Consider the following 144,179-nt stretch of genomic DNA (forward strand, 5'->3'; position numbering starts at 1 on the left):
CTCAAAGACGCTCAGTTGAGGGCTGAAGAACGTAAAGAGGTAGTTTTAGCTGATTATCGATCAGAGGTGGGCTCTCGGCGTAGCTCTAAGAAGGGCTCTTCTAGGCATTCTAGAAATGAACATCAATCGCAGTTTAATTTACATAACCTTTTCCAAACGCCCGTTCAACCTGTGAGTGGACCAGGGCAATCCACACGTTTTCCAGCTGTTTCAGGAGGTCTCGGGGCCGCGGCTAAGGGTCTTCCGAATGCTGTAGAGCCAAGGTCTGCGAATTACAACCGAACTCCTCCCCCAGAGCGTACAGGTCACGGAGCCGCCATTAGTAGTAATGCTTTGCCCCCTTCACAGTTTTCTGCGCCGCTAGGTTTTGATCGCCCAGCTACACGTAATTTGGGTGGTTGTGAGAGGCGTATCGCGTCTCCTGATTTTAACGTGTGTGAGGATCGTGATCGGGCTGTGCACGTGACTGAGCCCACTCAGCCCCTTAAGGGATATAGCTTGTCTTCTCCCGCTAAATCGAGTTTTCAACAGCAGGATTGCTTTTTTGAATACCAAAATAGTAGGACGTTTTTCGATAAGGCGGCCTTGATTGGTTACGATGGTAATAATATGCCATTTATCTTCTTTAAAAATCGTGTTATGGCCTTAATGGCAGCTTCGCCCTTTAAGGGGACTCGTTTGACTTTGTTACAAGCAGCTTGTGTTAGGACAGCTGCGCAAACGATTGCTAATTTGGTTTCTGACACCCCTGGCTTGTCAGAGGAAGACAGGATAGAAATGTCGTTAGCTCGCTTGTCCCAGCGTTTTGGGGTTCGTGGAGGTCTTTTCGCAGAACCAGAAATTAGAAAGTATCGCTATGGTAGCAAATTGACTTCGACCTCTTCCAGTGATCTGAAAGAGTTTAAAGATGAATTATCGCAGTGTTTGCTTTACGCGCAAGCTTATTAGTCCAGTCAATCCAGCTCAAAATAGGGCTTGACCCACCACTAATTGCAAATGTTTTGACCCATACATTTTCTGAAAGCTTACATCATACAGAATAACATACTAAAAATCTGCCACGAAAAACTTAGTGGAACACCCCTTTTTGGGGGTAAAAACAAAATGGCCGCCATGTGTCCCAAAAATCTTCATTGTAACGTATCTTTTCACCTAATTCATGTAATTTAGTTCTGTAAAAGAGCTCGTTCTATATTTCTGGTACAAGCAATTTATAAACAGACACTGGAAAGTTGAAAAATGAGATAAAAATTGGTCTTAATAAAATTTTACAACAAAATTTAAAAATAAAATGGCCGCCATGAATCTCAAAAATCTTCGTTTTTCCTTATTGTTTAACCTAATTCGCACAATTTAGTTCTGTAAAAGACCTAATTTTATCAAACAATTAATAGTTCACACCAAGGCATCATCATCAGAGTCAATGTCTTCCATTAGGCCTAATGACGAATTTGAACATGACCCATGACATTCACCACATGCAACTGTACATTCTAAACCAGATTTCCGGCATGTGCATCGAAGTGTAGAACAGCCGGTCTTGCAGTTGCAGACAATCATTTCCAGAAACTGAGATGGAGCTGGAGGTTTGTCTGTCATCACAGACATCAGACTGCCTTCACTAAAACGCCAACTCTATTTGTTCCGGTGGCACATCTGTCTCATGACCCAGCCACACCTGCACTTGATGATATACCCTGAAACTGTGAAACCTCGCTGCTGATGACGTGGGAGGAAGAGAACATGGGTCTACTGCAGTCGTACTTCTTGCTGTCTTTCCACAGAAAATTTGATATCTTAGATCGTCAAGATTGTCATCTTGCCTTCCATTGTACATGGCAATTAGAGCCGACGTCCCTGCTTTTACAACATCATTTGCATTTGCAGAGAATGACAAGAAAGTTGCTGCAGCTGTTCTGAAGATTTTATCAGTTCATAATTTTGTAACAGCTTTTTGTTTGCCTATTCCAAATACCCTTGAAGTGGTATCACATCCTAACAGTGCATGGGCAAAGAGAAGATTATTTGATACAGTGTCTCCAAGAAGTTTTCTGGTGACTGAAATGTTCCAGCACTTTGATGGTTTTTTAGTGCCCTTTTTAGATGCTGTTTGCAACTAGATGTTGTATGTGGTATTACTCTTCTTGTAATGTATGAGCAAAATCAGAATGTCAGTATCACTTGCTAAAATTACAGTGTCTTGTTGCTGTGCAGAATTCAGATGACATCGCGGTTTCTACTATCAGGACATCTGCATCTCCTCTGGCAGGTGGACAACACATCCTGCTCTTTCGAGACTGTCCCCTATCATATGGATTAGTCGCTGTTTATTTTTATGGTTAGCAAGAAAGTCTTCCTTTTTGGTTTGGAGCTTCATTGTTGGATCGAAGATTACTTCAGCCCCAATCCTACCAACAGTTCTTCAGAAGTGAGCACCATCTTTTGTGGCAGGCGAATCTGTGTAACCATCAAACACAACAATACAGGCTCCATATTTGGACATCACATAATGAGTGTACATCTGCATGATTTCATCCCATGCAGCTTCTTTTGTCCAAGGAAGTTTATGGAGCAGGGCACCTCCATCTAGTACATGCTGGGCTAAGGGCTTAAATGGTTTTGGAGCAGACTCAATTGATGAAGACCACAAGAAGTCAGCCAAGGAGGCCTTGTTGGCTGGTCTAATGATGGACTTTGATTCAAACAAGGCTGATGGAAATTGACAAAGTTGATACTAGAATACCTCTGGTAGCTGATTCGTTGTTGTGCCAGCACAGACTGAACGTTGAAATAGGAAGATGGGATCAACACTCACTTCCCTGTCCTTGACTTTGGCCGATTCTTTTGCACCCATGGTGATGGCTTGGTGTTTCTTTCTGAAGGAATGCTCAGTCACCTTTACTCCAGGCATTAGTGCAAGGATTTTCATACCTACATCCCATGCTGAGTCACAGTTGACACTGTCATGAGCTGCAATGCCTGTCACTATGCTTCTCAGGCTTGGTGGGCCATCCTTTTGAAATGGATTTCTCACTGTCAAATACTGAATTAGATCTTGAAGATCTTTCATATCTTTGCTCATCCTTGCTGGGGTACTCTCTTTGTGTTGCTCACTGATGAGAAATTTCACCCCTGTGAACTCTTGCATGGTTTCATTTACTTGGGCGCATGCTGGTGCAGATAGAACCCAGATGAGTCGTTGTGTCTCTGTCAATCCACGCCCCCTTGTAAGTCCACCCCTTGACTTCAGGCTCCTCATTAGACATCCTCCTCATTGTTCGATTGTCAGGTCAGTCCAGAGACCAGCCCAGCATCTGTCTGTGCGACGAGCAACGTGATGTCCTTCCATGAAGTGCTTGTGGACAAGAGGCATCTCACTTTGAAGTTTGGACATCTTGGCTAGGTACAAGTGGATACTTTTCACATAGTGATTGTGACCTGATGCTGCCAAGTACGGAAGTATTTCATACATGGACTGCAGATGCAATGGCCATAAGCCTAGTCGCTCTGCTTTAATGGATCTGCACAGGATTGTGACCATCGAAATGTATTGTAACCAAAGTCGTGCTGTTCTAAATTTTTTTAGAGTGTCTTTAGTTTGCTTTTAGGTTGTCTTTAGTTTGCTAACCACCATCAAAAACTTTTGGAATGCTGTGGCCAGTGCGAAAGTTGACATTACAAGCAGTATGGTAGACTGCATCTGCCGCTGGCAGATCGTGTACATAGAGGACTCTCCCCTTGACAGCATCAGCCCAGGTTCCAGGAAAAGCAACACATGTTCGACTCCAGCCACCCGTACCTGCTGTTGTTTCTCTGGGCAAGAAACTTTACGATAATTGCCTCTACCCAGTGATCGATTTCGAGTAATGGGTAGTACCAAATTTAAGTCATAAGCAGAGTAGACAACCGGAAACATACATTGCCGTCGGCTGCAGCGTGGGTCAGGTGTATGTCGGAAGGCGTACACCGATGCATAGCGCTCAAGTCCGCTTTCCCGCAATGCAGGATAAAGATAAACAAACAAACAAGTAGCTTATCACGGAAGTCCAAAGCTCTAATCGGATTAAGCTTATGGTCATTTTTTTGCCATCATACATATCAGGACATCCAAACAATAAACAGTTGTCTCTGTAAGAGAAAGTGCATTCTGAATGCAGTGAGTGTTGACGATGATCTTCATCTTGATCTTCCTGACGATTTTTCATTTGTACCAAGAGTGCTTTTGGATTGGTGTAGCGTTTTCTGCACTCCACGTGTACAGACTGACCAACAACAATGTTCAGATTTTCTCCTCTCTGTGCACTTGCTTTCACAATTTCGTCAACACCTTTCGTTGTCAAAGTCACAGCTGCATCACATTCCAGTATAGAATTCGAGCAAAAACACATTCATTCATAATGTAGATTGTAGAGATATCAATAAAGTCCAACACACTTACAAGAAAGATATACAGTCTTTCCCAGATCATCAGATATAGAGAATGAGGTCTGTTGCAGAACTAAATTTTTCAGGCAAAGCACTAAAGCAGCGCAATTTTCACGATAGTTAGGCCTACGTCATAATACAAACGGTAATGTTTGTGAAATATTGATTTGCAAGTTGAAGAAACATGAATATGATTAAACTAGCAAACTTTTTAAGGGTTTATGTTCGATTTACAGTGAGTTATTAACATAGCTCTTTTGCAGAACTAAATTAGATGAAAAGATATGAAAAAATTAAAGATCTTTGGGACACGTTTTTGTCTAATATTGCAACTTTCCAATGTCTGTTTTTGAATTCCTGTACCAGAAATATAGAATGAGCTCTTTTACAGACTTAAATTATATAAATTAGGTGAAAAAATATGGAAAAATGAAGATTTTTAGGACACATGGCGGCCATTTTGTTTTTACCCCTAAAAAGGGGGTTCCACTAAATTTTTCATGGCAGATTTTTAGTATGTTATTCTGTATGATGTAAGCTTTCAGAAAATGTATGGGTCGAAACATTTGCAATTAGTGGTAGGTCAAACCCTATTTTGACTGGACTATATGGTCAGCGTGACAAATTGGAAGGACGTTTTGTTTTGGATTTGGCTAAGCGACTCCCGTTTGACGCTAAGCAGCGTTATCTTGACTTTTTAGGTGATCAGTATGGTGGCACTAATGAGCCTACTTTTCAGAGTTTGTTCGATTTTGTTGTACGAGAGGAAACGCGTAAGTCGACTGATTTTAGCATTATGCTAATGGGCGATTCTGGTGTCGCAGCATTTTAAAAAGTTTGGCAAAGGAAAATTGCCTTCATGTCCGGTTAGGCAGACGTCGGTAAAACCCCACGATGATGTGATGTCAGGAAGTTCGCAGTACTCGACTGTTGTTGGCACACCGCGCGGTGGTGTGACCAGACGTAAAAACCTACCGGCATGCATTTGTTGTTCGTCACGTGGTCAAGTTGAATATCATTTTTTGTCTAATTGTAAGAATTTTTGCGCTTGACACCTAAAGATCGGAGAGATGTCATTGTGAAAGCTGGCAAATGCTTGAATTGTTTGCGCCAGCATATGGTTAGGGATTGCGTTCATGCAAATAACTGTCGTAAGTGTGGGCCTAACAACGATAGGAAACACTATTTTCTTCTGCATGATTTTTATGTGAGGTCACGTGATTCTCTGGATTCTGTTGGGAAAGATGATGCTGGTGCCAGAGTTCCAGTGCGTAATGTTAAGATTGGAAATGTTAAAGCAGCCTTTAACCGCGTTACTGCTGCTCGTGTTTTGAATCCAATGACTGGCAAATCGAAGTTGGTGTATTGTCAGCATGATCCTGGTTCGCAGTTGACTTTTGTTTCGAGTGATTTGGTGTGTGAACTTGATCTTAAACCGTACGACAAAGCGTCGTTTAAAATGGATACTCTGGCTGGTCAGAAAGCTACTTGTGCTGACCTTGTCAAACTCAACATTCAGTCGTTAGAGACAGATGAACTGTTTTGTGATATAACTTCGGTGGTTAACCCAGCTTGGGCTGACGATCTTAAAACTTTACCGCATAAACAAGATTTAAATGGTTTCCGTCATTTTCATGACGTGAATATGTTTCATTTGAATGATTGTAGTACTGTAAATGTACTGATTGGCAACGACAACGCTTATTTGATGTGTGCAAAAAAAGAGCGTGTTGGTGAAAATCGTAGTGAACCACATGCTTTGCTCACTCCTCTCGGCTGGTTGGCTTGTGGTGGTAAGTCACCCTTAGATGAAAGCGTTGCTAAAGTGTGCAGAGTGCAGACGTCTTCAGAATCGGATGTCATCTCTGGCTTTCAGCGTAAAATTGAGTCTCGTGATATGGAAATAGCAGACCTGAATAAAGTCATTCAGGATTTGACGTTGCAAAATGAAACCTGTGAATTGTCTCGAAATGATAAGTTGGCTAGAGAACTTGTTGAACCGAATATTGAGTTGAAAGATGGTCGATTTGAGATACCTGTTCCGTTGAAGGAAGATATTGATCTACCTAACAATTTTGTGTTGGCGTCAGATAGAGTTGCTGCTTTAAGGAAGAAGGCTTTAAAACAACCTGAACTTCGTGATTTCTTTACTGACACCATGAAAGATCTTAAATCAAATGGCTATATTGAGCGTACTGGTGAAGCAGGAAATGTCAAGGGATTTGAATGGTATTTACCATACTTTGTTACGTCACAATTAAAAAAGCGCATTGTTTACGATGGAAAGTCTGAATTTCGAGGAACTTGTGTTAATGATGTAATGTTTTCGGGTCCTGACTTGTTAAACCCTCTGGTAGATGTCTTGGCTAGATTTCGGCTTGGTAGATTTGGTCTCATGGCTGATGTGACTAAATGCTTCTTTCAACAAGTTACCTGAGTCGCAAAGGGATTTGTTTCGTATATTGTGGTTTGAAGATGATGACCTTGAAAATGGTAGGATGGTACCATTTCGTTTTTGTGTACACCCTTGGGGAATAAAGAGTAGCCCGTATATCGCTTGCTTGGCTATAAAGAAAATGATCGAGCAGATTCCCAGCAGTGCTGGTGAATTGACTCTCTGTAATATTGCAAATAATATGTACATGGATGATTTTATATTTTCGGCTGATAGCTTAGAGGAAGCTCAGCAAATCACTCATGAATCAATTGCTTTGTTTGATAGCCGTGGGTTTAAACTTGGTAAGTGGAGTGCTAACAAGGAGGCTATGATTGTCTTGTCAAATTTGGATAATGAGATGCTTTCACCTTTGATTCGTGACATTGACTTTCAGACTGAAAATATGACTTTGCCATCAGCGAAGACATTGGGTTGTGTGTGGCAAACCGAGTCTGACGAGATGCGTATCGCATGTTCCTTAAAGCCCTTAGCTAAACACACGCGCCGAAGTATGCTCAGTCAGCTTGGACAAAATTTTGATCCGCTAGGCTTTGGAGCGCCATTTTTTTTAAAAGCACGCCTTATACTTCAGCAATTGGCGATAGACAAGTTTGATTGGGACACCGAGGTCCCTGATAGCTTTGTTAAAGAATGGGAGTCGTGGCTTCGCTCTTTGGACCTGCTTAAGGATTTTTCGTTACCGAGATGGTATTTTGCAAACTCTGGTGTGTGCAGTCCGGATGATATTGTTTCATATCAATTGCATGGGTTTAGTGATGCTTCGAATCAAGCTTTCTCTTCTGTTGTTTACTTACGTAGACTGGTTAACGGAGTTCCGAGTGTGTCTTTCGTTCTGGGTAAATCTACCATTGTTGTAAAAACTCAGTTTTCTTGGCCGATAGCTAGGAAAGAGCTTGTTGCCGCTTTAAATACAGCAAGACTCGTGAAGCAGGCCTACGAGGCATTGAAGATGCCCAACTGCCTTAAGTATTTTTGGTGTGATTCTCGTACTGTGTTGCAGTGGGTTAAAAACCCTGATTTACGTTTGAATAAGTTTATTACGCGTCGAGTTGAGCATATTTTATTGTTGTCTGGAGCCCAGGATTGGCGTTTTTGCCCTACCAATATGAACCCAGCTGATGTTGGCACAAGGCCAAATCTTATTACAAACAAAGAATTTCGAGAGTTGTGGTTAAATGGTTCTAGTCTTCTCTACCAGTGTGAGGAATTTCCATCTGTAGAAAATGCCACTCCAGTACCTGTCCATAGCCTATATCTTCGTGACGAAGAGGAGTCGCTTGACGTTGGACAGGGTGGTCTTCACAGATTGATCGAGGCCGCACCTTCTTTGTATGTTATGAAAAAGAGAATCGCTTATTTGGTTGCTTTTGTTGAATTTTTGTGCTGTAAAACAAGAAAGCGTAGCTTTGTGAAGCCAAAACTGGATGCATCTTATCTTAACAGTGCTTCAGAGTTGGCTGTGAAGTTTGTTCAGAAGAGCGTGTATGGCGATGTGGTACATTTAATGACCAAACGATCGCCGGATGCCCTTGAGGAAGTGATAAAGCGAGGTAGTGTTGGCGCTTCGCAACGTGAGACGGAACGCTTGAAAGAATTACGTTCACTTAAAAAGTACAGACCTTGTGTAGATGACGCTGGTGTAATCCGCATTAAAGGGCGCTTAAGTAATTCTCCCGAGATCTCTCTTGAAGCAAAGCATCCGATTGTTTTGCCTTCGAAGCACCCCTTCACTAGGCTTGTTGTACTGTCGCATCATAATGGAAATGCGCACTGTGGAGTACAGCACACTTTGTTGTCTACGCGACAGAAGTTTTGGATCGCTAATGGTAATGCCTCCGTGAAGAGGTATCTTAATGATTGTGGTGTATGCGCGATTGAGAAAGCACGGCCTATAAGGCAGCTCATGTCTGATTTACCTTTGTCTCGCACAACTGCGCATAGGAAACCCTTTTTTTGATTGCGGCTTAGACTATCTTGGACCTTTAACCTTTGTTGAAGGTAGAAGTCACAAAAAAGCTTGGGGACTCTTGTTCACATGTATGGCATCTCGCGCTATTCATGTTGAGCTGGTTACGTCATTGTCGCTGAGTGATTTTTTACTTGCCTTTACACGGTTTACAGATTTACGTGGGCAGGTTAATGCTATCTATTCCGACAATGGAAGTACCTTTCAGGCAGCATCTAAGAAGTTACCCGAGTTGATAGAATCAGCTGAATTTCACAACGCCCTGAGACAGAGAGAGATAAACTGGGAATTTATACCTCCGTATGCTCCGGCGCAAGGTGGCGCCTGGGAGGCAATGGTTAAACAATTTAAAATCGCATTTTTTCACATTTTGGACTCTTCAATTTGTAAGCCCAATTTTATTGAACTGCTTACGTACACAGGCAGTGCCGTTCGGATCGTGAACGAACGCCCTTTGGTACCTTTGAGTGACGACCCTAGGGATTTTACTGTCATCACCCCTGCCTCACTTTTGACCCCATACTTAGACCCATACTGTGCTGTTGGGCAACCACATGATCGTGACCAATTAAGAAGGGATTATCGGTTCAATTTGTCACTTTCTCAGCAGTTTTGGAGTAAATGGATCGATTTTTACTTGCCAGGTCTTCAGGGCCGGAAAAAATGGCTAAAAATGGCCGAGAATTTGGAGCCTGGTCAACTTGTAGTGGTAGGTTCTCTCCAGGACATTGGTAAACGTGGGAAGTATCAACTTGGGAGGGTGCATAAGGTACGTAGTTCCACAAATTAGGAAAGGAAAGCCTGTGGTTCGTAGAGCTAAAGTTGCCGTCTGCAACTATGATGAGAGTACGGGGAAAGTGAAAGTAGATTATGTGTTGAGGGATATTTCGTGCCTCGCCCCCGTAAAGAACACCTAAGTGTTAGGGTTTGAGCCTGGTTTTGTCTGCTGTGGCCGACACTTGTCTGAGCCCAGAACAGTCGGTTATTATCGCAACCATTGTATATAGCGTCATTTTTTGCGTGTACCTACTACCTATGGAACCAATTTCATGTATCGTCGTGTTTATTTTTATTGCTGTTCATTCTTTGCATGCCCTTTGTATTTGCGTATTAACTTAAACGTGAGTGATTCAAACAATTTGTGTATCATGTGTTTTTATTCATTGGCTCACAATAGTCGTCAATTCTTTTTTAGTTATGCCATGTCAGACTGTCATAACTAGGGGCCGCTATGTTCCAGACGGTTGTTCGCCTGGTCAAACGTCATATAAAAACCGTTCAAGTCTACTGAATATTACGTCATGGAAATTCCTAAAACATGAGCCAAAATTGCGCCATCGTTCGTAAGACTGTGTCAAACCGGTTTAAACCTGTTTCAGTTTGAAACCTGTTTGGACATGAAATGTTGCGTCACGCTACTGCTGGCGTGCCTTTGAGTTATCACAAATTTTTCTGATTCATTCTTGAAGTTGTTTGTTGGAAGTCGGTCGCACATTTAACTGGTTTATTTGGTGCTTGCTAGCTGGACAAATTCTCCGTCTTTTATCCAAGTAATCTGTATCGTAGTGACAGTTTTTAGAGGTGCAAGGCGTTGCATCTCGATTTCGATAGCCGCGGGCTAATTTTACAGGAATACACTTTTGAAAAGACGTTTCGAAAGAGTGTTTATTTTTCGGTCATCTACATGCAGACGAACGGATTTGGGAATCTTATGTTACAATTTTCCCACGAAGAGATTATGGTTTACCGCTGTGACCACAATCAACCACTGGCATTCCTGACCTACACGCAGTCTATGTTCCAGGCGAACTTGGCTCTGTTGGCGTTTGAAAAAGAAATGACCGAGAAAATAGACCTGGGCGTTTTTATTAATAGATTCAGTGAAGTCCATCCAGACGCGGATCTAGGAGTTTTTTTCGGGGGAGGGGCAGAAAATTAAAAAATCAATTAAAAAGAATAAAAAAGATAAAATAGATATGAACAATGATATTACGACATATACGATATGCTATAAAATAGACATTAAATGCGTGACAAATTGGAAGGACGTTTTGTTTTGGATTTGGCTAAGCGACTCCCGTTTGACGCTAAGCAGCGTTATCTTGACTTTTTAGGTGATCAATATGGCGGTACTGATGAGCCTACTTTTCAGAGTTTGTTTGAACTTGTAGTACGGGAGGAAACGCGCAAGTCGACTGATTTTAGCATTATGCTAATGGGCGATTCTTATGAGTTGCAGCATTTTAAAAAGTTTGGCAAAGGAAAATTGCCTTCTTGTCCGGTTAGGCAGACGTCGGTAAAACCCCGTGATAATGTGATTTCAGGGAGTTCGCAGTACTCGACTGCTGTTGGCGCACTGCGCGGTGGTGTGACCAGACGTAGTGACATACCAACATGTTTTTATTGTTCGTCACGTGGTCAAGTTGAATATCATTTTTTGTCTAATTGTAAAGAATTTTTGCGCTTGACACCTAAAGATCGGAGAGATGTCATTGTGAAAGCTGGCAAATGCTTGAATTGTTTGCGCCAGCATATGGTTAGGGATTGCGTTCATGCAAACAACTGTCGTAAGTGTGGCCCCAACAACGATAGGAAACACTTTTTCGTCTGCATGATTTTTATGTGACGTCACGTGATTCTCTGGATTCGATTGGCAAAGATGATGCTGGTGCCAGAGTTCCAGTGCGTAATGTTAAGATTGAAAATGTTAAAGCAGCCTTTAATCGCATTACTGCTGTGCTGGTGTTTTGAATCCAATGACTGGCAAATCGAAGTTGGTGTATTGTCAGCATGATCCTGGTTCGCAGTTGACTTTTGTTTCGAGTGATTTGGTGTGCGAACTTGGCGTTAAACCGTATGACAAAGCGTCGTTTAAAATGGATACTCTGGCTGGTCAGAAACCTACTTGTGCTAACCTTGTTAAACTCAACATTCAGTCGTTAGAGACGAATGAACTGTTTTGTGATATAACTTCGGTGGTTAATTCAGCTTGGGCTGACGATGTTAAAACTTTACCGCAAAGGAGGACTTAAGTGGCTTCCGTCATTTTCATGACGTCAATATGTTTCATTTGAATGATTGTAGTACTGTAGATGTACTGATTGGCAACGACAACGCTTATTTGATGTGGGCCAAAGAAGAGCGTGTTGGTGAGAATCGTAGTGAACCGCATGCTTTACTCACTCCTCTCGGTTGGTTGGCTTGTGGTGGTAAGTCACCCTTAGATGAAAGCGTTGCTAACCTGTGCAGAGTGCAGACGTCTTTAGAATCGGATGTCATCTCTGGCTTTCAGCGTAAAATTGAGTCTCGTGACATGGAAATAGCAGACCTGAATAAAGTCATTCAAGATTTGACGTTGCAAAATGAAACCTGTGAATTGTCTCGCAATGACATTTTGGCTAGAGAACTTGTTGAACCGAATATTGAGTTGAAAGATGGTCGATTTGAGATACCTGTACCGTTGAAGGAAGACATTGATTTACCTAACAATTTTGTGTTGGCGTCAGATCGAGCTGCTGCTTTAAAGAAGAAGGCTTTAAAACAACCTGAGCTTCGTGATTTCCTTACTGACACCATGAAGGATCTTAAATCTAATGGTTAGCTATATTGAGCGTGCTGGTGAAGCAGAAAATGTAAAAGGAGTTGAGGGGTATTTTTTCACGTTTTTGACTGTTCGCTACGTAAGCCCAATTTCATTGAACTGCTTACGTACACAAGCAGTGCTGCGTTCGGATCGTGAACGAACGCACTTTGGTACCCTTGAGTGACGACCCTAGGGATTTTACTGTCATCACCCCTGCCTCACTTTTGACCCCATACTTAGACCCATACTGTGCTGTTGGGAAACCACATGATCGTGACCAACTAAGAAGGGATTATCGGTTCAATTTGTCACTTTCTCAGCAGTTTTGGAGTAAATGGATAGATTTTTACTTGCCAGGTCTTCAGGGCCGGAAAAAATGGCTAAAAATGGCCGAGAATTTGGAGCCTGGTCAACTTGTAATGGTAGGTTATCTCCAAGACATTGGTAAACGTGGAAAGTATCAACTTGGGAGGGTGCATAAGGTACGTAGTTCCACAAATTAGGAAAGGGAAACCTGTGGTTCGTAGAGCTAAAGTTGCCGTCTGCAACTATGATGAGAGTACGGGGAAAGTGAAAGTAGACTACATGTTGAGGGATATTTCGTGCCTCGCCCCCGTAAAGAACACCTAAGTGTTAGGGTTTGAGCCTGGTTTTGTCTGCGGTGGCCGACATTTGTATGAGCCCAGAACAGTCGGTTATTATCGCAACCATTGTATATAGGCTAGCGTCATTATAGCGTGTACCTATGGTACCAATTTCATGTATCGTCGTGTAGGCTATTATTCGTATTGTTGTTCATTCTTCGCATGCTCTTTGTATTTACGTATTAACTTAAACGTGAGTGATTCAAACAATTTGTGTATCGTGTGTTTTTATTCATTGGCTCACAATTGTCGCCAATTCTTTTTTAATTATGCCATGTCAGACTGTCATAACTAGGGTCGCTATGTTCCCGACAATTATTCACCAAATTAAACGCCTTATAAAACCGTTATGGTCTACTTAACCTAGCTGGCATCTTACGTCATGGAAATTGCTAGAAAATGTCCAAATATTGCACCATCGTTCGTAAGACCTGATGAAACATTGCATCATCGCCTTTGAACACCTGTTTGAATTGCGTGACAATGTCTTTCATTATTGCGTCACAGTTACTGTTTACGTGAGTTTGAGATATGGCAAATTATTCTAGTCATTCGTAAAATGGTTGCTTGAAAGTTGGAGGCATATTTAACTGTTTGCTTGGTGCTTGCCAGCTGGACGAAAATTCCGTCTTTTATCTAAGTAGTTTGTATTGTAGTGACAAGTTTTTAGTGGTGTATCGCGTTGCACCCCATTTTCGACAGCTTTGAGGCTATTTTTACAAAAATACAATTCTTGAAAAGACGTTTCGGAAGAGTGTTTCTTTTCGGTCATTGCATATAGACGAACGGATCCGGGGAATCTTATGTTACAATTTTCCCACGAAGAGATTATGGTTTACCGCTGTGACCAGATTGCGAAATCGTTATTATGTAAGAATCTTCTACCCTACGTGACATTCTTTAGACTTCTTTAAGCTTCTGCTTGTTGACATTTATTGCAACTTGACAGAACAATGTGACATTACGTAACCTTCTCGATGTTACTAGACCGAAACAACCTTCTATAAATAGTGGTGTAATTTGCGTAATGATTATTATTGAGTTGAAATATGTGAATATTATTATTATGAGTTGGTGATGAGAGATCATTGTTGTAGTAGTAGCAGCTGTTATTAAACGCAAAAATTATTGTTGATCGAGAGTTGAAGTATTGAATACGAGTAAAGCAAAGCTGATGCTAATATAATTTCTGATTGAAATTAGAATCGTAATAATGAGAAGCTGTGAGTGGATCACGTTAGACTCGATCAAAAGCCGCAAGCGTTGGAATCTATTGCTGTTTACTGTTACTTTGATTAATTGCTGGAAGTGGTGAACCATTCGTTGGAGTCCTTCAAGCGTTTTCATATATATCATTTCACTAGTAGAACTATCCGTGAATTTAATTGACTGCTTTTCGGTTTAACCCATTAAATTACGTCATTGAACTTTTCCAAGTCTTTTTCCTGGTAAGAGATAGAAAGAAATCTTGACAGTCTTCCAACAATAAAATTAAAAGTTCTAAACATGGAGTCAGCGAATATTTGCATGGAAGGTAAAGTTCAGAAAGAGAAAAGACGCAGACTAACAAGGCGATGGCATGACAACATCCAGGCATGGACCGAACTCAATTTGACGACACTGGGCTAGCTAACCAAAAACCGTAACTTAGGCTATGGAAACAGATAATCCATGTTGATGCGTAACCTGCTGCAAGCGGAGATGGCGATTAAATATAACGTCTAAAAAGACATTTTTAAAAGTTGTGTAATTTTCATTTGTGCTGTGGAGGGTGGAGCTACATGTAGCCTACTTGAGAGGTTACTGATATTTTGTTATTCACAAAGTGTTGATCATTTCAATTTAGACTGTTCATGAACTGCATTACCTGGTAGTTTCAGCCAGTTTTAATACAGTTTACCGATGCGGAAATATATTTAAAAACAGTTTTCAGACAACGAGCTTCAAGTGTGAAATTGCCAAATGAAACTACTAACAACAATCGGAATCTTCACTCTGTCAATGTCGGTGACCGGAGCTGTGTCAATGGTTCAAAGCCTTCATACGTAGGCTATGCGAATCTGCCAGGATTAATATTCCGAAGAGGCTTTCGTAGTCTGAGGACAAAGATTCAATCTTTCATTTTTGGACTACTCTCCTAAAATGACGTTAAAAGAGTAGAGTTACCAGTTAGCAGTCGCGGGTTTTGTACCAGTTGATATCATTCATTCATCCGTTTTATTTTTCGTCATTAACGCGTCCGGGGCGAAAAAGACACTGGCCTACTAACTACAATAGTTGATATATGCCAACCGGCACGTTAATGAAAAGAAAAAGGTGGCAAAACCTTGAAAGGTTTAAAACGAGCCTGCATAGTAAATTATGTAGGCTACTAGGCTATAGCCTATGTCTGTAGTTAGCACGGCCACAAAACCAAAAAAACAAGCAGCAAAAAATAAGCAAAACCAAAGAGAAGGACACAGATAGGCTATTATTAGGGGGGGGCTTAAAATTTACTTTGGTATGAGTACACCTTAATGTTATGCTATGAGACATACTTAGGGCACTAAGAAAAAAAAAATTGAAATTGGTTTGAAAAACCCCCCGGATAATGGGATTTTAAAAATCCGGGGGAGTAGCGCTGGCAAAATGTGGTTTTCAGACATTATTCAACAACCACTTGTCAGAAACTGTTCAAATTGGTCGCAAAAGATGCAGAAAAATTAGGTGAGTGGTTAAGGACCACTTTTGGAGCTCCAACCAAAAAACATTATTCTAAAATCATAAAATATATGAAATTTTTTACTAATTTCCTCCAGAAAACAAGGATTTTAAATATTTTCATGAGAAAATACATTTTAATATTACATTTACTTGTTACTGATTAAGTATTGAAGTACTTTAATAAAAACAATAGGTTAACTATACTCCATGGGCTATATAGTTGGCTATATTAGGAAGAGAAAACTAATATTAGACCGAAAAATGTAAATAATGCTTTTTCAATGAATATGAGTATACACTATATACAGTAGGCTACCTTTTAATATGCTATATTGTAAGCAAAACTTTTAAAACATATATGTGTTGTAATCAACCAAATTATATGGCATCTGTTAGTGGGGTATACACCACAAGATCAAAAAGCCAAAGGGTAGTTGAAGAGGAAACGTACACTGCTGAAGCAGAAGAGTTGAGAAAAGGAATTTTGCCATCCAAAAAAGATATTGTTCAATGGATGATATATTTGCTGCGTGATCACTGTGCTGGCAAAGCTCTAAGAACTGTAGATGAATCATGTCATATCATGGCATGTAATCTAATGGATCACTGGATGTATTGCAACGGGAGTTTGAAGACAGTCAAGAAGCGTGCTATTAGTCTTTATAGTTTGTTCAAAGATACCATGAAAGAGTCAAAGCAAAAATTTTATATGCAACCAGCAAAGAAGTCCATCTTCACTGACTGACTTCAATGCATCCATGACCAAGTTATTTGATATATTTTGTGAAGATAAGGAACAAAGAGTGGCGTTGGAACAAATGTATAGAGTAAAAATAGGAGAAATGGAGTGGAAGTTTCTGGATGATATGAGAACAGTTCGCAAGCAATATTGTGAAGAAGCAATGGATAGAAGATGGCAAAAATGCATGGAAAGGAAAATTGATCAAGGACGTACATTTGAGAAGATGAAGCAAAAGGAGAAAGGAAAGAAGAATTGGCTTTGAACAGCAAGTGCTGTTGAAGCTATTGATGCACAAGATGTTGAAGTTGCAATGGAAACTGATGACCATGATGATTATTCTCCAGAAATGGAACAATCTAAAAGTAAGAAAAGGCCCTATAGTCGCATTATTACTGATGAATCTTCAAGTGATTGCATTCCCAAAGAATACAGACATATTAGAGAGAGCTCGAACATTGTAAGGCCAACTTTTTACAAAACAGTTGATGTGTTGATTAGTAAGTAACCATTGCTCCAAAATGCAAGCAACAGCTGCAGTGATTGAAACTGATCGCATGATGTTTGATCAGAAAAACTGGAAATATCATAATGAAAATGAAGAGCTAATTGATCTTGATACAGCTCCCCACCGCAAAAGTATTCAAAGAGCTGGAGGTGCTATACATGTGGACACTTGCATGCTTGGACACTCATCTACCAGTCTCTAGGTTGCTTGGTAGAGGAGATTATGGATAGCAATGATTCTGTGGTAACCTATCACACCGATGGCTCTAAGGTCCAGGGAACAGAGGATATCACCATTAATGGTAGTACTTATAGAAGGCTTCCAGCTTTACCTGTGAACAATGAATACAGAGAAAACTAAGCTTTGTTAAAGCAAACCATCCTTGCTATTTTATCCACTGTGAGTGGTGTTGCAGTTGAGGAAATTTTCAAGAAAATTACATTTCAGATGACAGATTCAGCTACACATAATCTTCATGTGGATGAAATGGTTGCTATTGATCTTGGTGTTGACCATGACCATATTCCTCAACATCTCCTTTGTCACACACATCCTTGCCTTATGTTCAACAGGAAACTTTTGCAAGTCATCAGTGACATTGAGAGTACGTTGGCCGATGCGAATATATGCCCAGAACCTGAAAGTTTACCTGAGTAAACTTCAGCGTTCCTCAACCGTAACATAGGAAGATTTTGACTTTGCCATTGAAACGCTAACCGCATCTAATGTTGAATGAACTTTCCGGTAGAACGTGTTCGAAGTACTGTAACTTTGTGGACTCTATCTCTTTACATACTGCAACACTTTCCTGTGTTTACTGCGTGTATTTAGAGGTTATTTTGCGTACTTATTTGTATGTATTTTTGCGTACTTCACCCAGTTTACTTGATTATGTTCCTTCAGTTTAAGACCATAGAAAACTTTAACTGTTTCTTCCAACCTACAGAAGAAGACTGGTAACTGTTATTATAACTACTCCATCACTAACCTATTATTTGGTAATTTGTAAGCATGTTTTGTTTTTATTCAAAACTCTGAGAAAATGCAAAATAACGTTTTTTAGGGGTGCGAAAAAGGAAAAATCTCACTTTAAAAAAAATATATCATGTTGTTGTTCTGTTAGATTACAAAATAAGGTTTCAAACTGCTCAGAAGGTTATTCTGCATCTTTTAAGACCAATTGCAAGCATTTCTGACAAGCGGTTCTAGAATTATCTCTGAAAAACCATCTGTGCCCCCCCTCCATTTTTGATATCTGATTATCCGGGGGGTTTTTGCGACCAAAGTAAAAAAAATTTTTTTTATTGCTTTGACATTGATCCATAGCATAAAGTTCAGGTGTACTCATCATTGAATTGTTGATTTTGCAATTTTGTGCCCCTCCCTACTATTATCACCAAAAACTTAGCTTATTCAACTACTTATAAATTATAATGCTGAAGTAGCTGCCAGTGGGCTATTCATTTCATTCAAATCTAGCCTAGACGGTAGACCTCACATATCCTGTCTTATGCCACAGTCTATCCAGCCAGGATAACAGTGTAAAGCCAACATTTGGCTCAAACTTTTGCTTACCAGGCCGATACTATAACCATAACAGCTCCTTAGATTTTCAGTTGCCAGACTGTGAAAAGGTCTTAAAGTCAAAATTGTTTGTTTGTTTTTCATATCTTTATCCTGCATTGCGGGAAAGCGGACTTGAGCGCTATGCATCGGTGTACGCCTTCCGACGTACACCTGACCCACACAGCAGCCGACGACAATGTCTGTTTCCGGTTGTCTACTCTACTTATGACTTAAATTTAATTGGTATTATAGGCTATACCCATTACTACTCGAAATCCATCACTGGGTAGAGGTAATTATCGTAAAGTTTCTTGCCCAGAGAAACAACAGCAAGTGCGGGTGGTGGAGTCGAACATGCAGGCTCTCGGCTGCGAGCCCGATACATGGCCCAACGCGCTAATCACTCGGCCACTGCTGCCGAAAATAATACAAAAAAGGACAAAACAAGGAAAATATTAAAAAAAAAAAAACAAGTTGGTATATTTAACAGTTTCTATTAAAAATAATAAAATGTAGGCTACATAGCCTACATTTTATGACTTGTAGCGAATTTTAATAAATTGTAGCAAAAATAATTCTGAAAGTAGCCCTAAAAAAAGCAAGTAGGCTGTAAAAGGACTGTAGCGGATGAGTTTTAATCCGTCACATTACGACTATTAAACAGGTATAGAACATGTATGGAACAATGGTGAATATGGTTTCATCTGGTAAGGTTACGATATTATGAGAAATATTGATTATTATGCATTTTGATGAGTAACGAAATCGTTTTACTGAAAAATATCATCTTCTCTTTTTTCAATTTTGACAAGGGAAGCAATGCTTTCATTGAGGATACGGCTCTGATTGAGCTGGTGGATCAGATTTCTTTTGGTTTCAGTTTATTTAAAACCATATTTAAAAACATTTCTACCTAAAAATTGTGCTTTTGGTCTTCAATTTGCAGGCTACAATGGTTCGAATTTGAAGCGACTTATGGGCTTGTATTCAGTTGTGAGTGTTTGGGATACTTTGAAGTAACAAAATAAAAAAAATCTGGCAACTTTGAACGGTGGTTTGTTTTTTACTCACAAATCACAATCGCAAGCAAGAAGTATGCGAAACTTTCAGGAATCAGGTCCGGGGGAATCCGCTTTGATTCTGATAGCTTGATATCATTTAGCTTTGAGTCGAGAAGAGAAAGCCTCTCTAAGAAGCTTTCTCAACCCGAGAATACAGACTCCCATCATCAAATCAACCAGGTACCCCTGAAGAGTTGTTCTGCATTTTGTTATTTCTGTCGTGGGGGCACCTTGACTTAGATAACCGCATGGTTTTTTCGGTGCCTCCATGGTGTAGTTTCCATATAAAAAAGCTATTTGTTATATCTCCTGATGTGTACATTGAAAATGAATGTGGAGCTATGCCGAAATAAACTTGATTGATTGTCGGAGAAAATTGCTTTGATAATCTAATGAGATGCTGTGAAGTGTTTGTAGCCTACGTACTTACCGGTACCTTGATTCAAGTATGACACTTCTCCCTTCAACCATGTTTTTTTTTTATGTTAGTTTTGTAGTTTCTCGTTATAGTGACTTTGACTTTTTTATTTCTATAATGGGTAAAAACAAAAAGAAGCACAGAAGTATTGTGTCGGCTGAACTTCCAAGCTCACCAAGTGGAATGAAATCATCATGGTGTGCCAGTGAGGTGCTATTACAATCTAATAGAAAGCTAATGCATGAAAATACAGAAACAGAAGGGAAAAATATTGAAGAGAAGCGAGATATGGAAAGCTGCTTACTTGCTTTTTGTTTGGCCAGAGACCACAACAAACCTAAATATCATGCAAAAATGCAACGATACATTATTAAAAATTTTGATGATGCTATCAGAGAACCTAAATTTTATGATGACTTAACAAAAGATGACATTGTCGTGTTTTTACAATCAAATGATTTAGTTGTGAGCTGTGAAGAAGTTATTTATCACATGGTTATTCGATGGATAAAGCACAAGTTATCAGTACGTTTACAATATTTAGATGAACTGTTGGAACTTGTGAGATTTCCACAGTTAGAATTGGACTTTCTTGGCCAACAAGTAGTTCGTGAATCAATTGTATTGGATAGTAATGTTGGACAATTATTGCTTCATGAAGCTTTTGAATACCATCAAAGTAATTTGGCAAAGCAAAAGGAATCATAGTTCTTAAAGCATGCATCGAACATAATTTTTCAATGTGAATCAAAACAATAAAAAAGTTTTATGTAAGGATTTTTGCTTTTTGTATTCAGAGTAGTACCGGTAATTTAGAAGTGTACAGCTGATAATTTCACTGCAACAAGACTTCAACAATCGAAAACTTTACTCTGTCAATCTTGGTGACTGGGCCTGTGTACGTGATTCAAACCCTCTACAAGTATGCGAAACTGCCAGGATCAAGCTCTGCAAGAAGCTTCCCTGTCCGAGGATAAAAATTCAATCAATCAATCAAGTTTTTTGTAGTTGAAATTTATGACAAAACCATATGTGTACAAAGTACAAGTTTGCCTTGTAAAAGTTGTACTTTGTAAACTGTTTTTTTTTGTGTCATTTTATGCTGCTTATTGTCATGAATATATACACAGTAGCATATAGTGTACGGTAGTTGCACCAAATGTTGCTGATACAAATATATGCATAGATAGTTTAAACTTTGACATTAACTCAGCTTCTTGAATGATGTTTGGGTCTATTATGGTAGGGTTAGCTTGGGAATAACTAATTTTTTGTTTTGGGATAACAGATATATATCTCCAAATTTTGTAATTTGTATAGTCGATTAATTGCATAGGCCCTAGCTATCTGAGTGTTATAACCTTTTCTGAAATTTATTACATAAATTGGTTGTAAAATCATCAAACTGTTAACACAGTTGTGAAGGTGCATTTATGCTTTATGGCTTTGCAATAAAATCACTTATGTTCAATCTTTGCTACTTTTGCAACACATATTTTGTGAAACAATACATGGAATTTTTTTTATGTTAATGTGTTTTGTTTTTATTGTTTGAAAACTTTCATTTTACCAATATGCTAAACAATGTTTTTGTTTTTTTTCACTAGTTTCCATCTACTGGTCGCAGCCACCATCTGTATTTACCTCTTGCTCAGTTCTAAAAACATTTCTCAAGACATTTGCTACAAAAAATCAATATTTTAATATAAAATAGTGTTAAATAGTATATATATATATATACCGTATATAATAAATATGTACAACATTGTACAACATATCTTTATTTGAACAGTTTTTTTTTCACATATTTTAACAGATTGGGCTCCGTGGGAACATAATTTGCCATATGAAGTTATGCAGCTTGTTTTTAAATGTGTTAATTTTTGCTGAATGTTTTGGTCCAAGCATTGTTGAATTTGTATATCCTTTGCAGTGTCATCATAAGAAAGATAGCTTATCTGGTACTTTGCTATTTAGCAGTGTTTTAAATCGATGCTTACACACACCTACACATCGCTCCATTTATTCCAGCTTAGGTTCAATAATCATATTTTTATTTAAAGCTGCTAAGATAAACAATGTTGCAGCCCTATACAATGTTATATTGTGACTTTGTAATTATTTTGTTACCTTGGTGATCCAGCTTTTTATGAACTTACTTTGTTTGATATAGATTTGTGTTTTTGTTTGGATTTTTTGACCTTAAAATGTCTATCATCTGCAAATTTTTGGATCCAACTTAGAAACATGGGTAAAATAAGTGAGATTCGTATTATCTTTGGCAACAACAATCGAAATGTTTTTAAACCTGGCCATGCTGTGACAGGTCATGTTATTCTCAAGGTATCAAAAGCAACAAAAGTGTTTGGTGAGTTGATCAGTATTTGAAAGTTGCTGTTACAAATGTGCCACTGTTTGCTTCAAAAATTACTTCTGTCAGAAATCATAATTGGACAGTTTTTAATGTTTACTTGTATTATTATTATTAATATCATATTAATTGCACATTTATTTTATCACAAGCTGTGACAGCCAAAATTCATGGTTTTTGCAAAACTAAATGGTCTGTGGGGAGTGATGACAAGAAGCATTACAAAGAAAAGGAAGAATATACTTTGCAAGAGATAGTTTTGTGGGGCGGAGGTAAGTAATATATTAGAAACTGCGTTTGAACAATCCCAAATTCGAACTGGAGAATGAGTTTGGTTTTTGTAGTGATTGCATTAGCGTGAGGTTATCTCTTATTAGAGTATTGCACATCCCTATTAGCTATGGAGTGTACCATAGGCTATAGCACTATAGCAGCTGAGAAGAATTTCTACAAGTGGCAAAAGACATGTAATTACTCTCAATGATGTGGCTCCTTGTATTTTTGTGCAGTATATATATTTTTTGATTTTTGTTTTTATTTCAGTGAGCAACCAGACCACAGTGTTACCTCTTGGTAATCAACAGAAAGAGTTCTCATTTCCCCTATCAGCAAATTGTCCTTCTTCATTTTCAAGTAAGAGTTGTGTTTCATATTTTGTGTTGCCTAGTTTTTTTGATATGGTTTACAGAAGGTCCTGATTCAAATATAATCTATTTGAGTCATGATACTTGATATATATATGAATGTCTTTGTATTTAATTTGAATAAAGACCTTTGGATGATCCAAGTAAGGGGAAACAGTCTGTAGTGTAGAGGTTTTTTGAGAATAGCAACTGAATTTGATGTAATTTGCTCTGGTTGGCTATTTGCTTGGCATTGAGTATTATACTTGTTGTAGTATTAATAACATTTATTCTTTATATCAGAAACACATGGTTTTCCATCATAAAGCTTGCACAGTAGTGATGGTGTTTGTCAGTTAAAATACCAACCTTTGATCCAGTTTAGTGCTTCACAATGCGTTATATATCTCATGACTTGCGTTTCTTAAGAATTTGTTATATATATACATATATCATCATATAAGAAAAAGCAAAGCATAATATGTTATATCTATTGGAAAGAAATAAAAAATTTATATATATATTTGCTGTGTACACGGTACATTTATTTTTTTTGAGCAGCAAAACAATTTGCTTGTGTAACATTGTACTCAATTGAGTCCAATCGATGTCAAGAGAAATTATGTGTTTTTTGTGATATTTACATTGTCTTTTGTTATAATTTTTACATTAACTGACAGTTAAATATTTTCTTTTCAGGCAAGTATGGGAATGTGACTTACACTTTAACAGTGACATGCAAATTTCCTGGTGGATTATCTATTAACCAAGACTGCACAAGACCTTTCCGCGTCTATGATATAGTTGACTTAACACAGAATCCTGTTACTGCTGAAGTGAGTTAATAACCCACAGTAACAAAAACTCTCGATTTTAATTCGCCTCCAGTTCCACAAATTTCACCCTCCCCCCAAACCGAATTTGACCCATGCAATCGAAAAACATGCAATCATGCATTGTAATGATATGTGTTTGGATGTGTAGATATGATTACATTGGGGTGTTTGTTTCATTTTTTCACGATTTTTAAAAACAAAAATGTTTGAGGTCTAATCGGATTTTGGTCACATACAAACGATCCAAAATATTTTTTTCGATCGGACGCCAATTAAAGGGTGTGCACTGTGCAGCCACCCAAAAGTTTGAAAAATTAAAGCGTGGGAAAATATGTGATATTTGGGTAGTTAACGGAAGGAGATATGTAGACACGTAAGTTGTCAACTTTGGCGGAATGGCCACCTTCCTATCTGCGCTTAATACATTTTACTACCCTATCTACAACGGAAAAAAGTGGATTGCAAAAAAAATTTTTTTTTTTCATGTTTATGATGTTTTCTTCCCAGTTTTACAGAAGCAAACGCTTTCCAGTAACCACAATGATAACAAGTTATAGAGAGCCACAAACCTTATGTGCTAAGGCATAGAGTACAAGTGTGCATCAAATTTTACACAAACAATGAAATGAAGTTCCTTTCAGGATTGGCTTGGCATAGAATACCGTCATCTCTTTTTGCACAGTGTCACTCACATGTAAACTTTTCAGCATGAGCTACTAACACAGAGCAGTTAAACAGACCAGTTGACATTGACGTGTCTGTGCAAATCAAGAGTCATACACCTCGTCTTTTCTTTGTTTGAATTCAACAATATGTACAATGATTGCATTCTAGAGGTATATATTATATACAAACGCAGCTGTAGAAACAGGGATTCAGTCATGACTTGTGAAAAACAAATAAGCAACATCATGTGGAACGGGAAATCGGGCATGTTACCCAAGAATAAAAAATTACTACCAGCATGTAATACTCAATGATTACTTTTCAGCATTGCTCTAATACGACCTAAGTCTAACATCAACTTTTCTTTGTTTGTCTGAGTTGTTTTCGTTCTCATTTGATCAATTGTGGTTGTTGACGCTCTTCCACAACTGCCTGTTCCAAAATAAAATACAGGGCACTGGCTTGCTCTGAACAGTGAAGAAATGCTTCAGGTTTGACAGTCTTTGTTGGAGCAAATTTTCCCACTGCAGACTCGAACAAGAATGTAGTTCTGAAAGCGAAAAAAGCAGAGTAGCCTAATACCGGTAATAATCTACAATTCGTCCATCTGCAATCCTGCATTGTTAGATCCTAGAAAAATTAACAAAACCTTTATTAAAAAATAAAAGTGTTATGCTGCAGTTACTGCAAACGTTTTGCTTCGTAGAACTGGAAACAAAACATCATAAATATATGAAAAAAACAGATTTTTGTAATTAACCTTTTTTCCATTGCAGATAGAGTAGTAAAATGTATTAAGCGCAGATGGGAAATTGGCCATTCCGAACAAGTTGACACCTTGTCCGTCTTTCTATCTCCTTCTTTTACCGAGATATCGCAAACTTCCTGCAAACTATCCCACGCTTCAATTTTTAAAACTTTTGAGGGCTGCAAACCCTCTAAAAGTCGTCCGATCAAAAAATTTTTTTTTAGATCGGCTGGATGTGACAGAAATCCGATCTGGTTTGACCGCAAGCATTTTTGATTTCAAAAATCTTGTAAAAATGAAACATTCAAGAATCTAGACTACATACATACACTGAAAGTCACAGTGAGTTATGATAAAGTCAATTCTGGTAAAGGGAATTCTGGTAAAATTGAGCAAGCTGTTGTTTCACAAACTTTCATGGCTAGTGTTTATTTCATTTTTTTTTTTACATTATTTCAATGTGTTTGGACATATGATGTAAGTATTTAAATATTTTTTTTGATAAACTTCTATCAATTGAACGAAAGAAACTACTGCGATGGCTCTTGCCCTGGTAGAAGACACTGATATTTCGAGTGTGTTTGCTTACCTTCATGAAGTTAGCCAAAACTCAGTAAGTTGCGTTCCAGCTCTTCTACAAACCATTGCACGTTAAAGGAAGGGGCCAAGATGACTGCTGCCTGTGCTGCTATAAAGTCAACGCTAAAATCGACCTGACTTTGGACAAAAGTGCTTATGCTCCTGGTGACAGAGTGTTGATCAATGGGAACATCGAAAATGGATGGTACGGTTTTGAAAACTAATCTTGACACCTACTTTTACTTCAAGAGTGGTTTGTTACCGTACGTTTTAAAAATATCTGCAAACATGCAATGACGGTGCCGTTCTGTTGTCACTTACTGCTCAGTGTGACGGTGACCCGTAGTAAATGCTGGTAATTTGCCGAGCATAGAACGTTTATTGATAAACTGTTTTCATTCGAAAGCCATAATCTTTGTAAAATTTACTTTTGATAAAGCATTTTTTGGCCTTTTAGTTATCCAGAAGTAAAAATCCTCTTTTATTTTTCATCATCTTCAGTCAAAGTGTACTTCCCTTCTTGATGACATTATGCCAAAAAACCACTTGCTATGGAAAACGGTCTGGTTTCTCCTTCACGTCATCCGGGAACTTAAAGTCGAGGGAAAAAGTTGTAGAAATTTGTAACTGGAGAGGGCATCCCATATCGATTCAATCAAGGAAGAAATTTCAAAATGAACCGACACTTACTATTCCTATGGTTGTCGCTTCAGCGTTACGAAATTGCAAATTCATCAGTGTTTCATACTTTATTAAAGTAGGTTGCCTTATGTTAGTTGTTTGAGACTAGTGTCTGCTTCTCATTATGAATTTTGTATTGTCGCTTCTGTAGCGAAGCCCCCTCTTAAAAGATTTTAAAATTCCGGTGTCCATTCTACCATTTCAGATTCAAGAGCTGTCATATAAAAAGTTGAGAACAACGCTTAACCGCACCGGATACAACTCTGTATAAAAACACGATATATTACCTTAATGACTAGCTTCTGACTATTTTTGAAAAGCTACACTATTTAGATTACTTTAAAAATCACGAAGATGATACTTAACATGTCGGAGAATCTGTTACTCAAAATATCCCATTCTGCCTACGCTCCATGTATTCAGATGTTGTTGCATTTTTTTTTAGTTCAAGGTTACCATGAAAGGGTTCGGTTCAGTTGACGTGCCTTTAAATCCCGTAGACATTGTGATAGGCCATCGGTCCTTGCCTTCATACGATGACATGAATGCTTATAGTATACCCTCTTCATCAACTGTCCCTACAGGTGAGTTTGTTTCCTATGCATGGATTTCCCTAGTCGGTCAATTCGCTGATATATATCCGAAGATTGGGGCCCCGTGCGATTTGCGTCTGCATCAAAGTGTTAGTTTATCCCAAATATGGTTTTGTTATCGCGATAATTAGGTGTTGCTGCCTTTAAGTTGCTGTTAATGGTAACTCATTTTGTATCATTGGTGAAATGATAGTACGCCAGAACGAGTATGTTGTGAAATATGGTTGATTCACTGTATGTCTAGCTGCATTTACTGCTGTCGTTTATAGTTCTAGCTGTCTGTACACCAGAGTCGGATCAATTGCACAGTTTTCAGTTCAATTACACCATCATTTGTTTTTGATTACTTTAGTTATTGTACTTTAGTTACAATTACATTGTTTTGAAATTTTCAAATTTTAATTGCAATTACTTCCAAATATGATAAAATCGTTAATGTCCAACGATCGAATCGAATGAAAATGGAAGACGCCATACTCGAGTTTCACCCTTGTTTGGGATCATCAGTGGTGCATATCCAATTATTATCCATGTGTCTTAAGTGGAAATCCAACTTCCAACTTGATGGGAATTGTGAAAAGTTCCCACGTGATTGGAAATTGAACCTCCGTCGAGATATTTTACTGTGGTGTCCAGTATGCCGTTCTTAACCAAGTCGAAAACGTCCACGATTTCTATCAAGCTGAAGTTCGCTTTCCGCTCAAGACGCATGGATACGCACCAATGATGATCCCAAACAAGGGTGAAACTCGAGTATGGCGTCTTCCATTTTCGTTCAATCGGGACATTAATGATTTTACAAATTTCCACTGTAAGTAATTACACATTTCAATTACAAAAACTTCATGTTTCCATATTTATGTTCATCGATGATCTTTTACAGTTTGATTTGATCAAAAACAAGTACGGTAGAATTGCATTTGATAAAGATTATCTTGTAATATAGAAGTTCCTTTGAACCCCAGCTATAGCGGTTCAACAAGAGTGCTGATATGCGTGCAACTTACCAAATATGATATAATTGTAATTTGGACTAAAATTTTAAAATTGCAAATACAATTACACCACATCAAAACGTCTCAATTACAAATGTAATTGCAATTACATGAAAATGTGTAATTAATTATTTTCAATTATAATTGTAATTGATCCAACTCCGGTGGTTACCGCACTTTGATCCACCTGTATGGCAACATAGTTAAACTTTTGCAGGTTACGCTAAATCAAATACTGCCGTTACGTCACATCTTTCGTTGGCATTGATAGATTTCCAGTTATTCAAGAGATAGCAACTTGCGTCCTTTGTTTGTCTTCCAACTTTGTAATGTTGACAGTTGATTTTTGGAAGAAATAATTCTCGGAAGAAAAGCGCGTTTGTGTAATCTTGTTCCAAAGCCATGCTTGCACCCCGATTGCAAATGTCTTTGTTATACTGTTTCAACGTTTGTAGACGTTATTTAAATGCGAAAAAGGAGTAGTTTGGTGGTTTAGCCAAATACTGTATGGTTCGTTAAACACCTATTTTCAGCATGTATTATCCCAGGCAGCAAATCAGCCATTTTTTACATTGAATCAACGTCTGCGGACGTTGAATGTAAGAATGTCTGATTTGCCGTCTGGGATCTTTCTAACCGTGCGATCAATTTATTGTGTTTGCATTCGTGTAAGTTTTGTTTTTCATCATTTACTGTTGAACTTAAACACGGGCGCAAGCTATGGCTACTGTACCAGTGGCTATGAGCATTGGGCACTGGGCAGGAGAGATTACCTAGAATGATAGAGATACTACCAGATTGTTAAAAGTACGTCTGATCATGACATTGTATTGATTGAACGTTTTGAGGTTTGGCTTAGGAAGGTGACAAGTGATACACGCCGCACGGCACGAAATATCATGCACACTGCCACACTCACACATGCGTAACTTGCACGAACAATGCCAACCACTCCTGAGCAATAAAATACATCCTTTTTCGTTACATATCTTCACTTCAACTACCGCATTAAGTGTGAGAGCGTTGCCACTATAGTAGTTTTAAACATGCTTGATCTTTTTACCGTGCGCTATTTTTGAAGCTATAGTTTTTCTAAAACTTTTGTAAAAATGTCATGAGCACAACCCAGACAGAAAAATCCGTCATTTTTCCATTGATTCAACATCTGGAAGACGTTGAATCAATGGAAAATTGACGGATTTTGGCGTTAGGAAAGAATTGCAGGTTGCACTTTGCAATCATCGAGATACGTGATATTTTTGTTATTGTCCAGCTCCTCATCTGGACGAGACGAACTTGCCTCTTTATTTCCCACCTCCGGGGCTCAGAGGAAGTGATTTGGTGGAAGTACATATTCACGCAAACGATGCTCCTCCTCCGAGTTACGTGGAAGCAACATCCGCTCCTCCAGATCCTTTAGGTCTTGGAAACGACATGACTCGAGTGTAAATTTGTTGAAACAAATTTTATCGTGTTTTTGGACAAGAAATCAACATAAAGCAACATTGCTTTAACGTCGGTGTTGATCAAAGTCACAATCGCACTCTGCGATGTGGCCTCTGGGGATTTTATCTATCATTGTTAACTGCAAAGTGATCATACTCCACATTGATAAATTCGAAATACTGCTGCTTTCTAATGTATAATACACTGGAGGGAATGGCAGCAGCGTCACGTGCCCTTCCCCCCCCCCGTACTCTTAAGACTTTGGGTCGGTTTCATCATATCTCTACCAACAGCTACGGCCGAATGGATTGGGGTGTGTACGACTGTGCTGGTGCAAAATCGAAGGCGTCAGAAATCAGAATAACGGTCACATGACAAGTGTGAAAACCTTGTGACCAATTGAAGAATCTTGGGTCTGCAATGTCACTCAGTTCTTCTTAAAACTTTAAAACAAAGCTTCTGTTGGATTTGCGTTTGAAAACCAAAGAACATGTTGTATGACGTTCCAAAAACAATTATTTTTGCTTCTGAAAACCGTAGCAGAAATATTATAATTGTTTGAAATCAATTAAAAAGTATTAAAATTTCATCGTAATTACAGAACATTTAGATCCAAGCGTTGTTCTTTCCCAACAGTGTTGTAGCCTATCATTGTTTTTGCTACGTTAACACCTAACTTGTGGTTGAATCAATTCGATTTTGTTTTATTTGGATTTCAAACGAACCAGAAGTTATACAACGACTGGTCCATCTCGGTTTTATTGCCCGTAATGTCTGCGCAACAAAACGTGTTGCTTGCTAATATTTAAACCCAGATGGCAAAATCCGTCATTTTTACATTTTGTCATTTTTACAACGTCTGCAGACGTTGAATCAATGTAAAAATGACGGATTTTCTGTACATATAGAAAGTTGGTGAAATGATCAATGCACTCTTTTCAATAGACAGCATTTAATGGTCATCAAAAACCCAAGAGATGTGTGCTCACACATTGATTCTATGTCTGATCAACGTTAAAGCTGCACATCAATGCACACGTTTTGCGGATCAGAATCGCAAGTCATTGAAACAGTCATAAAGTACTATTGCTTTTTATCTCCGTTTTAACATCGTAAACTTTAACCTTTGCTTTTTTATTGCCACTTCATACGCTTGCTGTGGTCTATCTAATGTGCACTAATTTTTCATTACTATTGTCACTATCTTTCATCACAATTTTCTTTTTATCTTCTCATTGTGTCGATTCATGCAAGTTGCTCCACTGCCCTAAGAATGTAGGTGTGCGTCTATTGTCAGACAGCAAATCAGTCGTTTTTTACATTGTTCTCAATGTCTGCAGATGCTGAATGAATGTAAAAAACGATTAATTTGCTGTCTGACAAGAGATACACACCTACATTCTTAGGCTAAGGACCAAGCTCTTTTAACATACGTAATCTTTGAAAGTGGATGCTATCGTGCAAAAGTGTATGTCTTTTGTGCGTTCTCATTGCTTGGTCATTCAAACTTTGTAATTTCAATGCTTTATCGAAAATTAGCTGAAGTCTTGGCTTTCCAAGACATCAAAATCCAAGACGTCTGTAGACGTTGAATCAATGTAAAAATTTTGCTGCCTGGTTTATGACGCCTGAAAGGGTCGTTTTATTTAATGAATTGCTTTTATTCACACAACGAAATACTGTAATAACATCAATTTTATTACATTGCTGGCGTAAGTTCCCGTACATTGTAGCCTATCAAGATCGTTGCTTGTTCGAAGTGATCGTCGTCGTGGGAGCCTCTGGGGCCGAGGGTCTATCCTTTTACCACCCCAGATTCACGATGTTTCCGGACTACACTGGAAGGCTGCCAGAAAACAGCTAGGCTTTGGTTTCATCATCCATGACACGCAGACCTTCCACTCCGTTAGGTGGCTTGAAGATGGAGCAGTCATTGATGATGTGGTCTGCGGTCTGTTCCTCGGCACCACATTCACAGGAGGAGGAAGAGGCCATTCCCCATTGGTGCATGGTTGAGCGGAAAATCCCGACGCACGTACGGAGACGGTTGAGGCGCACCCATGCCTGTCTTGGTAGTGTTAGGGCGATGGGGCCTGTGTCGGCGTCGTGGATGAACGAATAGAGTCTGGTGGTACATGACTTCCATTCAGAATTCCATTTATGGTCCGCCCAAGCAGCCGCAGAGATGTCTTGTACATCAGCTTTGTTGATAAGAAGTTGAGCGGCTGGCACGAATGGGTGTCTTGATTTCAGTCGACGGGGGTGCTCGTTTGGGAGACTTCCATTTGCTCGGTTGACTTCCATTCAGAACTTCAAAGTGATAATTGACACTTTCATTGGCTAAAATTGATTCGGGCACGTGAAATCTACAAACGCGTCTTGGCATTTTATTGCGCCATACATTGAAATCAACTGGCACTCGTAGAGAGTGAACTCCCAAAAAGCAAGTCATTACGAAAATCTCCAGATTGGTGAGACGTTTTTAATGACCAGACGCGTGTGCTTGGAGCGTCAGTTATAACCCCAGGTAGCAAGATTGTTTCTTTTTTACTGATTTAATGTCTAAAAACGATAAATTTTGCGGCTGAGGCAGGCATTTTTTATCTGCTTTGTCTTAATTTTCTACCATTAGTTTCGGTGGTTTGAAAATTTGTAAAATGTTTTGTAAGATACAAACACTGGGTGGGAGGTGTCAAAGGCTTCACTTACCTTGTCTAGCTTTTCATTGTTGCCCGTCGAATCTGTTAGAATTAGACATCACGAAGAATCTATGGTACATTCATCTTATTTTTTACCTTTAGCTTATTTCAGATAACTAATCTCATTCATCGATTTGCTTGTATGCTTTCATATGCATGTGACTGTGTTATCTGAAGTTGTATATATGACATACTTGTGTACTGTATAATCCTTTCTGCTGACAGATTTTTGTCACCAATTGAATTGCTTCGAAACGTGTCCATTGATATACTTGAGATTTCGCTAACGAAGGGACGCAATGCTTTAGTTTGGTTTGAATACATGGTTGGAGATCTCAAGGTAGTTCTAGCGAAACGGTGATTATTTACTTACAGTATTTCATCAGTAGTAATCAGTGTTCTTCGTCGTACTGAAAATCTTTTGTATTTTGAAGCTTTAATTTTTGATCACGTAAGGTAAGTTTCATCTCATGATGATAAAAATCTTTAACGATGTTTTTTTTTTATTCTCTTGGCTTGATTTTGACCAAACCCAGCCAACAAATCATTCAACCACGGATTCGAAAAACTGCTCAGGAATTAAAATTTATTAAACTAGAAATTTAATATTTCTGCTCATTCCTGTCACTACAGTATGCATAAGTAAGTAGCCTGTGTTAATTATATTAATGAGTACGATCTCTGCAAAGCTTGTTGTCTGCGTAGCTTTCTACTCGAGAATCAGTTCTAAACGTTTCGAACTTGAAATTCGATTTGTGATGTGTGTGAGTAGTAGCTTTCTTATTCACATCGTAAAAACTATTTGGCCACTGCTATGTTAGCGGTAGTCCGTCATCATGCTTTAATACAATTGCTTTTTGTGTTGCTTGGGTTATTGGTGAGTGTGCGCGCTGACGCTTCATACGTCTTGAAGCCAGATACGAAAGCTCCGTAGCAAGTGGGTTTCTTTAAAAGATATTGCATGCTTTTGATTAAATCAGGGGTGGGGAACCTTTTTAGTATTGCGGGCCACATAAAATGAAAAATAACACAGGCGGGCCACTAAAATTTCGAAATTTTATTTACAGATAAAAAATGCAGCGAAGTAGACAATGATTTATTTCACTTTCACAGCTAGTGAGATGGCTGAAAGTTTTTATTTTTGGTGAGTCGTGTGATGTCTGCTGACACGGAAGATGTTGCAACTCTTAACTACACCTCCACGTTTTTATCAGTCAGTCTGGAGCGAAGCCGACTTTTTGTTAGATTCAATTTGGAAAAAAACTGCTCGCAACGGTAGGTGCTTCCAAACAGAGACACATAGCCTATTTCAAAGCATGTTTCCGCATGACTGGAAAATCATCGGCATTTATGTAGCGTTGATAAAAGTTGAGCAGTGGAATGTTTTGGTACATTGCTTTCAACGTACCGTCACTCTGTGAGCTCTACTATTTCATGTTGGAAGTTACTAGGAACATCAGTTGCAACCACATTGAAAAGAGAGGCAAAAATATCTAACTCCATTTCTTTACTCTTTATGTCCAAAAATCTTGCATTAAATGTCTCCATAAGATTGACACATACATAGGCAATGGGTAGCCTATATTTGGCTGTTGTAGAAAGCTTTTGCTCTTGCAAGGTAGGAAAATGTGCGGTGTTATTGTTTTCAAGTTGTACTTTCCACAGGTAATTTAGCTTCAAATGATTTCACTTTTGCAAAAGAAAAAAAAAAATTTTTACGAAATTTTGACGCGGGCCACATAGAACAGTTACGCAGGCCGCATTCGGCCCGCGGGCCGCAGGTTCCCCACCCCTGGATTAAATGATGGAAAATTGATCAATTTTTCACTTTTTACTTGGACGTAAATTTAAATTTTAACAACCGCGTCCGCCATCGTTAATCTATCTACTGTATAAACTGCGGTAAAAAAAATATGGCGAGATTCAGGCTGCTTTCTACTATCTCTTAGATTTAGTCCGAAGAAACGTTTACCACCTGAACAGTGTTCATAGCTTCAGAGGCACAAACAAAAAGCAATCCAGCGTCTCATTAGCGCAGTGGCAACATTACGTTGTAAGCTAAAAGAAACACGATTTAGTATATAAGTTTGTACGTCACACTAGCAGAAGTAGTTTCGTATGGCATTCTCACACGTGTGACCACCGGGTAGTGGCACAAGTGAAAATAGTTCATTTACGAAAAAGAGGGACGAACGTTTAAGAAAGTGATCTTTTCATTTTCTTGTTTTCGTGAAGCACACTCCTTTTTTCCTTCTACGTAAATTCTTTCGTGTGAGACAGGATTGTTCAGATTCCAGGGCAGGTGATGGAAAGCCAGGTTAGTGTAGCTTCATTTAGTTCTGCTGGGGATAGTAGAAGTAGGGGATTGCCTACTCAAAAATAAGGTGGACGACTGGAGGGTCATAGTGTTATGACAAAATTTGGTGCAACTGCAGCTTAAGTTCTACCGCCATATGTCGCATACCCAGGTGCAGCGTATGTGATCTGGCTGCATGTGTGTCAACCAACCGTGTAGGTTATTACCAGAATAAATGCATGAAAATATGTGATATCATGTTTATGTACCGGTAATACTTTATGATACTAGTCATAATAATGCAGCAATAGATTTTGCGCTGCAGTAGTAACAGTAAGTTAGTTAGCCTCACACTGCAGTAGCAAGGTTCTACCGATGTTTTAGCATCTCAAACCTCACTCAAAATATAGCATTTCATTTGATAAAAATAAATTTACGTAAAAGCTTTTTGCAGTTCTACCAATTTTTAAATTTTGCAATGACCCTCCAGCTGTCCATATTGCAAGATATGGACTGAATAAAGCGAGTCGTCCCAGTATTCCACTGTTCCTAAGTTCTGCTAACCATGTATTCCATTTTGCGTCTTGTAAATAGACATTCAAGAACGACATGGCCAGCGGATTGTTCCTCCGCACCGCTTTCGTTAGCCAATGGAAGCGGAAGACTCCTGATTGAATTCGATTGCGCTTGACCCAAGTCGGCCAGGATAGGTTCACACAACACAAAGATGGCGGCGAACCACTGCGGGTGAGGTATAAGGAGGGACTAAGGAGTCTGATTTTGGTGGCACACCATGCTTACTTCCAACTGTCTTCAGTATAGGTTAATGTGCTGCGCTGGTGGTGTATCAATTCTAGGATAGCTGGTACAAAGGGATGTCTTGGCTTCAGTCGCTAGAGAGATTTTTGAGGTGAGATGTGGAGCAAAGTAGGATTTTTTACCGGCATAGCCTGTGTAAAATGGCTCACTTCTGTAACAGCTTCAATCAATCAATGGTTTACTTGCCAGGAACAGCACGTTTAAAATATGCACGTAAGGCCTACTGTAGCCTACACTGCAAAAGTTGTAGGCTACAAAATTCCCGTACTAACAGGGAGATAATGAGACTATCATATGGTCTACTAGAAAACTAGGCTATAGTAAACATCTAACAACAATATCTAACTACGACACTTTTTTTTTATTGCTTGACTTGCTTAAAATAATATTTGGCATTTTTTCTCTGATTTGACAGTTTTTCTACGTGCATTTGGCTTTTTTTGAAATTTGGGTCTGGCAACCTTGCTTGAGAGCAGAGACAGAGTGATTGTTTTCACTTACCTTATCTCAGCATACCGTAGCAACAGCTCACACTAGAAAATGTCTGGTATTTTGTTGAAATTCTAATCTACAAAAGTTAAAGATGTAGTCTGGCACTGAACATAGAGTCAACAGATCAAATACAAATGTTAATGGATGAAGAAGTTGATACAATAATTGCAAAATGCCCTGAAAGAATTAAATGCTTAAATTTAAGTCATCGTTTATTGACAGTTCTTCCAAAAAAGCTGTCAAGTTTTAATTCAATCAAATGCTTGCTTTTGAATGATAATCAGTTAATTTTTCCACCAACTGAAGTTCTCACATTTGCTCACTCTTTAACAGAACTTATACTGGATAACAATAAATTAACAGTTCTTCCAGCTGGACTTGGATCATTAAGAAATTTGCAGATTTTAAGTGTAAGCAACAATAATATTGGAGCTTTACCAAGTGAAATTGGAGACATTGAAACTTTACAAGAATTATGGATAAACCAGTGTAACTTACTAGTGGTACCATCAGAAATAGGAAAATTGAAATATTTAGTTCGTTTGGGTTTGAAACAAAATAGACTGGAATACCTACCTGTAGAGTTGAGCAGTCTCATAAGCCTGCAGTGGCTCAACTGCTCTGAAAATAATTTAACAGATATATCAAACATTACTTTTCCGGAGGAAATATCTTTTTTAAATTTAAACAGTAATAAATTTGAATCTGTTCCTGACCCAGTAAAAGGTGAGTTTTGGAAGCTCCCAGCTTAGTTTGGAGCTGGTATACAAGTCCCCCCCTTGGTAACTCATGACAAAAACACAAAAACAGGACTCGACCAAACATATAGGGTGAAACTACTTTACCTTTGCTTTACTGTTCACACACTTCAATCCACACGTTTTGGTCAATTCCTCTTTGTCATGAGTTACCAAGGGGGGGGGGGGGGATTTGTATACCAGCTCCCTTAGTTTATAAGATGCAGTGATAGACTATTGTGTGGCTTTTTGCACCTTGACTGTTGAGGCAACATTTACAATCAGATTAAAAACACTTCTTTTTCAAACCATTGTAAATGCTATAAATGCAGACAACCTGTGAGATTCCAAAACTATTTATATAATTTCTTTTATTGTCCTATATTATATGTTCTTGTATTGTTTTTCTTCAGACTACTTTTTTCAGTCGAAATACAACTTTAATGTAGTTAGGCTTAATGATGTTTCCAGTTTAGAAATGAGTACCGTACCAAGATATATAGATGTTTTCTCTTGTTTGTTCAATGCAATCTACGTTTTAAATGTTATAATACAATTTTAAATGATCAATGTTAATATCAGGTTTAAACAAAATGCGCTATTCACTGTTTTGTTGTACTGTAAACTAAAAAGCATCAACTTTATAACATATCAGTCCACTACAGTACACAAATTGTCCTGGCCAAGACATCATAAAAAAGCTTTTGTAATAAGCATGGTCTTTTTAGTTTGCTTATTTTTTCTCAAGCTAACAATGCTTTGCTGATAGGACCCAACTAGGTTAGGGTTAGGAAGTAGACTCTCCACATAGCTTAGAAGTAGGCTCTTCACATAGCTTGTTAAAGTTTGTTGAGTTGCTACTCGATTAGGCTTACTCAATCAATCATTTTATTTTTCGTCATTAACGCGTCCGGGACGAAAAAGATACTAACTGCAAAAATCGATATAAACCTACCAGCACATTAACGAACGGGAAAATTATTATCAAGATCTGGGTTTAAACAGATTGTGTGGTAGAAATGTTTTAATAGTTTGGTATGGGAGTTCAGCTGTCACCATATAATGTTCCTGCTGTTTGAGATTAAATGTATAATATATATATACCATGTTAAGTTTTGTTCCATGCATATATTTTTTCTTGTTTAAATGAATGATTTACACATGATCAAGTTTGTACACTGATAATTGTAAAATGTAGCCTACTGTTGATGGTGCAATAGGTTGCAAACATGATCTTTTTCCTCAGACTAGGAAAGATTATTGGAGAGCTTAATACTGGCAGTTTCGCATACTTTTAGAGGCTTTCAACCACTGATGCAGGCCTGGTCAGTGGTCACTGAGATTGACAGCTCTAGTAGAGTTTTTGATAGTTGCTAGGAAATTATTCCGTCCACCAGGTGTTGGTGCTATCATGCCATTCCTGGATTTATTTTTGATCTCCATGGAACAAGAGATATACCGGTATCTGTTCAAATGTCATATTATTCTAGATTTATGTTTTTCTGCAATGCCAAATCCAGTTCCTACACATTAGTTTTGTTGTAGCCAGTAGCGCACCCAGCATGGGGCTAAGGGGGCTCAAGCCCCCCCCAAACTCGTCACAAAAAATAAAGTTTTTGTATGTTCCCTATGTAGGCTAGGCTATACCTTTTACTTACAGGTTAGATATGAATAAGACATAACAATACAACAGGCCCGAGCATTATAACAATATATTTTACATAATTACCGTACAAATAGTTTTAACAGTCGAACGTTTTCGGCTTAATTTTAAGCCCTAATCAAGAATCAGAAAATAATTAATCAATGCAATAAATGTCAACTTCTTGAAGGTAAATTTACATTAGGAAAAGGCAACTACATAAATAACTATAAAAAAATTTGCACCACAGGGAACGTGATACATCAAGTAAATGTTGAGGAGAATGGACGCGCCTCCAGCAAATAATTGCTTGTTTAAATTTGGGTTGTAGCGTATAGCGTTAACAGTGCTTCCTGAATTTTGGTGTCAAATTGGGATTCTCCTTTGCTTAAAATTATAAATGAGTCAGCAGAGAATTTAGAAAGCAGCGAGCGAAGCCTGACGGTGTCATCGCCGAAGCCCACCCTGTGGCGGGGGGTCTGGGGGTCCTCCCCTAGAAAATTTTAAAAAATTACTTTGAATTTGGGGCATTATGAGAGCATGTTCAACAAAAATTTGGGAATGAATATTACTGTAAAATGGTGCTGTCCGGTGGCATAGCAAAAGGATAAGATCATGCTTTCCTCAACATTTTTCGGAAATATAAAGCTATGTCTCTATGTTGATTTGGATGCAACCTATTTCGTCCCCTAAAAAATTCTTACCCCGATTCCGTACCCTGAAGTCGGAGTAACAAAATCAAATTTCGACTTAATTCGTCCCCTGAAAAGATCGAGAGAAATTTTGAAATGTTTGCGGCAACTCCGATCAGCGACTTCGGCTCTGTTGTTTTTTTTCTCGATCTTTTCAGGATACGAAACATTCAGGGGACAAAAAAGGTTGCACCCGTTGAGTCTCCATGTTTTCTTGTTGCTAATTCCTTTGTTGAATTCACTTTGTTAAATTTTTCCATTGAAAATAACAAAATTACTGCATTTTCTGAGTAGATTGCGGGCCCCCTAATTTGCGGGCCCTGTGCGATCGCACGGTTTGCACACCCCAAACACCGGCACTGATGGGCATTGGCCTACAGTCACTATTATCGCAAATCACTCGACCGACATTTCTGAATTAGCCCCCCCCTAAATTTTTTTCTGGGTGCGCTACTGGTTGTAGCAATTGCCATTATTGTTGCAATTGTTACAATAAGACTGTCTATAATCTAACCCTACTTCCATATTTCAGGAAAGCGTAAACTGAAAGTGTTACTTCTTTGTGGCAACAACATATGTCATATTAGTGACGATTCCCTGCTTGACCTGAATCATGTTGTGAAACTGGATTTAAGAGAAAACCCAATGGAAAGTTTGCCTCTGCATTGGAAGGTAGGTCGCTTACGATCTTATAAACACTGCAAAAGGGTTCCAAAGCTTCCAATCTCTGGAGCTTCTGCTTATAGTTCCCACTTTACCAGAACGATAGCTCGGTTGGATAGGCCTGATTATGTGGACAAAGATGCTTCAAGATCAAGCGGCACTGGTTCAATCCTCGGGGTATGTGCTTGAGCAACACATTCCAAGGACTACTCTTCATTCAGTGGCACCTAATGGTCATGGATGAAATATTTCCTCGGCAACAACACTTCAACAGTCGGAAACCTTTACTCTGTCAATCTTGGTAACCGGCCCCGCGTCAAAAGCCTCTACAAATATGCGAAACCACCAGGAATAACCAATCAAGGCTTGTCTTAACCTGTCAGTCCGAGGATAAAAATTCAAAACCATTATATACCTAACATTGTGTAGTGCTGTACATTTGCGATAGTAAGGTGCAGTGTTAATACTTCTGTAAAATGTTGACATCAGCGGAGCAACACTGACAATTACGTATGGGCAGACCTACCTCGGAAGTAATGGCAACAGTTGTTTTGGCACTATAACTGGGTGCGACCTATATCAAAATTTTGCGTTATGCATCAATACTGAGATAGCTCAGCTACTGCAACGTATCGAGTATTTTCAACACCACGGTGTCACCAAAGCATGAGCTGCTTAGTCGGCCGATAATCTTAATCAGTGTAGTTCATGTATTTACCTTCCTCCAGGGAATGAATCACATCATGATTGGCCAGAAGAAAGGACCAGCTATCACCCAAACTCCTAGAGCTGTTTGAAGATCATTGAAATTTCAAGCGACACTTTTTTCGGACAAATCAGCAAAATATCTCTGTATTGCATTTGAACGGGAGAACAAAGTTTGCAAAAGTCGTGCATGCAGCAGCAACGCAAAATAGACAATTCTGGAACTAACACTGTGAATCCGGTTTGTCATGTTGGCGGAAATAATTTCACTTTATAAACACAAACTTACACCCCAGATAGCAAATGTTGTCCATGAAATCATACAAAAATGGCACCTCATGCCAGCTGAAATTTTACAGTGCGACATGCAAATCTGTTTATTTTTACATAAGATCATGAGGAGTTTGTACTAAAATATGATACGTTGTTCTGTTGGCTAACATTTCTCTTTATAAATCGACACTTATGATATAAAATGTTTTCAGATAAATAGAACACTATCACATGAAGTGGTTCCCATGCCAGGCAGTACTAGCAGCAGCAATGTATGGCACAAATTGTAATGACCGAGCGAAGAAGGTTGACTACTGACAGTGATTGTCTTGAAATTTCAACGTTTGCACTCCATGGCAATTCTTTAAGCGTATGGTTTAGCACTCACACCAAGCGCTAGCACCTCAATTCACAGTGACAATACACACAAGCGAGAATGCCCAGCGGAATTAGCTGAATAACGTCATATATACAAATCTAGTTCCCCAAATATGTCGCGGCAATCAACAGCATGGTCGCTCGGTGGTCGATCACATTTTTTCGCTAGAGCGCGTTCATCGGGTGTGAGAGCGTCGTAAGCTCGCTTGTACTCGCGATCGAAGGCATCTGAAAAGAGACTTTACCGTCAAGTATCGACAGACGTTGAATCGATAAAATTTGCCCGGTCATATCAAAGGTTCTTCAATAGTGGCACTCAATCTCGTTCTTGCTAAGCAATCAGTAAAGATTCAGGCAATAATGTAGCCTACTCGGCTACAATGGCACATCTGCTTTGTAAAGCATTGATAGCGCTATATGAACACATAGTGTTGGGGCTTGGCAGAGTGCTTCCGGTGAAGTGTAGATGGCAAATCAAGGACTGACAGCTCTACAAATTACCCCATGGTGTGGAGTGCCTACTTGCCATTGACGATGACACCAGCCTGTGGTGCCTTAATACTTAGCAACAAAATGAAAGAATCATACGTAAGAAGCAGCCACTTATTACCACTCACTAATGTCAATGGACGTTTTTCCCAGTGCCACGATGATGAGGCATAGAATTTCCCTGTACGCGCTTCTTCGAATCCCCCCTTGGACGTACAACTCGTTGAGCACCGCAACGAGCGGGCCTCGAACATCGTTCCGCTTGATGCTGTCGCGAATGTCGGCGAGAAACGAAAACGAATATGCGTACTCGCTGTTCGGAGTTTGGTTTTTCACTGGCAATCACAATAAAAAAGTATTAGATCACTTAGGCATTTCTATGCTAGAAAGTTGTCTATTGATTTCACCATGCGAAGACAATACATGTCAAAAATGGCAGAAGTTTAGAAAAAGGTAGAAGCGACAAAACGCTAACGTTAAAGCCATGCTTGTAATTGAAATAGGATAGTAAAATAAACATTTTGACATGGTGGCACAACTGCTAAAACTTCCATCTATCGTGTTAGAATACACTTCAGTGTCAAGTTATACTTATGTCACAGCACACAAAAACTTTGACACTGAAAAGTTTTTTTCTAGCTTTCATATCAAATTTGACGCTTTCCGTGGTAGGGAAATACCTTTCTAATTCTATAGTAGGGAAATGTAGTGTAATTTCGATCAACATCCTTTTCTATATTACTGTATACTGTAAAAGTTTTTTTTTTTGGTCATGGTTTGTGAACAAATTGAAGCAAGAGTTGAAATAATCCAGATCACCAAAATCTCTGTCCTGAGAAACGTGGTAGCTGTGTTCGAATTTGTGCTACTTTTCAAATTAATATAGTTTTGTGATGCTTGAAATAAGCGAATGTATGGAAGAGCTTCAACCAATAAAGTCTTATATTGTGCTGGTGCACTGCTTAGTGACTAAGGTTTAAGTGCAGCAGATATAAAGATTCTAGTTGCATAGCTAAACAAACAAGCAGTATTGTTAGATGCAACAATAGGAGTGTGTAATTCAGACAAAACAGCAATGTGCAATTTGGACTAGTATTTTAGTAGGGGCCAAAGGTTGCTTATTGCATATGTATTAGTCGGGGCATTTGCACTGAAGGTGTAGCTTTATCAATATTAACTGGTGTAGCCTACATAAAGAACAAGTTGCTTTATTAAAAAAAAAAATTTTTTTTCTTGATAATCTGTGATCCAAATTACACAACCTCCTGGTCCAAATTACACTCAGGAGTGTCTAATTCGGACCCCTTTTTCACTTTCTTGTTTTGTTATTATTTCATTTGTTTTTGATACTTTTTGAACTATCATATACTTGATAAATATGCTACATAATGCTGTATGTGATACCTGTATTCAAAAATTGACATTAATTTTGTGGAGTTATTGCCATTTTTCTCTTAGGGGGTCCAAATTACACTACTTTCCCCTAATGGATCTGACCAATGCCATCTAGAAGGCATGCCATTCGAACACTTACGTTGGTGCCAGACGCAGTATAAAGGAAGCTTTTCTGCGCCGTCGTGAAGTTTGAGGTTATCCCACATTGTGTGTATCATAACGTTGCCTTTCGTCGTTTGTGATGAACTCGTTGCCGCAAACGACTCGTTGGAACCGGTTTTAACCAGTTGGGATTGCAACAGAAGATTGTAAAGGTTGGAATGAAGGTTTAATCTTCTAAAGTACCACACCTACGTAAAGTAACATAAGTCAAAATTTAAGGTTAAGCCTCTCTGTTTTCAAAATTAGTAAGATTGCAAACTTTTTAAAGTAACTTTTTAAACCATCTACTGTGAATAGACCTGTGGCGACACGGAATGGCCCGTTTCGGTGAGTCCGATCCCTTAAAGGGGGATTTTTTTAATTTTTTTTTAAATTATCGGGTACCGTAGCCTAATTATCATTGTCGTTTTAGGGTTTGGGGTTAGGGTTAGGAACTCACCGAATAGTAGCAGACCCGTGGCGACAAGTTAAATGATCCATGAAAGCTCAATTTATACAAGTTAACACTGTCTACTTACTAAATTCCAGTATATAATGGGATGATGATCAACAAATTCTGGCTCGGTCAAAACCACCGTTCCTTCATTTTCAAGCAAACTTTCTAGTTCTTTTCGTAAAACGAGGGAACTGAGGTAAGGGACCGTGACTGGTTCCAGCACTCGAGGAACAGAATGATCGTCGGTGGAACGAGTCTCATTTGTTCCCACGCTTTGAGATTCCTGTCAAACAATAGCGGTAAAAACCTCCACACACGCAACGTCAACACTAAGTCGGTTAAAAGCACAACTTGGCTCTTTTGCTGTCCTATTGTGTTGTCTGTAATTCCTCCGATCCAATTGAATAAAACGAACGCGTTATGCAAACAGGCCGTACGAACGAAAGGTAACGTACTATCTCGTTTTGAGCAAGAGGGTTACTTTGGTGACCAAATGTAGAAAAAACACACCTTCAAATCGGCAAAGATCGTAAGACACCGTCCACAATGAGAAAATATTTGCTTGACAAATTGCTTGTATATATGTGATTATAGTTTCTTCGCATCAAATAAAACGAAGAGTTCTTTTTAGAGTAATAAGGTTTTTTTAATAAAGTTTTTGAGCAATAATAAATTAATTAATGATTAGCAACGAAAGTAGATCGCAGAAGACTCACCGATGTGTTGTCTGGGACAGTATCAGATATTGTCTTGGGTTCAGTAATTGCGTTGGAACTGAAATATAAAACTTGATTAAAATAATAAGACTTGGGTGGGCTATAGACATAGAGTTTATTTGTTGCATTACAAAACACCACTGCGCGTAATATTACTTCTAGGGATAATCTAGTCCACAACCTCACTCACTAGACAATTGTACACTCTGAGGTAATATGCTAGATGGCACAGGAGGCGGTAGCTTCGATTTCCTAGAAAAGCTGGTTCCGAATTTCCGAGCACTGGTAGCAATGCTTGGCATGTCAGGAGTTATGCCGTCGAAATAAAAACTTAAATATCCTTGCGGTGACTTCTGCAATTGGTATCAACAGCGCTCGAACGTACCTCTCCGCTCTTGAAATCGTTTCCTGCCGAGTAGCTGCATGTGTAGTTGACTCGTCTATCGCGGGTAACCTTTCAGAGTCACCATCGTGGGGATCAGAAGGAGACTTGTTGATAGTTGGGGGTTCCGAATGGGATGAGCTTTCGGGTATATTGTCCAGAGTACCATTGATTTCTTGGGTTGCTTCAGGGTTTGAAAAAAGGTTAAACGATCCGCTGAAGCCCTCTGCAGAAGGGGGTGATTTATCTTCTGATACTTCAACAGTTTCCATAGGTAGCGTTGGTTTGAACTGCAAGGTAGATGACCGACGATCTAGATTTCGATAATCCTGCAATAATAATCAACAGAACTTCTCAAGTGACTCTGCTAGAGTCATCAGAGTTGCAACGAGCAAAATTGCTTCTTTAGCGACGTTGAAACGATGTAAAGAAGGAAAATTTAGCTGAGTGGAATATTCGTGTTGCAGCTTTGAGTAGCAGAACTGAAAAATCGTTTGCTTGTGAGACAGCCAAATAAGTCAACAAGCTGTTGCAAAACAAATTGAACATCCACCATGTGAAAATACTTACAGTAATTTCAATATCAAGAAAAGGAACGAACAAAGAATTGCAGAACGGGCAACTGAAAAAAAAAGAAGTCGTTATGCAGTTGGCTGATTATCGTGCTTTCCAAGAACAAGTCTGATAGTGAAGATTTCCATGAAATGGAAGGAAAAGAGTGGAAAGTGATCTTTGCATCCACCCCAAGCATAAGATTAAGTGTCCTGTGTCTGCAGACATTAAAACGTCTGCAGACATTAAATCAATGTAAAAATGACAGATTTTGTTGTCTGTTGTTGGATTGTAGCATCGCAACTCGTTCTAGTGATTATTTATCGCGAAGCTGTTGCGGTTTGCATTCAAAAAGTGTTTTCCGGCTGCCGATCGCTAGTTCATCTATTGTTTTATGTATCAATACAGCATAAAAAGTTGCCCCCACGCAGGCCCGTAGCCAGCCGGGGGCCAGGGGGGCCTCCCCCCCTGAAAAAATTTCGCCCCCCCCCTTGACAAAGTCTCAACATTCTCGAGCAACAGCGACAATTATAATGATTTTGCCCATTGAAATTTTTTCGGCCCCCCCCTAAAAAAAAAGTTGACCCCCCTTGCTCTGCGGTCTGGCTACGGCCCTGCCCCCACGGCTTAGGCGCCTATGGATTCGGTAAAAAATGGATAAAACTGCGACAAAGCTCAGCTTACACTTTCTGCTATTGCACAACCTAGCTATCTTCATTCTTGAGAGAAATTTGTGAAATTTGGCATTAAACATGCCAACCTGGCATCCCTGGCCGTTGGACCCGCGAGAGCGTGTGATAGTCACGTGATCGACGATGCGCATGCGTCGAAGTCTTTTTTCGCTTGTAAAATGTGACAAGACAGATTTCGCGCCACTCGAGTTACTTTCAACCGCGTTCAGCCGAAAGGGCGGCTATAATTTCGAATATGTCCGATACGAAAAACGAGTTTCGAATATCACCTTAATCGAAATCGAATCGAAAATCGAAATTGAACACCCCTAGCTTTAGGAGTGATATCTCTGTTATTTTTTAAGGCACGGTTTCAAAAATTGGGATTCGCTTTGTAAAATTATTCACGCTGAGCATATCCGAAAATTAAAACTATGTGAATTTTAGAACTGCTCATATACGTTGAAATGTTGAGGTGACTTATGACTGTAATTGTAGCGTGAGTTTACACATTATTGTTTGGTAGAGTAATGAAGAACATGCATTGCAATGTTGCGATTAAAAATGTTTTACATAATTTTACTTACAGCCAATTCCCTTCACGCTGTGAAACAGTTAGGAGGGCCAAATTAATTACTTTCATCCAGCTGGTGGGAAAATTTTAAACAATAGAATATGAAATATTTCAGAGGATGTGCTGAGAAATGCCTTATATTTCTCAATTTATAACCTTTATTCGCTCAAAATTTCAGCTCAATAGAGGTGAATAAAAGTTAGGAAAAGTCAAGAAATCGCGTAGTCGCAGCCTTAGTGGTTTTGGAGATACAACTGTTGATACAAAAAAGTTGAATTGACAGCCCCCCAAACCTTCAAAGGGTTAAAGCATCGGTTAATAGGAATTCTGGCACGCCGCAGACAGTAAAATCCGTCATATTGATTCAACGCCTGCAGACGTTAAATCAATGTAAATATAACGATTTTTTCTGTCTGGATCAGTCAATGTGCGGATCATACCCGATAAACAACGTGAAACAGAAAATTTAAAGTTAAGACGATCTGAGCTAAAGTGTCCTGTCGCTTTTAGTTAAAAGTGCCAATGCGCTTGTTATATAAGTTATCATCTCCATGATGTATGTGACCATAAAACCTACACACTCCAAAGTGATACCTATCACAAGATTTAAAACTCTTATTGTCATCTTGTCTTGCTGCTCAATGACCGATGCACTGAAAACATGGTGAATGAATGTATTGTAATGAATTGCTTTGTGTGGTCAATTCAATACAACCATCCACTGTTTAAACTTTAAACGTCACATTCTAGAACATTCGTCTACGTACTGCGTGTTGAGGCTAGAGTCGTCACCGATCCACCCAGCCATGATTTCCTCGTCATAAACCAAGGACTCACAGCGGTGGCATCGCGAGCAGCTGCTTATTATCACATCGACATCGTAGATGCCCTGTTGTGTGGGTGCAATGTACACATCAGACGTGGTGAAGAAAAACAGTTAGATTTAATTTATTTTACAACATGGCAGACTTAAACTAAGACAACTTTGGAAAGGTCTTAAAAGCATTACGCTTGCAAGTTAGTATTAGCTGCTGTTTTACAGTAACACAAATTGTGACACAATCCAAGAGGTTAATACTACAGGCTTATTATATGCCTCATGTCTTAGGACGAGGGCAGAAAAACAAGAATATGGTGTCAGCTTTTATTATTCAAACAGCTCTTAGACACCGAAAATCTTTCGAAAAAATACGTGCTACAGATTGATATGTTTCATACACAACGCACCTTGATGTTTAGCGAAGTCATAGAAGATGTGATGTTGGGGTCGGATGATTCGTTGTTGGCAGTCGGGATGGACAGACATGAGTTGGTTAGTTGAAGTGGGAGGCGGTTTGCTGCGTTGGCAGAGTCTTGAAAGAGTATCACAACTCAATTGATTGGCTTTCAAACAATTAAAAATATGCCGACGCATGTTATGGTGATACTGTAGACGTGAGGTCAGTACCATGTCGGGTCATACCCAAAACTTTTCAAAAAGAATACTGAAATTCATTGTTCTTAACATAGAGAAAATATACAATAATAATATACCCGGCTCCACCACTCTGAACTAAAACTCTGCTATGTAGAGCACACAGCGATTTATATACGCAATAGAAACAGCGCTATACAAAAACAAACACACGTATTAGGATGATTCTAAAATTCAAGTCGCATACTCACCAAAGTGCGGTACACTCAGAGGTCTTGCTAATTTTTTAGGTTTCTTTTTCTTGCCACCAGTTCTTTGTGAGGCTACACATCAACACCATTACAACAACACGAATAAAACATATTGTTATGTAAATTGTAAATGCTATCAAATTTTAAGTAATCTATAGATCAGCGGTGGGATGGCGCAGCGGATAAGGCGTTGGCTTTCCAATCATGCAATCCTGGTTCGACACCCTTTTTAAGCTGGTTGTTGAAAAGCACCGCTCTCCTCTAGGGTGTAATAAATTGAGTGGGCATAGTTGCTGAAAGAAAGGCGGCTGAGAGAAAGGAACTGATCACCCTACTCTCGTTAGTGCAAAGGCTGAGAATAAAGAGAACCTCATTTTCTCACTTTCCAAGGCTCAATAACTGAGTATGGGACTTTTATATATTAGCAGAGCTATTAGGCTACACCGTACGTAGTATGAAAGTGGTTCAACTTACCCTCTCTCACATCTTGCACACTACGCACACTTCCGCTACTCCGCAAGCTTGACTGACTACTATATTGCTCATGGGTAAAAGTCTGGCTCTTGGAGTGAGGAAGATGCGATGAATTATCATGAACATCCTCTTGTGATCCTCTCAAGTCAGATGAGGATCCTTTCACCTTGAAAACAGAGGGAGAATTAAAATGAAACATTTTCATAATGTAATCTTCAAATTTTGACGCAACACGCATCTAGTAGATGGATTGAATAGTCCACTTTTAACACCAGAGAGTCAATGGGTCAAAGCTTCAATTTGTTAGCAACCCCCAGCGATACTTCTTGTCCCAGATGACGTGATGTTGCTATGAATAACATTGTATTTGCTGATTGTTTTGTTGCCACATTGTCTTAATTTATCTTGAGTTCTTTTGCTGCTTTTATTCTGGTATTCGCTTCAGTTTGCAACCTAGCTGCGTTTCATAAGAAAAACTTCAAAACTGAAGATTTGTGGTCGATTTCACTACACCAGAGGTTATCTCAATTGAGGATAAATGCTGCTAAGCCTACAGTGTATAACTGTATATTCCTACCCTGTAAAACGTTACATTTTTATGAAGCCAAACAAAAGAATCGACAAGCGCAGAGCTTCAACTCACTTTCTCCGGCGTGTAGTAAGCGATGCTGGCTTGCATTGTCTCGTTCAAATCCTTAGCCAGGCTAGTCGCCACCTTCTTCGCTTTGGTGGCCATCCCCAATGTGGTTGTCTTCAAACCCTTCATCTTTGAATTTGAACCAAACCAAGAATCACTGGATGAAAGGGTCTGATTCTCATGGTAAGTCAAAGATCTGAAAAAGTTTATTTTTGTATTTTTTTGGCGAAAGTTCTGTGATGAAAACAAGGTGCTGTGATGAAAACAAGGTGTTCTGATGAAACAAAGTGTTCTGATGAAACAAAGTGTTCTATTGAGGTGCGGAACAAAGCACAACTCCAGCCAGGAACTTTTTGTCAGACAGACCCGATATTCGCTTTTCAATCAAGTCAGACTTCAGCAGTATTGAGTTGAGGCACAGCTGGCACCAAACAAAACTATTGTTACAAGAATACGATATACAAAGCACAGTGGGTTTTGCTGATGGGAGCTTGATTATTTTCAAAATGTTATTAGTAAAACCCCTGTATACGTTTCGATGTTTTGTCAACCAGACAAGACATCTTCAAAAAAAAACCAGATCAAGTCACCGCTACCACTTGTCTATCATATCACAAGATTATGTGACGGGTTAAGTGATATACATGACAAAAAACAAACCAGACGATAAAATAGATACTGGACGAACAGTTTCGTTCAGGTACAATATTGGGCCAAGTTGTATTCCCGTTTTTGGCTTAAAACTTTCTCAGCAAGGCGATAATTATTGCTGATCTCAACAGCGGACCACTCAGAACATCCCACCTTTTCAAAGGAGGCTTTCCTCTGCGACCTGACTTGGGGCTGTTGGTGGAGAGACTCCTCAACCTGTCGATTTTGGATTTTGATGCGTCCTGAGAAAGAAAACAAACCCATTGAGTTGGCAAATTCTGAGGGTAGCAGGTTAAGTCATTGGTGGAGCAGTAAATTAGTTTTTGAAGCCAACGTAGACCTGAGAAATGTACGTCAGCCTAAGTTTCACTTTTCGCTCATACATGAACGAATTACTCAGAAGATAGCGTCTTATGTGAAACGAAAAAAACAATGATTCATTGAAAATCCAATCAAGAACAGCATTAGAACTCTTTCTTGTGTTTCTTGAAGTGTGAAACGTGGTTAACAGCACAGATACCTCATTACCACTGGTCACAGAATTCGACAAGCGCAATGATGGACAAGTTAAATAGCCATGCAAAGGTAAACAGTAGAATTCGGCTATAGTGACATGTCTCTAGTCTGTATAGACGCTTTTCGGAAGGTTGCTGCTTCAGGTGTCACTATAAGCGAATTCTACAGTATTGTCATATGTTGACCATTGATTAGATCACACAGATCCATTCACCTCTTCGACATGACTCTGCATCCTCTTCCTTTGCTCCTGCACAACCGTCCCATCCGATGAGCATCGCGTTAAGGAATCGGTTTCCAAGTAATCTTCTATCTCTTCTACCAGATGGCGACTAAGGCTGTTTGTCTTCACATCTGTGAATAAAACGCATTATAATATGGAGGAGGCAGTAATGGAAACACGGCTGCATAAAAATTCAGCAATTAGCAGAGTGAAGATAACTCGCAACATATTAGACTTTAGTAGCAGTGAATATAATGCTGGACCATATCTATTCTATTTGAATTCGATAATGTACTGCATGTGCAGACGAAGTCGCACTTGTGTGGCGAAGGCTCCACAATACATTAGTACTTATCAATTTAGTGTGGTACTTTCTGCTTATATAGGTGGAACAATCGCCGAAAAGTTAACACACCTTTAATTCTTGAAGTATAGACAGGAATGAATTTAGAGCAACAATGTACTCAACTGGCGCTATGTATGGTGTTAAAACTGTATGCCTGGCAAAGAGCTAAGGAATGAACTACTGTGATGGAAGCACCGCTATATAACAACACATCAATATTTGCGAAAGTATTTTTTCCTTCTGTAATACTTACTTTTAGCGTCCCCACTGGCATCGACCTGAAAAGTAGGAAGAGGATCGTTTGATCCCGGAGAAAGTGGATCTTGGGAAAGATGACTGATATCCTCCCGGATCACATTTTGCTTTAATTGAAGAAGTCTTCCTTTGCTCTTTATGTTAGCGGAAGTCGGTGAGGATTCATTGAGTGGATCTTGACAAAAGATGGTTTTAGTAAAAAAAAAAGATTTTGGTAAAAACGTTCTAAAGTAAAGCTCAAATTAAGAAGAAAACATCAATTTGATTCTATCTGTCTACGCAAGAATCAACTCTGCCAACTGGGAGACACAGTGTAGTCAGCGGAAAACCATAAGTTGCATCTTGATTCATTGTTCGAAGAAATATTTTTCTTTTCGAACTGGGAAAACTTCTATGAAAGTTGAGCAGCTTGACATGCTTACAGGAGCCGCTGTCACCGGTAGAAGATCGTGGTGAAACTACCTTCCTTGTGGTTTGTTATGAATTTCCGTCAAAAAAATGACGCTTTGAAACCAAGCGATTGCAGAGGAAAGGAAAGCAATAGTAAGAAAAAACAAGCGCAAAAATACCTAATGGCTTGTCGTTCTTTGCTGCATCAGAATCATCGGTGGGCGGCTCGATGACTGTGCGCAATGGGGTGCTGGCAAGCATCGGAACGCCATCCTTCATCACTAAGTTATTGCTTCCTGTGATGGAATTAAAATGATTTTAAACCGTGCAATAACGGTAAACATGAAGGCGTGGGTTCAACTCCGCCACGAGGTAGCAACTCAGTGTTGTTTTCCTTATTGCAATTTTAAGTCACAACTGTTGTGAAACCTCAGCAATTAGTATGGGTATTATTACCATGTCAATTGCCCGGTTCACATGTCTTAACATAGGATGAAAAATCGTCACTCATTCAATTAATTTTGGCGATAAAAACGCGGTGTTTGGTGACCCTGCTCACCTATCTTCGCTGATTAAACAATTTTTAAACCTATACTATACACGCGTTTTAAAGCTTTGTGGTTTTAGTCACTTTTTTATTTTGTTATTTTACTCTAGTACAATGTTATTCCATGTTTTTAGCAGTCCAACAGCAATAACAAGAAGAAGAAAAATCAACTTTCGGTTCAAATTACAGGTTAATGAGTAAATGTTGAAGTTCCCAGTCAAACTTACCAGCAAGCCTTTTTGCTTTCCGCAGATGCACAGGCGAATCGGAGCTAGCCCGCAATTTGCTCGGTGACCTGCTCTTATTGGTCAATATGCTCCCACTAACGGATCTGCAAACAGAGTGACTTTGTATCATCAATAGACGTAAGTCTGCATATTGTGATTTGTTGTATAAACCATAGCTTTCCAAACGTTTTTGCTCGCTACCCCTTTTAATCTACTAAAATTTTCAGCGACCCTGCACGATTAAAATGATGAACAGTGCGAAATATATTGTGATATTTATTAAAAGGTTTGCTTTATTTGAAAGAAAATTGAAGATCGGCACTCGAAGCCTGCTACTTTAAAAAAAAAAGCAAACACATTTATTCGGTGTGATGTGTGCGACTGTTTTCTGCTGTTAAGCAAGTCCAGTCGTGGCTCAATGTTGCTGGCTGGAACGGTATTTTGTTGTGATTGCGGTTACTACCTACTGAGTTTTAAAGGATTTTAAAGTGTTGTTCCAGAAAATTCAACCCGAAACTTATAACCAGGAAATAGATCAGTAAATTCTTTCTCAGATTAAGGAAGGAGGTGCTCGGCAGCATAAGCCTCTCGTCCGCAGAGACAGGGTCACACGACGTAATAAAACAAACGTGACGCAGATAAAAGTTACGTATCCTGCTGTGATACGAGTGAGACGTTCATCCGTAGTAAATTAACAAAGTCCTACTACTCGGGCTATCGGCTGCATAGCCGAGTGGTAAGAACCCTGGTTCGACGTTCGCAAGGCGCCCATTCGACACCGCTTAAGACCATGTGGATGTGCCTTTGGCAAGACACCTAAAGGCACGCTGCTGATTGGAGAGTGGTGCCCCTTCAACAATAGCCCTCGATTTCTCTCATGCATGAACATGACACTGCTCTAGCTAGAGAGAAATGCCTACGGCCATTCTTAGGGCTATGTCCTACTGAACTGAACTATTCGGAATAGACCTATTTTTACGTAGAATCTAAAGCTCAGTTCAGAATAATGTTTTGAACAGTTGCACCCGTTTTAACAACTACATTTTGAATTAAAAATCTGACAATTAGGCTACCATAGTATAATATGTAGTACTTTGTGTAAAATCGATATACTCTCCGTGATCCCTGAAGTTCGATACGCGATTCCTTGCGGGGTCGCGACCCCTAGTTTGGGAAGCCCTGGTTTAACAATACAATTTTTGCACAGAAGGGATGGCTAGAAACTGCATTGAAATGAATACAAAAAAAAATACAAAGCAGATATTGAATTTCCCACTGCATGCTACGTTTCAGTGCTGTTGAAATATTTGAAAAAAAGTATTTAGAAAGTGAAACTATTGCGTTACCTTCCAGAGAGTGCAGAGTGACTAGGGGAGCCTCCTCCAAGCATAAAGTCCTCAGCAGTCATATTGTCGAAATTGTTGCGTGCGTTTGGCATGTTGGAATCTCCATCAACTTGGAAGGGCTTCTGGCCAATCAGGGGACTAATACCCCCAACTCCTGTTCCAATAGAAAAGCGTGTGTACGAATGGTCGATTTCATGCACAAGGACGGCAAAATTTAACTACTATCTTCCATCACTATTTTGCTCTGTTCGACCCCTACGAAAGCAAGCGAATGGGTACAGCAAGACATTCTATTACATATTTGAGACGTTCCTTCTCGTTCGTGTTGGTCAAATGTAGGGTTGGGAAGAGTTTTTTGCTTTTTAATATTTAAATATTTAAAACATATCACAACTGAAACCTAAACCTATAGAACACCAACATACAACCAACCTGTGAACAAGGCGGATCCGGATCTTCCTCTTACGCTGGTGGAGGTAAGAACAAGAGATCCGTGCCTTGTTGAACGATATTTGTCAATTTGTTCCTTCTCCACGCTGGAAGAGCGTCGCCCGCACAACTCTTGGTACCTTCGTTGGTCCGAGTCACTCAGACTGGACAAAAACTTTACGTCGCTGCCGAACAAGTTTGCTATTTCAGGAGTGGTCGCATGAGGGGCGGGAGGGGTTTTCGGTGTGTTGAGGGGCTGCGAGGCGTGGTTGACATCCTTCAACAAATTTGAACATTCACCATTCTGAAATGTTTCATATGAAAATAATAGCGAAAAATATTTATAAGTTCGTCATACATAAATTTATGTAGGGTCATAATTGAAAGTTAGCGAGTTAGCGGACAAGTTTCTTTTTTCTTCCAATTTATAAACGTCATTAACTACTGACAACTGAAAAGGTCAATAAGGTCAAGCAATATACTAAAAATTATTAATAAGAAAAAAAAACAAAGTAGTAAAAATTTTGAACTTTCAATACACGTTTGTGAAGTATTTTCAGTGAAAATTATTCTACCTTTAAGCGTCTATCCATGTCATTGACAGCAAAATGGCCTTTGCTCCCAGCAGAGTCAAGAACTTCAGTTGATAGACGTGATGGTGCAATATCTGAGTGGTTATTAAACAAAGTAATAATGTGAACAATCCAATAAAATGGACAATGCAACGCTCAGCTACGAGGTCTCACTGCAAGCAAGCATTGCAATTGTACAGCCATATCCACACAATAACCAATGGCCATGTTACGACTTGGTGATGTCTTGAATAGCAAGAAATAGCCAAGTGACAAGTGTTTAGAATTTAGCAGAGCATTCACGTTTTGTGTAGAAATACGCATGTGCTGTTGAATCACAGCCGCGAACCAACCACCTCGTTAGTTTAAAAGGTTGTTGATGCTAAATACAAAATGAGACTGTTCATGAGACAGAATGAAACTTATCCCAAAAATGATTTACAGTACAGGCCAGGGCAAGCACTAAAGTTGAGATTCAGGCATTAGGCGTGCTCGTATTGCTCAAGTGTGGTTTACAACTTCCAAAACCGAACAAATTGAACTCAGTATCAAAAATAAAACGATTCTTGGTTGCAGATTTGAAAAGCGTCAAAGTGGCAGAAAAGCAAAAGCAAGATATCTATCAACAAAGACTCCATTTCTGTTATTTTTCAAAATAAATCAAATTGAGTGGCAAACGATTGAGCGATGCAAAGTTAGCATAAATTAGTTCACGATGTAGATACTAACGACCTGTTTTAGCCTGATGCTGCGAGTTTGCTGTAGTAATAGCGATTTGCACTAGGTTTCGGAACACAGTTCCCTAGTCCCCTAGTCGTGTGCTAGTCAAATCTAATGCATAACATAAACTAGTTCAGTCGCCACAACATTACGTGAGTTGACAAGTCAAACCACATGCTGTAAAACAAAATTAACAATGCCAAAAGCGAAAATTAACCATGCAGGTTCTACCTGGTTCTAAATCATATGAAGAATATAAGGGTGCGGATTGGTCAGTTGCAGTGAGCGGGTCACAGTCTGTCACCTCTACCAATGGTAAAGAGTCATCACATTGGTTTAAATTGAACGCGAGTCCGTTATCCAAGCAACCATTCGGAAGAGCTGCCTTCACACCATTTAATGACTTAGCTTTCGACCCATCGACCTTGATGCGCTTTATATTCAATTCTCTTGTTCTGGCGTCTTTTACTTTTAAAACTTTGTCGTCTGTTGATGACAGCAGGTTGCTAGTGACAACGAGACAGCCCGCTTGGCCATCTACATCTTCAACACAGTCATTGCCAATGTGACAGGAAGTTTTAGATTCGAAAGAGTCAGCGAGACGTGCAGGATCACCATAAGATGCAGTTACGAGCTCCTCATCATTAAAAACATCACATGCTTGTGCTGCAAGCGTCCTGGACGGTTTCTTTTGGGAGGATAGAGATGCACTCAGGCCATGCGCCGATGCAATATCTATTAAACGTTACATCTGATTGTAAATACATCTGATTTTATATCGATCCAACATCTCATGATGATGAATCCATAGAGTGAAGCACATTGGCTTCGTGCAACGATGACCAATCGCTGGTATAAAGTGCAACACACATTTTTACATCAAACATCAAGTGTTTTTGTAAAAATTAATAAAATGTTATTCAAAGTGGGTTATTAAAGCAATGCAGATTTGTGCTGTCAAATGATGCAAAGAGTTTAATACCTTTTTTTCAGCCATATTACACCTTTCTGCAAGCTAAGTAATAACTCTACAATGTGTATGACAGGTATTACAAACGCAACATGCTAAAAATGACTCGTTAAACACTTACTTTGATTTTCAAGTTGAGTAGCAATCCCTTTTTCGTCTTCGTTGACTAAAGTGTTATCACTTCTCAGTCTGGGCTCAGGAAACTGAATTCCGTTCAAGAGTTTCTTGTTCGTTGGAGGGATGTCAAGGGTACTGGGCGGTTGAACGCTTCGATTTGACAAACTCCGCTCAAGAGAAGCCGATTTCGCTTCGTCACTTGAACTTATGACACTGTCTGATGTAGCTTCTGTGCTGGAGCTATGGATTCGGGCATCCGATGCTAAGAAAAATACAGTACCAGCATTTGGACAAACGCAAAACTAAATCTAATGTACGTCTAAACTAAGAAGACAGCTTTATTTGATTATGCAAATGCCGAGAAGCGCGGTAGAGCGCACTGTTATTGAAATATTGCATAATTTACAAAATATAACTCCATTTTGGTAGATAAGTTACTTTGTTTAACCATAAGCAAATGAAACCACGCAAGGCACTTGGCCTTCAATGAATACGAGGAAACGTCGTATGGTTGCAGAGTAGCTGATAACTTTCCGTAAGTAGCAAATACGTAACAAATACGTTAACGTTACGTAACAAATGCTTGTTTAAAGAAATAGTTTTGCAGAATACGATGACAACTAAAGTCCGAAACGGATTTGTTCGAACCACCGTTTAGCTTCAATAAATTGATGGCAAGAATCGTTTCATTAACTGAGTGTATTGAGAAAAAAGCGGCGGAAATGTACTTCAGACCTCCTCAGTCGTTGTAACATGTAACATCAATACAATTAACACAAAACACGCACTATCGCCTGCGGCAGCCCCACCCTGCTGAGCTCGTCCCTTCGAAGGTTTCGCATTTGTGAGGCGAGACTTGTGCAGGTTGTGATCCTTAGGCAATGAACTGTATCCATGATCACTTTGGGTTCCTAGAAATGAGATGTTACTTGCTACCGATAGAAAAAGAACTGTAAAAAATGACAAGTTGAAGACATCTGGGTTCTTCGCATCAAAAATAATTTGGTTGCATGGGTAGAAAATTTCTTCATAGGATTTATGTAACGTCAGATACACAGCGTAAATCATGCTCTTAAACGCTGTACATGACGATAGCGAGAAAATTATAAATTTCAGAAAACTAGAAAGTTTTCAAGACAGTTTTGAATAATGTACTTGAATTGGGAGGAGATTGGCTCCTTTGCACTTTCGTATAAGCCTGTATATGTCACGCACACAAAATTAACAGCCAAAAACATCAAGTTTGCCTTCAAATTTAGAGCTTTTCTGAGATAAGATATTTAAAATCAATACTTTAAAGCGCAGCGCAAGAACTGTCTCAAACACCTGTACTGCTACGGTCTTCTACGGGCTTCAGTAATGAAGGATGTTTGACTCTGGTCAGGCCGTCTCCTTTCATTTCAAGTTTAGCAAGTGCAGGAACCGATTGTGCTTTCCGAGGAGGAATATCATCGACCGGATATGACATATCACCAGTTTCCACGCTTGAGTGACTGGCGGTGTCAAACTCGGAACTTCTTTCCGAGGACACGATCGATCTTCGTCGTATCCCATAACGAAACTTGCAGGTTGCCAGAAGGACGTTCCGTAACTTTTGCCACAGCATGTACCTAAACAAGAGCAAATTTTCCAGAAAAAAAAATGCAACAATGATTCCTCACACCATACAAGCAAAACATTGCTAGTTGGTGAAGCAAAATTTAATTTAAAAAAAGATTCCAGTGCTTCGTTGTTAAATTGTTTAAAAAAATAAGGCAATGATTCCTCACAGAAAAACGGTAAAGCAATTATCAGTATAGCAAAATTCAATTCAACAAACGATTTCAGTGATGCTTTGTGGTAGGGATGAATAACGTGGCAAAAAATGTTGCTTGTAAAACTATCGTGAAAACTGCACACAAGTAAAATGGCATCAGCCTTTTCCACGGGTTGGCTATGAGAGCAGTGTACTCACCCATCCCTGTTTGAAGAGGGCCATGTGCCCTCCAACACAGCTTTATTGTAGAGACCGTACGTGATAGCGCTTAGTTGAGTTCCTGAGTTTCTTATGAAGTGGAAAACACGGACGGCTAAAGCTGGTTTATTGTAGACGGAGCAAAGATGCAACAACATCCGGTAGAACGTCTCGTCGGGAAGAGGAAAGCAATTTTTCTCCATCAGAGAGTGGAGAGCGTTGTGTGCAGTGCGGAGTGCAGCAGACTTGTGGCGACATTGGAGAGCAAAGGCGGGCAAGCAAGCAAACCATGCTCCGTAAGTATGACTCAGCAACAACCGAGCCCACAGTTGGGGGTCGCCGCTGTGCATCTTGGAGACCTGCAAAGTAATGAAAAAATGCAAAGTTAAAAATTGTCAAAATCTTTATACTTAAAGCCGGCAGGTCAAACGCTTTATCATTTGATTCAGAAATCAAGTGATTTCAAAGTAACTAGAAAAGCTGAATGTCATGTGTTTAATTTGTTACAAATAAATTTAAGCAACTGTAAAATACGAGTATAAAGCTTTATTTATCAAAGCAGCTAATCACCATTAAAAGATCATAAAAGCAGAAATCCCTTAATTATCGCGGCCATCATATAGCCTATCATCCAAAGCAACAGCAATCTCTCATACAGCAAATGCATTCTAAATGTGCTCATTACTCAAGAGACTCTACCTTCTGCATTGTCCGGACTTCTTGTTTCGTTCTCCTCCCAAAGGTGAAAGTATCCGATTTCCTCCTTGACCTTCCTTTCTTCTGATCTTGATCAGTATCCGGATCGTCCACCATGAACAGCTCATCTTGCAGCTCAGGGAACGTGGTGTATCGATAACCAACACCAGGTGGAAGTCCAGTCTCATCCGGAGCCATAATCATGACCGTGTGCTCGCTGGAGGAGACAAAACAGCAAAAAACATTCCTTTTATAAAATAAATAGTCTTCTAACATGTTGAGTTTGAAGTATTGCAGCTTGCATTGGGAAATTTATAGAAATTTGAAGTGCCAGTGAGAGAAGCAAAGTCTAATTTGAGTGACGATGATGATCATATTGCTACCATGGGATCGACCGCACACTCACGCTCATCAAAACGCCGGTAAATCCTATATACAGTATACAACACAATAACATTGTGTAACAATCACCTGAAACAATTTGCAAAATGCATCTCGTGTGTTTTATAAGGGATTGTGGTAAATAAGTTGCTACTTTGATTCACTGCAGTGCTTACTCTATTCACTACAAACTGTAGTATATATGACAATGACATAATCAAGACTATCCCTTCAAAAGATCGAAGGAACGGACAATGATTAAACCTCAGTTGAAAAATAACGATCTCCAAAACTAAATCTCACAAAAGGTGATATCACCAAAAAAACGCCAGATATGTGGCATGAATTAGTGGCGCGATACTGATGAGCCCAGCGTCATGGGCGAAACACGTGTCTATCGCTGTCAATGCTTGCTACACTTGACTGCCGAAAAACACATGTTTTTGGAAAAGCCTTGATGGCTGGTGTAGAGGTTACACCGGTATAGGGTTAGCAAAAGGCAATGCTCGTTATTCTATAAGTAGGCTGTGGGCCGACCTCGATTTTTCGCTTTAAAAATGCAATTGAGTTGCACCCCCCCAGTAGACAATACTTTCTTCATATGGTTCGATAGAGTAATTTTTACTGAGTTCAAAACAAAAAGTTCAAGCAAAAACCTGTGTTCGCTAAGAAGATATTAGGCTTTGAAGATATTAAAAAGAACGCGGATGAACACATTTACAGGCACTACTTCTATGTGACGTTTCATGATTCGGCGCAAGTGATTGGCTGGCAACACCTCGATTACACCCACTTGTCGTGCATTTAACGCATCGGTGCGTACATAACCTAGCAACGATCCAAGCTAAGTCAGGACTGCATGAAAGTTGGTTTGGTCTTGGTAGCAATAGTTTCGCATTGTTCTTGCCGGTTGCAATGTAGAATACGTAAACGCAACATAAAAAGAATAAAATAAACCTATCTTTTTATCTGTTTTCTTCTCTAAACAGATGGATCATTTCTAATTAGCTGTGGCTCTCCGCAATATCATTGCGAAAGTGATCAAACTTAAAAAAAAAGTTTTCTTGATCAAACTTAATTTATTTTTCATTCTTCATGGTTTAGGCCACCGTTTTGAACTTTATGTTCCATAGATTGTTACACATAAAAAAAACTATGATTATGAAGTAACAGTGAAGTATGAAGTAAAACTTATGATGAAAGTTATGAAGTAAAACCAACCAACCAGTGATCACCATTCTTATTGCTTATGAGAGGCTACCAGAAGGTGAGTAAAATGACTAGTTGACTATCAAGTTCCTACTAGCCTACCTAAATGTTATTTTAAAGTATGAAGCTAATGATCATACCAAATATCTATTTTATATTTGGAAATTGGAAGTGCTGATTATTTTACTTAAAACCATTATGGTTTTGCCACCTTTTCTTTAGTTGGCTTTATTACTGTATTTTGTTTCTACAATTGGTTTGGTTTTTGAATCTTTATCCTGTGACTGAAAAATCCTTGAAAAGTTAATCCTGGAAGTTTCGCATGCCGGTACTTGTAGAGACTTTTGATGCAATATCGCTTGATTTGCCTTTCAACAAAAAAAATGAATTCAATTGAACGCACATTTAACATTTAAAAGTCATCGCAAACACAAACATGCTAGGCATGTCCAGTGGGGGATATATGAAAACATTAGGGGGGGCACCACAGTTTAAAACAAAGGAAATATGTAATACAACATAGACAATGCAAAATTTGTTAAAAAACAAACAAAGTGGGAGGGGTCTGGGATGCTTGCCCCCTATAAAAGTTTACCTTGCTTTGGTGACATTTCGTACACTTTAAGGCCTAATAATGTAAATTTTGTATCAAGACACACCGTCACACACTTTATATTTTACCAAGTTTATCAAAATTGGACTTCTGTAGAAGTTTGTGTCACAAACTTTGATTTCAAATTAAAGCTTTGTTTTAAACATGCTATCTTTATCATAGCCACAAAGAGATTTTAATGATTGATTTGTTGAATGTTTGTATAGTGCTGTGTTGGCTTTCAATATAATTTTGAAAATTTGCTAATGTGGTCCAAACTTCCCTTAGTGTAGGCCTACATGACACATTTCACCTCATACATTGAAATAGTCCAAATTAATTGTCAACTAGTTGAGTGAGTAATGTGTTTGTAGATTACTACTATACGGTACCGTTCCTATTATACAACCTAGTTTACATTAGTTTGTTTTAGGATGGACCCTCGGCCCCAGAACCTCATACGAGGATGATCTTATTCCTTTAATGCATATCTTGATCATATTTGTACTGCATAAAAACAAAGTGTGCCTGATACAATTGCCATCGCCGAACACTGTTTTGGCTTGTCCATTGTACTTTGTAGACAAAATAAAGTAATATTCCTTCTCAGAGGTTTATAGGCTATGTCTCTCAGTCACATTTTGCTATGAGCATAAAAACTTCATTTATGTGTATCTTCATTGATCACAATTTGATTTGTTTTGCAGATATGTTTGTGGTCTTATAGGAATCGTGATGATTCTTCTGCTGTTAAAATTTGAAGCCTTGCACTTTCTACTTCATCAATGCAAAGTCCATGATAAAGAATTTGAACTACATAGTCATTGTACTGTCATGGGCATATACTATATCAGAATTAATACTACACCTACTCTAGTATGATACATTATTCCAAAAGTATACATGTAAACTTTTGCTTATAGCCTATTTCATCGGTATATTAAAAGAAACTATATAATACCCTTCAATTGTTCTGAAGTTATGGGTTTTTATGGTTACTTTGACTATGCATTTTATTATAATCACTCTTAAAATGAATTATTCTGAAATCAGGAGTTTTTATGATTACTTTGGCTGTGCTTTTCATTTACAAACACCCTTAAAAGGAATTTAATGGTAAGAACACACATATAGCATATCATGTTATACTATGTGTTCTTAGGCATTAAGAATTGTTTTGACAAAAGTGTAATATTAACTGACATTGTTCCATATGTGTGTCACACAAACATGTTAATATAGAAAATTGTAATTTCCATCATTAGACAGATTAATGGAAAAGCATTTGTTTGCTGCAAATGATTTATTGTTGTGAATAACTGCCATTGCACTTGCAGGCCTATAGATTTGTTGATAAACAGCCATAGATTGTCAACTATAATGGTGGTTTATCATTGTCAACATTGTCATTACAAAAAATTAATTGTCCATGTTTTTCATTGTTATGACTTTGCAACCTTTTTAATTCTGTTAGTGCTATTTTATTTGCTTCTACCAAATTTGTAGCATCTGCTTTTTTCATTATTTGTGCATAGCCTATAAACAATTATACAGAAAACTGCCATAATGCAAAAATTCTATCTTTTTGATTCGCTGGTAACAAATAAAATTGAATGAATTCAGTTTTTTTTGTATTAGCCTTATAATATTTTACAAAAGCAGAAAATAAACAGCTATTAAACTATAGCCTATCAATCAGAGAATTTAGTCCATCACAAGTGATACGGTAGTGATCTTTGAGGTCTCATATACGCCTGTAGCCTACTGTATAGGCCTATTTATCACAAATACGCATTGCTCAGTGGTTTACAATGCAGGCATTTTCAGTGCTCTTTATGCTGATTGCAAAGTAGGAAAGCACTTTTTCTAAGGCTTTTGATGACCCCAAGGGGTAGGCTATTTGCCATTTTCACTGACTTAGATGTAGGCACTACAGTATATGAACAAGGCCACATTTATATAGTAGTGGGCTTGTGGTATAGTTTTAACGCTTAAATGAAGAAACCAATCCTATTAAAAAGCGAACAAAGAATTCAAAGTTATTTTACAGAAGTCATGAAACAAGGAAGGTTGTTGAACAAATGTACCAAGGTCAGGAGCAAAATGGTTGGAATGCAAGGTTAATCTAATCAAAAAATATATAGCCCAGAAATAGACAGTTTGGTGTTCGAAATGTTTGCTAAACGTGAGTTTAGAATCCAAAGTTACTAAAAAAAACATCTAAAAGCATAGCCTGTCCAAAAATTACAATGGTGCTGTCTTGGTGTTGGTCCACAGGCAGCAAAGTTTATATTACCGACTTACCGTAACAAAACAACCCACTCGGTGCAATTAAAGGTTTCTGGCATTGCTTTAAAAGTCTGGATGCCACTCTGCACTTCATATTGTTACGTAATTTTTTTTGGTTTCTCCATTTGCAATATATGACCCTCAAAAGTGTTCTACTTTGATATCATAGTGTGCTGATAGATAGCTAGTGTAGGCTAGAGTTTCATTACTGTACGTCTGTACTTGTGTTATAAGCTTGTTAGAGTCCTGACTTAGCTTGGATCGTTGCTAGGTTATGTACGCACCGATGCGTTAAATGCACGACAAGTGGGTGTAATCGAGGTGTTGCCAGCCAATCACTTGCGCCGAATCATGAAACGTCACATAGAAGTAGTGCCTGTAAATGTGTTCATCCGCGTTCTTTTTGATATCTTCAAAGCCTAATATCTTCTTAGCGAACACAGGTTTTTGCTTGAACTTTTTTGTTTTAGACTCAGTAAAAATTACTCTATCGAACCATATGAAGAAAGTATTGTCTACTGGGGGGAAGCAACTCAACTAACGAATTTTCAGACTCGGCCCACAGCCTAAAGTGAGTAGTCATGTAGTGGTGTCGTCAGGAAGATCACTCCTTCTCAATAGTGCATATTCTTGGCGACAGTTAGTTTAGTTGTTTTTTTTTTCCACAAAGGTAAGGATTCAATTGAATGACAAAAGCAGAGGTGGAGAACTATGTGGCATGAATTAGTGGTGCGATACTGATAAGCCCAGTCTCATGGGCAAAACACGTGTCTATCACTGTCAATGCTTGCTACACTTGACTGTCGAGAAACAAAACATTTTGGAGTGACTTCATAATTCTTTTAATTACCTTTTCAATGAGTCATCGGCTTCGATAAGCTTCACTGAATCGAGGCCTGGAGTTAGTCGATCGATGCATTCATCAAAGAAGACCAGGCTGGAAGATCGTCCAGCAGCACCCTCTCCTCCAAAGAAGGATGTTAGTGATCGCTCCTCAATGAAGGAGGAGAAGAGTTGTGTCCCGATCAGGGCATGGAAGATACGGTGGCTCGATTTATCCCGACTTTTAACGAATTCTACCAAAAAGATTCTTGAATAAACACCTTTTTAAATGATAAAGCGAAAACAACTCATCGGCCAAAAGAGTCTGCCGCTGAATTAGTAGACATGAGTTCGATTCCTAGTCAAGTCATATAAAAGATTAAAAAATGTATATATTTTGAATGTTCTTCCTGTTTTGCAATAAGCATAAAACAAATAGACTTAAATAAATGCGGTTGTTTGCATTGAAAGTAACTAACTACTCTAGGCTGCTACAGAACAAAACACGTAGGCAAAATGCTACCGACTCACAGTTAATAGTTTTGAAACAGACCTTCCCGGTTGAAAAGCGCATTTTAATTAGCAAAAATAGAAGAGTGCCAACGTTTTGCTAGTATGACAGATATTTTTTTCTGAAACTGCTGAAACATTCAGTAAAAACCTAGTATGTGTGGGTGGGTTCGTTCGAACTACATTACGACATTACGACAACATGATGTTAAATGACGCCAAACAAACCTTGAATGTTGAACAAGGAGCTTGGATCTGTGGTGCCAGCGCAAGGCGCTTCAGTGATGGGAAGCAAGTATTGACGATATCCTTTCATCATGGCAGCCATCAACTTCAATACAGCTTCCTGTAAGCAGACTAAGCGATAAGCTGAAGAGATCGATCAACAAAATTGTGATTAAAAGCAGCAAAATAGCAACGTTTATTGTTTGTGCTATACACAACACGCGTCTCGGAATGAAATCGTTACTACAACATATAGAAGCGGCAACTGTTACATCTTCACTAAAAAAATCATGTAATATTGTAAAGTAGGGAAGGTGGTAGTCATCAAAATGCAAGTAAAAGTTTTAAATTTTGTTGGAATTATTTGAGAAACAAAAGCATTGCAGAAAGAAGCGTAACTGAGCGAATTGATGATAACATCACATGACGTAATGAAGCCTAAAATGACGGTAATGGCACCACCTTTGCTGGAAAAAGGAGGATCTGCGTCCGTGAGAAACAAAAGTCTTGCTAAGCACCCAACTGGCATTGAAACCCAAATAAATGCCCATGGTGAGGTAAAAAAGGTAAATCTTTTACACCAGAGTAAGAAGCCAAAACTAGGAGTTTGAAATTGGACGATGTTTTTTGTTGTAACCAGACTTCCACCCAGTGGATGAAGATTAAACTGAAGGGGATGGGAAGACAGAAACCAATCATCTCTCTTTCTACTTTTAGCTGACTGCTTCAGCTTCCTACGAAATTCACACACGCACGCATGGTTTTAAGCGTTGTCAAGCCGGAGCCATTCTAAGTGTCTTGTAGAACGTCTCATCACTCGACGCTTAGAGGGCAAATCAACCGTTTTTTACATTGATTCAACGTTTGCAGACGTTGAATCAATGTAAAAAAACGGTTGATTTGCTGTCTAGGAAGTTATAATGCTTCACAAACCTGGATAGCCAACTCGAGGTGTCGATGCCGTTCGATTCGGACCAGATCGAGATCAACTACAGACAATGCTCCAATCGACTCTTGTCTCGGGCAGTCCTTGACTTCCTTGAAGTAAGTTTGTAAAGTTGATCTCAAGATCTTTGCTGGTTTCTTGGGAAGCATTTTCCATCCAAAGTGTTTCTTTTCCTCCATTCTGTGAAGGAACACAAGAAATCAACAATGCTCAAAACAAGAATATTTGGTGGATACCAGACGAAAAGTTCTCGGTGGTGGCTTGCGATTGCAGTAGCATCATAATGATGATAATTATCATTTTGCAATCGTGGCCATACCACTAATTCACTATAAATAACCATAGCCACAATCAAAGATAAAGGTTTCTAAACACAGATCAAATCATCGCCCTCAACAAGTTGACCAGTGACTAAACCAACACAAGTACAAACATTATTTTTTGATTAATAAACTTCGTACCAGTAACTCACATGGTGATGCTGTTGGTGTCGAGATTGACACATGCGACATCAGGCGGTGGTTCGTAAAGATCGAAATATCGTGAGTCTACCCCAACTATGAATGGACAGGGCGCCTCCAGCACATAGCCCATCTCCAACGGGCACAATGGAACGTACGTGCATTGCCATTTGAAAGGAAACAAAAGCTGAAAAAGTGCCACAAGATTACATGATTAATGTACTCGGCTGTGAAACTGTCTGCTTGCAAAGTGCTGGGACAAACATACATCCGCAGTGGATACAGGCCAATACAAAAACACATTAATATTACCGGTTGATAAAAGTGAAATCACTTCCACTTCCAGTATGATTCTCAATGGTTTGTTTCTAACAGTGCCGTAGTTAATACATTTCAAATATATTTGCATTGTTTGCCAGCTGTAAAGGGTATCATAATTTCTGAATATCAGTATATCACACTGTAAAACCAATAGAATAGAGATTTATTTTAAGCATTTTCTAAGAATGGAATATTTTTAAAACTTTTCCAAAAAAGAACCAAGACCGCTGCTGCAACCGTTTAGCCATAATCCAGACCGCAAATCAACCGTTTTTTTACGGCGGTTGATTTGCTGTCTGGGAAACTGCACCAACGCAAAGTCCAAGCACCAATAACTTACAGTAATAACAGCTTCAGCCACCCTGGATATCTCAGCAGGACGTAGCGAGTGAATGACTATCTTATGCTCGGTCAAGGCAAGCACAAGCAGTGACATCGTGTTCTCGGGACCCAAGTCATCCAACAACGCAAGAAAAGATGAACCACTGCAAAGCCATTCAAGTCAGTGGTGACATAGATTTATTGTCTTCCAGCTAGCAAAAGTTGCGGTATGAAAGAGTAACTTTTGCCAGCTGGGTTAACAAAGGGATTTTTAACCAGTTCCGATTTTCAACCAAGAAACATCTAAGTTCAATGAAAGCCTATCCCAGCCAGCAAAATCCGTCGAAATACGTCTACAGACGTTGAATCAATGTAAAAATGACGGATTTTGCTGACTGGGATATGCATAGAAAGACAAATACATTTTTTCACATTGATTAGACTGCGTCTGTTTGCAGCGTCATCAAATGGAAGGTACGTTTACGCTCAGCTATCAACAATCAGGTTTTCCAAAGTAAAGTTTTAACATCGGTTGAGCGTCTGAAAATGTTGAAACAGGGCAAAAGTAGAAAATTTTTCTAATTAGAATAGCGCAAGTTTGATAGGAAACTGGTTAAGGTGACGCCACGATGCATGCAAATCAATCAAAATCAACAATCAAAGCAAAGTTGTTTTTATTGAGCAGCGCAAAATATGCAAACTTTCCGCGCCACAGAAAATGTTTACGTGCTCACCTGAGTGGTATGGGAGTGATTTGAGGTCTTGTGAGTATGGCAAGATTGAACGGCGACATCTGCAACATGCAATGCATACATAACCTCGAAAGATAGCACGTGAATTGCAATGCTGAAGTTCCAGTTATTAAATTTAGAAGGAACCTTGTCCTCTGCAAAATCAGTATTTTTCCCGATTGCTGAAGAATTATACAAAAAAGTCGTAAGATTCTGCAGTGAACATTCACAGACTGGCACAATGACACACAACATTAAATAAATCGGACAACTAAATTTTGACATTTTCTCAAATGACCAACGCCAACACTTCCTGTTAGTTAACCTAAGTATAGATAAGTTTACAGAAGTATAAATCTACTAGAAAAATACATCCACGTCAATTAAAAGCAGTTTAATGTCGCAATGATGCAAAATTGTTTAGGCAAATTTACTTAGAGTTGTCGTAAGCCTCTCGTATCATTCGTACACTACTTAAGCAAAGTAAACTCGAAATAAACAAACTCAAGCTAACTTCATATTGCACTCTGGGGCGTTGAGAAGACGGACAAGGAACATTGTGAAGAAAGTGACCAATATACCTGGAACAACATATGACACTTGTTTAACAGGTATCTTCTTTGGTGTTAGCTTAAACATGAAACGCAGATATTGGTGTAGTAAAGAGTGTTATTTTGTACTTGTTACAGCCGTTGGTCCGTCACATTGAAGCAACGTAAAAACAGAATTCGTTATTTTAAACTTACACTTGACAATAAGTGTGAGAAAGCCATGGTGTCAGTTACTAAAAAAAAAGAACACGCACAACAGCGGTTTTTTTAAATCTTGCTTTTTTTAAATCTCTGGCAACAGCGTAACTTTTAAATCTTGCTTGTTGTGAAGGACAGTTAATAAGAGTTTCCTCTAGGTATCTTGTTGCGTGTTTTAATTCTGATTCTTGCTGCTTTACTTTATTCATTTTATCAGTATGTTTTTGTGTTGTGCCATCGTTGCTGAACAGGTTGTGTTAACCTGTTTTAGCCACCTTGATTAAGTCAGTCGTGCTGACTGACGAAACGTCGGAAATACAAAAGCTAGTTATCATCTTTAACATCAGGAGGTAACCTAGTAAATAGTCACCAGCAGAACGCAAATTACTTTTATTATCAAATGCCTGGTGAACAGTCTCTCTCTGTTTTTAATAAGAGTTTGTTGACAAAAATCAGAGATGTCAAATGCACAAACATATTTTCTACCTTTCCACCGGCACAGAGTGAGCTATTGGGGAAATGGTCATTCTGTAAAGGTACAATAGAAAGTCGTGGAAAGCGCTAAACATCGGCCAGCGAGATAGCAAACAGATTGCCTTGTTGGTGTGGATGGTTTTGGTGGTGCGTGACCGCATGCCGTCTCCTCGTAACAGACCAAGTTTGTAACGCTCCTCGTCAGTCAACTTATCTTCAGGGTAACTTTCATAAAAAGAAACAACTGCTCCGAACACCTGTTGAAATTGTTTAGTTAATAGACGTTAGAATTGCATTCGATATCACAATTGGTTGACACTGGATGAGGCCCGATGGGCGCTTTACCTCGCAACCCCTTAATATATAAGTGATAATAAAACATTGAAAGCAGAAAAAGAACATGTTAGTAAGCAGTAGTAAGAAAATAATTAAAATTACACTTTCTTGCTGTAGAAGTGAGTTGGACGGTTAACCAGGGTTGAAAAATTGAACAAAAACGCGTCTCCAGCTCATTGATTTTGAAGAGTCCAACTACAAATCCAGTGTTACCATATTTTCATTAGATAAAGATTCTGTTATCCATTGTGTGAGTTAAAATAGCGCCCACATAAATAAAACAAAAAATAAAGGAAGGCCGGAGGAAGGCTTTTTCTAACTCTGATTTATGATATACTTATACTTAAACACTCTCCTCCCACCACCATGAACTCGCAAGTTCGTCTTGTTACAATTCAAAAGACACAAAACAGAAAAAACGTTCAGGTTTCAAAGTAGATGTTTGTTGAACAAATGAACAATCTATTCAAATAGTCACAACTGGAAACATAATCGGTACATTCACAGTCCGCAAATCAGTTTTTATCACATCCATTTAGTGTCTGAAGACTGATGTGTGCAACAGGACTGATGTGCATTAGGGTGGCCAAAAAAAATGGAAATTTTTTATTTTTGTTTGCACACCCTCTCATTTGAGGAGGATTCATGAAAAAATGACACTGTGAAAATTTGAAGTGAATCCCACAAGAGGAAGTGCTCTCCCACCGACCTCTAAATTTGCTTTCTTTGGCATAATTCATCAAAATTCCTTGAATATGTGACGTAATTCTTTTTTGACTTATCTACATTGCAGTTGCAGCATTTTTGTGTTAACCATTGTTTTACTCTGAATTTATGATATAATAAGTGTTTCCACATGCAGAAAAACATAAATAATGCACAAAATAGATCACATTAACAAGCGTTTGGTATGAAATTAAATGCACTGAACTTTAGCGAAAACCGTATAAAAGTACGTTCACCAGTCACGATCGCAACGCTTCAGGTGACAACACATTGCCCAGAAAAAGCAAAAGAAATGTTTGTAAAGAGTCAAGCCATTGATTTTATTTAATGGAGCTGTTGGCATGTTGGCTTTTACTTGCACTTGTTGGAAGCAGCTTTCTGTGGTGCTCGATCACCTGATAGAGGAGCTGGCGCTGTTGTTAATTTTCCGTAAGGACTTCATTGAAGTCAGTAGCTAATTTGACTGCCCAGTGCCCGCTCTGCACAATCATTGACGACTTTGAGATCATGGCATGCAAGAAATAGCAGCCTTCGATTAAATGCCTGCTGCATGACAGTGATAGCTCCAGTGTGGATTCCCGTATTGCTTGATGTCGTGTCAAAACAAAGTGCAGCTAAGTGCTCTGCTACAACTCGTGTATGAATTCCACTACTTTTTGGCCCATTGGTGATCCCGTTCCAATAGGCAGCTTAGGAATGCCAAGCGGTATCTCAACATGCATACCAGAAACTACAATGGCCAAAGATTCGGACTTTGTGCCATTGGCATTAGTCAAATGTTTACCATGAAAATGAACAAGTGGAACTGTAGCTGTTAATTTAAATTTTTGCAGCACTGCAGCTGCCAGGCTTTCACATGAGGTGTTTCGAGCATTCATGACAGAGGAATGTGACATTGTCAATTCATTTATATATATCAATTCCAGCTGCAGCAAGAGCAGGAGTGACGATCATCATTGCTTGATGACTTGATGTTATAGTTCTGTTCAGTGCTGCATTAAACAGTGGATTATCGATAATGCAGCGTTTTGGTAATGGCTGCTCCTACTGGGTTTTCTTTTGTTTTGGTGTTATTTGGATTTACGGTGCAAACAGTGGGTCACTGGAAGAATCTTCATCATCTGCTAATCATTTTCAGATGAGAAAGCAGCAGCACTTGATGGTACTGGATCAATGCGATTTCTGTTGCGTCTCTGTTCATCATCTTTGCGCTTTCTATACTTTGCAGCTGCTTTGCGATGCATTGGGTCCTCTGTTGTCATCAGTATCTGTCATGCACCACCTTGGTCTATCAGAAACTGGCAGTCTTTTGGTATTGTTATGCGGCATTCCCAGTTAGCATGTGCAATATCAAATAATGCACTTAAGCTCTGGGTGAAGTCAGCTTCTGAGGTCAGCTGGGAAGCTGAATTTCGCCTCCCATTGTGCTTTGATTCTCCTATATCAGTGGTTCCCAAAGTATGGGTCGCGACCCAAACATGGGTCGCGAAGGGTCAGAAAATGGGTCGTGCAGAGACGATCTAAATCTGCCAAAATAGGACTGTTGTAAATTAATTTATAAAGAAACTTTTTTTTTCTTCTATTGAGTTGTTTTAATCCCAACATCGACAGTATCATTGCATCCTACACTTTTATTTGGCTTCTCTTCTATCAATCAATTATGGCCAACAGTTTTACCGGCATTCAAGTCACTTCCTTCAACAAATCACGTTAAACGTAGATTACTCTCTGAGTTGACAATTTAAGATTTCTGAACTATTTTTTTAATTTGAAGTTAATTTTTATCTGCGACCCTGGTTGCAGGGAAGCCGCTACGTAGGCTGTGTTATAAAATGTTGTCAAACGAATACAAAGAAGAACAAGAAGAGACATCCGACATGTGCAAAAAAATGTGCGTAGGCTATTTTTAAGCACCAAGAAGAGGCACTGAAGCCAAACCGGTTTGACTCTACAACGAATCCAGCACTTTTACTTACTCTCTGAGCAAGACGAGCTACAGTAGGCTACACCACTCTACAACTGGTTGTCTGTGTCTTGTTTATAGCAGGCATTTAAATAATCGGGAATCACAGCGTCAAATGTCTGTCTCGCTAAACGGAAATCCTTTACCATATTATACTGCAAACCCAACTTACCTTGGAGTAAAACTTGACCGGCAGTGTTGGCCTACAGACCCCACATGGAGTCACTCCGTGCCAAGGTTACCTCGAGAAATAACTTCTTGAGAAGCCTTGCAGGAACAGGATGGGGAGCCCGAGCATCAACCTTGCGTACAAGTGCACTAGCCTTGGTCTACAGCTCAGCCAAATATGCCACAGCTGTGTGAACCGTAGCAGAAACACAAAAAAGATGGATGTATGCATTAACGACACCTTGCGCATCATCACTGGCTGTCTCCGCCCCACACCTACTGCTTATCTACCAACTTTGGCTGGCATTGCTCCTGCTCATGTCCGTAGGGAAGAAGCCTCTCACAAACTGGCTTTGCATGCAAGACTCGATCCTCAACACCTTCTCCACAGTCACTCCCAAAGATATGGACCAGTCAAACTTCAACGCCTGTCATCAACCATTTCATCGATATGCTACACCGCTTGTGGATAAGAACTTCAGCTGCATGGAGACATGGGCCTAGGAATGGAACGAGCTGCCACATATCCCTCCCCAGTTTTCAGTTATACCAGCACTCTCCATCCCTCCTGGAGCAGACCTCTCAAGAAAGGCATGGGTCACATTGAACAGGATCAGATGTGACGTTGGCTGCACTGGAGCTAATCTGTTTAGGTGGGGGTTGCACAATACGCCGATATGTGTCTGCGGAGCGGTAAAACAAACAATGCTACACATATTCCACGAATGTCCCATCTTACGGCCTCCAAGTGGAAACATCGGTACCGTATTTGACAACCGGACCCAACTACCGTATCATGGCTACACGATGAGGCATTGCCAATCTAAGCTACTACAAGTCAAACGAGAGAAGAAGAAGAAGCAGGCAAACATTGCAAAAACAGTATAGACTGCTGAAACTGTTTATACAGATTTTCTGCGTCTTGGGTCGCGAGATGTTCACCAAACTCATATTTGGGTCGCGCTCAAAAAAGTTTGGGAACCACTGTCCTATATGCTCTTGATGGATGCGTTTTAGTTTGGTAACAACGTGAGTCTTTGCAGTGGTAGCGATATTAGCTTTCACTCACAAGAACTGTACTGCAAGCAAGTGGCAGTGTAACCTTATTGATCTTCATCTCGTAGAACCACACCCCATACAGGCAGCTGACATAGCCCCTCAAGGGAGTCAACACTAGAGAGTGGGTGTCCATTTGTTGACTCTCTTGAGGGCCATGCCAGCTGCCTGTATGGGGTGTGGTTCTTCGCCGTCTACTACGAGATGAAGGTCAATAAGATTACACTGCCACTTGCATGCAGTACAGTTGTAGATGAAGTAATATTAACTACTACCATCTATGCCACTTTTTGGTTTGCAGCACCATCAATATCTGCCCCTACAAATGACCTAGCAATGTTACAGCTCACAGAGGATTATAAAGAGGTTGACAATGCAATTTCTCAAGTGGCAGAAAAAAGTTGAGGTTGCGCTTGTGGTACATCAGTGAGGATCTTGCTGCACTGCCTTTATTCAGTGATAATAACACAGATGATGAAAAGAAGGCAATCGTTAATGCTCTTAAGAAAGACCCATTTCCCGAAGATGTTCGTTGTGTTGCCCCAAACAAAATTGTCAAGTTTTAACGTCTCTCTTTGGCACAGTTTGTAACACAGCGTTCACTTAACCTTTTCGAGTCACTGCTTCTGTTGACACATGGCGTGATCGTGATGATTATAAAGAAGCAGGCAAAGTTTGGCGTCATCTCAAAGCCATCAATGATTGTGCAGAGCGGGCAGTCAAATTAGCTACTGACTTCAATGAAGTCCATACAAAAAATGAACAACAGCGCCAGCTCCTCTAGCAAGTGGTCAAGCACCACAGAAAGCTGCTTCCAACAAGTGCAATAAAGTCAACCAATGGCTTGACTCTTTACAAACATTTCTTTTGCAATTTCTGGGCAATGTGTTGTCACCTGAAGCGTTGCGATCGTGACTGGTGAACGTACTTTTATGCGGTTTTAGCTAAAGTTTAGTGCATTTTATTTCATACCAAACGCTTGTTAATGTGATCTATTTTGTGTATTATTTCTGTTTTTCTGCATGTGGAAACACTTATTATATCATAAATTCAGAGTAAAACAATGGTTTACACAAAAATGCTGCAACTGCAATGTAGATAAGTCAAAAAAGAATTACGTCACATATTCAAGGAATTTTGACGAATTATGCCAAAGAAAGCAAACTTTGAGGTCGGTGGGAGAGCACTTCTTCTTGTCGGATTCACTTCAAATTTTCACAGAGTCATTTTTTTAAGAATCCTCCTCAAATGAGAGGGTGTGCAAGCAAAAATAAAAAATTTTCATTTTTTTTGGCCACCCTAATGTGCATTGTGCACTGGGCAGACTAGAACGTGTCATTCAAAAGACCAACCTTTTCGGAAGTTTCGGTGGTCAGTACAAATGACGAAAAGGTAGGAAGAGGATGGCGGGTTTGACTTGACCAGCATTCCACTGTGGCGCCCATGGGAAGGCAGAATAGTGGTACAGTGGCTGGCAGAGGGAACGAACCAACGTCCTCCAGAGGATATCTACTGAGTAATCCTATTATAAACGACAAAGATGACGTAATAAGTTGGAGACAAAGGCTGCAAATGTGAATAGAAGGGTTGCATATGAAAGTTTTTACCTTTTCAACTATATATATCATATTATAGTGTCAATGTCAACGTTCACCTTATGATTACGAAAGTAAAAACAGAAACATACGAATTGTTTCATCGCTTCCCTGATATTTCACGCACCATGACATTCTCATAGCGAATGTCGTACAAGCAATTTTTTGGAAATTATACAGTAGTGTGGGTGAAGGCAAGTAAAATAAGAAAAAGTGACAGCGATTACTTTTTACGTTGGATAACATAACATGTGTCCAATGCCCATTGCCCAAACATCTAGCCCAAGTCACCGCAACTGCTCAAGGGTGGTAAAAGGCAAATCCTCTCGACATTTGGAGTGGCGAAGAACAAGGTTCAAACGAAGAAAAAGATAAAATTTTCTAACAATTAAGCATAAGGCCGAAGCAGTTAAGACAAAATATTGTAGATGAATGTTGCAATTTGCAACTACGGTATTGAAAGAAAATAATTCTGACGAACATCCAAAATTTTCAGTATTTTTTATTCAGTTAACATCAAAACAACCATTCCAACCTTTTTACACATTCGACCACATAGTCAGTGGTATCCACGCATTTGTGTGTACAATATAAAAACGCTGCTATGCAATGCCTGGCTGAGAGTTAAAAACTTGAATTTCGAGCATTGCTAGTGCAGTGAGCGAGAAGTATTGCCAGATCAACGCCACCGTAAGCTAACAAATGTTACAAAAATAAAGCCTGAAGCAACAACACCTTTGACATTGGCAGCGGTCACGTTCAAGGAGTGCAAAAGAAGTATTGCTTACTTCCTGTAGAGCAAACGAGCAAAGCAAAACTATCATATAATAAAATCGACATCGGCAAAAAAGGAAATCAATGTATCTGATGTTTTGGTCAGTCATACGCTTAAAATCAAGATTACATCAAGCAATCAGTCGAGACTGCAAATGCCAATAGACAGCAGTCATAGCCCAGTTGGAAGCAACAATGCGAACTTATCATCTAAACTGTGCCTACTAGTGGGGGTGGCCAATTCTTCCCTTGCCGCAATTGTCTTTGCCTCCCGATTGTCTTAGTTTCTTTTACCCTATAGCACAGGGGTCCTTAACCTGAGGAGCACGCACCACTAGGGTACGAGGATGCTGAATCATTAGGATTAGGCATGAAACGATGGGAAAAGATTATTTGCTTAGTTTCCGGACCTCAACAAACATTCTGAATTCACCACGCGATTATAATTTATAAAAATCAAACAATTTAATTTATTTTGAATTTAATTTTAGTTTTGAAACCAAACTATAAACACATATGTGTCGTGCATCGCACATTCAACACACGCAGTAGCAAATTCCGAAACTTTCACATTGATAAAGTCAATATGGAAAGAACGGATTTTGCTTTCTGGGATCGAGACAAGTGAACCACCGCAAAACTAAATATTACTTTGGAAACATGTGGGAGCGACTGCGATACACACAGGCAGATTTTTTTAACTACAAAAATGTAAATATCACAAATCAATAAAAAAAACAGACTGACTCCATTTTTTATGGAAAACAAATAAATACTAGTATTGGCATATTCCATTTGGGAAACTACAAAATTGGAAACTTATATTTTTCGTTGTTGTGTACTAACAACAACAAGTACATCACTGCACAGTGCACACTGGTTATTAGTCAGAACAAGATAGTCAGAATAAGAACGGAATGGCCCGTTTCGGTGAGTCCGATCTCTTAACGGGGGATTTTTTAATTTTTTTTTTTTAAATTATCGGGTACCGTAGCCTAATTATCATTGCCGTTTTAGGGTTAGGGGGTTTGGGGTTAGGGGTTAGAGGTTACAGGGTTGTTGGTATTCTACCCGACCCAAAAAAACCCGGGTGGGTTTTTTTGATAAAACCCACTTAAAAAAACCCAAAAAAAACCATAAAAAAACCCAGAGCATCATATTTGTCCAGTTTTTATTGGAAAATTAAAAAATTTTACAAAAACACAACAAGGCACTTACAACAAACTTTAAATTAGGACTTAAGGATGTGATTGTGAAGTAATTTCCAAAAATAAACTGAAAACGTAGTGGATATTGCACAGTACACAAAAATCAAGTAATGTCACTTTGTGTATACTACACTAAAACTCATTTATGCAAGAAGGCCTTATAGTTAAATTGGTGAAAGTACTACTCTACTGTAGTCTGTATATATGATGTGAAATGCAATTTAGGAGGCTATTTACCAATTACAGATTCTGGATTCTAACGCATGGCTGTTTCAGAGCATTTGCCTAATTGGCCACGCAATCGCTCAATTGCTCATCCATTACTATATATAATATATATATAAATGATAAAAAATATTTAAACATGATGGCATAAATGCTCCTTGCCTTCAAATCTAAACAAATGATGCAATAATGTGATTTCTACCACGGTAGCATCAACTTGGTATAGAAGTCAGTGGATGATGCAACATCCAACTTGATCTTGAAACTAATGGATGATGCAACATTCAAGCAACAACAGCCCTAGTGCATTATTTTATTGAGTTATGCAAGCATGTACTGTGAGTGAAAGGCACTTCACTCGTAAAAAGTAGTTTTGAGGTGAAATAAGCATGAATCTACTTTTTTTGCATCTTTTTTTAAAAAACCCAATAAAACCCAAAAAAACCCGGGTTTTTTTGAAAAAACCCGGGCGGGTTGGGCTTTTTTAAAAAAACCCGGGTTTTTCTCAACCCTGAGAGGTTAGGAACTCACCGAATCGGACTCACCGAATAGTAGCAGACCCGAACAAGAAGGTCACTAAATAGTGATAATAATTAAGAATAAAATAAGATCAAAACATCAAACAAGATTAAAAACCTTGAAATTATTTCTTTCGAAATTCATTCAATTCTGAAAATATTCAATTCGAAAGAAAAGATTCGAGTTACAACACGAAGTTGCTCTGAAACCACCACGCCTGAAGCACACGACCAAACAACGTAACGCACGCCATGAACATGAAGAACAAATTCATCACATGGTTGGTAGCAGCGGATAAGCCACAGTGCCACACGGTTTCTTGTCACATGGATGAAAAGAGGAAACCTGGGTATAAACACAGAGCCAAGAAATCAGGCCAACTTTTTACACTGATTTAATGTCTGCAAACGTCGAATCACTATAAAACAAAACCGGATATGGTTCCTAGCAGTTTTTTTTGTTTACATAGCATGGTTGCTCTTAGCCTAGGTCCTCATACGTAAGTGCTTTTAATTTTTTGGGAGATTTAAAACTTTTCACAATTGATTTTACCAGTTGTGACATAAAAATACCTTTCCATAAAGCCAAAACCCAGGCACTATCTTCCCTATGCATCAGATAACCTACCGTTTACATAAGCTACATTATTTTTTTTTTTTTAGAAAATAGAATTTCGCTTGAATGCGCGTAATTGTGCCAAATGATGACAATGATACCACTTATCGTCTGGTCACAAAATACGGGATTCCAAAGGATGCATTACGTCACGGTATTGTAGGCTGTCATGTCATTCATGAAATTACCCAATGATTGATTGCGACGTTAACATGTCATGAAATAAAACCAGCAAGTAAATCTGTCTATAGTTTACATCGATTTAACTTCTGCTGACATTGAATCAATGTAAAAACTGAACCGATTTGCTGGTTGGAAAACTGACAATTTTCATCATTGTCTGCCACTGGTGAAACATCACCATACAAAAGAGTTTGCATCGGAAGCGGTATTCATGTCACGAATTATTAGACTATTGTTTTGTATTATAATCTTTTGAAGACTATCTTCAAAGCAGGAAAACCGACCAAAAGGGTCAATATTTGCATGCACAGTCATTTCGGGCTTGCTGGAGCTTACTCTTGGCTCGCTCGACAAGCGGCTGGAACGCAACTGATGCTTGTGTGGTGTCCGCAAGTCAAGGCGATCCACGGAGGTTACATTCAAATCAAATTCGTTCGCTCAACCTCAACTAACCTGCTTTGTACGGAATTAAATCCACTTGTCGCATCGATTTTTTATAGCAAAGATACACGCTTGATCCAATCTGCAACAAAAATATGAGGTTGAAAAGAGGCAAAAATGCTTGCTCATTAGAATTGCCTATTGCAGAAGCGATAACAAAAATCTTAATTTCCAAGTGCTCAGTACTGATCTTAAAGCATTTTGAAACAGGCGAAAAACAACGGCAAAGACATCATGGATAGCTAATATTATGGCTTCACAATTTTAAATACGGTTTTCTAAATAAAATCCCTGTGCATGATAGACCGGTAATGCAAAACAACCAAAGTACAGGTCAACTTGTTACAAGTAAAACTTTAACCTTTATCGTGACCTGTGAGCGAATATTTTCTGTTGCGCTTAAATTGCGGGTATGACGTTGGCAATGGGAAGTCGTTAAAGCTTCGGTTTCGTCACAACTTGCCAAGTAGATTACATACGGTAACATACTACTTTCAACGGTGCAAGTGATAGTCAGTGATTTGCAGTTACAAATAGGCATGGTAACAAATTCAAGCATGAAGTTCAAGTCGCAAATAATTTTGTACTTCACGTGTTGTATTGCTTGAGCTTAAAGACGTAAGCTAATCACAGCACGTTACGCGATGTCACATAAATGTACAGTATCTCACAAACTGTGATTGCATTATTCACATGCAAGCAGTGCAGCAACCTTGACAGATATGACACCTCTCGATGGTGGAAACGCACAAATGCGGTCAACAAGAACGTGAACCAAATAGCGTGACTTGACATCACAACAACCTTGTTGTGGTAAAAATGACAAAAAAGGTGAGCCTTCATCGCTCCAAACAGCAAAATCCGTTTTTTACATTGATTTAACGTCTGCAGACGCTGAATCAATGTAAAAATGATAAATTTTGCTGTCTGGGCCAGATAAGGTAGAAAAAATGTGATACAGCCGCGAACTAGGGCAACTTGCACAACGTTTGCAATGTTTCGAGGAGTTGCGACGAAGAACGGCAGCTCTTGCGGACTGGGAGGCGGGATGTGGTGTGAAAATGGAATGTGGAGTGTAGACACCAACGCTCGTGTGCTGAAGCTACCCAGTTTCTTCTGTAGGCTCATCAACATTCCTAACCATCTTTCGCCAATCTTTTATCAATCATCAACCATCTTTCATAAATTAGACAAGACTCATTGAAAACATTTCAAGACTTTCAGCATTAATAACAACTTGTGAACGTCGTCTATGCTGAAACAAAATCGCTACGGTACTCTTAAATCAGCTCGGAAGAAACACGTGAGCAAAACAGGTTGGTTTAGTTTCCAATACATATTTGTCACTGTTCAAATAAACTAATGCATTTAACAGACATATGTTGGCGTTGCATTTACGTCTGTAAACGTTGGAAAACATTACAAACACAGCGGTGGAAGATGTAAGCAAGGTCAGCCAGTCAGGTCAGAACAGGTCAATTTTAAGCGACGCTATGCATTAAAAATCTCAAAAAGCCACGTTGGTTAAAGGACAAACAATTTCACAGAAAACTCAAATTTTCGCAAATTTACCATGATCAGGTTAACTATGATCACAGCAAGACGCCATGAAGCCATCCGTCCTCTTTTAAACTTTATTCCAACACTGGAGGTGTTCTTTAGGACAAGGTCATTTTTGAACAGCATTGTTTACAAAGCAAGCTTAGCAAGCTTTTCTTTCATTGATTTTGACAAAATTAACAATGATCCATGCAAGGACATTTTGAGAGCTATTCGGTCAACAATAAAAAAAAAATGCGTGACTCAAAATATTTTCTTATAAGGTTCATGTCAGCCTTTTTGAATGTCATGTTACGGTGGTTTGAATTATTGTCATGAGGCTGTCATCGATAATGACATTAAGTCAGATGCAATCTGCCGCTTCTTCAGAAGACATCCAGGCAAGTGTCAGATCCCACAGAGCGAGACCGTGTTTTTTTGTTTTTCAAAAAGATTCGGTTCTATCCTCAGGCTGCCATACTTTTTATCGGACTCCACCATTAGTACCAACAACAGACTGAAAACAGCAACTGAATGATATCAAATCCGTAGTATTAATCACAATAGCAGCCGTAGAGCTACACCATAGCAATATCAATGAAGGAACGTAACCTAAACGTTACTTATATCAGCCACGTGTCAATACTATCCTAGTAGTTGTATCACCACCACAACAGTATCATCGCAATATGAATACCATCTCAGCATCGTTGCCATCACATCACCAATATCAACACATGATTGAAATAATCAGTTCACTTATATCAAAACTGACGGACTAATATCAAAATCGACTGAAGAATATCAAAATCCATTGCTTAATATCAAAACCAACTGACTAATATCAAAATCGACTGCATAATATCACAATCGACTGCATAATATCAAAATCGACTGACCAATATCAAAATCGACTGATGAATATCAAAACCGACTGAATAATATCAAAATCGACTGAATAATATCAAAATCGACTGCCTAATATCAAAATCGATTGCTTAATATCAAAACCGACTGCCTAATATCAAAATCGATTGCCTAATATCAAAATCAACTGACTAATATCAAAATCGACTGAATAATATCAAAACCGACTGAATAATATCAAAACCGACTGCCTAATATCAAAACCGACTGCCTAATATCAAAACCGACTGAATAATATCAAATCAACTGAATAATATCAAAACCGACTGCTTAATATCAAAACCGACTGACTAATATCAAATCGACTGAATAATATCAAAACCGACTGCTTAATATCAAAACCGACTGAATAATATCAAAACCGACTGACCAATATCAAAACCGACTGACTAATATCAAAACCGACTGCTTAATATCAAAACCGATTGCTTAATATCAAAACCGACTGCCTAGGCTAATATCAAAACCGACTGCATAATATTTTCATAGTTAACGTTGTTTGTGTTTTGTTTTGCATGCTAGATTAGTTTATTGAATGTAGGCTACTGGGTCAGTAGACCAGCGTCACTTACGATATATTACTTTGAAGATCACTTTGAAGGTTGGGACATAGGCGTAGCCGGGGGGAGCAAAGTGGCCATGCCCTCCCAAATTTCTAAGATTTGCCTATCAATGCTTACATTAGTAAGAAAGTAATGCTGATGCACCCCGACTTTTGTTCCAGCTTCTCGGTGTTATGGAGAATTAAAGATTATACAAGGATCGATAGACTAGGATGCGACCAAACGATAGAATATACTGTACAATGTAAACAAAATCATCCAGTTTCGGTAACTTTTTCAGTATCTGGAAAGCACACGTAAATAAATAACGCGAAATTGTAAGAATATTATACAGAAAAATTGACGAGTAAATCAAGCTAAAAACACTTTTTAGACAATTTAAAAAGTAAAATTTTTAAAACATTGAAAATCAGCGAAATATTTGTTGCAAAAGTTATTGTAAAACTGTTCAGAAATTAGACGTAATTATATTGAGAAACAATGTAGGCTACTCAGATCAATCAGGAAATTAGAGTCAGCATAAGTTTGCCTCCATTGTTTCTCAGTATTTAATTACGTCTGATTTATAAACAGTTTTACAATAACTTTTGCAACAAATGTTTTGCAGTTTTTAATGTTTTACAAATTTTACTTTTTATAATGTCTAAACGGTGTTTTAAGTCTGATTTACCAGTCACTTTTTTCCTATAATTATATTCTAATAGCTTCGCGTTATTCATTTACGTGTGCTTTCTAGATACCGAAGAACCATGCATTGACTTCAAGAAATTTATTGAAAAGGCTGTTGATCACCGCGATGCTGGTTACCACAAAGAAGCAACTTCTGCAGCAAAAAATATAGTCAAAAGCATTGAAATTGGCCAAAATGTGTGTGCAAACTTGGAGGTAAAATACGTTATGCAAACGAAAGAAAATAGAAACACAACGACTTCCATTGTTGAAACTGTAACATTCTGTGCCTTAAGTCAGTGGTTCCCAACTCATGGGTCGCGACCCAAAGTTGGGTCGCCTGATAATTTTTTTGGGTCGCTTGTTTTTCAGGCAAATTGTAGCTTGGGCGAAAAAAATTACAATAAAAAAAATTTAAAACGTGATGAGAACTGGAAAATATAAACACAAGTCATGAAGCGTTTCATGTCGAGACATCGGAAAGCTTTGTAGCATGATCGTAGTGCATGAAGTTTTAACAATTTTCGCTTTTATTATTGTTATTATATTATTAAATGTAAACCCAACAAAAATTTCAGTCTTAAACATAAATTAACTTGACAAAGTTACGGGATATATATTGTAACGTGCACTATATGTCACGAACGCTATGTCGGACAAACTATGACAAAGTTTTCCACACGTTGGACCACGCATAGGCTGGTGTGGTAAAACGCATCAAAGACAAAGCCCCAAGTGCTGTGTGGACTTACTGCTTTCTCCACAGAGAGGCCTTTGCTGCAAAAAAGCTGTCTCAAGAGCTGCACGAAGTGTTGAATGATGTTGTGAAGTGCATGTGTAAACTTCATCAAAGCAAGTCCACTAAATCGGCATTTGTTTTCGTCTTTGTGGATTCTGATTATTATCAGGCATTGCTGTTGCACACAGAAGTGCGATAGTTGTAGCGAGGTCGTGTCCTGAAGCGAGTTTGTAATTTGCGAGAGGAGATTGCTATCTTCTTGAGGCAACAGAACTGTGTGAGATTAGCCGAGAAGTTTTTGCAAGATGATTTCAAGGCAAAAGTTGCTCACCTTGCCGATATATTTGACTCTGTGAATTTTCTAAATTTATCTATGCAAGGCAACGGTTTTACGGTGATTGATCGCGCCGCAAAAGTTTCTGCTTAACACAAAAAGCTCATATTCTGGAAACGTTATGTCACCAGAGATGAGTACGATATATTTCCTCAGCTAACGCAATATATCTGTGGCAATGAAGTTGATATTAAGCAAACGATAATTAGACACCTGAAACAATTTGCCAAAAATTTTGTGCCCTACTATGGAGAATCTTTAACACTTAATAACCAAAATGATTGGATAATTGATCCATTTGTTGGAAAAGATATGCCTCAACTTTCCATCCATGTTGCAGAACAGTTTATGGACATAACGACAGAAGTAGCAAACCGTATTTCTTTTGCGTCCTTCAAAGACAAATACCCCAAAGATTCTGCAAACATCCACTTTTGGGCTTCCATGTACAAAGTGTATCCCACAGTTTCACAATTAGGGATTCAAAAACAGATTCCATTTGCAACAACTTGGCTTTGTAAGATTGGATTTAGCGCCATGTGTGTATTGAAAACTGAACAGCGAAACTGGCTGGAAGTTAAAGCCGACATGCGGCTATGCCTAAGCAAAATAACGCCTCGATTTCAAAAACTCACTGACAGCAAGCCAGCACAGCTATCTCATTAGTGATTTGATAAACATATTATTTTCGGAAAAAGTTACTGCTTTTGTAGTGCTGTTTGTTTGCAACGCAATCTTGTATGGGTTTTAAAATATTACGACAATTTGCTTGGGTCGCAAGATTTTACTGAAGTAAATTTTTTTTAAAAATGGGTCGCCTTAAAAACGAGTTGGGAACCACTGCCTTAAGTAACATCCCTTTGCGCGGGCATTCCGACGATAAAGGGAATTTTTAAAAACTACTTCAATTTCGCATCGATTTCGCAGAGATAGAGTTCACAAAGTATGTTGCTCGAATGGTCGGGAACGCCAAGTATACAAGCCTAATGATACAAAATGAGATTCTCGGGGTAGCCAGCAATATGATAGTGCAAGAGATCGTCACCGAGGCTAACGAATCGTTTGTGTCTGTGATAGCAAACGAATCGTGCGATATTTCTGGAAAAGAACAACTCAGCATTGTTTTGAGGTAGGCTAGGCCCAGCCCACGTAAAAAGCAGTAATGTGTACAAAAGCTTTACAGGATTTGAATAAATGGATTCCATTTCAGCAGATTCAATTTCATCAAGTATTTTAGCCAACCTCTTTAGGATAGGAGTGGATTTCCAAAAACTTGTTGGGCAGGGCTATGATTGTGCAATGTGCATCGGCAATGGCAGGTCACCTTAGTGGTGTACAAACACGCATTCGCGATAAGTACCCCGTGCTATGTTTGTGCACTGTGCTTCTCATTGTTTAAACTTGGCGATCAATGACCAAAGAAAAATTCCAATCACCAGAAGTTTCTGTGATAGTATTACGGAATCGTTTCTTCAAAGAAAGACCTAAACGGCGCGCAATTCTGGGAATTAACATTCCTTTGTTCTCTCCCACCTGGTGGTCCGAAAAAGACAAGAGCATCCGAATATTCAAATGTAACTTTAAGAGCAGCCTATACTTGATACTCTTAGCTTTATGATGAGAGATGCCAGCAGTCAGACCAAGGCGAAGGGTTTTTCTTTGAAATCTACGCTAGAGAAGTTTGGCGTGACTTATGCTGTATGTTTGGTTGGCCATAGAACCATTAGAACCCAAGCTTCAGACTGTCGGAGTCAGTATGCCATCTGTGAAAAACCTCATTTCTACTTTTCAAAGTGATCCTAATTAAGAACGCATCGACTACAACATTGCGTCAAACATTCATCAAGAAGCTTGTGAAATACCTGGTGTAAGACCTGAAAATGCCCAGAATAGTGGAGGTGCAGTTTATCGTGAAAACGTTTGTGCTGAATCGGCGTCACAGTATTTCCAGCTTTCCGTATGTCTTCCATACATCGACGGTTTGAGTAACTCTATTCGAGAACGATTCACTGACAACCCTTCATTTGTGCTCTGTTAAATCCTTCCTCCAAACAAACCAATCAAGATAAATGACATTGCGCGCTTGTATTCTTTGGACAACCTCAACAGCGAAGTAAGCTTGTGGAGATCTTCGTTGAGCGCTGAAGCCAACAGAAAATGTTTGCAGAAGCTTCTTTTGAGCGCTCAGGATTACCCAAGCGTGAGTAACGCAATCAAAATCATCATGGCGTCACCCGCAACGAGGCTGAGAGGTCTTTTTCGTGCATGAAACAAGTGAAGACATAGTTATGCTAAGCGATGATTTCCGATCGCCTCTCCGACTTGTGTGTGCTTCATTGCCATCGTGAAAGGATCAATGAGGAGATGATCAATCAAGTTGTCACGAGCGTAGTTGGTGGAAAGCGACGAATGGAGGTTTGATCATAGTGCTATTTGCTTATGGCGTCATAAACATTTGTCATGTTTTAGATCAAAAAAAAATTGTTTGGAAAAGTGGATTTTATGTTGATGAATTTGATAGCGACTTCGCTTAATTATTACGGTAACTTAGTTTGCCAACTAAGCAATTTTTGTCGTGATGTGCTTGGAAGGGCAGTGCCTTAAACAAAGTATTGTTAATCGCTTAAAGTCAAAACATTTGCCCCTCCCCCAAAAATTTTGGGCTGGCTACGTCATTGGGTTGGGGGGGATGTCAATTCAACTTTTTTGTATCAACAGTTGTATCTTTGAAATCACTGAAGCTACAACTACGAGATTTCTTGACTTTTCCTAAATATTATTCAGCTACAGCGTATTAAAATAATTTCAATAATTTTGATCAAATACATTGTCTATTAATATAATACGGTATTTTCAGCACCTACCTCAACATTAAATAATAATCACAGCTGGACTAGTTTTCCAAAGTTGGAACGAAAACAAACAATACCGAGAAAGTAGATTAAGTCTATTGTTATCAAACAGTTTTCTAGGAAAACTGTAGGCCTACTAATCCGCTATACAAGTGCAATTCTTCTATTGTCTGCAGGAAGGAGCAAGGGATAATTGCTTTATCGCATTAGCCTAACGCCAGCAAAAGCTTGGCATGGACTTTCTTTTGTACACCAATTGGGACTTTGATCTTTTAAGCAGCTAGTCGATTTTGATATTAATCAGTCGGTTTTGATATTAATCCGTCGGTTTTGATAGCCTAGTAAGCAATCGATTTTGATATTAGGCAGTCGATTTTGATATTGTTCAGTCGGTTTTGATATTAGTCAGTCGATTTTGATATTATTCACTCGATTTTGATATTAGTCAGTCGATTTTGATATTATTCAGTCGATTTTGATATTATTCAGTCGATTTTGATATTATTCACTCGATTTTGATATTAGTCAGTCGATTTTGATATTAGGCAGTCGATTTTGATATTATGCAGTCGGTTTTGATATTAGGCAGTCAATTTTGATATTAGGCAGTAGATTTTGATATTAGGCAGTCGATTTTGATATTAGGTAGTCGATTTTGAAATAATTCAGTCGGTTTTGATATTGGTCAGTCGATTTTGATATTAGTCAGTCGATTTTGATATTAGTCAGTCGGTTTTGATATTAATCCGTCGGTTTTGATATTAAGCAATCGATTTTGATATTAGTCAGTCGGTTTTGATATTATTCAGTTGATTTTGATATTAGTCAGTCGGTTTTGATATTAAGCAGTCGGTTTTGCTTTTATTCAGTCGATTTGATATTGATATTGGGCAGTCGATTTTGATATTATTCAGTCGGTTTTAATATTAGGCAGTCGGTTTTGATATTAGTCAGTCGATTTTGATATTATTCAGTCGATTTTGATATTATTCAGTCGGTTTTGATATTGGTCAGTCGATTTTGATATTATTCACTCGATTTTGATATTAGTCAGTCGGTTTTGATATTAAGCAGTCGGTTTTGATATTAGGCAGTCGATTTTGATACTGTTCAGTTAATGATGTAATTGTATTAGATAAGGTCTTTTGCAGTTAATGTGTAGTTTCTGTTGCTGTGATAATAAGTTGTATGTTCTTGAAGTATTTGATGATATACGTCATTGTGCGATGTAGATACTTTGTTGGTACTATTGCGGGTGATGATATTATGATACTGGTTTTGTTCTTAAGCCGTTGTTGAGTTCCTTCCAGTGGCGATATTGCTACGATTGTGTGATCGTTCCAACAATGAAGTAAATCAAGTCAAATGATATAAATGCGACACTGATCTATTTCTCTTGTTGATTTTCTGGCGCGTCCCCTTTTTATCTACCATTTCTTCGTCACAAGTAAAAGGCAATTTAGTTAACGAATGAGAGACTCACCAGGCCTTTGTTGAGGTTTCTCTCCACTTGACAAAAAGCGTAAGGCACCCGCTCTCCTTTATTAGCCAGAATGACGCAAATATCAGTAACAACAAGAGAGTTCTGCGGGGCAGAATCCTTTGCTCTTCGGTAGGTGATGTAGATCGGATGACTTCCCATGCCTAAAACAACACATCTCGATCAAGCTTAGAAAGAGACAAGCAGACAATAAAGATAAGCTATTGAAATTACAAAACATAATAAATCTCTTTCAAGCCTGACAACGTTCTGGAAGTGACTGAAACCCTCTCGACCCCTGGAGTGGCGAAGAAGGTTCAAATGAAGAAGAACGTCCTCGAAGCCGGAAGAACAACGGCAGTCGTACCAATAATAATGTCACAGTAACCTTTACCTTCAATAACGTTGATTTTTTTCGTGAATTTATGTGATCTTACATCCCCATCAATAGTATATAGAACTTTCCAATTAACCAAAATATTTTACGAGGACAAATTCATTGCAAACTAAAAATTAGAAAATTACGGATTGTTAAACGGCATCGGCAGTTGCCGAAGTACAAATTTTGAAGAGGTATTTTTTTGTGATTTAAATTTTGTAACAACTGAAGAGTGTGCTTTTAAACTTAATGATTTCTGGAGAATTCTAAACTTGACAAATTAACTGCTGTTTGAAAAATGCTATTCACTGCTCAACAAGTTACAAACAGAATCGCTTTTTTTGCGTCTATCAATTGTTTCTATTACTTCATTCCATAATTTTTGCAGTCAACCTCAAAGCTCCTTGGCCACATCAAAATACTAGCGGCAACAGACAGCGTCTATGCAAGAAAATAATCACAGAAAAAATCATCATAATAAAAATGGAGTAAAAAACACAAGGAGTCAAAGTAAACACGCATGCAAACAACATGCCAGGCCGAAAGTGATTATCTATTAACAATATATAATGTTTATCCTAGATTGTTTGTAGATCTAGAAATGGAACTGTTGAAGTAAGTATATATTCAGAATAATTAATAGGTACCTCAGACTCAGAGTGGATTAAATCTATCGTTAGGCTTTTTCGTCACATTTTATTTACTAAGATTTTTTCTCAGGCCTTGGATAGAGACGTGTCAGGTTGCACACTAGGTTCTACAAAAACAACTGGAAATCCGTGACCTGTCTTGTATGTTGTTGTATGAATACTTGCACAGCTTGTTAATTTTAGGATCACTTTATCACTCCCAAATACGCACTAGCAAGCACAAGCGTTGAATGGCTTTTAGAGCAAAGAGCTCTAAAGAGCACTCTTATTTCACAGACTGCAAGGTACTCAATGCAAACCATTATTCGATACAGCAGGAGTAGATTTGAAATCCGTGAGTTGAGTAGAGCCGCAAACCCATGCGAAATTTAGCTCAAAACTCACTCAAGCGTTACAGCTTTGGGCATTAAAGAAATAATTCTAAGAATGAAAACGAGCCTTTTTAGTTGATGTTGCTGGTAAAACTAAGAAAGCAAAACACTGTTATACTTTGCGAGATTGACAGACGTTAAGTAGCATAACTGCCAAAGCAAGTTCTCGATGCACATTTCCGATCGATACTTTTTCTGTATGCTTTGTATCAAATGCAAACAATTTCTAAAATTGCAAACGTACAAAAGCAAGCAAATTTGTTCTTTTGAAAAAAGTTACAATAAAAAATTAACACGGAGCTTGAAATGCGCTTAGTTGCTTTCCACAATTACCAACAGTCAATAAAAACATTTCAATAGTTTGAAAGTGCATCGAGATCACATTGACACATACTGCTTCAGCTGCATATACGGGTCTGCTACTATTCGGGAGAGCAAGTCTTTTAGGCGCAGACAGTTAGGCGCTGGTCAAATAGGCGCGCACACTGTGGCGTCTGGATATTTAGGTGCGGACCACTGTGGCGCCCGTTCATTTAGGTGCTATTCCTAGTAAAGTCTGCAGATTGTATCAGCTTGGCAGGTAGGGCAATGCTTTTCACACAAAATGTTATATTGAACAGAAAAATATGTTGTTTTGTTAATGCGCGTGCATTTATTTGTTGTTGGTCATGGCTTCAGTGAGTGAACCTGCTTTATGTGGCAATGCTTTTCACACAAAATGTTGTATTGAACAGAAAAATATGTCATGGTTTCTGTGAGTGAAGCTGCTTAAACCGGCAATGCTTTTCACACAAAATCTTACATATTGAACAGAAAAGATATTGGTTTTTCAATGGGCGTGTTCGGCATTTATTTGTTGTTAGTCCAGGTTTGCGTTGGCAAAAGTTTTATCAGTAAATTATTCAAGTTTCCGAACATGACTGAGTTCACTTTTAGTTATACTAAGTCAAATAATAAATACACTAAACATCAGTAAAAAATATGCCGTAGCCTATATTCAAGCGGGTGGTAGGCTTGAGTGAAGAGTAACTTAGTTTTCCATCAAAACCCTGACTAGGTTTTGCCAAAGCTGAGCTGCTACAATCTGCAGACTTCACTAGGAATAGCACCTAAATGAAAGGGCGCCACAGTGCTCCGCACATAAATATCCTGACGCCACAGTGTGCGCGCCTATTTGACCAGCGCCTAACTGTCTGCGCCTAATAGACATGGACCCCTATTCGGTGAGTCCGATTCGGTGAGTTCCTAACCTCTAACCCCTAACCCTAAAACGGCAATGATAATTAGGCTACGGTACCCGATAATTTAAAAAAAAAATAAAAAAATCCCCCGTTAAGGGATCGGACTTACCGAACCGGGCCATTCCGGCATACACGACACACTTTGCAGAGCGTGCAACATTAATGTGATATGGTTGAGATTTCGTGATGGGTTGAAATGCATTTGCAGTCAGATTATCATAAAAAAAAACAGAGTTGGATGACAGGTGGTTTCTGGTGCCCCACCTTTCAAGTACCATTGACTAATAAAACTTTTCTGTTTTTGTGAACCAACCCAGCAAACTGTCCACTTGAAGCGATTGACTGTCTCTTATCATCACTATAAGCCTTGTTACTCCATGCAACAAACAGTGTTTCAGCCTCATTTTTTAATCATAAATCAATTGTGCTATCACATCATCCTCAGTACGATCATGTCAAGAGCAAAGTGCCATGTTACTTCAAGTACGGTATGCTTTGTTACTTCAAGTATTGTTTTGTGATGGGTTGAAATCAAGCCATGGTTGAAATGCATTTGCCGTCAGATTGTCACTGAAAACAGAGTTGGATGACAGGTGACTTCTGGTGCCCCACTGCCCCACCCTTCAAGTACTATGTTTGCAAATGAGAAACGAAACCTGTTTACTGCAATTCTAATATATACTATGGGATAGGTAAAGGTAAATCCCAGCTTGGAACTTAAGGCTGCTCTTGGTTTTCTGTTGTAAATGGAGTAAAAAGGTAAAGGTGAGTCCCATACTTGATCCAAGCATCAGGGAATGAGAGATCAGGCACTAAGGAGAGGACACTAAGCCGTCGGCACTAAGGAGAGGATGGTGGCCAGTTCCTTTCCCTCGGCCGCCTTTCCTTCAGCAACTATGCCCACTCACGGTGTTTTTTATCAACTAGCTTACGCCGGGAGTCGAATCAGGATTGCATGATTGGAAACTGAACGCCTTATCCGCTGCGCCATCCCACCGTCATGCTGTGGGATAGTAACTTTAAATGCATGGTATGGTAAACAACTAAACATGGATTTATATTGGATTGTTTTAACATATAAGCAAACAGTTTCGAATGCACGGAAGGCTTCTACTCGTATACTTCGGTCACAAAACGTTTGCTTAGGCATTTACATTTTACACTTCACATACCGCTTTTGTTGTTTACATTAGCAGACCTTCCAGCTGGCGTGGTGTCAAGTACTGATATTCCTTCACGTACAGTTTCTAATCCTTCATAATAAACTCTGAAGATAAATTCACAGTGGTAAAAAATGTTATTTTTTCATTCCAAAATTTGATTAACTTCAAAAATTGCCAAAAAGTATGCATACACCTAATATGTATAAAATTAGATTTTCTGGTATATATATATTTTCTAAAAATAAAATCTCACATTCATTGGACACCAATTCCCCTTGACCCTGAGGTAAAGAACAGGATAAAAGATATGTTATATGTACCATCATAGTACGTAGTTGAAAGGAAATCCATCGAAACTTCAGGCAATGTTTGATTGTTTATTACCAGCTTTGAACTGGAGTAGAAAGTTTACTCACAGTAATAACAATGGAACTCTTGTACAAATTAAAAACATAAATAAAATTTTCTAAAATGTATTCTCAACTGCTAACCTGGTTTTAAAATTCTGAAGCACTGCTGAAAAGTCCGGTTTTCTATGAACAATTTTTATCTAAGATTTCTATGAAATAATGTTTCCATCAACGATTTGATTCATGAAATAATATTTTTGCCACACATACCCAAGATCAATCAATGGGGCTTTGTCCTTTCCTCTTCGATAACACAAGAACATATTGTGTGCTGTAAGACTGCCATGATTTAAATCTGCTGACAATCCCCCAGGTGTCTTCTCTATGCATGTGAACCCTTGTGGACAGTTTTCTTCTTGTGTTCTGTAAAAAATAGGATTTCTTACAAACAAAAACAACTAAGCAAAATACATTACCAGTGCCTAATTTTAATACAATTTACAATACATAAATGTTAACAGGAGTAATGTTAATACAACCCAAATATACAATTTTACAGATATTAAATATATAGCCATTTTCAAAGCGACTAAGCCATTTACCAACATGGCAATGTTCACCAAAACAAACCTTTTAAACTTTGAAAAAATATAAAACATGCAATTATTGTCAAGCACTTCAAGTTCACACGTCCTATGAAATTAAACTGAGCAGAAAAAGAAAAGCAAATATATAAAAACTAAAAAAGCATTGAGCAAAAAGCAAATAACCTATAATATTTAGTAATTCACAACAAAAGAAAAAAAATTGCTGCCCTGGAAGTGATTTGCTAGCTGTCAAACAAATTATATAAAATTAGGCAAAGTTATTGCTTTTGCCTGATTTTTATGCCACCTGGCAACCCTGCATGTACCCCAAAATAACGTTGAAATTGCAAATATCTAAATAGATAGATATATAATAGAGATGTACCGATACCAATATTTTGGCCGATACCGATCCCGATACCGATATCACTTTTTTAGGCCGATACCGATATTGATACCGATATTTTGGCCGATACTTTGATGTTACAAAAAGAAGCAATTTTGGTATTTGCAAGGAATTATATCAAATGCTAAGTTTTACCTTATTTGCATAAAACTATTAAAAAAAGCTTTGAATTGGCATAATTTATTAAAGATTCAAGAATCCAATCTCAACCGCATTGTTGTGTCATAATAGTAGGTTTTAGTAATGAAAGGCCACCGTAATTGATGATTGGAGTATAAGGAAAGAAACATTACATCATAATTGGGGTTTCTGAAAAATTAATAAAGTGTTTGCGCAAACTCTCCAAATAGGCTATCATAATTAATAATAAGATGTAAAATGTAAACCAAGTGATTTGTGTAGTCGCACAAAAAACTATTCGACAAGTAATGTGCAACCTAAGGGCGCTTGTCGTTTGGTTGAAAAGCTTTTGCCAGGCCAAGACTACCCAGGTAGCAAAAATGCACAATTCTGCATCGCTCCCACCCCGCCAAATGCTCAAAAAACCCGTGCAACTCGGCTGCCCCCAGCAAGCCGGCTCCACCAGTCAGCGATTCAACTTCCACCCCTCGCCGCAATAAACTCACCAAGCCAAAACAATGTCACGGCAGAATAAGTAGGCCCAAAAAGAAAGCAATGGGACCACAAATCCTCACCAAACCAATCAAAATGGTCTTGTTGCGCCCAAGATGACAACCTCATTGCAAAGAAAGGAGCGTCCCCCCCCCCCGGCCACCAGCACTAGGCTGAGCACTCACCAGCACAGTGAGCTGCCGCGACCCGCCAACCACAACGGTGCAGCTTCCACACTAGCCATTTCAATTCTTGCTACAAAACGGCTGCCGAGAAACATATAGTTGATTGGATGGGCTAAATGGCTAGCGTGGAAGCTACACCGTTATGGCCAGAGAATCGCAACAGCCCGCCGCACCAGTAAGCGCCCAGCCCCGTGCCGACAGCAGGGAAGGACACTCTCCCCCCCCACAATGAGGCCGCCATCCCAGGCGCAACAAGACTACTTATTGATTAGTTCAGTGAGGATTTGCAGTCCCACCGCCCCACCCCGAGCCCACCTACTCCGCCACAACATTGTTCAAGCCTGGTGAGTTCACCACAACGAAAGGCGGAAACCAAATCACAAACTGACAGAACCAGCCCACCAAAAAACAACCAAGCCACACGGGTCCCTGAAACGTCCAGCAACGCAAAAACGATGCAAAACTACACATCTGCCACCTGGGTAGTCTTGGCCTGGTTTTATCCTCTGCTGAGAGTAAGAAAAAAAAACACAAATGATAAATATTGGAGAAATTGAGTCTCCTTCACAACTTAAGAATCGAACAACGCAAAACTGCTGAAACAAAACGTTTTGTTTGAGTGAAAGAATCACTGTAAGCAAACAATGCCAAAAGGTGCGCGCATGATGGGACTGCATGATGGGAATCATGGGACTGTGAGGTATCAAAAATTTGAACAGGTTGTTATTTTTCTACTTCAATGTGACGTTAGTTACTACTTTAAAAAATCTATATCTTTGCTTCCGCAGGAAATCCGCAGCAAACGCCTTTTTTTACATGTTTAGTATCGGCCACAGTATCGGCCAAATTTTGCCGATACCGATGCCGATACCGATACTCAAAAAATGGCCGATATCACCGATACCGATGCCGATACCGATATATCGGTACATCTCTAATATATAATATATAATATAATATAGAATAGATATATATATAGCCTAGACAAATTGCACAAGCTTTCAGAACTGAAGGCTAAAGTCAATTGCAAATAAACATGTTACCAGAGTCCTATGTTTGGCTAAAATGTTTTTTCAATTGTTTTTATTTGATTGCTTCAGTGTTTGAAGGATTTTTTTTTTATTGTGAGAAGCTTTAATTTGAGAAAAAAATTTGCCTTGTACCAAGCAATACTGTAGAACATATCAAACATAGAACAGAATTCTCTCCATGTAGATTTTTGCTGCCCAAAAATTGTACCAAAACATGTAAAACGAGAAGCGAAAAATATACAAGAGTAGTCTATCAAGAACGCATTGTTTGATTTGTTGTGATGTAATAATACCAAAAATAGCGATAAAGCGAGCAATGCGATATGCACGATGTTACGGTAATTCAATGTTAAATCACTCACGGGGAGGAAAAGCAAGTTAATTTTGGGTTGATTTAACATTCGAATCAGCACAAATCGATTTAATTTTCCTGGCGGGTTATATTGCATAACAACAATGCTCAATAAGAAATTTACGTTTGTTTTACATTAATTCAACATCTAGCGATGTTGAATTATCATAAAATAACGTTAATTGCTTAACCAAGTACTGTACCAGTAATAAATTAATAGCTTCCTGCCAGAAGATTGCCTCGATTTACGTATGCACTGACATAATTTCGGCACAATTGGATACTGCGAGCAACACAAAGTCTGTTTGATAAAGAACTAGCTGTCAGAATCGAAATCATCAGATGCTATATCGGAGGATGAGGTTGTCACATCATCACTGGAATCGGACACATCAAGAGGCTCATCGCTTGGCTGTAAATCTACACGGTCTTTGCCGTTTGTAATAAAGCGTCCACATTTTGCGGCTTTCAGGCTTTGTTACCCATCCACACGCCTCTTTTGCAGAGCTCTATCAGGGTGTTGACTATAATGACTAAGGATCAAATCTATGGCTGTGGCATAACAACTGGCGGAATGTCTAACACTAACTTTACAAGCGCTTGTGTGGCCTCGGGTGCAACCTAATTCGTACCATGAACAATTCGTACCGTCAGTTCGTACCTTGAAAAAATCGAGAAAAAAAAATTAAAAAAGCCGAAATCGCTGATTGCAGTTTCCGCAAGGTTAGGGTATCGGAGTATCAGTAGTTAGAGTATCGGAGTATCAGTAGTTAGGGTATCGGAGATCTGGTTAGATATCGGTATCCGCAAACACACAAACTGAAAAGTTCGAGAAAAAAAAAATAGAACATCGCTGATCGCAGTTTCCGTTTTTCCGCAGTTTCTGCAAGTATATATTTCATAATTTCTGGTAATGATCCTAAGAATTTGCCGAAGTTGCTGATCGCAGTTTCCGCAAACATTTTAAAAGGGTTAGGGTTGATCGGAGTTTCCGCAAATATCTGCAAATTCTGCTGCCTTGCAGGAAATACTTTTTTAAGTAAAGGCTAGGCCCACCGCCAATAACTGTGGTTAGCGTCAGGAAGGGCATCCGGCTGGAAAATCTATGCTCCAAAATATTATTTAAATGATGATTTTAAAAAGGGTAAGGGTTTAGGGCAGTGGTTCTTAACCGGGGGGGCGCGCCCCCCCAGGGGGTGTGAAGCCTCTCTCAGGGGGGGCACGAGCTCTACAACAATTTCAATTTTTTTTAATTACTTTAATGTCCTAGGACCTATGCTGTTTGTCATATTTTGTATTTTATTGTATTTATCTGCGAAGCATTGAATACCGTACTCTCAACCTTTAGCTTCAAGGGAAAAACATCAACATCATTAAGCATCATGACATCATTTGAACTTTTATAGCTAAACTTGACCTCTGGAAGAGTCGAATTGAACAAGGAACTCCAGCGAACTTCAGTAACTTGGATTCTGCTCTCATAGATGGTAACTTTGAGTCTGAGTTGAAGAAACAAATAGAAATCCACCTTAATGAATTGAAAGCGGAGTTCATCAAATACTTTCCAGATCTGGATGAGAAGCGTGAAGCCTGGAAGTTCATCAGAAACCCGTTTCAATGCAAAGTAGTTGATATTTTCGAAGAAGGACAAGAGGAGTTTCTTGAGATGAAGTTCAACTTCACAGCTAAAGAAGACTTCAAAGAACTGGAACTTGAGACGTTCTGGGCCAATTACCTTCCTGTTTACCCTTTTATCGCAACTCGGGCTTTTCGAATTCTAACAATGTTTGGATCCACGTATCTTTGTGAAGCTGCATTTTCTGCTCTCGTTGCTATCAAGACCAAGTACAGAAACAGGTTGAGAGTTGAAGGAGACTTACGTTGTTCATTCTTTGGAGTTAAACCTCGCATCAAAAATCTAGTTGCTAAGAAGCAGTGTCAAGTATCTTACTGATGTGTACAATAAACAGACAAAAATGCAATTTTTTTGGTATATATGATATTATACTTATTTAAAATCTAGGGGGGCGCGAGGATCATGACCATTATTGAAGGGGGGCTTGATAGAAAAAAGGTTAAGAACCACTGGTTTAGGGTGTTTCCGCAAACAAACAAACTGAAATAATCGAAGGAAAAAAATAGAACAAAGCCAAAGTCGCTGATTGCAGTCTCCGTTTTTCCGCAGTTTCTGCAAACATTTAAAAATTTCAGGTAATGATCCTAAGAGTTTGCCTAAGTCGCTGATCGCAGTTTCCGCAAACAGTTTCAAAGGGTTAGGGTTGATCGGAGTTTCCGCAAACATTTTAAAAGGGTTAGGGTTGATCGGAGTTTCCGTAAACATTTTAAATTTTCTGGTAATGATTCTAAGAGTTTTTGTTTGTTTGCGGAAAACTTTAAAATGTTTACGGAAACTGCAATCAGCGACTTCAGCTTTTTTTAATTTTTTTCTCTCGATCTTTTCAAGGTACGAATTGATGGTACGAATTGTTCATGGTACGAATTAGGTTGCATCTTGTGGCCTCGGCATTTTTATTGCCGACGCTAATGCGCCATTCATGCATCTGCGTCAGCAATCACCTCGGCAATTGCCGACACTAATTTCGAAAATTGAGAAACTCTTTTCTTAATTAGAACAAAAATATTGAAAAGTATCAAAATATCGAGTATTTTTTTCAAATATTGTATCGTTTCGTTTTTTTCAATATCGCCCAACATTATTCCAAACAAAGCGTTTTAAAACCATCCTGCCCAACACCAAAAATAATGACACAACCAATTGAAAACCTTTCTTCTCATGAGCAACATACAGTAGAATTCGCCTATAGTGACGCTTCGCCTATAGTGACACCTGTTGCAAAGTCCCGTTTGCATACGCATTACGCAACAGTTGAGTAGAATTCGACTATAGTGACACTTCGGTTATGGTGACACTTTTCCGCGGTCCCTTCAGGTGTCACTATAGGCGAATTCTACTGTAGTATAATATAAGTGATTTAGTAAATCAATGCAATGTTGCCCATCAAGCATAGGCTAAGCTATAAGTTCAGCAGAATAAAATCACATCAAAGATAGTCAAAGACATTTGCTTTAACTTTATAATTTATATATATAAGCTATAGGCCTATCCAATGGTAAACAGAAATAGAGCGCATTCTAGACTAAATACAATACGGTAGTCTGACAAAAACACTCAAGCCAAATACGGTGAAACACATCAACAATTTCTGAAATGCATGAAAATACAAGTAGCCTATAATATAACTTACTTGTCAATAATAACCACATCCGTAATAGGGTCTTTTCGATGGTCACTTAGCTTATGGTTGGCACTTGTGAATAGTAAGTCTTCATCTAAAGGTTTGGAGTTTTCAGTCAACCCGGCAACAACAAAATAATCCGCAACTTTGGGGTATTCTTCCGATCCCATAACAAGTACAAATAGGATTAATGCATCAAAACAGTTCTGTGGTATAGACTATAATCCTTTGGTTTTACTTCTCCAAGAAAAAGCTGCCAACAAACCAGCTGAAGTGCAAATGGTATCTTGCAGCATAAACTTGTGAAAAAAATTATGGACTACCGTAGTATTCTATACACAACAGCAACTAGGCTACTGCACCTTGAGATATATAACAAGGTATATAGTTATTGTTTTGAAAGTGTGATGCACAACCTACACTGACAATCTGGCATCAATTGTTATGCAAACTAGCCATGAATGATTGGGGCCACTGTTGCCACTCTCTTGTACTGGAAAAGTACTAGATTTGACTGAAAAAAACACTAGATTCACAAAAAAAACACTAGTATCATAAATACACGATCATTTACATGCACATTGCACAATATACAAAAATTACAGCCAATGGCGTTAGTGAGTGGTACGGTACAAGTCCTTGAAATTCCAAAATAAAACTAAATTGCCTTGAAAGTGAGAGCCCTGAAGTCATAGTCGTAGGAGAGTAAAACATTTTGGGGGACAAACAAAATTTTCCCAAATTTTCCCCAAATTTGGCCTTTGCAAATATATTGTCAAAAACGCAATATTACTCACAATCATCTCTTAGGTAGTGTAGTCCAAGAACTCCACACTCATTTAATGTAAGCCGACGAAATATAAGCCTCCGAGGGTGCAACCTAGTTCGTACCCTGAACAGTTCATACCACCGTTGCCACTCTCTTGTCATGAAAAAGTACTAGATTTAACCGAAAAAAACACTAGATTCTCAAAAAAAAACACTAGTTATATCATAAATACACGAATACACGATCATTTACATGCATAATGTACAAAAATGATAGCCAATGGCGTTAGTGAGTGTTAAAAGTCCTTAAAATTTCAAATTAGAATTGAATTTTCTTGAAAGTGAGAGCCCTGAAGTCATAACCGTAGGAGAGTAAAACATTTTGGGGGGCAAACAAAATTTTCCCAAATTTGGCCTTTGAAAATATATTGTCAAAAACGCAATATTACTCACAATCATCTCTGAGGTAGCGTAGTCTAAGAACTCCACACTCATCAAATGTAAGCCGATGAAATGCAAGCCCTATGGTACCGTAGACTACTGGTACGCTACCTACGGTACCGGTACCGTACTTTAGTCTACTTTGAACACTTTTTACAGTCATTTGTGTGTATTTTTGAAGTATTTATGCTAAATACCTCAAATTTGGTCATCACTGGGTGTAACTAGACAAAAAACTTGAGTCCACTTTGAAAAGCACTACAAACACATTGATGCAGCCAAACAAAAATAGGTGGGGCTACTTTGAACACTGTCCAAACTTATGCACACCAACATAGCAGTAAATCGCTAAAAAAACACTAGATAGCAAAAAAAAACCATTAGAACACTAGATGCAACCCAAAAACACTAGATCTAGTGGAAAAACACTAGGAGTGGCACCACACCACTGATTGGGCCTTGGGGCCAAGGATGCCAGCGACAAATTTCCAATAAACTTAGATTGTGTGCTAAAAAAAACCCAGATGAGGCAAAAAAAACCCAGGTCCAGAAAATATGTAGTAAAGCGGTTAAAAAAAACCGCGTGCGCTTTCAGCACCATTTTTAAATCATTACACAGAAGCCTCAGAAAGCTACAAATAGTAACACGTAGCCTATATATACCGTAATTATACAATATATATACATGCTTATGTTGGTATGGTAGTTAATATATATGTAATATACCGTAACTATATACAAAAACAAGAGCTTGGTAGGCCTATATGGGCTCACAGCAAAGATTTTAGTTCAAAATTACCTTTATGGTAAAGCGTCTAGCTAGCAAGGTTCAGTGCGTGTTTAACCAAAATTTCTAAAACTGACTAGACAAAACCAATAAGGTTAGTTTTGACTTTTGAACTAAACTTTTTGCTGTGTGAGTTGTAGACTGCGGCTGAGGACAATCATCATGCCTGCTTACTGCTTGGTGTACAACTACGATAACTTGGTTCTTAGCAATAAACCCTGCTTAGCCTTTTTCATTTGAACATAATGTTGAAAAGAATAACTCAAATTCACAATAAGTAAATGTTCAGTAACACAAATAGTTGTACTACTCCAATTTTTAGTCATCCACATTTTCATAAAGTTGGATCATTTCTTTAGCATCCTGTACCTCACTGACTGCAGTAGCTGATCGAAGATCCCAGTGCCTTAATACCGTGCAAGCTCTGTACAAAGTTAAAAACCAAAAAACCTAGATTTACCTAAATTTGAAATAAAAAAACTTAAAACCCAGATGTGGTCAAAAAAACCCAGATCTAGGTGGAAAAACCAAGGTCTGGCATCCTTGCTTGGGGCTACTAACCTACCACCATGGATCAGGGTTGCCAGATACTCAAGCTATAGTAAGGCCAAATCCATTATAAAATAAGGCCAAAAAAAGGCCAAATTTTTTATTTATTTCTAAGGCTAAATAAACGCTAACAACTTAATTGTAAAAATGCCATTTTACGATCAAATATGATAGATAATAATTTAGCACTGTCAGAGCATAATGACCGGTTCGTTTGCATAATTTGATTAATGAAAAATTACTGTAGTAGCAGATAAACTAGAAACCATTATTACTTCAATTCATGAACAGTGCTATTCGGAACATCTAGCTAAGAAATAAGCATGAATTTGTCTTATTTAGTATATTTACCAGGGATGTCTACAACTACAGGATTGGAAACTCTTTTCAGTGCTATACATGACTACAGAAGAATTATTAAAATAAAACACTGTTTGTATGAACTAAACAATGTATAAAATTCACTTTCGCAATAACAATATAAAATATAAACACTCACATCAAAGCATATTTGATGTATAGAAGTTTAAAACCACAAATCTAAAAAATCAAAAATAAACGAATGCAAAGATTCCCTGTCGTTCTTTAGCATTTTACGTATTGCAAACCGGATCGGAAGTAAACAACGAGGAGTTTTCAACAACCAGTGAAATGTGTTGTCGTAGGCTTTTATAATAAACTTATTCACAGACCAACCCAGTACGAAATCAATACATTTAAGATGTCATAAGAACTAAAACTAATACTCGGTTTTGAAATTATTTAGCAGCAAACAAAATACGACAAGATTGCACAAATGGAATGCAAACACATCACATTAACAAACAAGGCAAGTGTATACCGTACTTTACGGTTTACGGCAGGTGTAACTTAATAGAACCGCCCTGTCCACCGCTAACACATTCTCTACTCTCTACCTATGTCTCTACTCACTAATTAAAATTAAAACGAATATAGGTCAGGCTCTAAGTCATGATAAGTGATACTTTTATATTACAATTGAAATTGAATTTCCTTAAAATAATACTTTCTAAAGCGGTCAAAATTTGCAGCCATAAAAAGGGCCAAATAAGGCCAGATTTTCTGGCCTTATTTGCATCAATTTTTTTAGGCCAACTGCAATTTAAAAAGGCCAGTTTTCTGGAATTTGGCCTAAAAAAAGGCCATCTGGCAACCCTGCCATGGATGTCTTGCTACACTCAATGCTGCCACAGCAAATTCGGAAAATGCACAAGATTTAAGAAAAAAAGCACAAGATTTGGATACAAAGGCACAAGATTGAAAAATTGAACCTTTGCAACCCATTTTGTGCCAGTTTGAAGAATAACATGACTCTGAAATCAACAGGTTAGAGGAGATACATGCTTACTAAATCACTGTTCTCTTTCGATTCGTGGTCTTTAATTTAAAAAAAAAAAAAAAAAAAAAACTGAACTAATATCACAAATCTCACAAAAAGCTACATATCGATCAGTTTTGTCTTCTTGTATCGAACTTTTAAAATCAGGATCATTCAACCGTTGACGATTAAAAGGCTGTTTATACCACTTTTTTGTTTTGGGACTTGGTGAATGATTGTCATTATTTGATGCTGATGTTGTAGCGATCCATTATTACATCATGTAAGTTTTCCTGCCTTTTACTATAGTGAACTAGTTTAACTTAAATTTATTTCCTAGTGTTTCTGTAATTTTCCATGTAAACTGCTCCCGAAGTACATAGAAAAAAGGAAACAGAAAATAAAATGATTTGTTCACATTTGTCGAGAGCTCAGTTGGACCAGTTCAGCTCTCAGAAAACATTAAATTGATTCTTTAGTTAAAAATGTAATAATTCGTAATAATGTTTCCCTGATCTGTAATTTCACTATTCTGTAAAGTATAAATTCAATTTGTGTTAGAGACCTACAATATTATATGAACACCTTCTGATAACTTAAAATTATAATTCGAATAACAATCGTGGGGAAATTAGTTCATGGAGTCAGATAGTTAAATCAAATTATATAGATAGAATTTTCATCAGGTAGTCAGAGAGCTTTAATATCAATTCAAACATAAACAAACATTCTCATACTTAAACATAATTAATATACAGTATATAACCACAATGTACTCTTTTCGCTGCTCTTGTTATCTAGTATCGAGCAACACAACCTCTGAGTCTGACGACACGCACATGCCGTACTCTCTTCAGAGCAAGTTTTTACCTAATCTTGTGAATTCTTGTCAGGGTTGATAACTCAATGAGTAAAATTGGTCAATATGCCTAAGTAGCCTACGGTACCAGAAACCTAGTTACCAAAGCCTTTTAGTTCCAGTCCTTAATTCTCTACCAAACTCAAACCATGGTAGCAATGGTTAATTTGACTTTGATTAAAAAACACAAGATTTTGCCAAAAATCGATCGGAAAGCACAAGAACACAAGATCAAAAGTAAAACACAAGATCTTGTGCTAAAACACAAGCCGTAGCACCACGGGCAACACTAAAAGGCGGAAATGCGGAAACGCGGGAATAAGCCGAAATAGCTTTAGAATTAAAACAGTCATGGTATTTAATGATCTCACAATTGCTTCTAAATAATATCTTTCAATGATATTTCAACATAAGAAAATGTTCGGTATTGAGTTGTGGCTAAAAATCGCATTTCCGCCTTTTTCCTATTTCAATAAATTCCATTAAATTTCGAAATTTACTCCAATAACTGTGGAATTAAAACAGTCAAAGTATTTAATGACATCACAATTGCTTCTAAACAATATCTTTCAATGATATTTCAACATAAGAAAAAGTTCGGTGGTGAGTTGTTGTTAAAAAAGCGCATTTCCGCCTTTTTCCTGTTTAAATAAGTTCCTTTCAATTTTCGAAATTTACTCCAATAACTGCGGAATTAAAACAGTCAAAATATTTAATGACCTCACAATTGGTTCTAAACAATATCTTTCAATGATATTTCAACATAAAAGTAGGTTTGGTAGTGAGTTGTTGTTAAAAATCGCATTTCCGCCTTTTTCCATGTTGCAACATTTCATTTTTTCATGATGAAGTTATCGCTATGTTAAAGAATATGGACGCCAAGATCGTATTTCCGCGTTTTTTACATCGGCATTAAATCGCTACTTTTGCGGACAATACGCCATTTCACGCCCGGCTTATTTCCGCGCTTCCGCATTTCTGCCTTTTAGTACAGTATTGCCCTCGATTGCCCTAGCACCACTGACTAGTGACTACACTACATGACCATCCCAATTCTGGCGGAACAATTTTTCCGCTATCCGCCAAAAAAATCATCCGTAAATAAATACGAAGCAAAAATCATATAGACCAGGCCAACCTTTTTTATTCGGCGAAACTTTGAACGACAAAGCGGCGGCCTCAATTTTTCTTTTTTTAAGAAAATTTAGTAGCCTATCATATTTTTGTGAAAACAGTTTATATCAAGAAACAGATTTGACGCAGTCCGTGACACATGTGTGCCTTAATGTAGGCTACAGTAGGCTACCGGGCACATTAATTATTATCGTCATTCTGCAATTCAAACTAAAAGTTATGGTAAAAATCCTAAAGTGACGCTCTAAGATTTTTAATGGCGAATCCAATACAATAGTGTTGTGCAATCATCATGTTCACTGTTATGGAAAAAGCATTATTCTTGAATATACAAAAAATAGAAGTTGATTTTACTTTTACGCTGCACAGAAGCATGCAGTCATCAGTTTTAACACGCTTAAAAATGGGAAATCAGAATAATTTATGATTTAAGTCCATCCCTATTTAAGTCGTTACAAAAATGGTCAAATGAAGGTATTGTTGGAACATCAAATTTACATGGGATTCATTCAAAATAATTCGAAATTGTCAATCAGAGTTTTATGTTGTTATGTGGTTTTCTTTCATTTTCTTAATGTTGTTACCGCTCACATGGCCACCTAAAGATATGGCCTGATTTGTCACATTTTGCAGAAATTTCCAGGTTTTTCTAACTTTGGGCGAACGTTTAAATAAATTTTTCTAAAAATTAGATTTTTACGCTTTCTTTATTCTTTTCCCCAGATGACACAATAGGTTTTAACATCCTCACATGTTGAACAACAAAAAAAATTTGATTTCGAAGATTTTAGTCAGACTGTTAATTTTCAATAACAGTCTGATTTTGCGTTTTTCAACTTACTTTTTCTCATTTGCTACTGCTTTCCCAAGGCAACAAAAAAGTTTTATGTCATTAGGACACCGCAAAAAGTAAAAACATCTCAAAAAATGTCAGTCAAGCACCAGCAGTAGCTGCAATCAAAATCTGCAAAATGTGACAAATCAGGCCACCAGGTGGCCATGCCGCTCACTATCTTATCTTGGGATCACACCCCGCATAGTTTATAATAAAACGTTAACCTCTTTTGTGTTTGTACGTAGGCAAACTCAGTGCAGATTATAATTAATTTCAGTCATTTATTATTAACATTTTACGAATATCTGTTGTTTTGTTTAGATGAATTACGTAATGTGAAGAAAGGCGTTAAAGAGTTAAACTGACTGGTAAAGCAGCGGTCGATTACTCAAGTGGCAAGAATACGGTGCGATACTGATGAACCCAGCCTCATGGGCGAAACACGTGTCTATCGCTGTCTATTCGATGCTACAATCGGCTGCCAAAAACTTATGAATTACGTAAGTTACTTTCCTGACGAGGGCAGAAAGTTTTGTCGAAAGCTTTCGAATTTATGTAGTTATCTTTTTATTTTACGTATTGTTTTTGAATTATGCAATTTAATCCAATCTAGTTGCTGTCAATTATTTGCTTATGGTACCGGTATTCAAGAATCATCTCAAACAGTACCAAAGTTGTAGGCCTATTGTTTCTTATGTTTCGTATTGTAGCCTACTCTAAAATTTGCGGCGGGATGGCGCAATGGATAAAGCTCTGGCTTTCCAGTTATGCAAACCTGGTTCGACTCCCGGCTAGAAAGGCGGCAGAAAGGAACTGGCCACCCTATTCCCCTTTGTGCCGAAGGCTTAGTAACCGACATCTTTTCATTGGCCTACCCGACACTTGGTTTGGTTGGTTTTGAAGCTTGGTGTTGAAGCTTTATCCTCGGACTGACAAAGCCTTGGTAGGTTATTCTTGTTAGTTTCTCATTGTAGAGGCTTTTGATGCAGGGCCGGTTACTGAGATTGACAGAGTGAAGTTTCCGATTGTTGAAGTGTTGTAGCGGGGAAATTATTCCTTCCGTTAAAGGGATACTAAAGGAAAAACCTGACTTGGCGATTATAGGCCTACACCTTCTTTGTGTTCATGCTACCATAAAACGATTTTCAATACAATTTTGCCCCATTGCGGTCTGATCAGCATTCCGCGCGTGCTTTTGTCAGAGCTTTCAAATCGGGAATGGGCTTGAGCAGCGAAGCGTGCGACTGTACAGTCAACGTCACTATAGACTAGCAATCAGCTGATCGGACAATAGTTTTTACTGTGGGCGATTTAACTGTAGGCTATGTATGTGTGTACCATAGGCCTACATCAAAACATCAGATTTCAACATTAAAACATCAGACAGTTTGCTTAAAACATCAGATCTGATGTTAAAACATCAGATGTGGACTCAGTGTTGGGCGCGATGACTCATTTTTTAGTTAAACGATAGCGATAATCGATAAACGAAAACTGCTTAAAGCGATAACGATAAATCAAAAAAAAGTTAAGCGATAACGATAAACGATAAAATTATCGCCGAGAATGTCCGATAACGATTTTTTTTCTTGATTAGCGCTGCCGCATCCCATGCAGCAGGAACTGTTTTCATCAACATTACGAAAAATCGAACATAATATACTGTAAAGGGACAAAACTTTTTGTAAGTTATGCATGAATAGAATCGCAATAGCGGCAGTAGGTATCGAATCTTCGACCTCTTGATCCAGAATCAAACCACTGAGGTAACCGCCGTGATTATAATTATACCTTCAGATACCAGTTGGATGTTTTTATCAATTGAGTTACACTACCGCTTACGTGCAGTGTTGTATATCTGAATTGTGAAAGAACTACAGCTTAGCAATACTATGTACAATCGAGCAACAGTTTACAATTAGCAACCACTAAGCGAGAACTACAGTACTAGACTGATCATAGCGCATACGATAACAAGACGGTAACAGTGGGTCTTTGTTACGTCACACACGAATACCACAACCCCCCTTTTTCTACAAGGAAGTTGTGAGCAACAGTTTGTTTCTCAACGTCCGGAGCTTTATGTACAAACATAGTCATTCAACTTTGACGGTCCTTTGGCACGTCGCCTGCTCCGTCGTGGAGGTATCGATCGCACATTAACATTGTCATTGAAATGAACTTTCCGATTGGGCGAAGGTATCTCATCCTCTCCTTCGGTTGTCTTGTGAGTTGCGGTGGCATCATCTATCTCTGGTCGCAAAAATCGTCGATTACGCCAGCAGATTCGACCACTGGGTAGTTTGATGTTGTAATCACGGTTTTTACCTATGCCAACAACTTGACCGATACGATCCCATTTATGTGAAACTGGGTTTTGTATCCGTACACTTTGACCGATAAGAAGGGGATTGAGAACTTTAGAATGCTTGTTATAATTTTGTTCTGCATATTTCTTCATGCTTGCTGCAGCTTTATCCCAATTGTCAAATTTATTTTTCCACGCTTCACTAAACGACTGGATCCGGGCCGGTACGATCGATCGTATGGGAGATCCATATAAAATTTCAGCGGGTGATAAACCATGAGCTTTCGGAGTATTTAGCCATTCTAGAAAGCCTTCACAAAATTCTTCGCTGTCAATGCTGCCTCTTTCAGACGTTTTAGCAAGGAGGTTATTCATAGCCTTAACAGCGGCTTCAGCGTGTCCGTTCGACTGAGGATAATGAGGTGTGCTGCGCACAGAGGTAGCACCCCATCTTTTTAGAAACTGTCGAAATCTACTGGAAGTGAACTGAGGTCCTCCGTCTGTTCTTACGCGGACTGGTACACCTGTATCTACAAAGTATTTCCTGATAACACTGATCACCTGTTGAGAAGTTGGATCGTGGTTAAACTCTGTGATCTTTATCCATCCAGACAAACGATCAACATACACGAGATAACACTTTCCCGCGTAACTGAAAAGATCCATTGATACTTCTTCAAAAGGGCGAGTTGGAGGAGGATCAAACTTCATTGGCTCTTGCTGTTGGCTGGATGAGTGCTCTTGACACTTGCTACAAGATTCAATTGTAGGCTTTATGTCATTGTTGATAGCTGGCCAATAAACAGTTTGTCGGGCACGACGTTTGGTTCTGTCAATGCCTTGATGAGAAGAATGCAGCTTGGTCAGGATTTCTTTTCTTTTAGCCTGAGGCACAACGATGCGATGACTGTCCAAGAGAATCAATCCATCTTCGATCGACAACTGATCTTTTAGTTTATTAAAAACTTGAGAAGCAGAATTCGGCTGCTTGTCTTGAAAATTGTTTTGCATTGATGCTATAAGCTCTTGACTTTGTTGATCTGTGCAAGTGGCTTCTTTGAGTTCTTCCAACATAGGATCAGCACGGATAGCATCTTCTTCATTTCTGAGGATTGCAAACACCTTGTGTATTGTCGTACTGACAACTTCGTCAGTAAGTAAATCGTCTTTTTCTGGGTCTCTGCATGGAGCTCGGGAGAGGGCATCAGGGATTTCATGGTTTTTGCCTTTTCTCCAGACAGTTTTGAATATGTAACCCCCTAGCTTTTCTTTCAGCCGTTGAATTCTGGGATTGTCCACCATATCCAAAGTTTGATTGTCCAGGATTGACTCTAATGGCTTATGGTCCACGACTATGTCGAATGTAGGCAAACCTTTCAGGTAAATTTGACATTTATGTATTGCCCATACCACTGCAAGTAATTCTAGTTCAACCATGGCATACCTGGATTCTGTTTCAGTCGTAAAACGAGATCCTGCCTTTGTGAGTTTCCATGTGTCATTATGCTTCTGTAAAAGAGCATACCCTAATCCCTTGAGTCGGGACGCATCAGTTTGAAGCATAGTAGGTAGCGTCGGATCAAAGGAAGCTAGGATGGGAGGACTGCAAAGGATTGCTTTTGTCTCCTTGAATGCTTCATCGTGAATTGGGGTCCAAACAAAAGCGTTTTTGGGTTTCAACAAATCTCTAAGAGGAGAAGCGACTTCACTCAGTCTGCACGTGAATCCTCCTAGCTGATTTGCCATACCCATGAAGGAGCGAAGACCTTTAAGGTTACTGGGGGTGGGAAAATCGGAAATAGCTCGTATTTGTTTAGGATCTGCTGTTATTCCATCCTCACTCACCACATAACCAACGTAGTCAACGGTGGTGCACATGAAGTTAAACTTACAAGGATTGAGTGTGATTCCATACTTTCTGCATCGATTGAGCACTTCGACAACGGTGTCGAGACTTTGTTGCGCTGTTTTGCTGTAAACTAGAATATCATCAACAACTTTTTCGACAAAGTCAATGCCGTAGATTGCTTCATCACCTCTGGCACAGTACTCATCTTGGGAGGAAGTTAATCCCATAGGCGCTCTTAGAAACTTAAATCTTCCGTGTGGAGTAATAAAAGTAGTGAGGTCCTGGCTTTCAGAAGCTAAAGGGACTTGCCAATATCCTTTTGCCGCATCCAATGTAGTAAAATATTTTGTCCCAGATGGGATATTTGTGACGGCTTCATGCGGCGTCTTTGATGGATAGTAAGGGCGTCGAACGTATTGGTTTAATTTTTGAAGATCAACACATAATCGAATACCTTCTTTTGGCTTTGGCACCACAACGATAGGATGAACCCAATCAGTTGCTTCTGTAACTGGTTCTATAACACCAGCTGCAACTTGTTTTTCAAGTTCTTCTTTAAGAAGGTGTCTGTACGCCAAAGGAATTTGACGAGGCGTAGATACAGCATATGGTTGTGCTTCTTTCTTCAAAGAGATTTTCATCGGCTTGACATTCATTTGACGGAGTTCGCCATCGCTAGCAAATACATCTTGAAATTCATTCAAAAGTGTATGTTTCATCTGATCGACTTCTTTTGGAGTAGGTTGATTTGAAATATGAAACTTGCTTTCTTTTACACTTGAAATTAGCTTGGCAGTATGCAATTGATGCAAGGTTAGAGGTTTAGGATAGTCTGGTGGCAAAATACTAAGTTGCTTGCAAACATACCATGCGAGTAAAAAATCTTCAACTTCTTTACACACATAGATGGTTTCTTTTGAAGACATTTCTCCATACTCTATTTCGCAGTGCAAAGTGCCAATGCATGTAAGTGACTGTCCATTCGCGGTCATCAAAGGGTCATTAGTTGGTGGTTTTAACATGCTAAGATCGTATCCTAACTGTTTAAGCTTGCCTGTTCCTATAAGGGTGGCTTCAGCACCGGTATCCGGCGTGGCTTGACTGGAACCAATAACACTTCTAGATTTTGCTGATCGCAATGTAACTAAAATTTTCGGAGCTGGTAGGCTATCCTTATGCAATGAATTAATAGCACTTCGTTTAACTTGACCTGTGTGTTTCTTGTTAGTTACGCGACTGACAGAATTTGACGTTTTAGAGTGGCATACAGAAGCAAAATGTCCACTTTTGCGACATTTTAGACATACTTTGTCTTTAGCAGGACACTGGGTTTGTCCTCTGGGTGGGCAGTTGGGTTTTCCACATCTTCTGCATGATTTCACATCTCTCTCTCTAGATTTATATGGACGTCGCGGAAGTTTATTTCGGTTAATAAACCTGCTCCGCGTCCTTTCCATGGCAGCTTCGTCTGATTTTGCAGCTTCTTCTGATCTACAAACATCAGTTACTTTCTGAAGAGTTGAAAGCGGCGTGATGGCTAACAATTTCTGTCGAAGTTCCTTGTTTGAAATTCCAGACATAACTTTTGTAACTAAGCGGCGATCTAAGCAATTCACACAAAGATCGGCTTCTCTAGCTAACGTTTTAATAGCAATAAGAAACGAATCAAAAGATTCCCCTTCGAGCTGTCTTCTTTCTTCGAAAGCTACACAATCCAAGGCTATGTTGCGTTGGCTTCGAATGTAATCCTTTATTTTATCGAGAACTTCTTCCGGTTGAAGCTCGGTGTCATCAGGTATGAGTAAGACATGTTCGAGAGCTTCTCGCATTTCTATAGAGAAAAAACTTCTCATTAACGCTAATTGGCTGTTCCGAGATAGCTGTGCTGCTTGCGAGACTGTGACGTAATCGTTGTACGACTTCCGCCATCTTGAAAATTCGCCTAACGAGACTCCTACATTAAGTACAGGCGGCTTCTGCGCATCTGCTTTTGAGGGTCTATGATTCCCGACCTCACTGTGCCTAGTTGGTGGGCAATCTTCTGCAGGCGTTTGCGGCTGAATCATTTGGGCAATTAGATTTTGCATTTGTTGCTGACTTTCAGCTGTCTGCACTTGAGCGCGATGTTGCATTTCTAATTGCGATTTTAAAAATTGTTGAAGCCATGCTGGGGTGGCTGAGCTTGCGGCCATTTCATCAGCTTCAGTGTCTGTGGGTTGCGCTGCAGTTAATTCAGATAATTTCTTTTTAGCTGCTTGAAGTTCAGCTTCTAATTCTTTGCGCGACTTTGGCATGATTAGAAATACTAGGTAGCCTAGGCTAACCCAAAACTTGCTAAACTCAGCTGACAATAAATCTAGGCTATAAGCAAATTTAATGTCCTTCTAGCTTTCTCTTGGCTCGGCTTTAAAATACCGGCGACGCCATGTTGTATATCTGAATTGTGAAAGAACTACAGCTTAGCAATACTATGTACAATCGAGCAACAGTTTACAATTAGCAACCACTAAGCGAGAACTACAGTACTAGACTGATCATAGCGCATACGATAACAAGACGGTAACAGTGGGTCTTTGTTACGTCACACACGAATACCACATGCAGTAGGCAAAATAATTAAATCAAATGAAAGTACCATAAAAAATTCCAAACTTTGTATTTTGCTTTCTGCTTAAAGGGCTGTTTACAGCAAAGTCAGCAATAATTGAAAAAATTCCAAAAAACGCAAAATGCTTGAGAATTTATCAGTAATCTTATGCGTTATTGGTAGTAAAAATGTGCATACTGTGAAATGCATCAAGCTTGTCAAATTAGTCGTGTTTGTTTTAGAACAATAACATAATTATTGTAATTTACTGATAATTTCAGATAAATTGTTTTGTTTTCTTTGTGAACACTATCATTAAAGCAATGGCAGAACGCTGAGTTGTTGAGATAAGAATTACAATATAGGCACTGTAGGCTACTTTATTAGTGGGAATAAAAATATTTGATTGAGGTAGGCTATGTCGCATAGGTAAATGAGAAAGGTTATACTGTATTTAGCATAATTTTACCACAAAACTCGATGCGCCTATTGTCATGCAAAAACTACTAGGCCTAGAAGATGCAAAAAATGTGATGTCGGTCTGCGTGTCAAATGCTTCAAGCATTATCATATTCCGCAATGACTTGTTTCAGTGATGTTGTGTTAGTTTGCTAATTTTCATCTTCATATTTTTTGAACTTTTATTTTAATAAAATGCTCGATGACAATAATGACATGACAAGACATGAACAAGACTTGCCATTTATCACTTTGAGCGATAAGTAACATACTGTAACAAGAAAGTTGTGAAATTTGATAACGGATTTGCCTAGCGTCCTATATATAGGACGGCTTTTTTCTCAAACAGTAGCCTACAAACACAATTAGGAAAAATATGATTGTGATATGTTTTTTAGGTCATAATTATGCAATATTTAAATTTTCCGAAATTTTTTTTAACTACTTTCACTTTCGGCACAAATGGGTTAACTTTTTAAGTTAAATGGCACTTACGCATTTGGTTATTATTTTTGAGTTAAAGTTATATCGCCAAGCTAGAAAAAAATCGATCTTACAGTCTATAACAGTGATCTTGTATTGTTATTGTGTGTGAATTTTGTCTTTTAAACTGAGTTTGTGGCGTAACCGCACGTCTCAAGGCAAGTTCTTGCAATTTTAGTTAATTTACTCATCTAAAGATTTAATGCACTTAAAACAATAAGTTTCATGTTTTGACGAGAGAGATTTTATTTTTTTACGACAATTACTAAAAACTAGCACTTCCAACGAGAAAAAGAAAACACAAGAATAAAATAGTTGATCGTGAGGTGGCGCGAAAGACCATGTTTCCGATGTAAAATCGAAAGGTCGTCCAGTTTGCGCCACCTCATAAAATGATGACATTAAACCTGTTGAAAATGACACCAAACTATACTTGCTGGTTAAATTCTGTTGTTTTAATTCCTGTGCGCTTACATTTTAATTGTAAAACTCACTCGCGATTGCCGATTGCAGCAAAACAACAAAAGAATTGTTGCACGGATTTCATTGCATTGCAGTTTGCAACTCTAACAATTATTGTGTTGTCAGGGCTGTCGCTGCAGGGGGGCGTGCCCCCTCCCCTGACAACGACCTGTGCACACACACTTCACGCACTGAAGAAGAACTGGTTTCAATTTTAGTTTCATTATAACTGGGTGGCTAGTAAAAATATTACTTTTCATGGTCTTTCCACTTGTGTGTTGATCCGAAATAAAATTTATCGGCGATTATCGGCGATAATCAATTATTGCCTTTGTCGATAACGATAAACGATAACTGAAAAAATAATTGAGCGATAAGGATAGACGATAAAAATTTATCGCCGATAATTATCGCCGATAATTATCACCGATAATGCCCATCACTGCTGGGTGGTAGCGTGGCTTTTATTATTGCGGTCGACAGTGACGTAGTCTCGAGAAGTGTTTCCACTTTTTGGTCATTTTAAAAAAATTAAAATTAAATGAAACATTGGACTTTGGACCTTGCCAGTGCCATTGAAAACAATTTTTTTCGTTAATTTTTTTTTGAAATGTATTCTTGAGTGTTCAGTTTACGCATTTTAATGCTTAATTCCCGTTTGAAAATTTCATCTAGCATGTCTTTAAGTGCCGCTGAATGGAGAGCAGTCCTTATAATGCGTTGCTCAAGCGTAGGCTACACCCCGAGAGTCGCCACTTGATCTTGAAGCTTCTTCGTCCATGAAGTCACGCGCTAACCAACTGAGCTATGGAGGGCGCACTTGAATCAAGCATGAGTGTGAGATTAGGCTACTCTAAATTTTCACCGGAAAATAGAAGTGTTTGTTTTTATCATGTTTTGAGAAAAGTAGCTATTTCAATTTTGATCACAGCTTAAAAGAAATTTAAATTTAAAAAAGTGAACGAAAAACACCGATAAAAAAAAGTCTGGCAACTGTCAAAAATCTTGAACTTTCAAGTCGCAACACTGAAGCTGGAATCGGCGGTGGTTAGACCTGGTTAGACTATAAATCGAGAAGTCAGAGTCATAGACAGAGCCGTAAGTGCCATCTTGCCCCCCACGTTTAGTGATGACTTTTAAAATAGGACAAGAAAACGTTAGGTTATGGTAGCTTACTCTATCAATAATTGCCTAAGGAAAAAAATTACTTCACACTGTAGGTTCTAACGATCTGTTTAAGCCTGATGCTGCGAGTTAGTTGTGGCAATATCGAATTACACGAGCTTTCGAAACTCAATCAATTGAAAAAAATTACGTTTATCACTTCAGCAAAAAATGTAGTGAATATAGTCTATGCCAGCATTGGTCAATATGGAGCTCTCTCCAGTAAGGCCTTCCTCCTGGAAAGCGTGAACCGTTGAAGTAGGCTATTGGCGATGTCTAAACAGAATAGCCTAGTAACCTAAGAACTGGCATTGGCAGGTATCACAATCGACGTTGATGCGACACTGGGGCTGGGGGTAGCCTTGGGAAACACAAGTTGCAAATACAACATCTACTCGAATGTCCTGTTCTAAACGTAAAAGTGCTCTGCACGGTAGTCAGACAACTCGGCATGCGAAAACTTTAGCAAGTGCTTCAACTCAGCAATTGCATTTCAGCTTCAGCAAATGAGATTTGCCTGCTTACGTTGGACGTGCTTGGTCATCGCTTGTCAAACTCATTTTGCTGACTTGTGACGTTCCAAGTTATGGCTTTCTCAGTTGTTGCTGGGTCAATTTCATCATTTATCAACGTTAGCCACTTGCTGAAATGTTGCCAGCTCAGTACCGTAGTCGTTTGCTCAGTTCACAACTGCTGACTTGTAGGAGACTTCTCTAACAGGATTTGGCCAAGAGCTTTTGCGTGATGTCTATGGACAAGAACAAAAGAAATTGCCTACTCTTCAATCAAATAGAATAAGATTCTCTCAAACCTGACTGTTCTTATTCCCTAATTTTATTCGTTTAGTTGAATCCTTATAGATTACGTAGAACTTAAAAAACTCTGATCTGCAATTGTAACATCGAAAAGCCAGAACGAAAGGCTAAGAGACATCTGAATCATTTTATTAAAACTTATTCAATTCTATCAATTCGTTGTAGGCAGGGCCGGATTAAGGGTACTGTAGGCCTAAGGCTGTTTACTAGAAAAGGGCCTATTTTTGCAAACCAAGCTACAAAAAGTAATAAAAATACATGCATGAAAAGTTGAAATTATGTAGGCCTACTGCAAAATAACATAAACATAACATAAAAATGGCCAATGATGGCCAGTGGCGTAGCCATAAATTTGGAATGGGGGGGGGGGGGGTTGACGGCCGGCGGGCGAAGCCCGTCGGCGTGTTCGCCTAAGACGATACCCAGCGGGGGGTCTGGGGGCCTCCCCCAGAAATTTTTGAAAAATTACTTTGAATTTAGTGCATTTTCAACAAAAATCTGGATATGAATATTCTTGTAAAATGGTGCTGTCCGGTTGTTGCTAATTCCTGGCTGAGATATTTAAATGTTTGGTATTGGCAAAACTAGCTCTTTTAATGCAGTTTCGTTTAAAATTAGGCAAACTTTGTTTTAGGGACATAAAGAGACTGAAAGCATCATTCTCAATATCTCACGGGATCTCAGGCCCCCCCCCCCCCATAAAATTATTCAACAAAAGCATGTTTAATTCAAAATTTAACCAAATTTGATTCTGAATCATTCTGAAGCATGAATTTCATGTCCACATCCAGTTATGTTTAATTTTGCTGTTCCAACGTAAACTTCCGAAACGAAAAACGTTTTTTGCGATGTTATCACGGCTTTTATTACATTTCCTCCGATTGTTATTTCCTTTTTCTATCAAGCTTACCTGGATAATAGGAGAAAAAATAATGAGAATACTCTACGTTTTCGCACTTTCACCGGTTGAATTTATTGCAATCTTTTATGGATTTATTTCGATCAATTTCAGTTTGATGGTTAGTGCTGCATATTTTTAACTATTAAGTTTGTCAATGCGTGCACCTGTTGCTGAAAGAACTTTCAAACAAAATAGCCGACACTAATTTTTTTCAATGCCTTTGAAAACGATACTGATAAATCTACACTTTGCATAGGATTTTACATAATTTTGCTTTTTTGCCATAGCGTTGTTAGTGTTACTGGTTAACTTTAGTCTGCACAAAACAACGTACAAGAACTTAGTGAAAAATATCGAATGCTTTCGAATAGTTAAAGCCTTTGCAACGTCTGAAAGCTTAAACGATATAATAACCTCAAGTAGAGGAATGGCGATTGCGAAAGAAACATACTTTTTAATCTTTTCTGGCAAAAAAGAATTGAAAACAATACACTGGAATTTCAAGCGCCTCGCGAACCTCCGAAAAACAGCTCGCGACCCCCAGGTTGAAAAGCTCTGCTCTAAATTCAATTTCGGTAAAAGTGGCGCCTACGTGGTTTTGAAAATGAGCTCTTCATATGTATTGACTCAACTCAGTCATTCGTTTTTAAGCAAAAACTGTACTGTACTGGTATTGGGTCTGTATCACTATCAGCCTTACAAAACTTGAGGGCCGAATTTTTTCAGGGCCTAAGGCTATAGCCTTATTAGCCTAATGGTTAATCCGGCCCTGGTTGTAGGTACAGTACCGGTATAGTGCATTCCTCATATGGCCTGGATTTAGCCTACAACACGCAATAGGCTGTCAATCAGGGGATTCACTTTTAAGACACGTGTCGATAAACTCCAAACATTTCAGAGCAAACCATTAAAAATCGTTGTTGGAGGGAGAGGGTTGGATCATGTGTCCCATTGTTTCAAATAATTAGCCCAAATGTAAATGTTCCGGTGGCTCGATTGCCCTCTCTGGAATTACATTTGTGCTACCGTGTTTGCGTTAATCCGCTTTGTTTTCAACGACATGGCCTGCCTGCGCGGACGGCGGGCGTCTTCACTCGATCATCGCTGTTGTCGCATGCCAAAGACAAACTGTGTGTAAAGCCCTGTCCCTCTGTGTTGCAAAACTAGATTCGTGCTTTTGACAGCTTAGTGATTGAGTGGTTTCGCCTTCGGCTCTGGTGCTCGGTAGATTCAAAATCGATTCCAGGTCGGATCAAACCGAAGACTAAAACGGTAGCGATTGTGTTCTTTCTTGCACATCGTAGTGAGATTGAGAATAAGTCAGGTAATAATGTGATGACATCGTAAATCTGATATAAAATTAAAAACGAGCCCTGTCTCCAAAAGACCTTAGCTGTAAGTTGCACGACAACAAATAAAACATGACATTTTTATTATTAGCAGCGCAGTAGCCTATGCGTTGGAATGAAACGCTGTCAGGAAGGCTTTTCGTGGTTCCATTTCGTGATGTTAATTTATATGACGGTGAACTGTATAGCCCAAGGTTTTCTACTACCAAATAAGATATTTTATCCTCAAAGCAGCCAGTAGATAGAAATTATGATGTCGCCTATTTTATGATTTCAATCGGACAATAGCCTACCCATAATCCATATATGTCGTTATTCCATGCTTTTGCTGTGAGGTGTGTGGGTAGTAGACTAAGACCCAGTGGCGTAGGTGAGTTAAGCAAGGAGAGCAATAAAACTCGTGGGGGGTTAGAGCGTGCCGAAGACACGAGTATTTTAGGCGGTCCGGGAGCATGCCCCCTGGAACATTGTTGCAAAATTACACTAAAATAATGGATTATAGTGCTTTATGGAAACACTTTTAGGGTCATATTTGCATAAAGTTTATTAGCAAATAAATAGCTATTAACTTATTAAAGGTAGCTCTGACACACGAACGGGCAAAAACTGCGGCTCATCTACCTACTTCTGTACCGTAGTACCTTAAGCAAGTTTTCATTCCAGTCAAGTCTAGCCTTCCCATATCCTGTCTTATGCCAAAGTCTATCCAGCCAGGATAACAGTGTAAAGCTAACACTAGGAGACCGATATAACCCTAACAGCGGCTTAGATTTTCTCATTAGGCTACGTCGGTACAACACCCAACAGAGTAAGCGATTCAGAAATTGCTTCCACAGATTAGTTAAAAGAAACGTAAATCGCGTAAACTTTACCCTGCTTTTTCCTTTGTTTCTTCGTAGGCCTATAGCAAAAACGAGAGCAAGGGATGCGGTAGGCTACGAATCTCTACTTTCGTAAGCTTCCAACTTTTTTTTAATTAAAACCGAGCTGATATTATATGGGGACATAAGTTAGAAGCTGTTTTAATCCGTATTCAATCAAAGAAATTGCGAAATCGTTTTACTGAAAAATATCATCGTCTTTTTTCAATTTTGACAGGGGAAGCAATGCTTTTCTTGAAGATACGCCCTGCTAAAACCGCTTCAAGCTACTAAGAACAAACAAGAAAGATTATATCTTTTTACCTAACTTAAGATAAAAGGTTTGTAGCCTACCAACTAGAAACCGCGATATCCTGTTATTGCTTAATACGGCAACAATTTCCCATTAAGCTACACACTTTTCCCAAATGCTTTAAAATGGCAAAAAATGTTCATATTTGCAGCAGTAGAAATGCAATTGACAAAGATAGCCTATTATGTTCAATATATTGTAGCTATACCTCTTTAAAACTCCAATGTAGCTTTAAACATACCAGCTTACTTAGGCCCAGTGGTGTGGTAAGTCGCATCTCAATCCCGTTTGAAATCACCACTCATTTGAAAGTCATTATAAAAATTTCCTGCTATCGGATTACTAATGGTCATGCCATTATAGCCTATATTTCTTTTTGTTTGGCTATTTTTTAATGACGCACATTGTTCATCTGTTTAACTACTCCCTGCATGCATAATTTGTCAACTTTATATTGCGGAACTGAAGGACTGCAAGGTGTTAGGCCTACCCGTAGACCTATATTTAGGCTACGTATTTAGCTGACCACTCAGCGGGCGCGTGATAGTTAGCCCTATATCTCATTAGGGATGGTTAAAAATATTTTTTTTAGTCATCGTTTATTTGCGTTTTTTTTTACGCAACGCCGGTGGCCCTTAATCTCCTACTTTTCACTGGCCCTAAACCTCCTTCAACTTTGACTCACATAGGAGAAAATTCCGTGCTTCTTGACCTTGGCGGAATTCTCCCCTCCAACTCTTGCTGGAGCTCCTCTGAGTACCATGTGCAGTTGTGCACAAAGGAAACACCGAGCGTTATCGTATTATTGACGACTACAGTAACCTCAATCGCCACCCCAAGCGTGAATCTTTCCTCTGATAGTTTTGCAAGGATTTGTTGACGCTCTGCTTAATTTTACAATTTGTCCTGCTTAGATTTGTTTAAGTCGTTCTCATGATTGTACCATTAGATCTGTGTTGCCGATCAATATACTCTGAAGATTGCCATTTTAACGCCCATTGGTGGTTGTGAATTTATGAATTAGGGATGGGGCTTTGTAACGCCAGTCAGACTTTTTAGCGTTTTTGAATGAGGTTTTGCTTGGCTTGAATCTTTTGACGTATTGATTTTCTACAAGAGCAAAAAAGAACATGAGCTTCACTTGAAAGCCATCTTTTGTCATTTAACTCACCATAGGTTTACTTTGAACAATGACAAATACGTGATTGGCACGGTACGTCAACCTAACACGTTCTCACGTGCGTCCATAATGTTGTAGCCTACATTAGTATTGTATCTTTTTTTTCTTCGAGCAACGCTCAGACTTCAAGGTGGATACCACTACACCTGGCAGGTTTACATGTTGTCCATGTAAAGTGGAACAATATGGTATCCTGCCGCTGGCATCGTTTATGGGGCCTGAAGTCATACACATTGCTTGAGTATTAAATATAAAGAGAGATAACCTGGTTCGGGTACGCAAATGAAACTTTGCTCTACATCTTTTTAATCATAGTCCTGAGCCTTGCCGTCATCGCATAAATAGGTCTACTAAGAAATAGCGTCTCTCACTATTGCCACCTAATATTTGTGTTGTTGGATGCTGCGCGAGATTTCTGAGTTTCCCCAGGTACCAAAGCTGGCCTGCCGTTCGATTTAAAACAGAAGAACTGTTGCATGTGCCTTCTGTGAAACTTTTGTATCTCATTAGTCGTTCCTTTACAGTTACACATTGTAGTTCTTGAGCTCAATAGGCTACACAAGATATGTGGTCATCCACCAAGAATTGAAAAACTTTTGCCACTTTGGCGTTTGAAATTGGACCGTTCAAACAGTCATTGCTTAGCAAGTCGATATACATCTTAAGGAATTCTGCAACCTTTAAAACAATTGAGGTCACTTTCAGTTCTAACTTTTCAGGTAAAAAATAAAAGCAAACTGATGGAAAAGATTGAAAACCACAAACCAAGAACTTCCTGAGTGCTTTCGAAGTAAAAGCGATGATGCTATTTGCCAGCTTACAGTACTGACTGTGTCGTACTTCGTCTGTTTGAGTCAGTGTAGGCTAATGTTGCAGTTCGTTCTCATAGTGCAAAACTGTTCTAATAAACTCCTTACCTTGTTTAAAGAAGACAACAAACAACAGCTGACAAAACATAAACGGAATTCAGTCCCACATATCGTGTCATGTAAACCACATGACTGAGGAAACACAATTGGTTTGCAGAATCCGGTTCTACTTTGAAGCCTTTATAAGCCAGGCAATTGGTCCTCAACCGTTATTGCAAACTTAGGCCACCCCAAAGGTTTTCCCTAAACTAAAACAATTCTCCAGCTAGCTTGTCGCCTACTTGCCGCCAAACCACTGGTAGCTTATCTAGATGCCTATATATTTTGGTGTCGCCTCATAGTTATTTTCAATCACAGCAGGTGGTTAGCTCTCGGTCATGCAAGTTTAACCTACAGAGTAGTTCCAAAAAACTCACTAGGTTGTTTCTTTTTCTAAAAAATGAAGGGGTGTACCAGCAAACATCTAAAGGGTTGGTTGGCCCATGATACAAGAGAAGGATCCACAGAGGATACAACTGATATGCATAAATCAACAAGTGAATAAAGAAAAAGCAGTAACCTCTCAAGTACATGTAGCTCCACACAAAGTAAAATTTACCGTACCTGACTCTTGACTTTTTTTTTATTTGTTTAAAAATAATGCCTGAAAAGACATTTTAACTTTTATGTTTGTTTAAAAATAATGCCATAGACATTATTAAAAGTAGGCTAACTACGGACAGTGGCCACTGGCCAGTGTTTCGATCTTCCGATCTCCTCAGCGTAGTAAAGTGAAAGTGAAAAGTTGTTTCTTTTTGCTTTTAAAATTAATTTTCAAACAACTGGTGATTGATCCTAAACAAGTAGGCCTATCATCTCACTGCCATCTAAGATACCATGCAGCTAGTTAGACCTTGACAGTCCGTTAGGCAGTTAGTTAGACCTTGACAGTCCGTTAGGCAGTTAGTTAGACCTTGACAGTCCGTTAGGCAGTTAGTTAGACCTTGACAGTCCGTTAGGCAGTTAGTTAGACCTTGACAGTCCGGTCCGTTGGGCAGTTAGTCGGACCTTGACAGTCCGGTCCATTAGGCAGTTAGTTAGACCTTGACAGTCCGGTCCGTTAGGCAGTTAGTCGGACCGTGACAGTCCGGTCCGTTAGGCAGTAAGTCGGTTAAACAGTCAGCTAAACCTGGATAGTTAGTTAACTATAGGTAGTTAATCAGTTTTTGGTTAAGCAGACCTTGACAGTCCGTTAGGCAGTTAGTTAGACCTTGACAGTTCGTTAGGCAGTTAGTTAGACCTTGACAGTCCGTTAGGCAGTTAGTTAGACCTTGACAGTCCGTTAGGCAGTTAGTTAGACATTGACAGTCCGTTAGGCAGTTAGTTAGACATTGACAGTCCGTTAGGCAGTTAGTTAGACCTTGACAGTCCGTTAGGCAGTTAGTTAGACCTTGACAGTCCGTTAGGCAGTTAGTTAGACCTTGACAGTCCGTTAGGCAGTTAGTTAGACCTTGACAGTCCGGTCCGTTAGGCAGTTATTTGGACTTTGACAGTCCGTTAGACAGTTATTCGGACCTTGACAGTCCGGTCCGTTAGGCAGTTATTCGGACCTTGACAGTCCGTTAGGCAGTTATTCGGACCTTGACAGTCCGTTAGGCAGTTATTCGGACCTTGACAGTCCGTTAGGCAGTTAGTCGGACCTTGACAGTCCGGTCCGTTAGGCAGTTAGTTGGTTAAACAGTCAGTTAAACCTGGATAGTTAGTTAACTAGGTAGTTAATCAGTTTTTGGTTAAGCAGTCTTTGATAGATAGTTGCTCACCTGTATCCTCACCAGAATCAGACACTAATTTGAGTTTAGTAGCCTGCTTGGAAGTTCAAAACAAGACCAAGTGGCAGGAAGTCCACAATGTCACAATCATTGTAATTCCAAGTTTATTTTTGTCAATGAATGTAACTACGACGTCCCTCTGTCACGTGGATCTATATCACGTTACAGAACTGAAACACAGGTGAAATTAACGCTTTTGCCACGTCATATGAACTTCTATATACCAGAAGTCCACGTTTCCTTTTTCTTTCAGCAAACAAAGTACGGCACGAGAGATCTTTTAAAAATGTATGCCAATGCCATCACTGACAATACAAGCACATATGCTGAAAAAAGCGTCTATATGGTAAATAATAAACGGCATATCATAGCAGTGCTCCTGCTGTATTACTTATAACTCTGTATGATATAAAGATACTTAAAATCACTGTAAGTAACCTGGAAAAAACTCTGCGCGAAAAAAATCCATTTCAAATCATAAAGTTGGAAAACATGTTGAAATGGAATAGGCTATGCGTTTATTCACCACCTGAGAAAAAGGTTAGAAGAAACCTGATGAGCAATGCAAGAAGTAAGACAGATACAAACACAATACAGATAGGCTATAATAATCAAACAAAAACACACGTGCAAGGTTGTGATTCAAACATGCAAGCTGTAACCTTTTTTTTCGTAATGTTCGGTTATCGCTTTCGTTATTCTCATGATGCACCGGCTTTACAGGCAGCCTAAATTTCCACATTAACAAGACCATGGAGACCAGGGACTGCATTCGAGTGAGGATCGGCACTCGAAGGCGCGTCACCTTCCTTTATTCGAGTCACGAGGAAGCCAGGGACTTGGACAATTTAGTAAGTAACTATATGTAGTGACGGTGCCCCGTTTCAAATGGCGTCGAAGACAGTGTCAAACCCCTGTCTACAAAAACCTCAGACATCTTACAACAATCTCGGACATCTTACAACAATCTCGGACGCCTTACGACGGTCGCAGACGTCTGTCTACGAAAGTCTCCGATATCTTACAACAATCTAGGACATCTTAACACAATCTCAGACATCTTTAACTGTCTCAGTCGTCTGTCTACAACCGTCTTAGACGACTGTCTGCAACAGCCATGGACGTTAATCCATGACCGCCTCGGTCGTCGTATAACAGTCTCGGACGTCTTACGAAAGTCTCGGACGTCTTTCGAAAGCCTCGGATGTCTTTCGAAAGTCTCCGACATCTTCAACAGTCTCGGACACCTGGACAACGTCTCAGGCGCCTTACGAAAGCTTCAAATGTCCAAAGAAAGCCTCGGATGTCTTTCAGCAATCTCGGGCGTCCTTGCACAGTCTCAGACGTTTTGAAACAGGTGACACCGGTAAAATAAACACACAGTAGCCCTGAATCCATCCAGGTGTTAAAGTTTGCCATTGTTAAGGACCAAATGTGAGCGGTAAAGCCGGATACAGGTTATAAAGTGTATGAAAAAGGGTTTTTAATTTTTGTTTTGATTTTTTGTACACGCTGATGTCTGCTGGTGTTTATGATCTGAAAGCGTAAATTTACATCTGAAATGTTTATTGACTCGAAGGTGCTTGGTGAGAAAATCATGCTTACTTTGTTACAAACAGTTCCTTTAAGTTTCAATTAACAATGCCGTCGTTTTAACAAAAGCTCCATCTCGGATAATTATCCACAGAAAGTTTCCAAGAGACTTGACGTCCATCAATGATACAGAAAATCCAATATCTGAAAATCAAACGTATTGTGAGTATGCAAGATTGAAAGCGATAACAATAATCGTCACAAGTAACATCAAAACAAAATTGTAAAAGGTTCCGCCCGTGTTCCTCTCATAACCTATCCACTGCAGCATTTTGATTTCTTCACAAAATGTAAAGTGACGCGATTTATGAAAAGGGGACAAAAAAGCATATGCGGATTGTACTGGGTTAAAAAACAAGAAATTTCATCTATCAAAGTCATCTCGACTGATATCTTGAAAAATAAAAATAGAGCAGCGGAACTATATCTTTGCACTCATAAATGCTTATTCGGAACAATGGTTCTCAACTGTATCCAGTGCCACAAAGAAAAATCTGTCAATGTTCAAGCTTATATACCCTGTAGGAGCAGTTATTTATACAGTAGAAGGAGTGATGAAGATCAACTTATTGAAACGAGAAGTATAACGTGACATGACTGGTGTGTTTGTAACTTTGGCAACAGCTTTCCGTAAGCGCTGAATCTGCTTTAATTACCAACGTAAGTCTTATGTAAGACCAATTAATGTATGCTATCTACGTATTACTATTCAGCAAGGCAAAAAATTCCAAATAAACCGAACCCATCAGCCTAATAGTTCTCCAACATGCGACGTGTGGAGGAATGAGCCCACCTCGGATATTACACTAAGATAATTGGTTTGAAAGATATACGACAACTATAAAAATGGCAACTTTACCATCATGTAGGTGATGGAATTTTGCCATCTGATCATCTTCATCTTTTTAAGCTTAAAGCTCTGCCAACCTTTTTTTTACATAGACAGACAATCGATAACAACTTAATAACATTGAATTGCATAATTCAAAATTAATACAGAAATGAAATAGATACATAATTTCGAACGTTTTCGGCAAAACTTTCTGCCCTCTTCAGGAAAATATCTTAATTCATCTAAACAAAACAATTATTCGTGAAATGTTAATAATAAATGACTGAAATTCAATAAAACTGCACTGACCTGCGTACAAGCAACAACTGACGAACAAACACAAAAGGTGGTAGCAATCTGTCATAATTATGCGGGAGTGTGGTCATGAGACGAGATAGTGAGCGGACAACATAACATAAAATAAACGTAAGCTAATACAAATTCAACAAAAAAGATGCCCCTCCAGCGAATAATTGTTTGTTGAGCCTGAGGTTGTGCTGCTTTATTTGGAGTGCCTCATGAATTTTACATTGTTAACATGTTTACAATTGTTTACAATTTTACATTGTTTACAATTTTACATGTTAACCGGCTATTACTGCGCGTTTCCAAAACTAAAAATGTTAGCAATCTTTAGAAAGCTAGAAGCAGTAGACCGTACTTTTAATTATCCCAAAATATTTATTCGTTTAAAGTATTTTGAAGAATTGAAGCCACAGCTTGAAGAAGAACTACGTAAATGCGAGTGCGACCATGGTAGACTGTTCTTGTCAATTTGTAATGGGTCCGTACCATGATTATTTTGAGTTTGTAAATTGAAAAATCGAATTTTAAAAGCTTGATTAATGTATCTGAATTTTGTTCAGATGTTATGTACAACTGTTGCGACACGTCCAGGTTCAAATACTGTAAGAACCTGAAAGAGGAAGCGAATGCCTTTGACGCAAAAAGTTTTGACAAAACAATTGCAAAACTAATGTGGCACCCAAGCTGAAAGAATCACTGTGCCAAAAAAAGCATGGCGCAGAGAAAAGTTTACTTGAGACTGAAAATGATTGCAACTGAACAACAGATTCGAAAGCTGTTGCCGTATTTTTAAATTTAGTTTACTTGAAAGCTCTATGACTAATTAGTAGGCTACAATATATTTTGCCTAAAGTAAAAGACTTGGATTTCGTACATTTTAAAAAATGCTAGTTTTTTTCCCAATACTTGAGCTACACTAATAACAAGTCAAAGACTAAATGCTCCGAGCTACTGCAAATGAAACTGTAAAAGCATTGAAAATAATATCAAACAGTCGATCATTCAACTGACCACAAAGAATAACTGCTTGTACTTACCAAAATTCTTGCAGAGCTTCCTTGTGAATACAATTTCAAAACATCTTCCAAAATGCAGCAACTTTTTCCAACTGAATTGCAAGTAGACAAACTGAAACATTTATGCCAAGCTCTTATCTCTTCCGGCGCTCTCTTAATCATCACTCTCGAGAAATCATCCAATCAATAAATTAGTTAATTGCTTAATAAAGAAACTAACAATTTGTCTTGTCTGTGGCTGTTGAAATGTTGCACAAGACAAACTGCCAAAAGCAACCAATTAGAATGCTGATAAAAGAATTGCTTCAGACTAACGTCACATCCAAAACTGCTGTAACTCAGTCTTTTCCAACAAAGCAGCACTTTGTTGGGAACGCTTTGTCATGTTTTTGAACTTTGTATTTTTTACTCAAATAAGTAAAATACATGACTTCAAGTGATTTACATTCATTAAAAAGAAGTAGGCTATCCTACATGCTTTCGTTTATGACTCAATATGACACAAAAGTTAAGTTATTTTTACTTCTGTTATCTATCATATTGGAAGAAAATATGTGCATGATAAGAAAGAGACGAACTTGGAGAGATGATGTCATGCAGTGGACCGACTTGTCAAGCATCGGAAAAGCAAAGATAATAGCGGAAGAACTTGACTTGTGGAAGCAAATTATAACCAATCTTCGGCTCGGAGACGGCACATGATGATGATGATGCCCCTATTAAATATTGCTTATCAATTATGTTTTTATTTGTTATTCATTTTTGTAAATCAGTTTATTTGCTAAAATTGCCTTCTTGGATGACTTTTATCAATCTTCCGCTTTCCTTCTCGAAATCCATATGCACTCAATAATAAATTCTCAAAGAGCAAACCAAGTGCTTTAAATTCCTAGTTTGTAGTAGGCTATTTCTAAATTTTCTAGTAAGGAAAATCCAGGAAACTTGTGCCACAAGAATTGTTCCACCCAGAAAAAGTATAATTTAAGGTGTGGTAGGGAAATATTTGGACTTTTCTATTTGCAACATGTAGCCTAACTGCCCTTTTGGTTCCACCAATTTTGCAGTTATCGCTAGTAGGCTATAACTCGTTAGAGTCGTTACAGTAGAAAAATGTGAAAATCAAAGCTAAAAGTAGATTTCTGCTTCGCAAGCATTATGTCGTAAAAAATTCTTCTTCTTCTTTTCAACTTTAAACCTTTCTTCTTCGCCACTTCAAGGGTCGAGGGACTCGGCTGTTTTACTACCCTTGAGTAGTGGCGGTGATTCGGGCTCAATATTTGAGCAGGTGTCGAACAACCACTGAATTGATTCGTCATCCAGTTCGCGCAGATCACGTACATCATTTCGCGCATGATAGATAGCGTAGTTGCAGATGGTATGCGGTCTGCGGTGTTTTTCCTTGCCGTTGTCTTCCTGCTTCAAGACAGTTTCTAGATCCTTTACTGTATAAAGTGACTCACAATGCTATGATAATTGTGTTTATCAATTTTTTTATCTTGTATTGGTTGAAAACCAGCATTTTAAAAGTTGAAAAATATTATACATTGCAACTGTAAAAGATATCTTGGTGACATCATATGGCTTCGTGTGATAAATCTCTCCAAACATAAAGGAATATTTTGGTGATTTTCACCTTCTTTTAAACGCTGAGTATTTGACTCCCAAGGTATTTTAACAAACATTTCTATATTATTGATTGAGTTTCGCTTTTAGCAGCATGATCGTTACTTACTTCACAATGTAGATTTTAACTACCTATTTTAGCCTGATGATTTCTATGTTAGTTTTACCCTTTTTGTGCAGTTTTGTCTCATGCTTAGTAAACAAGGATAACCATAGGAACCCAAAGTCATTAGATAAAGATTATTTGCAGCTCTGGGTCTAAGCTTGTATGTCGTCTGCTTTTGGCATACACAGTTTAGTTTAGGCCAACTTGACTTGCTGAGTTTCGTTTTTAAAAAGTTTTTTCGTTTTTTAAAAAGTTTCGTTTTTAAAAAAAAGAACTACACTTGCTACCTGGCAAAAACTTGATGAAGTGTTAACTTTCAGAAAATTCTTCCAAACGTGACCTTTGACGTATCATTTTTAGGAGGAGTTTATTGTATTGCAAGTTCAAAGTATTAAGTACACAGAGAAAAAACAAACAGCACAATACGATACATGTAGCCTGCTGATAATGAATATTTCTTCTTTTTGAAATTGTGTAATTATAATAGTTTGACATTTTTCTAATTTTACCTTGCCAAATTGAAGAAGCGTTTTACTGTTGGCTATACAGAACAGAGGCTTTTCATTGACACTACAGTAGCCTACTTTGCTTCAATGCCTGATGATATTATCACAGTAGGCGTGGTTAGCCTACATTTGTTCACTGGTCGTCACTGGACGATGCACCAGTCTTATAATAGTCTCACTCATGCAGACTAGAGTGATTCAAAAGCATCACATAACATATTGGAAAAGAATGCAATGTACATTATAATACAATACTATAAACCAAAATGACAACAGTAGAAGATTTAAAGGGGCCATTGATCACACGTCCTCAATAGGGCAGGTCGATTTTATACTTTTTTTGGAATATTAAAGTGAATAATGTACCGGTAGTTAGATTTAGCTGAAAAACTCACTTCTGTGAAATATCAGCCATACCGGATGAGAAACGGCTTGCGGAAATTCATTTGAATTTTTTTCGATTTTTGAAAGAAAATTGCATTACCGCTAGATGGCGCAAAACCAAACTTCGAAAATGGCTGCTTATTTTTCGTTTAAACTGCTTTGACTCAACCTTTCGGGAACTCAAAATGAAAACTTTTATGTTCAGGCGTACTCTTCGAAGTAAAAAATTAATAAAAATGAAACAAATATTCAGTATACGCGAACTACAGTAAGTGAAAGTTGGTTAGCTGAGCTACAGCTCGGACTGCAATTCGTCGTAAGAGTAACGATAATGACCTTAAGACGGAAACGGCCGGCGCATATTTCTACTGAGAGCTTTGGCAACAATTGTTTTGTGACGATTTTTGAAACCGTTGGAAACTTGCGAAGCTTCCGAAACCAGTTTTACGCATCTCTCCACAGTTAGCGAATGTGCTGGTACATCAGAAATGTTCAGTTTCCGATCGTTGTCAATGAATGATTGAAGGTCCTCGTTTGAAACTTCCTGTGTCAGTGGTGGGTTTGGGCTTTCAAGATTGCTGATATCTACTAACTCTTGCCACTCGTTTGCATTCCAGTTGACTAATGGAATGTTTTTTGCTGCCCTGTGCTCTCTAGAAAAATACAAAAATAAGTTAGCGACTGCTAAAATTTTTATTATCGACGCCAAGAAAAAAAAAAACAGTTCAGATTTTGCTGCTGTCTGTTTCATAATAATGTGACGGAGATCAAATTCCGGTCTCAAAAGATGTTTTACGTCATGTAATAATGCATTGCCAAGCGATGATACAGTCACTCCTCACAAGCTCTAAACGGAAAAAAGGAAATTTTACGGTGCTGTATTCGCAGACCGGCACTCTTGCTTGTCCTAAAATAAAACATGATGACATTAAAAAAAAGTAATTTACGGTAATGCTAAATCTGTTATAGGCTACAAATCAAATGTTACTGACCTAAATTGTAAACATTCAAACATCAGGGATTTATGGCCGACAAAGGTAAAATAGTTTCGGTATATAAATTTTTAGGTTACTTATACTCTTTGTGCACTGCGCTTATTATTAAATAACATCAATATGATGCACGTGTTGATTTTTTCATTGTGATACCAATTCATATGTATCACTTTCAATCGACTAAATAAATCGTGCTTACCTTGTCTGACGCCGACTTGACGTGCTTGAGCTACTTATCCATTCGTGTAATCCTGATGGTCCAGATATGTCGCCTTCCTCCTCGTGGAAGTCATAGGGAAGTTTTTGTAGCCGTTTTTCATTATTTTGTGCTTTTGAAACTGCTGATTGATCAACCAATAACATTTGAAAGATACCTTTAGGACCAATTTTTAGCCTTTGATCCATCAGATAAGCTCTTCCAATGGAATTTTGGCATTTGCTGAGAATACATAGAGAATGTGCTCTTTCTTGCAATCCAAGAGCTTGCAGTTGACTCGAGTATCCCTGCATGCCACAACTTCCAGCGAACAACTACATGCCCAGATTAGCTTTTGCTCGGCCTTTTGCGTGTATGCAGTTTATATCCTTAACCAATTTCAATAAATCTTTAATTTTTCTGTTGATGGCTTTGTCAGAAATCAAACGTAGGCGAGGATTTAGCTTACTGCCTGCCAGATACTAATTAAATCCTCGCTGATGAACAAAACAATACGGTACCTTAAATAATTCTTTTAATTTTAGCATTGTTAAGATGGTAATAATATTGCATTACCGGTAGTTGTTTATAAGTGCTGGGTTCCGTTTTAGCAAGCTTGCAAGGACCTCCTCCATGATGCTGTTCACTTTGTCGTGTTAAACGCGGATTTTCTTTTGGCATGTTTAAGTAAGAGTGTAAACAAGAAAGTTTATTACATACTAGCTGAAATTAAATAAGATTTAAAAAAGCTTTATTTAGATCAACTGATTCACTGACTTGTCAAATCATTGCTCAAAACGATTTATTATATTCATAAGAAGCACATTTCCAATGCTGTAATGATAAGCTGATTACTCAATCTAATGGATAGCCTAAGTAGGCCTATATAGAGACGCGTCAGGCTTATAACAAGCACTAGGCCTACAGTCTATCACTGAATTAAGTGCTTAATTTCAATTCGAGCTAAACAACAACTTTTCACTGTTCAGGTCTCCTATTATTATCAAATTCCGCTAACTTACTGTGATTAGGTAGGCCTACATCATCTAAAAAGTATGGAGAAAGTCATCGCGCGTTTGCGGCTGTTATGACGACTTCCGCTAACGGCGCTACATATTCGCGCTTTTCAAACAAAACGCGGGGAGCAACTTTTAAGAACTTAATCGTATTTCCGCAAGCGATCGTTGCACTTTACTTATTTTTTTTACTTGCAAAAGACGTTTTTCACTTATTGGCAGCTACCGGTACTTTATTCCACATCAAATTTTAAAATCGACCTGCCCTAGTCCTCAACACAAAAAAAAACATAGGCCTACAATTTTTCTCCATTTCAAAAAAATCGTCTCTCACGTTTTGCTCGCTTAACTAGATCTACATTTCATTTATCTAGTCTGGTAAGCTGCGTAGGGCAAGTGTGTTTTTCAAATCATGAAAAGGATACAAATTTGAAGGCTCGTCTCTACAAAACGAAGAGTAGGCCTAAATGCAAAACTAAGAAATAAAAACATTGTCATCAGGACCGTGTGAGCACCATCCGTCTCAGAAGCTCAGCGCGCAATAACCATCGGTCGAAACATCAATAACAGAAATATCGTTTGAATTGGGATCCAGGTCAAAAACCGCTGCTTTAAATGTGATCGGGTGCTGCAAGCACGATAAGCCAGACACACCTCCAAAGGTCGAACAAGTCTCCACTAAAATCGTCTGATATAAATTGTTTGCTGCAAATAAGAAAATTAAAATTAATGCCCAATGCAGACTACATGTTTTCAAAGAAACGATACAACGTCCCAACATGACCGTCAAGTTTCAATGTTGGCTAAGTTATGATGGATACGCTGTATTTTTTACGATAAAACTAATTGACTGAACTACAATGCCCACAAGTAGTAGCCTACTGATTTGTAATGAGAGTTTATAAGTTTGAAACTTTGTGGAAAAACTATTTTGTAAAGTTGCGTAAATTCAGGGTTCGTCGTCGTCGTCGTCTGAGCTTCTGGGGCCGAGGGTCTATCCTTTTACCACCCCAAATTCACGATGTTCCCGGACTGCACTGGCCATACTTTCAGGGTTAACATAACTTAACGGAGCTCATAAACCTCGTAGACTGTTGGATTGTGGAAACTAATCTTACCAAGATTGGCGAGTAGGCTTATACAAATATATATAATATAGGCTACAACTAACTTTATCGAGTAGTCTGCAAGTAAAAATACCCATTGGAAAGAAAGGTATTGTTCTTTACTTCAAGCAAGAAAAAGCACCATTTCTCTTAAAGCCAAAGAAAGAGATTAAATGAAAAAATGTCAGCCTGGTCACCTCAAAATAGAGATGTCCTGCCAGAAATTTTAAAACGTAGTCTTCGGTACATAGGCCTTACTGTAGGTGTAAGAAAGAGTAGCTTAACTTGAAAGATGACTCAGATTAAACAAACTGATCATTCCTCAAAGTTAAGTGCTCAATTGGCTTATTAGAGTTATACTGTATTGTATAGGCATTAGGCAAAGTGTCCCACCTCTGTCTATTACAAGTTCTCGTAAATTTCCTTCATTGTCCACCGCTTCCAAAATAGCTTGCCGAATTCGTGTTCCTCCACACGCATTGACTGAACGTTTGGAAACACTATGAGACTGCTGCTCTTCTTGTGGGGTCCATATATCTCTAGTTTGGCATAAGTATCCAGAAGCTAGTTCTGATGCTTGGTCAGGGTCAAGGTGACAAGCTCGCAAGCTCCGAAATCGTCTTGATCGGCACCGTCGTTGGGTCAGTTGGTAAGGCTACAAGATAATTGAGATGAGTAGTAATGATTAGAGTTGGTAGCTTATAGGCAATGAAGTCCAACAGTTATCAACCTTAACCGTTCTCTTTACAACCAATTGCCACGCAGATGTATTAGCCTATTGCAATTGATGCTTCGTAAATCACCTATAACAATCTACATGAATAAATGACCTCTTTTACTTGATTTTGCTTTGCATAACATCGAGCATTGTTATGTTGTACAATCAGTGGAGTAGGAGCATATGCTGCCGCCCCTGGCTTTCGTTGAAAATGCCTCCCTAAGTAGACGGCAGCAAATTTTGAAATAGTGTCATGTTCAAGCAATCTTTTCAATCAAAATAATTACAAATAATGTGCCGCGTCTCAGAAGTTCTACATTGCTTGAGAAAGAAGCCTCGCTGTCTCAGCGCTAAGGCCAAAAATAAAAGACAAAAAATGGACAACAAATGTATTAGGCAAATAAAAGGTCAATAGCCGCCTCAAAATTGAACTTTTCGAGCTTTCGCCGAAGCAAAATCAGCGATAATATGTTCAAAATCAAGTTTTTGAACGTAGTCTTTTTCTATAGAAAGAATCGATAGAGCTGATAGCCGATCATCATTCATGGTAGAACGTAAATATGACTTCATCATTTTGAGCTTTGAGAAACTCCTTTCACAGCTCGCAATTGAAACACCAATAGTAAGATAAAGTTTCAGGCACAAGCATAAATATGGTGTCGAATCAAGTAGGTGTGATTTAGCTAACCACTGTAATAGCCTGCATCAAACGCTGTTAAATTACGATCAAACCTGGTTTCACTGCTTCGCACCGCAGCCAGTGGCGTAGCCAGAAAAAAAATTTGGGGGGGGGGGGCCAAATATTTGATAAATTGAAGAGAACGACAAAGTTTTTGATTTAAGTCATCGCCACCTGATGTGTAGTGGCGTATCCTGGTGGGTTGAGCAAGGGAAGCAATAAAAGTGGTGGTGGGTTATAGCGTGCCAAAGGCACGCGTATTCTAGGGGGGTCCGGGGGCATGCTCCCCGAAAATTTTTTGCAAAATTGCACTCAAATAATGGATTATAGCGCTTTCTGGAAACACTTTCAGGGCAATATTTGCATATAATTTATTAGCAGATAAACAGCTATTAACTTATTAAAAGTAGCTGTTACACACGAATGGGCAAAAACTGCGGCTAAAATTAGAGAACACAAAAAACTCAGCTACACAAAAACCCAACAGAGTAAGCGATTCTGAAATTGCTTCCACAGATTAGTTAAAAGAAGCGTAAATCGAGTAAATTTTGCACGATTTAGGATTTGCAAAATTTATTGGTGTCTTTCTGTGTGTCTAAAACAAGTCCTGGGGGGTATTAATAGCCAGATATCTTGGAAAACGATATAAATTTATACAAATTATATTATATATTTTTTTCAACAAAAGGTTCAACTTCGGAATCCAAACTTTGAAAATTTGGGGGGGGGCCATGGCCCCTTTCGCCCCCCCTGGCTACGCCTATGACCGCAGCCTCTTAAATCTGTCAATTTCCACAGCTAACTCCAAAAAGTCCATCTCGTCGTCATAAGTGCTTTTAAAAGCGTTGGTGAATCCATTGTGACTTTCGCTTTGCAACAGCGCGTGAGGATTCAATAATCCAAACATATCATTCAAGTGGTGTATGCCGGTAAACCTAGTTTCAGCTTCAAGTTTAAATCTGTTCAAAGCTTGAAACATGCATCGTCTTACTTGCTAGCTGTCTCTTTGTAAATCATTTTCTTGTTTTACTTTTTATTTATTTTTGCATTACTTCATTTCTCGTGCGGTGTGCACTGTGCAACCTCATTTTGCCGCCCCCTTGCAGCCTGCGCCCCTGGCGCAGAGCCAGAACCGCCAGGTGGCTGCTACGCCACTGTGTACAATGTACAGCAATTAAGCCTAATCTGATAGTTTATGTTACGTAGAAGCGATCTTCTGTAAAACGAGCATTCAGTTTGTTTTGTGGTGCTAATTCGTCTTTATTGAATTACGACCAAAGGCTAACGAAATTGCACTTGTTGACTGCACTGAACGGAAATGTAAATATTTTATGAAAGCATTGTTTGCATACAAACAGAGTACGCTATGGTATAAAGGATCAGCATCTATTTCAGCTGACTTGAGAAGAAAAGCTCAATTTAGTCTTTTTATACCGTAAGTGCAGTAAAGTGTAGAACTACAGTAACCTTACCCATGCGGTAGACCTATATCAATCAGATTAACCCACATAGCCTAACAATGCAACTACTTTGCAGACTATAACGTCATTAAAACTTACTATTTGTCTTGGACCTGGTCTCGGCCTTCGATACTGTGGGACGGCGTAAAAATGCTGCGCTGGTGTGTAGTTGACGGTAGTTGGTGTGGTTCTGGGGAAATGTTGCTGTTGACGTTGGTTGCTATTGCCAGAGTATGCTGAGCAAAGTTGCACCAGGACAATCCATGTTGCAAACAGTGTGCAACCAGAAACATTCTGAAAAACAAATATTTTTAAGGATAAAAACGATAGTGTGTCCGTATTTAATGTATATATAGGCAGGGCCGTAGCGGAGATAATTTTGGGGCGGTACCAATGCGATCCTCCGGCTCCAAGTTTAGATCCTTCTAAGAAAGACACATTATTTTATATCCAAAAAAATACACTGTGATTTCGTCAAGTTTTTGGTCCACTTAGAAAGATAACGGGCCACTAAAATTATGCCATAGCCTGGGTCCAAAATTATTCCCTGTACCTCCTATCAACGTTACTGTATACAAAGGCTGTTATAGTATTTCAGGCTCAGTTTTTTTTTTATCCCAGGCACTAACAAAAGCCAACTAGCACATCTTGCAAAACGTTGACTCGGAAGCACGTCAGTCATTTCCACACAAGTCCCGGCAATAGCGTTGACAGGGGGACCATGGCCACCAGGAGATGCGGCCTGATTTGTCACATTTTGCAGATTTTGATAACAGCTACTGCTAGTGCTTGACTGACATTTTTTGAAATGTTTTTACTTTTTGCGGTTACCTAATGACATAAAACTTTTTTGTTGCCTTGGGGAAGCAGTAGCAAATGAGAAAAACTAAGTTGAAAAACGCAAAATCAGACTGTTATTGAAAATTAACAGTCTGACTAAAATCTTCGAAATCAAATTTTCTTTGTTTTTCAACATGTGAGGATGTTAAAACCTATTGTGTCATCTGGGGAAAAGAATAAAGAAAGCGTAAAAATCTAATTTTTAGAAAAATTTATTTAAACGTTTGCCCAAAGTTAGAAAAACCTTGAAATTTCTGCAAAATGTGACAAATCAGGCCGTATCTTTAGATGGCCATGGGGGGACCTAGGGGTCACTTTTGGCCCCAAGCCCAGGATGATTTTAGGGGCCCGGAATGTTTCCAAGGGGCCCAAAAACTTGAAATCACCTCGCATTGCTTAAATATTTATCTAATTTTTTTAAAAGTGTTTTGATTTTTTTATTAAAAGTTTCTTGAAATATCCTTTCAACGGCCCTGGGTGTCGGAGTGTTATCCTCCACTACACACCATGTGGGAGTTATTTATTAAATTTTATCTGATTAAGATATATTATACAATTTTGGTAAAGAGGTTACTTTCTTCAGCCACAGACATATACAACCAAGCAACCGTCTTTATTGTCTATACTACCTTTCTTCTATGTTCTGCCGTTTCATTTTGCATTTCGTTTTTCAATTCAGTGTTTAGATCAGTTATTCATTTTCATTGTAGATATGATAAGCAGTTATTTTTTGTTACTTGATAAGGGCTAACGTGTGTATGGCCGAAAACGTTTGTAGCTTATAGCTTATGTTCAATTTTAATCCATTATGTTAAATGCCGTGTGGTTGCTTGGTTGTATAAGATATATTATTTTTTTAATTTTATTATTATTTAGCTTCATTAGCTTTATACATGTAGGCCACTGCAAAGTGCAAACTTATTGCTAATATATTGCAAATCTAATATATTGCATGACTCATCACACAAGAATCGATCTCTTTTTGGTGGTCTAACATCATCCAATAGCACATATTTGGTGGAATTAAAATGAAAAATAGCCTACTGTATGTGATATGGATTAATAATGTGGATTAAAATCTATATTTAACCGGTTAAAGATACTTACAAAGCAGTTTAATTTTAATGGGAAGTTGTTTTTCACGGATAAGACGCTGTTCTCAATGTTCGCCAATTTTCAAAGTCTAACATAGATGTTCTGCAATTGCCTGCAGTCATAAAGCTTATTTTCACTTTTTTGTCATTTCCGTAACGTTTTTTGAAACACTCTTTGCAATGTGTTTACACTATAAAAGCATTGGAAAAGCTTATACAGAAGCCTATACTTCTTCTACGTCATTTAAAATCAGCAACTAAAAAAAGTCATGGAAGTTTATAATTTGTTGAATTTTTAAACGAAAGGCCTCTTCTGCTTCACAATTTTATTATTAGTTCACTTACCGTTCGCATTTTGTGGTTTGATGCTTCTGGCTTCGTTTTTGATGAAGTGTCAGCAATGACAAACAATCCGATTAGATTCGCAGAAGCTTTTTACCTCCGGCGATTGTAAATCGCTTAAGCAAGGCTTCCTAATTATTGCCTGGTTTATTAAGCAGAACAATTATTCTTGAGGTGGCTTTAAAAACGTTAAAATCTTGATGTATTTTTAAGCTACACAGCTCAATATCTTCAACTCAAACGTAAAATTCTTTTTTTTTGCGGATGACAATGTCACCTCAGCAGTCCTGTCGCTGCTAAGCTTACAGTACTCATAGGAAAAGGTTCAAGTTTAAAACGCAGTAGTGCAACATACAGTGCATGCGAAGTAATGCTTCTTTCTAAATCGTTCACTCGTAAGCTGAAAAGCGGATTTTTGAATCAAATTTTTATACAGTAGTAAAAATGAACAATGACATTTTTTCTGTAAAATTCATGAAATGAACTCATTCACATAAGCTTTCTGTTGGCATCATGTATTTCAATGTCTCAGAAGGGGCACAAGAGTTTTAAAAAAATAAATAATGCAAAAATTTAAAGTATGAAAAAACAAGTGATCTGTCAAATGCTGTGGGGAGATTGTCCCCAGAAAATTCTGAAAAATCGTAGGCTACTTTGTTTCGTACCATAAACAAGAAAAACAAAGTAACCTTAGCGGTTGTTGTCTATGGTTCGAAAATGAAAACTTTCTACCAAAACTTTGTTTCGTACCTGGCCCATTACACTTTTCTTTCGTTTGAAACGCACGCTTTGCATTTGACCAAATTTATTTTAAAAAAGCATGATTTTGCAGAAGTATATTTACAAAATTTCGTTCAAAATTGAAAAAGTTTCTAATCATCTTTTTCATCAACACAAAAAAATATTTTAACAATTTATTTTTTCACGAAGCTTTGCATCGAATTGATATAAAATTAAATTTTGAAATTCCGTTCGAGGTCTCTTCACTGTTTCCTTTTCTAGGCTATACAAAATTCATTTCACCTCATACCTTTATTAGGCTAGGCTAACACTGAAATATTTAATTCTTAACTGATCAACATTTAATTGAGCAATCTGTACTTCGGAATATTGCATTATTTTTCCAGATTTTGAGAGGCACAAACATTACCACTTTTACCCTTTGCATACACTACTGAAAACGACCTGTGGTTCGAGTCTCGTTAATGAAATATAATTGAGCGAGCGAAGCCAGCAAGAAAGTTTGCAAAAACGGAAACAATGTTGCATTATTTTTTCTTTAGAAGCGAACTGCTAACATTGGAATCAAACTACTAACATTAGGTTCGAACTGCTAACATTAGGATAGTTTTTGAAACATTGCACGTATTGTCAGCTCTATAACTGCTAACAATACAGTGGGTTCAAACTGCTAACATTAGGTCATTTGCAGAAACATTGCACTTCCTGTAGACTAAAAACTATTCTGGTAAGTTTTCTTTTTGCATTTTCCCTTCGCACCTGCAGAAACCTGGAGTTTTAATGAAGTGGCATGTGAATTTTTCTGCTTATATTTTACTGCAGAACTGTAGGCTATTTAGTGTAAATTCAGTTGATGTCATAACTTATTGAAAGCACCCATTCAGAGCTAGCCTACGGTAATACATTTAAAAAAAATAAGGTGTAACTTTTTGCACAACGTCAGCTTCTGAATCTTCAGTTCAATTCTAAAGCCGTTTTTGAAAGCAAAATAACCGGCAATTTCTATTTCAAGTACAGATTCTGCGTAACTCAACGGCGAGTGTTGTGAATTACTTTAAGCTTAAAGCTCAAGCAATTTTGCTTATTACCACAACACACACAAGATTTATTTTAAGTTAGTAATTTTCAATACAGTATGGAAAGTTACTGCCCGAAGCACCACTTTGGAAATTTTACACTTTTTCTTATCATTGTTTTCAAATTACTGTATGCTACTGTAGCTATACCGCATGTCAGAACCAGCTCAATGGCCAAGTGATTATTGCTTTCGGTTCTAGTGCTGGTAGGCCTGAGATTGATTCCAGGTGGGGTTAAATCGAAGAGTTTAAAACCGGTAGGCCTACCGTTAGTGTTTGTTCTTGCATAACGCAGTGAGGATGAGTCGGGCGGTAATGCGATGGCATCCTAAATATCGTACGAAAGTACGAAATGATCCCTGTCGCTAAAATATCTTAGCAATTGTAGAGCGACAATAAATAAACCATGACATTATTAGGCCTATTATTGCCGCATGTCAGTCAAAACAATTGTACTCTTTATGTTTATATTGCAACACGATACAGGTTGGCTACATTGGACCAACAGCTCGCCAACAGCGTATTGGTGAAATACCATCTCTATAAGTTAATTAAGAAAAAAGGTAGCCTAAATAATATGGCTAGTAGGCTACAAGTAATAACAAAGCGTATTACAATTTACTGGGGTAATGAGAACCCACCAGACCTCTCAAACTACACTTTTCTTCTTTAAGATTGCTTTGCTGCCCTTTAATCTCACAAAACTTTGCCTTAACTTTACCGTGGTGTTTACTTGAAGACAAAGACATGTAAAACCTGTTTTTCCGATTTACCAGTTTTTTGTCTGTTAAAGCACTTTGCTCTGAATATACGCAATCTTGACTGGTGAAATTAAATAATCAATCGATATAAACTATGCATCGTTAAAAAAGAATTATTCCTTCCGCTAGTGGTCGCAAGAAAGGCGCTCCGATCGTCATATCGATGACGCTGTCAGGTCAACAGCGAGCTTCCCATAAGCGAGAGACCATCAGCACAAGATCTACTACAAAGATATTAATCGTTTAGAGACGTAAAAGTGTGGTAATTTCGATACAAAAATACGAAATATCATAGTTGTTACGCTTTTTGTCTCAAATTAAACATAATTGCGCTGATGGATAGCGGTCTTGCTCTTTCGGGAACCGCACTATTGCTAGGGGGAAGACTATTTGATAACATTTTTCAAATTCAACTTTAGTCCTGTTTTTTGGTTATTCTAAGACCTCAGGTATAACTCTTTTTGACGTTTCCATTTAAAATGCTGTTTGTTTTCGATCCAGGCCCTTTATTTCTTTGGCTATATTATATTATACATATCCCTATATTACGGTCCTTAACATATATTCAACGCTTGTATCATAGCTAACCTATTATCATGGCCCTTGACTCTATATTACACATTTTACTAGAAAATACGCTGCTTTAGTTGGCAATAAAACAAAATGTTTGTGACTCAGAAATCCACTTTTAGTTTTTTATTTTCACATTTTTTACAGGCTATATAGCAATTAAAAATCTATTTGAACTACATTGGCAGTAATGCTGTGTATTGCACATAGATGGGCTTAAATATTTCATTGCAACACTTTAAATTTCCTTTTTGGAAGTAGATTAACTTTCCGTATGGTGTAAGTCTCTTGGGTCCTCCTTACTTCTATAAATCCTTATCTGATCTCTTCTCTTCACATCTTCTCACTCTTCTTTTTGATTAATTTGATAAATAACAAGGTGAAACTGCAGTATCTTTATCTTGTTAAACAGAAAAGACTGTTCCAACTCTGCAGCTTCATCTAACAAAGTTTACAAAGTCTAAGTCAACTACAGTGTGTTAAACAAATAACATGTTATAGCACTCTCTTCGTATCAATAGCTTGAACAACGAAATACAAAAAACACAAAAACACAATTAGTTGAAATTCAGCAGAGCAATTTGTATCATTTGTAAAAAAACAATAACTTTTCAAACAAGTAGATTAAGAATCTTTTGTAGGCTGCATTACTTAGCTTTATCCTTGTATTTGATATTTCAAATAAGATAATATTCTTTTTTGAAAAACACAAGGCCAATAAATAAAAATATAGTATTCTTGATGTATGCCAATTGTGGACATAACCTATCACAAGTTGCTTTTGGAAATTTAAACTTTTAAAAACTGCATGTTCAGCAAGAATAGGAAAGCAATTGCTCTCAATAACAGATATGAAGGTAAGTTAAATCGCTCTATCTAAATAATACACAACCAGTGGCGTAGCAGGGGTACAACGGGTGACATCTGGAAAGAGCATCATGGGACACACAATTTATTTTACATTCTATTTAACGATGCACAGGTGAAATAAAAACTTAAGTTAAATGTAAAACAAAAAACATGGTCATCAGAGATCGTAGAAGTGTCATTGTCCTTGGCGGTAGACACCCTTGCTACGTCACTGTAAACAGCACCTATTTTCATAAAATACATTAGCTCAAGTCTTATCAACTTGGTTGTCTGCAAAATAATCTTTCTTCCGATAAGGAAACGTTCGTTGCGTTGACGAATATCAAATCATCGATTTGTTGTCAGTTATATTTTTACACTGCACAGCTCTTTCAATCAATCATCAATCATTTTATTTTTTTGTCATTAACGCGTCCGGGACGAAAAGGATACTAACTACAAAAAGATACATTCTGAAACTAACCATAAATTTCAATGGTCAAGAACAACAACCGTGTCTTAACATAATAATACTGTACATAAGATAAATAAATTAGCATTTTATGCAAATTCTAACAACATTTTGTCTTCTTCTCACATTTCAATCCGCTAGCACCCACAATCGCTGTTTTGCATGCAAGAACACTAACCACTTAAGTGGTGTGAGCCTACACCCGACTTAAAGCACAGTAGCCATCAGTTACAACATCTTTAACAAAAATTTCATCAGAAGTCGGATCAAGAGACCACACAGCAGCCATAAAACGAATTTGATGCTTTTTGCAGTAAAATCCGTTGACAGATCCGTGGTCTTGACAACTTTCTACGTAATGAGTTTGATACAGATGATTTCCTGCAAGAAAATTGTAAAATATTTTTGAACTATAGGATCTTTTGTTTGAAATCTTGAGTCGTGTATTTCGAATAAACTTCTTCATCAAAAATAATTTGGCCTAGAATTGAAGTCAACATTTACTGTATAATCACGACCACTATATTACAGGCCTATAAGAAACACAGTGCCACCTGAAAACTGGAAGGGAATGTTTATAAATCACATTTAACGTGTAATTGGTAAAGACCAATGATTTTACCGTTTTACAGCCATTTTTACATTTCTGACAATCAAACTAACCACATCTACACTGAATAAATGTTGCTAGGTATTGAAATAACGTAAACTGGCTGGCATTGTTATAGCTTGTGTTATGCTCAAAGAGCATGAGAAACTGCAATTTATCAACAAAATGAAAATGAACGAAAGTGAAAGTTCATCAACATGACAAGGTATGCAATACATTCAATTCAACAATATTCATAAACAGATTTGCAGTGATTTGTTATCAGAACGAATTTCAGCAACATTAATTGATTTCCTCGTTGCCGAATAATAAATAGTCCCCCCTCCTCCCCCCCACCGGCAATCTATCGAAGCCATCCAGCTACCAACAGTCGACGTTTTCAGTTTGTTTACTAGTTACAGAAGTTGTAACAAGAAGAGCTGTGTTTTAAAATATCAGTTATGTGATCAGACATTACTTACTCGGATCGTGCAACAGCTCTCTTTTCCTATAAGGATATTCTGCTTCATGAGCGTGGAGTATAACTTTCTTTACTCTTGTTCCGCTGCACAAATTCACCGCTCTTCCACTATTTTGTCTTGCACCTCGCTTTGTTAAGGTTCGTTGGTTTCTCTCTGGTAGTTCTTCCTCCCATTTGTCAGTGTGGCCACATAAAAATTTATGTGAGACAATGGTCATTGATGGCCCCTTTGACAAAGCAACTCGACACGTCTTCAGATTTCGATAGCCAATTGTATTGCATAACCGTAATGTCAAAGGCTTATTCTGAAATTAAAATCGGAGTTACAAATTTCAGCAACAAAAATGGTTAAGCATTTGTAAAGAAAAATAGTTTTGTAAAATTACAAAAAGTGTTTTGAATTATTCACGCTAGTGACCAATGTAATCGCAGCTTTCAAAAAGTAGTGGATCTGGAAAACAATTTTTAGGCCTACCGTAATGATAACAAAGTAGAATGCTTAAAAAAAGAACAAACAATATAGAAGCTGAGGTCAAAATGTGCATGGGGTGCTTGTTACGTCAAAATAACTTGACAAATATTTACCTTGTTTTGGTTTTTACCTAGTTTTTTTTTTTACCTGTAAATGTTTTTGGTTCAAAACACACACCACGTATTTGATCAAATTCATCAAACCAAAGTTAGGTTTCTGAGGAAAAACAGATTTTGTCAACTTTTCAAAATTTTGTGTTTCACAAAAGGTATAGGTATAGTGTGCTTTTCTCTTTTTAATTGTATGCCGTTGGAATGCTAAAATAACAAATTTGTGCACCTTTTTTATCCAAAGGCCTATGTGTATTTCTTGGAAGCAGACAAGCAAAACATTCTTTGGGAAAAACAAGCAACATTACTTTGTAAATGAAAGGCAACGCACAATTAAATTTTGTCCAAATGTCCCATGACATTTCCATTCTAGATTTGCGGTTTTGGTGTAGCAATGATTGTAGAAAACAAATGCAAAACTGTGGAAATTTTGCCTGAGGCAAAACCTATAGACCTATCAATTACAAAATTAATTTAACATTG

The 144,179-nt window shown here is 38.4% G+C and overlaps 5 protein-coding genes across 9 annotated transcripts; 2 read left to right on the forward strand and 3 right to left on the reverse strand.

Moving 5' to 3' along the window:
• Positions 1-22,297: 22,297 nt before the first annotated feature.
• LOC145775575 (thioredoxin-interacting protein-like) lies at positions 22,298-33,173 on the forward strand. Its single transcript, XM_082586882.1, has 8 exons — positions 22,298-22,439; positions 22,595-22,714; positions 22,986-23,075; positions 23,765-23,901; positions 25,945-26,099; positions 26,396-26,651; positions 27,021-27,159; positions 29,437-33,173. Exons 1-8 carry the CDS (start codon positions 22,319-22,321, stop codon positions 29,610-29,612), a joined length of 1,194 nt encoding a protein of 397 aa, XP_082443008.1. The 5' UTR covers positions 22,298-22,318; the 3' UTR covers positions 29,613-33,173.
• Positions 33,174-35,944: 2,771 nt separating this feature from the next.
• Positions 35,945-52,447, forward strand: LOC145775110 (uncharacterized). 3 transcript variants are annotated; one of them, XM_082586316.1, is made up of 3 exons: positions 35,945-36,641; positions 39,519-39,658; positions 52,339-52,447. In XM_082586316.1, the coding sequence occupies exons 1-3, from the start codon at positions 36,050-36,052 to the stop codon at positions 52,378-52,380; spliced, it is 774 nt and encodes a 257-aa protein (XP_082442442.1). In that variant the 5' UTR covers positions 35,945-36,049; the 3' UTR covers positions 52,381-52,447. The 3 variants fall into 3 exon arrangements, with proteins under 3 accessions (XP_082442442.1, XP_082442440.1, XP_082442441.1); XM_082586314.1 differs by lacking the exon at positions 52,339-52,447 and adding an exon at positions 42,953-43,090; XM_082586315.1 differs by lacking the exon at positions 52,339-52,447 and adding an exon at positions 40,378-40,517.
• On the reverse strand, positions 41,091-98,995 carry LOC145775109 (C-myc promoter-binding protein-like). 3 transcript variants are annotated; one of them, XM_082586310.1, is made up of 40 exons: positions 98,654-98,995; positions 92,485-92,637; positions 91,874-91,968; positions 88,064-88,224; positions 78,970-79,039; positions 74,750-74,919; positions 69,161-69,405; positions 68,440-68,506; positions 67,929-67,987; positions 67,214-67,358; positions 66,564-66,739; positions 66,079-66,271; positions 65,149-65,266; positions 64,439-64,664; positions 59,121-59,334; positions 58,422-58,780; positions 57,794-58,077; positions 57,256-57,378; positions 56,472-56,729; positions 55,612-56,115; positions 54,664-54,755; positions 54,092-54,392; positions 53,660-53,813; positions 52,314-52,417; positions 51,719-51,835; positions 51,148-51,324; positions 50,540-50,679; positions 49,963-50,051; positions 49,165-49,354; positions 48,522-48,687; positions 48,048-48,119; positions 47,610-47,734; positions 47,150-47,271; positions 45,156-45,207; positions 44,589-44,914; positions 44,204-44,261; positions 43,570-43,770; positions 43,029-43,239; positions 41,623-41,829; positions 41,091-41,233 (listed from the first exon to the last, which is right to left on the reverse strand). In XM_082586310.1, exons 1-40 carry the CDS (start codon positions 98,812-98,814, stop codon positions 41,091-41,093), a joined length of 6,828 nt encoding a protein of 2,275 aa, XP_082442436.1. In that variant the 5' UTR covers positions 98,815-98,995. The 3 variants fall into 3 exon arrangements, with proteins under 3 accessions (XP_082442436.1, XP_082442438.1, XP_082442437.1); XM_082586312.1 differs by lacking the exon at positions 55,612-56,115 and having other exon boundaries at positions 54,092-54,365; XM_082586311.1 differs by lacking the exon at positions 55,612-56,115.
• Positions 98,996-131,642: 32,647 nt separating this feature from the next.
• Positions 131,643-137,717, reverse strand: LOC145776303 (uncharacterized). The gene is made up of 4 exons (XM_082587705.1): positions 137,579-137,717; positions 135,399-135,593; positions 132,836-133,097; positions 131,643-132,041 (listed from the first exon to the last, which is right to left on the reverse strand). The coding sequence occupies exons 1-4, from the start codon at positions 137,585-137,587 to the stop codon at positions 131,860-131,862; spliced, it is 648 nt and encodes a 215-aa protein (XP_082443831.1). The 5' UTR covers positions 137,588-137,717; the 3' UTR covers positions 131,643-131,859.
• A 3,478-nt stretch (positions 137,718-141,195) lies between these two features.
• On the reverse strand, positions 141,196-143,332 carry LOC145776213 (uncharacterized). The gene is made up of 2 exons (XM_082587615.1): positions 143,116-143,332; positions 141,196-142,425 (listed from the first exon to the last, which is right to left on the reverse strand). The coding sequence occupies exons 1-2, from the start codon at positions 143,330-143,332 to the stop codon at positions 142,241-142,243; spliced, it is 402 nt and encodes a 133-aa protein (XP_082443741.1). The 3' UTR covers positions 141,196-142,240.
• Between the last annotated feature and the right edge of the window lie 847 nt (positions 143,333-144,179).

This window comes from Aplidium turbinatum, chromosome 8 (genome assembly GCF_918807975.1).
Source record: "Aplidium turbinatum chromosome 8, kaAplTurb1.1, whole genome shotgun sequence".
NCBI classification, from domain to species: domain Eukaryota; kingdom Metazoa; phylum Chordata; class Ascidiacea; order Aplousobranchia; family Polyclinidae; genus Aplidium; species Aplidium turbinatum.

Coding starts and splice junctions, on each gene's coding strand:
- LOC145775575 (XM_082586882.1), top strand. CDS start 22,319: ATGGGTAAAATAAGTGAGATTCGTATTATCTTTGGCAACAACAATCGA. Junction 22,715..22,985: donor GATAGTTTTGTGGGGCGGAG/GTAAGTAATATA, acceptor TTTTTATTTCAG/TGAGCAACCAGACCACAGTG. Junction 23,902..25,944: donor AGAATCCTGTTACTGCTGAA/GTGAGTTAATAA, acceptor GTTGCGTTCCAG/CTCTTCTACAAACCATTGCA.
- LOC145775110 (XM_082586314.1), top strand. CDS start 36,050: ATGTTAATGGATGAAGAAGTTGATACAATAATTGCAAAATGCCCTGAA. Junction 36,642..39,518: donor TGTTCCTGACCCAGTAAAAG/GTGAGTTTTGGA, acceptor TCCATATTTCAG/GAAAGCGTAAACTGAAAGTG. Junction 39,659..42,952: donor GTTTGCCTCTGCATTGGAAG/GTAGGTCGCTTA, acceptor TTTTTCTCTTAG/GGGGTCCAAATTACACTACT.
- LOC145775109 (XM_082586310.1), bottom strand. CDS start 98,814: ATGGGATCGGAAGAATACCCCAAAGTTGCGGATTATTTTGTTGTTGCC. Junction 65,267..66,078: donor ACCTCGAGTTGGCTATCCAG/GTTTGTGAAGCA, acceptor GTCTGCTTACAG/GAAGCTGTATTGAAGTTGAT. Junction 51,325..51,718: donor AAAGAACGACAAGCCATTAG/GTATTTTTGCGC, acceptor TCTTTTGTCAAG/ATCCACTCAATGAATCCTCA.
- LOC145776303 (XM_082587705.1), bottom strand. Junction 133,098..135,398: donor GACCAGGTCCAAGACAAATA/GTAAGTTTTAAT, acceptor ATTATCTTGTAG/CCTTACCAACTGACCCAACG. Junction 132,042..132,835: donor AGAACTTGTAATAGACAGAG/GTGGGACACTTT, acceptor TCTTATTTGCAG/CAAACAATTTATATCAGACG.
- LOC145776213 (XM_082587615.1), bottom strand. CDS start 143,332: ATGACCATTGTCTCACATAAATTTTTATGTGGCCACACTGACAAATGG. Junction 142,426..143,115: donor AGAGCTGTTGCACGATCCGA/GTAAGTAATGTC, acceptor ATTTTCTTGCAG/GAAATCATCTGTATCAAACT.